The sequence below is a fragment of the Cnephaeus nilssonii genome (assembly GCF_951640355.1).
Source record: "Cnephaeus nilssonii genome assembly, chromosome: 10".
Lineage (NCBI taxonomy): Eukaryota > Metazoa > Chordata > Mammalia > Chiroptera > Vespertilionidae > Cnephaeus > Cnephaeus nilssonii.
The window spans coordinates 75,693,901-75,815,796 of record NC_137081.1 but is presented as its reverse complement, the minus strand read 5'-3'; the positions used below and the strand labels follow the sequence as shown (position 1 = coordinate 75,815,796).

Below are 121,896 nucleotides of genomic sequence, written 5' to 3'. Positions count from 1 at the left end.
GAGGGACCTGGAGAGTATCATGCTAAGTGAAATAAGCCAGTCAGAGAAACACAAGTATCATATGATCTCACTCATATGAGGAATCTAAGTAACAAAATAAACAGATGAATGGAGAGGATTCAGAGACATGGAAGCATGGAACAGAGTGCGGAATCTCAGAGGAAAAGTGGAGGAGGCTGGGTGGGTGGGAGGTAATCAACCAAAGATCTTGAATGTATATATGCATAACCCATGGACACATACAATAGAGTGATGAAGGCCTGGGGCAGGAGGTGGGGGCTGGTGGAGAGGGTCAATGGGGGAAGAAAGGGGACATATGTAACACTTTCAACAATAAAGATTTAAATAAATACAAACAAACCTGATAACTGATAATGTTCTCATGCCTTACTAACAAACAACTTAAAAATGTAATAGAAAAATTCCTATTTCCAATGAAAAAAATTATAAGGTATTCTAGTATAAACTAAAAGTTAAAAAGCAATTTTGAAAGATATTAAAGAATACCAGTATGTTTTATAATTAAAGAAAAAAATACCAAAAAATGAAGGGATATAACATGTTCGTTCATTCGAGTTTTGTGTGTGTGTGTGTTTTTAATACTCACTCGAGGATATTGTCCCATTGATTTTGAGAGATAGTGGAAGACAGAGGGAAAGACAGAGAGAAATATCAATGTGAGAGAAACACATCGGTTAGTTGCCTCCTGCACATCCCCTTCTGGGGATTGAGCCTGCAACCTGGGCATTTGCCCTTGACCGGAATCAAACCTGGGACCCTTCAATCTGCAGGCGGATGCTCTATCCACTGAGTGAAACCAGCTAGGGCTAGGGCAATTTTATTATACTACTAGAGGCCTGATGCATGAAATTCATGCAAGGGGCTTGGCCCTTGTAGTCCTGGCTTCATCCGGAAGGTTATTCGGTTGTCTGGTCTAATTAGCATATTATGCTTTTATTATTATAGAGTTTAGGGCCTGGGGATTACACAATATAGAAAAAGATGAATGGTAGTGCATTTTATTCTTGTGTGGCTTAAATTTATTAAACACTATTTAAAAAAAATTTTTTTTTATTGATTTCAGAGAGGAAGGGCGAGGGAGAGACAGACAGAAACATCAATGATGAGAAGGAACCATCCATTGGCTGCTTCCTGCATGCCCCCGACTGGGGACCGAGCCCGCAACCCAGGCACGTGCCCCTGACTGGAATCGAACCCGGGACCCTTCGGTCCACAGGCTGACGCTCTATCCACTGAGCCAAACCCACCAGGGCTATTAAACACTATTGGGGTGCCTACTATACTCCAATACTCTGGTAAAATATAAAAGACATACAAATTGTGTCTCTATTTTCAAAGAGCTCATAATCTAGATGATGAAAAAAATAAACTTTCAAAAATAATAAGCAGGTATTTATGGTCCAGGGATAGAGTCCTACCTTTCTGTATTATTTTCTTTTCCTGTAGAAAAATATTTGAGTTACATTGTTTTGTTCCTGCCCATTCCATGTGATTCACTATAAACATTAGTATCAACATATTTAATTATCCAGAGAGAAACTGTTTCTAATTGTAGTTCTTATACAGAAATTTCTTTTTGGTAGGGAAAAGGGGAGTGCATTTTAGTGACATTCACGAAATACCAGTACTGGTTAAAAACAAAAAATTCTGCAGTAATTTATGTGAAATAAACTATTAAGCAACCCAATCTTTTAGCTTTAAGAGATTTATCCTTACGCCTACCTAAACTTATATCATGTTATGAATACACTAGAGGCCTGGTGCATGAAATTCATACACTGTGTGTGTGTGTGTGTGTGTGTGTGTGTGTGTGTGCGTGCGTGCCTAGTCTGCACCTCTCACAGTCCAGGACCCCTCCTCACTCCTTACCACTACCGTGGAGGCAGGAGAGGCTCCCGCCACTGCTGCTGTGCTTGCCAGCCATGAGCCTAGCTTCTGGCTGAGCAGCGCTCCTGTGGCAACACACTGACCACTAGGGGCAGCTCCTGTGTTGAGCGTCTGCCCCCTGGTGGTCAGTGCGCATCATAGTGTTCAGTTGATTTGCATATTAATTAGGGTTTTATTAATGTATAAAGGGTGTTGCGAACATATCAGTTTTCATTTGTTTTAGGTCATTTACATAAACAAGTTAAACATTTTTCTCTATTCCCAAATTAAAATGCCAAGTGCTAGTTATAAAATTTGACTGCTGTGAAGTTAAACAAAGAAAACCATAAATTAGCTTTAAAATTTTATTGAAATTCAGGTTTAGAATTTAACAATTTAATACAATATTATATTGAATATTTTCTAACCAGTATTCTCACCTGCTTTTACATGATTTCTGGACGCAACTTTAAGAATTGATACTTTCTACCTAATTTTCCATAATATGCCAATTATACATTTATTAAAACCTCAGATACTTATCAGAATTTAAAAAAATAAACTTAAATATGGAAAATTTAAGACATTAATATTGCAGCAACTATAATATAGAAAATAAAAAAATTTATAATCTTAACTGTTAAAATTGTTAACATTTATTGTAGTGATGCAATATGAATTTTTAACGTATTCATATGAATTTTTCATTAAAATGTTCAACCATTTCCTACTGAAGCATGTTCAAAGTTATAAAAATCTCCTCTTTTAAAGTAACTTATACTCAATTAGTCCAAAAGTGGCACTTTAGAGAAGACATTTATTCTACTGCATATCTTAAGTATCCAAGGTGCTGCCTGATCAATAGCAGGTTACTGAAAAAGTGTAAAGCATGGCTTTCTTTATGGAGTGAGTCGTTTGGGATCACGGGGGAACATTGAGGTCTGACGAATATTGTGCAATCCCAAAAACAGCATAGTCACTCGTTCCAACCCTAGGGAAAACAAAATAAACATTAATTCCTTTTCTGAAAACCTCTCAGGTTCTTACATTTTGAAAATTGCCAACACAGTATCGCTAATCAACAAAATAAATTTCCATGTTAGGAAGGAAAATGACTTCTATTTCAAGTTTATTTAAAATGGAATGTTTATGGGAGTGGGGTGGGGCAATGGTAAGATATGTACACATATAATACCTTAATAAAAAAAACAAAAAAAGATAAATGGAATGTTTTAGGTCTGATTCAGAAATAGAGATGATGCTTGTGAGGAGGACAAAATGAGATATCCTTAAGCTATGTGATTCTGTGAAATGTGAAGCACAAAAATCTATGTAAATGTCCAAAATTTATGGCTCAAACAACCCCCCCCCCCCTATTATATAAGCCTGTATGGTTTCAAATAAGACCAGATTCTAATGTATAGTTCAGGTCATCAGTATAAGACAAAAGTCATAAACCTGTTCAAGGAAGTTTATTAATGGAAGTACCAGAAATTCGTTGTAGTTTGATAGACATGTAACATGGTAGTTCCTAGTATAAAAGACTCTATAGTACATCACTGTACTAAATTCTTTGAGTGCAGAAGAGACTGACTTTGACTTAAATACTATACTACTGATAACAATTAAGACCAAGTACCATCTAAAAAACAGAACAAAACTAGAAAATGAAACATTTTATGTGCAATTTGATTTATCTACTTATACCACATAAAGAAGGCAAGGTCAGAGAATACTTATATAACAACTTTTAATTTTAAAGGAATATACTTAATTCTAAAACATAAATATAAATAAGAAAATTAACATTTTTATTCTTATTCCTTACCAGAAAACATCTGCAGACATATATTTGAACCTTGTATTAAAGTAATCTAACACTAATCATTTTTATCATTCAAATGTCCTTTCACAAGTAAAATTAAAATATACATTGCCAAATTAGTCACAAAAGTTTGTAATGTTATACTAACTGAACATTACTGAATACTCTAAGAGAAAATAGTCATAAATGTCTCATTGAGATTTAAACTATATGTTCAATGTAGTAACAAATGGCTAGTAACAACCTACATGTCCTAGGAAGCTGGCTAACAAGGTTATAGTGCATCCTTTCAATGGAGTCTATGTAGTGATAAAGAATGAAAAAGCATTTGAGGCACTGATAAAAAATTAATAAAAATATAGTAAGTAAAAAATGCAAGGTACTGGATGATTTACATAGTATGCTACAATTTGTAAAAAATTATTTTTACAAGTGTGTGTATTTTTGCACATGCAAAGACTACCTTTGCATAGGGAGTTGAATGCATACTCCTCTACACCCTTTTAATTGGAAATTATGGTAAGTATATTATGTATTCACCAAAACCCCCAAACAACAAATAAAAATGCAACAAAACTATAAATTGAGAATTACTTTTTAAGTCTTTGATATGGACATCCAAAAGTTGAGTTAAACATTTACTCATTTTAAATTAGAGAGCAGCAGATTACACATACTCTAGAAATAGTCCTGAAAGTCAATGAAATGTTACATTTCAACAAATCATTTAGCAGCAATCTGAGCTAATTTGAGGGACAGCTTTAATTTGGGCTAATTTGAATGAACTCATGGATGAAAAATACAGGACATTTCATTTACAAGACATTTTGCTTTCTAACTATTAAGATAAAAGAATGGCTAGAACTTTATTATAATACTAGAGGCCCAGTGCACAAAATTTGTGCACGGAGGGGGGTCCCCTCAGTCCAGCCTGCACCCTCTCCAATCCGGAACCCCTCAGGGCATGTCTGACTGCCGGTTTAGGCCCGATGATTGGGCCTAAACCGGCAGATGGACATCCCTCTCACAATCCGGAACCACTGGCTCCTAACTGCTCACCTGCCTGCCTGCCTGATCACCCCTAATTGCCCCCCCCCCCCCGCTGGCCTGGTCACCGCCAACTGCCCCCCCCCTGCCAGCCTAGTTGCCCCCAACTGCCCCCCTGGTTGCCCCTAACTGCCCCCCCCACTGGTCTGGTCACCCCCTATTACTCCCCCTACCAGCCTGGTCGACCCTCACTGCCCTCCCCCCCCCCCCCCCCCCGCCAGCCTGGTTGGCCCACGCAGCCTGCTGCTTGGTTGGTTGGTCGCCCCACACAGCCTGCTGCTCAGTCGTTTGGTTGCCCCTTACTGACCCCCCTGCTGGTCTAGTCACCCCACGCAGCCTGTTCGGTTGCAATGGTCACTTAGGCTTTTAAATATATACTAGAGGCCAGTGCATGAAATTCATGCACTGGGGGTGTGTGTCCCTCAGCCCAGCCTGCACCCTCTCCAATCTGGGACCCCTCTCACAACCCAGGACTGCTGGCTCCCAACTGCTCGCCTGCCTGCCTTCCTGATTGCCCCTAACCGCTTCTGCCTGCCAGCCTGATCACCCCCTAACCACTCCCCTGCCAGCCTGATCGATGCCTAACTGCTCCCCTGCCAGCCTGTTTGCCCCTAACTGCCCTCCCCTGCAGGCTTTATTGCCCCCAACTGCCCTCCCCTGCAGGCCTGGGTCCTCCCCATCTGCCCTTCCCTGCAGGCCCAGTTGCCCCCAACTTCCCTCCTCTGCTGGCCTGGTCACCCCCAATTGCCCTCCTCTGCAGGCTTGATCGCCCCTAACTTCCCTTCCTTGCAGGCCTGGTCCCTCCCAACTGCCCTCTCCTGTTGGCCTGATTGCCCACAACTGCCCTCTCTTGCAGGACTGGTCCCTCCCAACTGCCCTCTCCTGTTGACCTGATCGCCCACAACTGCCCTCCCTTGCTGGCCATCTTGTAGCGGCCATCTTGTGTCCACATGGGGACAGCCATCTTGTGTGTTGGAGTGACGGTCAATTTGCATATTATTATTTTATTAGGATAGAGGCCTGGTGTATGGGGGCGGGGCGCGGCTGGTTTGCCCTGAAGGGTGTCCCGGATCAGGGTGGGGGTTCCCTTGGGGCCTGGGGCGGCCTGGGTGAGGGGCCTGTGGTGGTTTGCAGGCTGGCCATGCCCCCCAGCGACCCAAGCGAAGGCCCTAGTATCTAGGATTTATTTATCTTCTATAATTGAAACTTTGTAGCCTTGAGCGGAGGTCTGGGCCAGCCAGGAAGCTTGGCTTCCTCCATTGTCGGGGAAACCCAAGCCTCCTGCTCGCTCTGTGGCTGCAGCCATCTTGGTTGGGTTAATTTGCAAACTCGCTCCTGATTGGCTGGTGGGCATGGCTTGTGGGTGTAGTGGATGTACGGTCAATTTGCATATTACTCTTTTATTAGATAGGCTATTTTAATATATTTTTATTGATTTCAGAGAGGAAGGGAGAGGGAGAGAGAGAGAAATATCAATGATGAGAGAGAATCATAGATTGGCTGTCTCCTGCACTCCCCACACTGGGGATTGAGCCTGCAACTTGGACATGTGCCCTTGACCGGAATTGAACTGGGAACCTTCAGTTTGCAGGCTGATGCTCTATCCACTGAGCCAAACCAGCCAGGGCTATTATAATATTTTAGAACCCATAAGTTAGCTATTCATTTTGTTCTTTGGAAATCAAATTTTCATTTAGTCATAATTCACTTTAAAAGTTCTTATAATTTGCCCAGCTGGTGTGGCTCAGAGGTCATGGTTTGATTCCCAGTCAGGGCACATGCCTAGGTTGCAGGCTCAATCCCCATTAGGGGTAGTGTAGGAGGCAGCCGATCAACAATTCTCTCTCATCATTGATGTTTCTATCTCTATCTCCCTCTCCCTCCTTCTCTGAAATGAATAAAAACATATTTAAAAAATTCTTATAATTCAGATTTCTATTACACTTAGCACTTATGGACTTACTTATCCTACCTAATAAAATAGTAATATGCAAATTGACCGCACCTTCGCTATGACCAAGCCACGCCCACCAGCCAATCAGGGCGAGTATGCAAATTACCCAACAAAGATGGCAGTTAATTTGCATACACTGAGGGAGGGAGGAGTGAAGACTGAAGACAACTTAGAAGTAAGAGGGAGGAAAAGCAGAAAGCAAGGTGGCTGCCAGAGGGAAAGCCCAGGTGGGGCGGAGCACAGCGGGGCGGGGCGAAGCGGGCCGGGTGGCAGCGGCGCACGCGGGTGCAGGCGCGGTGGCCACAATGGCGGCGGCAGCAGCGGCAGCGCATGCGGCTGCTTGCAGGATTCTTCCTGCAAATGGGCTACTAGTATGCAATAACAGAATACAAAATTTACTTGTTGTAGTCTAATGCTGAAGAAATTTAGTTAGAAATGAATGAACACATTGCCAAATGAAATCTGGGTTGGGAATATTATTGTCATAATATTAAAGGAATGTATTACCAATGCCTCCACCAGCATGAGGAGGGGCTCCAAAGCGGAAGGAATCAATGTATCCCTTAATTTTCTCCAAATCTACAAAAAACAAAAATAATTTACCATTTTATTTAGCTTTAAAAAGATAAAAAAGCAATTACTGTTAAATGAAGACTTAACCAAATGACTGTTTCTGAGGAGTCTTTAAAGGGTTTAAAATTAGTTATTTTCAGAATATATATCACTTTCCTAAATACATTTAAGTGGTTTACCAATTCCATGATGTAAGGCTCTCTCTGTTAGCAACTGAGGATCATGTATTCTTTGAGCTCCTGACAGTATTTCTTCTCCTCTCATGAACATGTCATAAGAGTTGGACTGTTTCTGCAGGGAAAACAAACAAGCCAAAAACATCACTTATCAAAAGTGGCTACCATTCTATTTCCATTACACATGTGGAAAAAAACACTTTTGTTGCATGGAGAGCAAGTTCGTTTTTCTCTACAATTGATGATGTACCTGCTCCAATGAACATGTTTTGTTTCTCTAACACAGGTTAAATTAGTGAGATTTGAATAGTAACTTCTTTCTTGCCTCTATCAGTTTCATACTCCTCTTCTCCCATACCTTCCAACATCAAATCAGAGCACCATATCTAACTTATAAGAAGTAGTGCTGATTCTCATTTTACTTTATCAACAGAAATGTTTTTAAGGGGATCACTTTTGGAACTTCAAATTGTCAATTTACATTTCTTTTTTATTTTAAGGGAAGCAAACTGAACATCAGTTTACCACAGCTTATCCTATTCTCTATCAGGTTTTCACTTACTTTCCCTGTCTTTCAATAAACCAGTGGTTCTCAAAGTGTGATTCCGGGATTAGTAGCTTCAGCGTTACCAGGAACTTGTTAGAAAGGCAAATTTTCAAGCCCTACACCAAACCAACTAATCAGAAAGTCTGATGAGGAGGCTCAGAAATCTGTGTTTTAGAAAGCCCTCCAGGGACTCTGGTGCACACTAAAGTTTGGAAACCACTACAATGGAAAAATAGTAAAAGGCCACATTATTTAGATTCGTTTGAGGTCAAAAATAAATTTTGCTAATGTCTGCAAATCTAGCAATACTATTTATTACTTATATGGTGTTTCTTCCTCAAATCTTCAAAAAATGACACACAGAAATGATTTTTAAATAGGTCTTCGGAACAATTTGCTAGAATATTCAGATTTCACTTTGACCTCAATTGACAGAAACTAGTAGTAATCCACATAACATGACCATTGAAACTGCAAATTATGAATGAAAACCATTATTTCCATTTACAATTTGACAAAGTAACAATCAAGTTTTCCTTCTTCTCCCAAACAGGTTATTTAAAATCAAATTACTTACAGAATTTCTTGGGTCAGGCATGGTATAGAAAGGTCTTACAGCCAATGGATATTTATCAAGAATATAAAAATCGGTATCATACTATAAAAAGAATAAATACAATTAAAATAGTTTTTAACAGTTTAATGAAAGTGAAAAGAAGGCTAGCACTTTGGCAATTAATGTCCTTTTTTAATACATATGTTTTATACTTCAAAATTACTGTATTTACACTGTAAATATGAGTATTCTATTTCTTTCAAGTAATATCTGTAGCTTATAATATTTTGCCATAATGTTGTATATTCTTCCAATACTTAATTTTCTTTTTTGGGGTGACATGCAATCTCTCTCCAATTTCTCCCACACTGAAAATTATGCTGTGATAAACTTCTTTGATTTTCATTTTTTCCTTTGCTATTTTAGCTCATTTAGTTCTTCAGATGTATTTTATAGCTGTTTATGTTAAGTTATACCAAATATATTTGGGTTTTACAAGAATAACAAAAATTTTAAATCTACAAATTATTTTAGGAAAAATACCTTTATAATATTCACCTTAAAAAACTTTATCTTCCCAACAATTAAAAATTCAGTTTAGATATCTAAATGAAATTTGGTAGTTTTCTTCAATGAAAACTACAATCAAAATCAATAACATTAACATAAAATTATGACATTTTTGTTAGAATACTTACTATGTGACCTAGATATAATTAAAAAGAAACCAATCACATTTCGACTGTTTAGATGTTAAACATATTTGCTAAAACTGGACTGTAGAGGGAATGTCAACAAAGCTCTGCTGAAACAGCATTTTAAAGGTATAAACTCAATACTGTGTAGTTTCAGAAATAGACTTTAGTTTCCCAGTCAGTTTAACAGTTTAGAGTGCAACCAGCAGGAGGCGCTCAAGGACTATTTTCATTTCATCACTCAACTCTTAATTTCTTTAAGCACCCTTCTAAGTTTAGCTTTTATATTCTTTAAGAGCTTTAGAAAATGAGATAGGAAAGTAGCTTTCACATAAGAGGCAGAAAGGAAATTCATTCTCCCTCATCTTGAGGTCCTTTCTAACTAATCTGACATAGATATCACTTTTAGAGATACCTCAGTACAACTAAGTACAAACATTGAATACTGAGTTAATCAAACTGTTTGGGCAAAGCCTGTTTGAGTATTTTTTATTTTTCCAAGATTGAAAAAAAATTGCCCCTGGGTTTTTATTTATTCTGGAATCATACTATTCTAGGAAAATCCATGATACATTTCAGATTTAGAGAAATAAATCCAGCATGTACAAGAATCCTACCTTTTCCTTTACCAAACGACCCAACAGTTTTTCATTCGGTGTACTAGAAAACAATGAAAACATGAAACCAGATGTTTGATTAGTTCTTAGAGTTATTAAGGCACCTCTTCTATTTGAAGTTCTCAAAGAATAAAAAATTCAGCCAAAACACACAGTTGTTTATTCTGCTCCTTTTTAAAAAGCCAAGTACTACTGAAAACAACTTATAATTGCGCCTGGTATTTAGTAGGTGCTGCTCAATAATATTTAAATAAAACCATAAATAGAATTTAGCAATTCACTGATTCAGAAATAACATGGATGATATAATTTCCCACAATTACATATGCCAAAAGTTCACTATATGAACATAGGCTATTCTTGGCGTTAAATAGTTCCACTTCAAATGGTCTCCCCTTTTCATTACTCTTTTTTTTAAAAAAAATTTTTTTTTATTTATTTCAGAGAGGAAGGGAGAAGGAGAGAAAGATAGAAACATCAACGATGAGAGAGAATCATTGATTGGCTACCTCCCACATGCCCCACACTGGGGATTGAGCCTCCAACCCAGGCATGTGCCCTTGACCGGAATCAAACCTGGGACCCTTCAGTCTACAGGCTGAAGCTCTTTTCCACTGAGCCAAACCAGCTAGGGCTCCTTTTCATTACTCTTTATTAAAAGTTTATAAAACAAAAATCACTAATTCTGAATCTTTAAAATATCTATATAATAAAGAGTTAATATGCAAATTGGTCTTAACAATGTCACAGTAACGGCCAATTTGCATATTGACAGATCAGCAGGGGGACTTGCTTCCCTGCCCCTGGCGCCATAGGCCTCTTTTCTCCAGGTGCATGCGCCCGACAAACACCCCCATGACACTGCACCCCATCCGAGAGCACTCTGCCCAGGGACGCCACCAGCCCCGCCCCCCCCTCCCCGCCCCTGTGTGTGGAGGGCTGAGGGGCGACACCCACATGGCAGAAGGCTGGTTCTTGGGGCATGGTCGGCAGACCGGCGGGTATGCGCAATGGTGGTGACCCCCGGGAGGGGTCGCAAACGCAAATCGAGAGGGTGTGGACCCAACACGAAGGAAGGGCCCGGGCGAGAAGACAGAGAGTGGATGTCGAGGTAAGGCACCGGACCTGGATGGGCCACCGGGTCAACAACGTGGGGATTCCACCACCACAGACACAGCATGGCCCCGAGACGCCCGGGACACCAGTCGATCCTCCCAAGCGCAAAACCTCGAAGCAGACCTGGCCCTGCCACTGTGGAGAACACAGGTGACCCTCACCCCACAGGGAAGCCGCTGCGGCTTTCTCCAGCGACCCATCCATTCATCTGCCTGGTCCGACGCAGATGGGGGCTTGCATCCTGGGCGGAATGCCCCCCGAGGACAAGCCAGGCCCCGACTGTGCCTGCGCAAGCATGCCCATGGCCTGCGAATTCCGGAGGGGAGCAGATGGAGAGCCACTTGAGGCGTGGGAGTGGGCATGCCGGGGGGCGGGAAAAACCTCCATATCCCTTCCACTCGGCACTCAATGGGAGAAAAGCCTCGCGTGTGCCTGAATGCACACACGCACGCACGTAATGCAGCAGGGTCCCTGCGATGGACATGGCCCGGGCCAGCTGGACCCTCCCCCAACTCAGAGGGGGGAGGCGCAGGCCACCATAGGCAAGACACAGCTGCGTCGTCGTTCGGCCCCTCAAAGCTGGTGCAAGAGGGGCCCGAGTGCCCAAACAGGCGGCTACAGGTCCCAGAGAGGAAAGCAGTCAGTACTAACACAGTACGAAAAGCATAGAATTTTTAATTAGCCTGTAAAAAGAGTAAAAGAGGGAGGGAGGAGGGGGGAAGTAGGGAAGGAGGGAGGGAAGAACTTTATAAAGGAGCCAGTAGAGAACAGAGTTAAAGAAGGAAAGAGGATGTATGAATGAACTGTAGGAGCTATAATGAAAATCAAATATAGTTGTATACTGGGAACAGATTTTAAAAGTAGGAGTCAGAAAGGAAAAAAGATAAATGATAGTGAATAATTAGGCAGGTAGATAGATATTAAAACAGGGGAGGTAAGTGGAGAAGAATGTATGGGAAAGGTAGGATGAGAGAGAAAGAGGGAGGGAAAAAAGTTTTAAAGAGGAGCCAGTAGAGCTTAAAAGGAGAATGGGAAGAAGGAAGAAATGGGGGAGGGAGCAAAGCAGATACGAGGAAGTTAAGAAAAAAATTAAGGTGGGAAGGAAGGAAAAGGGGAGGGAGGAAAAGGGGTAAAGATAAAGGAAAGAAGGAATGTGGGGAGGGAGGGTAGGAGAAAGATGGGAAGAAGGATAATGGAACAGAAGTAGGAAATAAGGAGGAAAGAAAAGTTTATAAATGAGTCAGTAGGAAATAGTATTACATAAAAGAGAGAAAAATTGTGTGAGAGGGAGAAGCCAATAAGGAAGTCAAATATAATTGTGTGTGAAGGGGATAAGATTTTTAAAAAAGTTAACAGGGGTGACCAGGCCGGCAGGGGAGGGAAGTTAGGGGGATCAGGCCGGCAGGGGAGAGCAGTTAGGGGGATCACGCCAGCAGGCAAAGTGGTTAGGGCAGGCAGGGAGGTGAGCGGTTAGGAGCCAGAGGTCCCTGAGGGCTCCCGGATTGGAGAGGGTACAGGTTGGGCTAAGGGAACCCCCCTATGTACGAATTTCGTGCACCGGGCCTCTAGTATTTATATAAACCAATTACATTTCTATAGCCACTTTAGCATCTACCCTATTTAAGAACAATTTCTAAAATACTTAGGAAAATAACGATAGAATGTACGATTTGCCTTAAGATGTCATCTAGTTGCCCTAACCGGTTTGGCTCAGTGGATAGAGCGTCGGCCTGTGGACTGAAAGGTTCCAGGTTCGATTCCGGTCAAGGGCATGTGCCTTGGTTGCAGACACATCCCCAGTAGGAGGTGTGCAGGAGGCAGTTGATCGATGCTTCTCTCTCATCGATGTTTTTAACTCTCTATTCCTCTCCCTTCCTCTCTGTAAAAAATCAATAAAATATATTAAAAAAAGTAAAAGATGTCATCTAGCAATGTAGGGGATACTTAAAATAGTATCTATATATATAAAAGCCCAGCGACCAGAACAGTGGAACGACCAGAGCAACCAGAATGACTGGTGGCTATGAAGCGCACTGCAGCAGCCAACTAGCCTGATCCAGGCCCAATCGGCCCCACCTCTGCCCCCCCCCCCCGATTGGGGGCAGGGCCGGCTGGCCAACCACCAGCCGCAACCCACCCACCCCCCCCCCCCGGCAATGGACTGGCCCGATAGGTCCCCATTGGGGCAAGCCGGCTAGATTGCAACTGTGCACAGATTCGTGCACTGGGCCTCTAGTACAGATATATTTGTTAAACAAACTAAAATAAAGGGTTTTGAGTAAAATGTTTTTTAAAAAGCCCTGAAAAATGACAATAATCATGCCTTTCCCTCTTACATCCATATGAATTGTGATGCCTTAAATATTTTAACTTAAGAACCCCTGGATAAAATAGTAGATAATTTCATCTTTGTTAAACTACATAATTTGTTTAAAAATTATACATTGTATGATTTGAGTTTAGATAACATAATACTGTATATCAAATAAAGAATGGTGATTTTTATAAACTTTTGGAGATCTTAGTTTTATGCCTTAATCCTGTGTGGGGATGGATTTAGATTATTGTCTATCTTCTCTAATACCACTGATTGAAAAAGAGATAAAATATTAGATGCAAAAATCACAGGCAAAAGTCTCTATATTCTTTAAGGCATTACAAACTAGGGGGAGAGGGAGCACAAAAATGGTATTTATTGAAGCTTAGGCACACCACATTAAATCATTATTTCAGATCACATATTAAACAAGAACAGCATCATACAATATACCCAAAAGTTAATAAAAGCTGGGTGAAAAAAGTTATGATTTGTTAATATATTCATTCTTGCATATCTTAAACCTAGTTATTAAAGTTTTAAAAATCACAAAGACCAACCTCAGATCTTCTTCGTCTCCCATTTCAATTCCAGCTTCCCTAAGCATAGCCAATGCTTCACAATACTCTAGTCTTAAAGTAGGCTCCAAAAATTTGAATGGTTCACATGGGAATTGTTTATTCACCGTCTGAATTTCAGTTTGAAATCTATTTGAATAATGATTTAGAGTTAATAATAATATGTGAGATAAATGTTTCCCCCACAAGAGGTCACTGTGGCATTATGTTAAAAATTAAAAACTTCTTTTTTTTTTTTTTTTACTAAAACTGGTGAAATAAGGAACATATATAGCTTTTACTCTCCCACACACTTGCTACAAATTCTTTTAACAAAGAAACATTTTAAACATTTCACAAGAGTCACTATCAGTGCGATGATGTGCAAAGTTCAGGGGCAGAAGCTCCATGATCAGCTGAGGACCTGTCCAGCTGAACCACTCAGCCCCCTCCTAGCTGGCCCGTAGGCAGGGACCCAAGAGCCTACATGCTATCAGTCCTATGCATTCCACTGATAATTCTGGAATAAGGGACATATGTAGCTTTATTGTTCAAAAGGAACAATAAAGTTTATTTATCAAATGAAAATGCTTTTAGAGCAAAACTCTGTGTAAAATCTGCCTCAGTGCAGAAATTGCCTCAGGCACTTGGTAGTACTAGCAACAGCTAAGAAAAAATATCTGGTAGGTACTGAGTACCATCTTTGCCACATAAAATCATCATTGAATTAATGTATGTACCAAGAAAATGTTACTAAGAAATTATTTAAGTTAAAGACTAGAGTTTAAACACTTAAAAGATTTAATACCATTTCGGTCTTATGTTGTTTGTCACCATGGTGGCATTAAAGGATTAAAACTTTTTTTGTAACTCATATCAGATAACATTGTTAGAAACAAACTACTCATTTCATGAGGCAATAAAAACTCGGACTTTTTAACTGCTATGAAAGTAACATAGGCTCTATTTCTTGAAATATTCAGGATGTTAGTATAAGGGGAAATACAATCTGGTAAACGTACCCACCAAAATGAGGTTCAGTAGCTGAAGCCACAATGGACTTGGATCCAGAATAGTATTTTGAGTGTGGATTTTTTTCATTAATTAATTGATCATCTAACTAGCAAGTCTATATGCACACATATGTCCAGTAAAAATTTAGTTTATACATTTAAAGTCAAGAATTGCTTTATACTGAAGAGCCCAAACTGTTTTGAAGTTAACTCTAGTTAGGGATATAAAATACATATATTTTTTACCTTTCTTGAAGTCCTTTGAATATTTGTACTAAAGTGTCAGCAATTTCTTCCATAACTTCATGGTAATGGTAACTAAAAGCCATTTCAATGTCCAAACCGACAAATTCAGTTAGATGTCTGTGAGTATTAGAGTCTTCAGCTCTGAATACTGTTAACATTAATAAAAGAAATACATAGCAGTGTTTTAAATTTTGGAGAAATTGAGATTAAATACAAAATTCTATTTACTTGTACTCAAATGGTACTATTTTCATTATCACTATAGGTTGGAAAGACCTTTGACAAGCCATCTGTTACAGCATTCTCTTGGATAGTTAAGTTCATTACAAATTCCTACAGTCATGTAGTAAAAGCTGTAACAAATGTAAATTAATAAATGAGACTCACAAGAACCCCGAGGGAATGCAAGATCCTGAGGTGCCTTTTCAATAATTAAAAATATTCAATATAGCGAGTTCTCAATTTTATTAAAACTTGACTCAAGCTAAATGAAATCTGTACAAATGAAGCACCTACCTCAGTCCAGCTCTTATTATCCTCACTGTACTCTCTTCCTTTCCAGTCTTCCTGACTAGTCCTGTCCCATCTGTCTATGCTCTCATAATTTAATCCCACTCTATATTTCCCATTTCTTAATACTAACTAGTCTCAACTTTATTTTCTCCCATGCTTTTAACTTAGCTTGCTTCTTCTGACTAGAATGCCATCTCTGTTGTCTTTACCTCCTACTCTGTCCTTAACGCCCATTTCAGTTTGAATTTTCTTTCATGGCATCTCTAGCAAACTCCATCTTCTTCCTCTTTTTTACCCTACCTATACTACATAATTAACACCAACCTGCTGACTCTATACCACAATTAGATTATTTGCTGTGAAAATCAGTTGATTATTCCCTGTGGCTGCGATATGTATGCATGTCTTACTGTGTCTCAGGATCCTAAGCAGGGATGATATTGTTCCCTTAGCACTCAAAGCATGGTCTGCATAGCAGCAGCAGCAGCAGTACCCGGGAGCTTATGAGAACTGCAGAATCTCAAGTTTTACCCCAAACCTCCTGCATTTTAACAAGATCCCCAGGTGATTTGTGTGCACATTAACATTGGTGAAGTGCTGGCTGGATCTTCTTTTATTGCGCAAGGCTATATATGCAGCAAGTGTTCAGCAAATAATTGCTTAATAAATTCAGAAAATTAAGACATTTAATGATCTTGCCAGTTTCTCTATTAGCATGTATTTAATTTATCTTAAACTATCAAAAAACTCATATATCTAAAATAACTTGGGAAGTTTCTTTTTTTTTTTAACTTGGTTAAGTTTTAAAGAATATAGTAAAGCTATTTTTTTTTTGCTTAGTTAGCATCATAAAAGAATTTGCTTTATGATTACGTGTCCATGCTTGACTTTTAGCAAATGTATATATACTAGAGGCCTGGTGCATGAAATTTGAGCACTCGGGGGTGGGGGTCCCTCATCCCAGATTGCGAGGGCGCAGGCCAGGCCAAGGGACCCCACCGATGTATGACTGGGGTCGGGGAGGGACAGGGAAGGTTGGCCAACTGGGGAGGGACTGCAAGAGGGCTCCAGGGTGTATCCGGCCTGTCTCGCTCAGTCCCGATCAGCTGGATCCCAGCAGCAAGCTAACCTACTGGTCAGAGCATCTACCCCCTGGTGGTCAGTGTATGTCATAGTGAATGGTCGACCGTCTGCCCCCTGGTGGTCAGCACATGTCATAGCGAGCGGTTAAGCGGCCTTAGCATATCATTAGCATATTATGCTTTGATTGGTTGAATGGTCGACCGGACGACCAGACACTTAGCATATTAGGCTTTTATTATGTAGGATTTTAATATTCTTTTATTGATTTGAGAGAGAAAGGGAGAGGGAGAGAAAGATAGAAACATCAATGATGAGAGAGAACACCAAGCCCGCAACCCGGGCATGTGCCCTTGACTGGAATTGAACCTGGGACCCTTCAGTCCACAGGCCAACGCTCTATCCACTGAGCAAAACCAGCTAGGGCACAAATATATTCTTAAAAAACATGTTAATATAATTTATTAAATCCAGACATTTGTTAGTATTTTCTAATAGACTTTAGCATATTATCAATACTAAGGACAGTACAATTAGTAATAGTAAGAAAGAACAGCTTTGGAATAAAATTGGCAGAAAGTATACAGAGGTACATTTGTAAACTTACAACACTAGCAAGGAGCTTTCAAGGACAACAAAATATATTACTTGAAAGACTGAAATCACTTTTTCTTTATTATTGATGGAGAATTGAAAGGACAGTCCAAATGGGAGCTAATTCTATTCTAATTACACTTAAGTATAATAAACTAGAGGCCCAGTGCATGATTGAATCATGCACGTGTAGGGTCCCCTACACGCTTTTGCTTTCGATCGCGGTGGAGCTGGATGCCTGTTCGCTGGTGCCGGAGCGGACAGGCACCCAGCTCCCCTGCTTTTGATGGTCCGCGGTGGGACGTGAGCTCGCTGCCCCAGAGGCCCCTTCTGTTCGGCAGCACAGCCATGGCGCAGACGCTGAGCTCACGCCGCCACTGGCGACGCGAGCTCAGTGCCCTGCCGGCCCAATCGGCTACCCCGGCCACCGTGAGTCCCGCCCCCTGCGCCTCCCTCTGGCCCAATCGTGGGCATAGCGGAGTGATGGTAATTTACATATTACCATTTTATTAGGTAGGATAATATACTTGAATATATTCAGAGGGTGTATATTTTCAAAGCATGCATTTTTAAAATGAGATAGCCCCAAGATATATGTTTTCTTCAGCATTCTTCTGTAGGAATTCAATGCTTATGATTCTATTCATATGAATGATGCTCAACTGTTTAAAGAACTATTGAACATACAATTTTTTTGGGAAATGTCTACCAGGCAACATTGTTATTTTACCCCCCAAGTCTAGTATTTATGTAGTCAGTATAAAAAAGGATTTAAGCTTTAAAAAGGTCTGTGTAAAATGTGTTTCTAGCCCTGGTTGGAGCATCAGCTGGTACACCAAAAAGTCTTAGGTTTGATTCCCAGTCAGGGCACATACCTAGGTGGGCTCAATCCCTGGTTGGGGTACAGGAGGTAACCAACTGATTCAGAGGGCATATGTTTCTCTCCCACATTGATTTTCTCTCTCTCTCTCTCAAAAAAAAAAAAAAAAAAATCAATGAAAACATATTTTTGGATGAGGATAAAAATAATAACAATTAAAAAATAAAATAAAATGTGCCCTAACTGGTTTGGCTCAGTGAATAGAGCGTCGGCCTGCAGACTTAAGGGTTCCAGGTTTGATTCTAGTCAAGGGCATGTACCTTGGTTGCGGGCACATCCCCAGTGGGGAGTGTGCAGGAAGCAGCTGAATCGATGTTTCTCTCTCATTAATGTTTCTAACTCTCTATCCCTCTCCCTTCCTCTCTGTAAAAAAATCAATAAAATATATTTTAAAAAAATAAATAAAATAAAATAAAATAAAATGTGTTTCTTAAACCCTAGCTATGGTACAATTAATGAATTTTGAGATAACCTTAACTATAAAACCTTACCTGGTCCAATACAGAAAACCTTCTCAAAATCAGCACAAATACACATCTGTTTGTACAGCTGTGGGGACTGAGCCAGATATGCATTATTTTTAAAATATGACACAGTAAATACATTGGCTCCTCCTTCACTGGCAGCTGAAATAAAAACATATACGTTACTATAATCAATTGTAAGCTTATCAATGCAAACTTCTAGTAAATATAGTTTATACTTTTGATTCAAATACTTCACTTAAATAAAACCACACTAGAAAATAAAATTTGCAGAGAAACCATAGTCTATATATGTTTTATACCTGCTTCTAAACAGTTTATATTTAGGGAGATTTGCTTCTTTGGCTATACCTTCATTTTACTTATTTGGATATATACGCTCCTTTTCTGCATCAATTTAAAATCTATTAAAAGCTACTTTAGCTTTGTAAAAATTTTTTTTGCAAAGAAAAAAAGATATTATTAATTTTTCTAATTAAGAATTCAATGTTCATCTTGGCCAGTGTGAATCAGTGGTTAGAGCACTGGCCTGAGCACAGAAAGGTTGCGGGTTTGATCCCTGTCAAGGGCACTTAACTGGGTTGCAGATTCATCCCCAGCCCTGGTCAGGGCATGTGTACGAGGTAGCCAATCATTTCTCTCTCTCTTCTTCTCTCTCTGTCTCTCTCTCTCTCTCACCACCCCCCTTCCATTCCCTCTAAAAATTAATGGGAAAAATATTCTCAGGTGAGGATAAACAAAACAAACAAACAAAAATAATTCAATGTTTAAATTTTTTATTTTCAACTAAATGCCATTAGTAATACCTCTCCCCACTATTGAATTTTAGAGAGAGTGAAAGGGGGTGGGGAGAGATAGAGAAACATTGATGTGAGAGAGACACACCGATAGGTTGCCTCCTGCACACACCCCGACACAGGCCAAGATTGGGCCCGCAACCCAATTGGGAATCAAACCCAACCCTTGGGTCCACAGGCCAATGATCTAACCACTGATCCAAAACTGGGCAGGGCAGTAACACACTTTTTAGTTTAGTGTTCTTTAAGCAATTCTAAAAGGGTAAAATGATTAAGATAATGTTCTCATATAAGTATGAAAATTCATTTTCCCAACTGCAATATTTAGTATTAATTTTACAATGCAGTTTATACAAAACAAAATTACAATATGAATTTAAAAAGAAATCTACATAATGAAAGTAATTTCTGGTGCAACTTATATAATAACAATCTTGCTTTGTGTGTTATAGTCTTACTTTACAATCACTATCACATAATGACTCCTGAAATAAGGGGATATAGTATTACTGATGCTAGTCAGATGCGACTGCTGCTATGTATCATAGTCTTTGAAATAAATAGTCTCAGAGCAATAAACCTTGACGGATACTTGGGATTCTCAAATTAAAAAACAAACAAAACTAATAGTAAGCAACTTGGGGGAAACTATTTTTTTAAAAAATATATATTTTATTGATTTTTTACAGAGAGGAAGGGAGAGAGAAAGAGAGCTAGAAACATCGATCAGCTGCCTCCTGCACACCCCCCACCGGGGATGTGCCCGCAACCAAGGTACATGCCCTTGACTGGAATCGAACCTGGGACCCTTCAGTCTGCAGGCCGACGCTCTATCCACTGAGCCAAACCAGTCAGGGCGAAACAAATTATTTTTAAAAATTAAGAGAAATATCTTAAAGCATACCTGAGATAATTTTAGGAGTCTGAATCTCCACAAAACCTTTGTTAATTAAAGTTTCTCGGAAAAGATGGCAGATGCCAGACTGGAGACGAAAGACGGCCTGGCTAGTTGATGTCTATAAAATAATAATAAATTCTAATTAAATCAACTTGACTCATGAAATAAATAAATAAATACTTCCTGGGTAGTGCAGGGCTTACAGAGAACATAATGCCCCATCTAGGGTGCTAGCTGATATTGCCATGAGGGCCCAGGATTGCCAGATTCACCTCCAACTTTTTAAGGAAAGCCATTTAGATCTAATGTGAAAACCCCCATTTTCCAATGGTGGCAACAAATTAAAATAAAAATGATGTGAGCCAAAGAAAAATGTTCTTTGGGTCAAATTCTAGAGGCAAAATCAGTAACTTGTGTGAACAAATAGCATAGGCAAATACAGTAAGCTATTTAACTGCTGTGGCCAAAATGATGAAAACCATGAGGTTTCTAGGCAGTATCAAGAGGACTTTTGATTATTGCTAGCCTTTTCTATATACTACAAATTAATGTGGAAAAGTAACAGTTTACAAAAAGCAAATGGTCAGGGGAGACATGGGTGTACAATAAGGGCAGGCCTGTAGATTGCAGAAAAGCTGGAAAGAACTTATAAGGTGACAAAGAACGTAAGCTTTAAGTGGTATATGTTATGTAAAGGAGGAAGATGTGGTCAAAACCTTAAGAAAGAAAGATGACATTGGTTTTACTATAATGATGAAACCACTGAAATCTTTCACTTGCAACCAAGCTAGAAAGGGAAATAGAAGCCTGAGGTTACTATATAAACCGAAGGGTGAACTACTTCTTTATTATTAACTAGAGACCCAGTGCACGAAAATTCGTGCACTCTGGGGGGTAGGGGGGTGTCCCTCAGCCCAGCCTGCACCCTCTCACAATCCGGGACCTCTCAGGTAGGGTCCCTAGGCCTGGCCTGAGTTCAGGGCCTATCGGGGCTTTCCTTCCCTGGGCTGCAGGCAGCTGGCCCCACCCCCGCGGCTGCGATCTGTGCAGCGCTGCCCCGCTTCCCACCGCTTCCCCTGCCACCGGTGGCCTCCCTCTGCAGGCAACAGGCTGGGGTGCAATGGCTTGGCTGGTCTGGGCCTCCCTCTTTCTTTGCTGGGGGGCGGTGCCAGCCCTGGGAGGGGCCGTCTGCCTACCTAATCACCCCTAACTACTTGCCTGCTTACCTGATCACCCCTAACCACTGGTCTGCCTACCTGATCACCCTGAACCCCTCTGCCTGCCTGCCTGATTGCCCTTTACCGCTTGCTTAGGGGCAGGGCCAGAACTGACTTCTGGTTGGTCAGCCTCTGGTTATTACGACCCAGGGTTTTTATATATTAGGAATTCTGTGCTTAGATCAAATTCAGAGGATTGAGGCATTAATTACTAAACTTCACCAGATTGCTCTAAAATCTGCACATAATTTCTTTCACAATTTTCTAGTGATATTAGTAGTTATTATGTTTCCACTTGCTTACTAACTTGTCTAAAACAGGTTATCACCTTGAAGCAAGCATTTTTACTGGCTTCATGATTCTTTGTCTTTTTAAAACAGTGCAAGTCAATATCCTGTGAACTATTATTTGACTGTCCTTGTTGCCTGCAATTCTTTTTTGGGGGAGGGTCAGTCGGAAAGGTAAACTGTCTTGTATTATCATACTTACATATAAGCAAACAACAATCAGTTCAATGAGCCCAAGACAGGTATGTTATCCTTGCCCTCCTTGATTTTGGCATAATCATGTCCCTTAATAAATAAATGAGGCATACCCTAAGATCAATGACTCTGTTATCTAATCTTGTATCCTGGTTAACAGTAGCTCTTCCTTCCTACAAAAAAAGAGAGAAAGAAAAACAGATTTTACAAATTTTTTTCAGAACACAAAAAGCACTTTTAAAATATATTCTTTTATATATTGATTTAAGAGAGAAAGGGAGAGGGAGAGTGAGATAGAAACATTAATGATGAGAGAGAATCATTGACTGGCTGCCTCCTGCACGACACACACTGGAAATCGAGGCCACAACCCAGGCATGTGCCCTGACTGGGAATCAACCGTGACCTCCTGGTTCATAGGTTGATGCTCAACCACTGAGGCATGGTGGCTGGGCCAAAAAACACTTTTAGAAGCCATGTATACTTTTAAGTGACAGGTGTGTTTATGTGTATTAATATTAAACCCCAATCTGGATCCAAAAAAATAAGAAGCAGGTTTAGAGAAAAGTTATTGTTAAAAGAAAGAGATGGCAAGAAGAGAAATGAGAATGAACAGGGATTCTTTCTTTCCATCTCCCACCCCAAAAGCCTTGCCTCATTATTGAGACATCAGAAGAATGAACCACCTTCATTGATTCCCGGATTTTACCTGCTAGTTAAAGACTGAAGGAACAGATATAAACTGATGAGTAGTGATTCTCATTGTATGTTCTGGACACCAGTGAGACACCTTCAGGGAGTCCATAAATCAACCTATTTTTCATAATATCTTTTCATTTTCACTTTCTCCTAATCATGCTGAGGAGTTCGGCAAAGGTTTCAAAACGTATGCTATCACATCAAATTTAATGCAGAGGCAAATATGAGAATCTAACTGTTGCCTACTAAGCCAGGCATTACAAAGATCTGTAGATGTATTTATATTATTGTTACTTTCTATAAATTAATAAATATTAAAAAATTTGTTTTAACTTCTAATACTGTAAATATTGACAGATATACCCACAAAAACAAAAGCTTGGTGAGGTCAATTATTTTTAAACGTGTAAAGGGATTCATAGATCAAAACGTTTGAGAATTGCTGATGTAAGAATAAATTTAAGTAAAAATGAAGCTCATAACAACAGGTACCTTTTATATAGAAGCAGGGCATCAACTTTTCAATGTTTTGCAAACTAAACATACAGAGGAAGCATAGTGTTTCAAAAAGTATAATTTTACCTCTTCTCCTTCCACCTCAGGCCGAATGGCATCATCCAGCTGCAGGGGCAAACGGGGTTCAGCAACACTGATCACATAAATCTGAAAGTGAGAGATTACCAAAAAAGATCACGAAGCACACCAAACCTGTTATTCTTTGCTTTTAAAAAAAAATCTACAATTGACTTAAACATGAAGGAATATTTGCATACATCTTTAACTGAAACTATATACTAAAATAAAACAATATGGTGTATGTTTTTTCACCTACAAAATGGGGATAATAATATTTCTTGCCTACCTCCCTGGGTTGGTGAAACAGTCAAATGGGAAAAATATACTTTGTAAACTCTAAGGTGCTCACCAATGGGATGAATAAGTAATAACTGGTGTTGAGGGGTCTGGGTTTAAGGACTTGCTTTGTCACTATAGCTGTTGTTAGGCAAGTCACTTAACCTCAGAACTTCAATACCGTACTGTGTAAAATAAGGTCTGCAGTAAAAATCAAACGGAATAATGAATATAAAAACATTTTCATTTGAAGGGGCCATTATCAAATGGGTTGTTAACGGCATTTAGCTATTTCTATCAACAGAACTACAGTCAGCCCAACTCTGCTGTACCTCTCCTTCCTTTTCTCATGTTTTTCCCAAATATGCCTTCCTTGCTTTCTTTCATCGAACATATTATATCTCCTTTCCTTCTGCTCTCCTGGTTGAGAGCACCATACAAGGGCATTCCTTTATGGTGTTAATATCCCTCAACATCCACTCACACTAATTGCATATTTTAGTGCTAAAAAGCAGTTAGGTCATAATGAATTAGCTACTCTTAATGTTACCCCATTAATTGTTCCCAGCTATGTCTAGAAAACCTGCTAAAGCACAAAAGGAAAACAGACCTTATTTAGTTAATTCAGGAAATTATATTCTTCCAGTTGGTAAATCACATTTAGCATTCAGGTGAGACAAAGAAAAACATATCAGAAGGATACTCCAGTCCTCCTCATAGTAAAATAGCATTATTTGTCACCAACTCCTATACCCAAATTGTGGCACTTCCTTTTGATGAGTTAACAGAAACTTGATCTGCAATGCAAAGTTGGAAAACTGAACAGCAGCCGCTTTTATTCTGAAAACATGTCTTTTCATTGATTTTAGAGGGAGAAGAATGGAGAGTCATCAAAAGGCTGCCTCATGCACTTCCCCTACTGGGGATCAGGCCTGCAACCCCAGCATGTGCCCTGACCAGGAATCGAATCTGAGACCACTCAGTATGGGACAATACTAAACCAAATGAGACACATCAACTAGGGCTTTTAAAATATTCTTTTGCTCAGCCAGCGTGGCTTAGTGGTTGAGTGTCGACCTCTGAACCAGGAGGTTACGGTTTGATTCCCAGTTAGAGTACATGCCGAGGTTGGGGGTTCGAACCCCAGTGTGGGGGTGTGCAGGAGGCAGCCGATCAATGATTCTCTCATCATTGGTGTTTCTAGCTCTCTCTCCCTCTCCCTTCCTTCCTGAAATCAATACAAATATATTTTAAAAATTCTTTTTAGAACTAGTAAAAATTCATTGTCTCCTTCACTTGGTTGTGAGTATTCTGAACCTCACAGAGTGCTTGGTGCAAAGTATATTTTCAGTAACTGCTGGTTTGAATAAATAGGTAAGTCATTGATTATAAAATTCTATTTAGTATAAAATATTTATGCTTTGTGAGATACTTTATAATTATTTCTTTATTGAAGGAAAATTTGTAAGCTCATTGGGCTTTATATTTATTATCAACATTAAGTTTATAATAAACTAGTGGCCCGGTGCACGAAATTTGTGCACATCAAAAGGGAATTAATTAGAGGAAATATTTTAATATTGCTATTTGCCCTTTTCTATAATACAAGTGTCAGAGATGAAAGAAAATTAGTTAAAATGTATATGAAAATCTCCTTCCTGTCAGAGTCTGTGGTGCGCTGCGGGACCCAGAGTCAAGTCCCTGCCCACCCACACACCTCGAAATCGTGCGAGACCCAGACCCGGCCGGCCCCACCCCCGTCAAGTCCCGCAGGGTGACGCTCTATCCACTGAGCCAAACTGGCCAGGGCCACCATTTTATATGTATACTAGTGGCCCAGTGCACAGATTCGTGCACACTGAAAGGAAATTAATTAGAAGAAATATTTTAATATCACTATTTGCCCTTTCTCTATAATGGAAGCGTTAACCAAACTCACAATCGACAATGACAGATCGAAACACACATGTGCGATTGGCGCCAGTGAGAGCTTTACATGTATCGTGCATGCGCGAATCAACTTAGCCTTTTATAGATATAGAATACACTTGCTTAATTAGATCTGCTTTCTGATTTAGCTAAACTTTTTCCAGCCCAGTGAAGCACCCCAACTTCTCTTTCAGGTACTTGTCAGCAACACAGCAGTAAACATCAACATGAAGCAGATTATTATTATAGATAGTGCAGGGAGAACAAAGGGTAAAATATTTAACTGCAGCAGCGTTTGACTATATTCTGTGTAGTGAGAAAACCTGAAGTCATTTTCAAAGTCTACCATTTCTTACTTCTTTCCAGTTGGGTCAAGTTTCTAAGCTTTCTAAAACTCCACTTTCCAGCTAATGGAAAGAAAATAGGATTCCAGCGAGTCTCCTATCTACCTACTCCAGGACTTCTGTGAGGGTCAAATGAGATGAGGCATGAGAAAACGCTTCACAGATATTTGGTTAAAGTGTGAAATGTTTGCATCTGGTTATAAAGCAAGTCGTGTTCCTGGGCTAAGGAAACCGCAGGAAGGCTAGTTGTTGCTAGGGAGAGGAAACCAGGCGCTGCTACGTGACGTCATTACCCGGTGCCCATAGCGACCATTTCCGGGCTGGGCTGGGCTGTGGGCTGCATTTTATGCCATAGGGTCTTGGCAGTGTTAGCTGTGATTTGGTGGGCTGTCGTTCCGGGGTGTTGGCAGGGCCTGTGTCCCACTTGGGGGAAGCCGAGTGTTGCTTTGTGGGCGCCAGGTCCACGGTGCCGTTTCTCTATAAATGGCCAGTGCGCGTCACAGCAGCTCCTGCGTTGAGCGTCTGCTCCGATGGTCAATGCATGTTGTAGCGACCGGTCAGATGGACACTTAGCATGTTAGCCTTTTATATATATGCTAGAGGCCTGGTGCACAAAATTCGTGCATTCGGTGGGGGCGGTCCCCTCAGCCCAGCCTGCACCCTCTCACAGTCCGGGAGCCCCGCGATCCATCGCCTCAAAGAGGTAGGCCCCGCCCACCTGGCCAGGGTTCTGTGATGATCACCCCCTGCAGAGGGAAGCCCAGGCTACCTGCCACAGCGCCACCGGCCGGGTAGCCTGGGCCTCCCTCTTTGGGGTGATCCATCACAGGGCTCCATGATGGATCACCCCAAAGAGGTAGGCCCTGCTCACTAGGCCAGGGCTCCACAATGGATCACCCCCCCCAGAGGGAGGCCCCGCCCACCCACTGCAGCCCGCTGGTCAGTGGTCTGGGCTGCCCTCTGCAGGGTGATCATGTGACTGCACCCCACTGAGGGAGGCCCCGCCCACCCGCCAGTTGGTGGCCTGGGCCTCCCTCTTTGGGGCAGTCATGGAGCCCTCTGATTAATCGATTGCCCTGCTGGCTGGTGGCCTGGGCCTCCCTCTGCAGGGCGATTATGGGGCAAGGTCCAGATCCCCGCCTTGGCTGGCCTGGTGCCAGTACGTGTCATAGCGTGGTCATCCAGATGGTTGTTCTGCTATTGGGTCATTCAGTCGATTTGCATATTACGCTTTTATTATTATAGATAGATATATTTAAAAATATTTTTATTTCAGAGAGGAAGGGAGAGGGAGAGAGAGTTAGAAACATCAATGATAAGAGTGAATCATTGATTGGCTGCCTCCTGCATGCCCCCACTCCCACTGAGAATCAAGCCCACAAGCCAGGTATGTGCCCTTGACCGGAATCTAACTCAGGATTCCTACAGTCCACAGGCCGATGCTCTGTCCACAGAGCCAAACTGGCTAGGGCCACAATATACATATAATAGAGAGGAAGGGAGAGGGATAGAGAGTTAAAAACATCGATGAGAGAGAAACATCGATCAGCTGCCTCCTATAAGGGTGTGCCTGCAACCAAGGTACCGAATCGAACCTGGGACCCCTTCCACTGAGCCAAACCGGTTAGGGCAACAATTTTATATTTTGAAAAAAGTTACCTTTTGAACATGTAGCTCTACATCTTGCTGCGTACAGCTTCCAATTTTCTGATTCACTTTTCTCACAACACCTTCTACATCTACGATGCTCTCTTTGTTGATGCTGTCAAAAGAAAAAAATTCTCGACTTTAATCATCTCATCAGAGTGTCAGAACTCATTTGGTGTTTCAACAGTAAAGCTGAATATATTAGACACTTCTTTAATAGAGTAAACCACTTGAGATAAACCCAGACTATTTAACAATACACTATTATGCAGCACACCTTGTGAGATTCCTTGAAGAGAAGCTTTTCTAGATGCCATCATTTAATTACCATTTATAAAATACTCTGGTTATAAAAGAACCAGCACTGAATCACAATAGGAAAAAGTCTTTCAATTATTTATTAAAGAACATTTCTCTCCCTATAGTTGAAATTTACTAAGATCAGCATTTCCTATAACAAAAAACACTGGCTTCAATAAATGCAATTACTGGGATGAAATGGAACTAAATAACAGAAGAAGGCCAACTCGAAACATTTCAAGGTAATAAAAAGACTTTGGGGTGCTGCAATTAAATCCTCATTGCCTATAGAATATACACTGTCATTTACTGAATTTATGGCAGACAATTATTGGATTGGTAATCCCATTTAAGAATGTCACTCAGCCAGCATGACTCAATGGTTGAGCGTTGACCTCTAAACCAGGAGGTCACAGTTTGACTTGCTGTCAGGGCACATGCCCAAGTTGCAGGCTTCATCCCCAGAGTTAAAGGCAGTCCATTAATGATTCTCTCTCATCATTGATGTTTTTCTATCTCTCTCCCTCTCTCTCCTTTTCTCTCTATAATCAATAATATATATATATTTTTAAAAAGAATGTTTATATGAAGCGAAATATACATTAAGAGTAAAATAAATGCATCTTCTGGGAAGTTTAATTCCACAGCAAACTTGAATTTTTCAGGAAAATCTGTTCCAAACTCCCTGTTTATCTGCTATGTCATAAACCCTCGTTAACTTGTGTATTAACCTCTCATTGTTCAATTCCCTATCCTGAATCATACAGAATATGAACAAAAGATGTAACTCTCAGAGTGAAAATTCTATGTATTCTGAAGAGGTATTGAGTCCTTCCTTAGTAGTTATGGTGCTATTTGACAAGATTCCAGAAATCCAACAATGCTTATTTTACAAAAGAGAACACCACAATCCATTTCAATGAACACGTGCTCAGGGTTGGGAAAAGGATCAAAATAAGAATAGATGGAAAATGGTGAAGAAAAAAAATTTTTTTTCACTTCACTTTGCTACACTGCCTAAAATTTCATAGTGTCTGTTACCAACTACCTTAAAAAAGAAAAATCAATAGTACACACATAAGTCTTCTGAACTAGGGCTACCACCTTACACTAACTAAACCTGTGTATTGAAGAAACTCACAATTTATCATGGCAAATGAGACAGTTGGTAAACTAAGATAAGGCTCCTCTGTGACCCAAAGGCACAAGAGGCTTCAGTTTATTGTTAAAAAGGCTAATACTGGCAGTCTAACGTCACTGAGCCTTTGGTCAATGTGACTGCTGCCTACCAGGTGCCCTGTTTGTTTGCATGAGCAAACCGGATACAGGAGTATATAATTCAGGCCTTGTGAAAATTCTGCTGCTCACTTTAGACCTTTCTATAAGGAAGGTGTTTCTCTTCCTTACTGATGTGTGTGTTGCTTCACAGAGTAACCTGACTTGTCCCAACCAGAGCTCGTCGACCTGCTCAATTCCACTATTTCCCTGGCCATCTTGGGTCTCCTACCTCACCCTCTCTGACTCCCTTCCAGACAGTCTTCTTCAAGCCAACTCAATAAACACATCTACTCTCAACTAGTATCTTCCCAGAAAGAAACTGGAATATGGTAAAGATACTTTGCCTAAGGCTAACTGAAGTTTCAATTACAGAAAACAAAATTTTATCTTCTCTCTCCCTCAGAAGTACCAGATGATTCCTTTTATCCAGGATCTGAAACTTTGAACTGAGCCTACCTTCAGTACTTCATTTAATTCAGTAGTATTACATGCTAAAATACTTGATCAGAAAACAACCAGCATTTAAATATTGTTTCCAATACTAAATAACTCCAAAAGAACTTCTGAAAACCTGACCTATTTCTTAAACTACGGCCAGTTAAACTTCTGTAATCACAAATTGGTCTACTGAATCAATGAAAAGTAGGATTAACCAGATATCGAGGATGCTTATAATTTTTTTTGCCCTTCCAATCTCAATATTTCCCCTTATTGTATCTAGAAGCTACATGTTGTTAATAAATACTAGTAGCCTATTTAGATATTAGTAAAATCATTCCATTATGTTTAAACCTTGGATAATTTAGCTGTAATATCTTTATATCTACATCCACATCCATACCTATATCTATATATCTACATTTATATCCTATTTATCCCAATTTATTTAAAGACATAAATGAATTTAGAAGAAAAAACCTTAAAATAAAAAAGTCAAATTTGTGGAAAAGGGTCAGACTAGAACTTGCTAGTTAGAACTAATAAAAAAGTTATAGTATGTATAGAGTCAATACAAGAGGGATAGGAATACTTGAATAAGCTACTGCCAGTATTAGATAAAATTCCATTTTGTGCAAAACGTCTAATAATTTTAACTAATATTGTATGTTAAGATGGCTTAATACTTTATGTGCATTACATTTAGAAACGAATGCCACTATATCTATATTTTGAAAGAGGTTATGTCTAACAGTCAACTAAAAGCCTTGGAAGGAAGAAGATCCATAGTGAAAAGCAGAGGAACTCCTGGGAACTATTTTATTGTAGGAGAAATGGATGAAGCAAATAAAACACACCTTTTTCCAAGAGCTAAGTCAGCTATTTTTTTAAAAATATATATTTTATTGATTTTTTACAGAGAGGAATGGAGAGGGATAGAAAGCTAGAAACATCGATGAGAAAGAAACATCGACCAGCCGCCTCCTGCACGCCTCCTACTGGGGATGTGCCCGCAACCAATGTACATGCCCTTGACCGGAATCGAACCTGGGACCCTTCAGTCCACAGACCGATGCTCTATCCACAGAGCCAAACCGGTTTTGGCTAAGTCAGCTATTTTTATTATTGCCACTGCCTCCCAAAACACACTACCATTGCATTGTGTTTTATACTGCTTTCATTTCCCAGCTACCCTTTTGAGCCTACATATAATTAATCACTCTACAAACAAGATGAATTAGTATAGCCTTGATATTAAAAATGCCTCGATAGGCACAACAGACTTCATGTCATCCATTAGAAACTGTCAACCGTCAATTTAATAGTTAATTTCTAACTTCTACTGTCTTTAGAAAATAAAATCATAAAAAGCACCATTCTTTACATAAAGTATTTCATAAAAATATTTAGAGTTGGCTATCAAGTTTTTAAAAAAGTATATTTTTATTGACTTCAGAGAGGAAGGGAGAAGGAGGGAGAGATAGAAACATCAATGATGAGAGAGAATCATTGATCGGTTGCCTCTGCACACCCCCTCCTGGGGATCGAGCCCACAACCAGAACATGTGCCATGACAGCAAATCCAACTGTGACCTCCTGGTTTAGAGGTTGATGACATTCAACCACTAAGCCAAGCTGGCCAGGCTCAAGTTTTTTTTGTTTTCTTTTTAAACAAATGATATAACATATGAGTAACTCAAACAATCATAAAACATGCAACTTGGGAGAAAAACAAACTGTACTTCGTTATCTGAAGGAATAAAATCCCATCTTTCCAACACAAGTGCCATACGTTTATTACTTGGGGCCTCACTAATAACTCCAGGGACACTTTCCGTATCTATAGTTCTCTCAATCTTCATTAAAAGCTTTTGCATGTCTACAATATATAAGAAGTAGGGAACTAAAAAAGTCTGGTGGAACTATTAGAAATAGGTACAACTGTTGTATTAAATAACAGTTGACTGCTGAATATATAAAAAACAGAACAAAACAAAAAAAAACAGGAAAGTGGCAAAGAACCACATCTTTACCTAGCACAGTAATAGATGTTCACAGTGATGGCTCTCTGTCATTAAGAAAAAGGAAGAATGTGTAAAATAGACTCCAAAGATTCTGTTAAATTTATCAAACTAGTTTCAATAATTGAAGGAGGTAAGCTTCATAGTCTAAAATAATGAGTAATGTCTTATATATTTAATGTTTCTGAAAAAAAAATTAGAGTTCTTAGCATCTCTCTGTGGTACTCTAAATTATTTGTCCCAACTCTTCATTCCCATGTGGTAGCAGTAATCATCCACACCTTTGCCATGGCTTCAAGGTAAACAGGTTACTTCTCTTCCCTTAGAATTCGGGGTTGGCCATATTACTTGCTTTATCAATGAGATGTCAGTGGATGTGATGCCAGCAAAGGCTTGAAACGTACTTATGCAGTTGAACTTGCCTTTAGCATCCCTGCATTTCTCTTGAGAAGATGATGCTCAAGTAAATTGATGGTCCAAAGAATCTGAGAAACACCAGGACCCAAACCACAGCTTCAGAAGAAGCCTAGATGAGCCAAACTCTAACTGGCCACAGATGTAGAAGCAAGAAATCAAAGTTTGCCCAGTCAGCATGGCTCAGTGGTTGAGCGTTGACCTGTGAACCAGGTGGTTCAATCCCCAGTCAGGGCATATGCCTGGCTTGTGGGCTTGATCCCCAATGTGAGGCATGCAGGAGGCAGCCGGTCAATAATTCTCTCTCATCATTGATGTTTCTATCTTTCTCTCCCTCACACTTCCTCAATGAAATCAATTAAAAAAAAAATATATATACATATATTAAAAAAAAGTTTATTGTTATATGCTACTGGGATTTTTAAAAAATTCTATTTATTAAGCATTCATGAAATATATACATTAACATAATTGAGGACATAAATTAATTTTAAAAATCCATATCCCAATAATACTTAAGAAATAATTCAACACACCACTTCCTCTATTTCCTTCTTTTTTCTTAGATAATCCATATTATTTTACTTTTATACTAGAGGCCCAGTGCACAAAATTCATGCACGGGTAGGGTCCCTAGGCGTGGCCAGCGATCAGGGCCTGCTGGCTGCTGGCCAGGGCCTTCTTCATTCCATGCCGCCCACGTCATAGTGAGCGAGTGAACTCCCGGCCTCCCAGTCGAACTCCGGAGGGGGCAATTTGCATATTAGGCTTTTATATGTATAGATAATAGATTCACATTTCTCTAATACTCCACAGGTTTTATTCATTCTGACATTACAAAAATTTTAACTGGTACTACTTTTTAAAAAAATATATATTTTATTGATTTTTTACAGAGAGGAAGGGAGAGGGATAGAGAGTTAGAAACATCGATGAGAGAGAAACATCGATCAGCTGCCTCTTGCACACCTCCTACTGGGGATGTGCCCGCAACCAAGGTACATGCCCTTGACTGGAATTGAACCCGGGACCCTTCAGTCCGCAGGCCGACGCTCTATCCACCGAGACAAACTGGTTAGGGCTTAACTGGTACTACTTAAAAAATATATATATTTTTATTGATTTCATAGAGGAAGGGAGAGGGAGAGAGAGCTAGAAACATCAATGATGAGAATCACTGACTGCTGCCTCTTGCACACCCCCTACTGGGGATTGAGCCCACAATCCGGACATGTGTCCTTGACCCTTCAGTTGGCAGGCCGACACTCTATCCATGAGCCAAACTAGCTAGGGATTAACTGATACTAATTACAGATACAAGGTATGTAGTACTTAACTATACAATCATGGTACCTGTCTTGCCTTCATGGAGTTTTCATTCTAATTGGGAAAATAGTTTGAAAATTATTTTTTAAAATTTAAATTCTTTATTGTTGAAAAAACCAAGATGACGGCATAGGTTAAACACCTAACCTACAGCCTGGCACAACAATTTCAAAAATACAACTAAAAGTCAAAACGGACATCATCCAGAATCACAGGAAAGCTGGCTGACTGAAATGCCCACAACTAGAAGGAAAGAGAAAACAACAAGGAAAATCAGAGGAGCTGTAAAAGCCTGAGGTATGGAGACACGGGCGTGCGCGCATGCGGGGAGGACGGAGCCGGAGAGGACGGGGCTGCTGAGTGCCTGGCCGGCGTTCTCTAGCGGGAAGGAGATAAAAGCTCCAGATTGCGCTGAACCCCAGCTCCGACTGCACTGAACCCCAGTTCTGGGCGAGACCCTGGGAAGCCAGGCTCATACTGGGGGAATCTGGGCTGTAAGGCGGAAACGCACAGAGGATGGTCTTTTGACTGTGCCGCTGAATTGCCCTAGTGGGAAGGAGACAAAAGCCCCAGACTGCGCTGAGCCCAGTTCCGACTACACTGAAACCCAGTTCTGGGCGAGAATCTGGGAATCCAGATTCATTGGGGGAGAGACTAGACTGTTTGGCAGCGGGCGAAACTCCAGGGCGCCTTTCTCTCAGAGGTGTTTGCAGAGAGTACAGAGGGACACGGAGACACAGGAACCTCATAGGGCAGGGCTGACGGGAAGCCAAGGCTGTAGGCTCCACCCTGAAACTCCGCCCCATCCAAGCTGAACACAGAGGCTTTTACAATTTTGCAAGTCTAGTTGAATAAGGCTGTCTCCTGGCATAGACACAGCTGATCCTCATAGCCAATTGGACTGGAGGTCAAAAATCCTCCCAGTGTACCAACAGCAATCAAGGCTTAACAACACCAAGACTTTGCACTCAGCCCACAAAGGGAGGTACCAAGAGCGACCACCTAGGGAGATTGGGGGGAAGCTGAGCTACTGGCCCCTATAGGTCACTGACCACACAAAGCCACTCCATCAACATAGGGAGGCAGCCAAAATGTGGACACTGAAGCAGGTCACAAATAGAAGGGATGAAGGAAAGTAAACTAATGGACGACACAGTGTTCAGAACCACATTTATAAGGTTACTTAAGAATCTTCTGGAGGACCAAGATGGCGGCATAGGGCAGACGCCTGATTGTTGCCTACCACAACAATTTTGAAACTACAACTGGAAAACAGAGCAGACACCATCCAGAACCACTGGAGGGCTGGCTGAGCGGATGCTCTACAACTAGAATAAAAGAGCGGTGGATGTGGGATGATGCTGATGCCGATGAGCCAAAGATCACACTTTAAGAACTACGGCTCAGGCGACACAATGGCGGCCTGGAATGTGCTCGGCGCGGTTCCCCCGGCGGTCTCCGGTTGAGGGGACAGCTCCGCTCGCTGCCGAGCACAGACAGACGAGCCCCTGGGGGTCATGGGGTGGGAGACTCCGTGCTTGCTGACCTCCGAGTCATTCGAGAATCTCTGCGCCCCAGAAGCGGCCAGGTGCGCACGCCCGGTGACTGGCCGCCGCTGCAGACCTGAGCGCCGTCGCAGCGACCTCGGACTAGTCTGCCGCCGCGCACCGGAGCCTCGCCGAGCCCGCCGCCCAGCGAGTTCCGCAGCAGCCGCCCCGGAACTTTGAGAAAATGGCTGGAGGAATTGCTGAGAAGAAATTGACCGATGGGAGTTGGGATCGGGAAGACGAGGCCTCGCTGGGAACCGGATCCAGGTGCGCTTGCTCGGCGACTGGTCGCTGCTGCAGACCCGAGTGCCGCCGCAGCGACCTTGGACCAGCCCGCCGCCGCGCACCGGAGCTTCGCTGAGCCCGCCGCCCAGCGAGTTCCGTGGCAGCCACCCTGGAGCTTTGAGAAAATGGCCGAAGGAATTGCTGAGAGGGAACTGACCGACAGGAATTGGGATCAAGAAGACGAAGCCCCGCTGGGTCCCGGGTCCGGGTGAGGCCGCGCGCCCCTGGGTCCGGGCGAGGCTGGGAGCCGGGTCCGGGTGAGGCTGAGTCCCGGGTCCGGGTGAGGCTGGGTCCCGGGTCCGGGCGAGGCTGCGTGCCCCTGGGTCCGGGTGAGGCCACGCGCCCCGGGGCCCAGGTGATGCTGGGTCCCAGGTCCAGGTGAGGCTGCGCGCCCCTGAGTCCGGGTGAGGCCGCACCCCTGGGTCCGGGCGAGACCAAACCAGAGGGAGTCGGACCTGCATTACCACCATTTGTCCACCATCCAGAGCTGAAAAGTCAGTGCCGACATGTACACATAAGGAACTGGTGGACATTGAAATTGGGTCTCAAAAGAACTGTTGGTCCAGAAAGAAACTCACTACAGACTGATTCATTTGCCTGTCAGCATAACTATTATTGCTCGTCTCACATTTGGTTCTTATAAGTATATTTCTAGTAACACATGATCTCACTCATCTAGGGCAAATGATGAACAACATAGACTGATGAACAAGAACAGACCCAGAAACAAGGAGGCATCGATAGGACTGTCGGGTCGGGCCTCAGAGGGAGGGTAGGGGCGGGTGGGGGTAGAGGGGAGAGATCAACCAAAGGACTTGTGTGCATGCATATGAGCCTAACCAATGGTTAAGGACAACAGGGGGGTGGGAGCATCCGTGGGGAGGGGTGTGGGATGGGAATGGGGGGATGAGGACAAATATGTGACACCTTAATCAATAAAGAAATTAAAAAAAAATAAATTCTTTATTGTTTAAGTATTATATATGTCTTTTTTCCCCATTAACTTCTCTCCAGCCGCTCCCACCCCCCAGCACGTGTCCTCACCCCCCTACTGTCTGTGTCCATTGGTTATACTTATATGCATGCATATAAGTCCTTTGGTTGATCTTCCCCGCCCCTCCCCTCCCCTCTTCTGTCTTCCCTCTGCAATTGGATGGTCTGTTCAATGCTTCTGTGTCTCTGGATCTATTTTTGTTCATCAGTTTATTTTGTTCATTATATTCCACAAAGTGAGATCACGTGATATTTATCTTTCTCTGACTAGCTTATTTCACTTAGCATAATGCTCTCTAGGTCCACCATGCTATTGCAAATGGTAAGGGTTTCTTTTTTACAGCGGCATAGTATTCCATTGTGTAGATGTACCAGTTTTTTTAATCGACTTATCTGTTGATGGGCACTTAGGCTGTTTCCAAGTATTAGCTATTGTAAATTGTGCTGCTTTGAACGTTAAGTGTACATATTCAGTGGCAGTCACAATGTTTTGCAACCATCGCCATTATTTATTTCCAGAACTTCTTCAGTATCCCAAATAGATGCCCTGTACTCATTAAACAATTAACTCCTCTTTCCCTCCAACTACTTTCTACCCTAGCTCTTGGTAATCTCTATTCTATTATCTGTGTCTATGAATTTTACTATTCTAGGCCCCTCAAAGAAGTGGAATCATATTTGTCCTTTTGTGTCTGACTTATTTCACTTAACATAATGTTTTTAAGGTTCACCCATGTTATAGCATATATCAGAATTTCATTCCTTTTTAAGGTTGAGTAATATTCCATTATATGTACACTAGAGGCCCGGTGCACGAAATTCGTGCACGGGGGGGTGGGGGGGGGCAGAGTGTCGCTCAGCCCAGCCTGCACCCTCTCCAATCTGGGACCCCTTGAGGGCAGTCAGACATCCCTCTCACAATCCAGGACTTCTGGCTCCCAACTGCTCGCCTGCCTGCCTTCCTGATTGCCCCTAACCACTTATGCCTGCCAGCCTGATCACCCCCTAACCACTCCCCTGTCAGCCTGATTGATGCCTAACTGCTCCCCTGCCAGCCTGTTTGCCCCTAACTGCCCTCCCGTGCAGGCCTGGTCACCCCTAACTGCCCTCCCCTGCATGCCTGGTCCCCCCCAACTGCTCTCCCCTGCAGGCCTGGGTCTCCCCTAACTGCCCTCCCCTGCAGGCTTGATCGCCCCCAACTGCCCTCCCTTGCAGGCCTGGTCCCTCCCAACTGCCCTCCCCTGCTGGCCGTCTTGTGGTGGCCATCTTGTGTGCACATGGGGGCAGGATCTTAGACCACATGGGGGCAGCCATCTTGTGTGTTGGAGTGATGGTCAATCTGCATATTACTCTTTTATTAGATAGGATAGAGGCCTGGGTGGGGGCCAGCTGGTTTGCCCTGAAGGGTGTCCCAGATCAGGTGGGGGTTCCCTTGGGGCGTGGGTGACCTGGGTGAGGGGCCTGTGGTGGTTTGCAGGCTGGCCACACACCCCGGGCGACCCAAGTGGAGGCCCTGGAATCTGGGATTTATTTATCTTCTACAATTGAAACTTTTTAGCCTGGAGCGGAGCCACGCCTTCTTCTTGCTGTGTGGCGGCAGCCATTTCTGTTGGAATTTATTTATCTTCTATAACTGAAACTTTGTAGCCTTAAGCAGAGGCCAAGGCAGGCCAGGGCTGCAGAAGCTTGGCTTCCTCCATCACCGGGGGCAACCCTAGCCTCCTGCTCTCTCCAGCTCCGTGGCTGCTGCCATTTTTGTTGGGATTTATTTATCTTCTATAATTGAAACTTTGTAGCCTGGAGTGGATGCCTGAGCCGGCCAGGGTGTGCGGAAAGCTTGGCTTCCTCCATCGCCAGGGAAACCCAAGCCTCCCTCCTGCTCTCTCCATGGCCGCAGCCATCTTGTTTGGTTTAATTTGAATACTTGCTCCTGATTGGCTGGTGGGCGTGGCTTGTGGGTGTAACGGAGTGTGTTAATTTGCACATTACTCTTTTATTAGATCGGATGCCACAGTTTGTTTATTCATTTATCTAATGATGGGTTGTTTCAACCTTTTGCTTATTGTGAATAATGCTATGATATGTTTGAGTACCCGCTTTCAATTCTTTTGGGTATCTACCTAAAAGTGGAATTGCTGAATTATATAAAAATTCTGTTTAATTTTGGGGAACCGTCATATTGTTTTCCAAAGCAGCTGTACCATTTTACAATCCCACTGGCAATGCACAAAGGTTCCAATTTCTCCACATCCTCACCATTATTATTTTCCATTCATTCATTGGTTCATTACTGATTTTAGAGAGAGGAGGTGAGAGGGAGAGAAACATCGAAGTGAGGGACATCTACTGGTTGCCTCCCGTATGTGCCTCAACTGGGGATCGAACCTGAAACCTGGGTATGTGCCCTGACTGGAATTGAATATGGGATGATGCTCCAACCAAATGAGCCACATGGGTCATGCTGTTTTCTGGGTGGGAGAGTAGAGGAGACATTAAAAAAAAATATCAAAAGAGAACAGCATTAGAAATACAAGGAAGTAACATGTTTCAAAAAGGAGAGAACCGTTAATATATCAACTATAGGACTAATACAGATAGAAGATATTAAGCTTTACATACAGGGTTAATGTAGCTATAGATAATATATCAACTATTGGGCTGAGTAGTTATCTCTGAACATTTCTAATAATATATTACAGGAGATTATACTTACTTATTACTAAAAATTCCAATCTATATATATAAAAGGCTAATATGCAACATGTCCCCTTGGGAGTTCAACCAGGAGTTCGCTCGCTTGCTATGACGTGTGCTGACCACCATGGGGCAGTGCGAAACTAAGGAAGGCCCTGGACAACAGCTGACAGGCCCTGATCGGCCCTGATTGCCGGGTTGGACTAGGGACCCTAACCATGCACGAATTTCATCCACCAGGCCACTAGTGTTAAACAAACATGTAAATTTAAAAATGTAAGTCCCCCATTATATAGCCAACCCCTCTTCCTATAATCACTGTTTTACTATTTGGTCTATACACCTCCACATTTTTTCTCATTTGCAAAAAATATGGAATGCTTGATAAATTTTCTGTAATCCTTCTACAGAAGTTTTGTTCATTTTTCTCTGTATTTTTTAATGCTGAAGCATAGTTTTATTTTTTTATTTATAGTGCAATGAAACTTATCTTCACATATATAAATACCTTCACTATCACTATTCCCACATAAATTTCCTTTTATGTTCCAGTTCCTATGTGAAGTAGTTTACATATATGCCATCTCGCTTAAACTTCACAAAAGTCTACAAGGTAGATACTATCACAATTTTACAGTTGAAGAAACTGAGACTAAAAGGTCAACTAATTAGCCTAAGATCACACAGCTAGTAAAACCACGTACAGATGACTAGAGAATTGTTAGACTTAACCCTTTGCACTCGCTTTTTTCTCGATTCCTGCTACCAATGCTAACCGTGTCGAGTCACACTTGACATCCGAGTGCAAAAGGTTAAAAATTAGCACCCAATTTTAAATACTACAGAATGTATCATCAGCTCACTTTGAAATAATACATTCTCAATCTTAGGAGCTCATGAGCTGCCAGACTCCATTATAGTTTACTAGAGGGAGGCCTGGTGCATGAAATTGCATGTATTGGAGGGGTGGTCCCTCAGCCCGGCCTGCTCCCCTCACAGTCTGGGAGCCCTCAGGGGCAGGAGGCGACCCGGTGATCAGGGGAAGGCGACGCCCCCATCACACCTCTGCTGCTGCCATTGCTGGCAGCGCAAGCCTCAGCCGGCCCTGGTTACCTGAGCCTCAGGCGGCCCTGGGAGGCTGGGCAGCCGCCATCCAAGGCTTGCCTGCGCCTCAGGCTGGCCTTGGGTTGCTGGGGGGCTGAGGGGACTGGGGGCCTCTGGAGGCAGGCGTGTGGAGTAGCTGGACCCACCTGGGGGGTGGGCCCGGCTATACCATGCGCCTGCTGCCCCGGCAGGGTTGAGGGGACTGGGCGCTGCCATCTTGTAGCTGTGGGTGCCGCCATCTTTGTGAGGGTTTGACGGTCAATCAGCATAGTCCCCTTTATTAGATAGGATGTGAAAGAAACTGGAAAAAACAGGCCCTTCATGAATAATTTTCAAAATGCTCAAGAATCATGCTACCTTCTCCAATAATGCTGATGCATCTTGATGTCCTGCTATTGTTGCCAGCCTCAACAGAAATTCATCAGAATCTTTGTATAAAACAACATAAAGTTATATTTAAAGTTACAGTTAGAAGAATTAACCCCATAAACTCTCTGGAATTTTGACACCAGATTTTAGACCTACTTTTAAAGTAATCTTTATTGAAGTTTTCAATACAAATATTGAACTGGACAGGGCCAAATACAGATAGATAACTGCCTCTTTATAAATCACATAGGTTCAGAGTTGCAAACCACAACAGTATAATGACCTCGCCTATGTTTACCAACTTATCCACATGATGCTCAAGGGGTACCCACATACCCAACTCCCTGTTGGCCTCAACTATAGGTGATCTATACATATACTTCTACCACAGAAGCCGTATCATGTCTGTATGCAGCTGTTTATCTATTTTTACTCTCTCCCCAAATTAAGTTTCTTAAGTATTCTATGTATCATTGTGTACAAGCCTAATATAGTGCCTTTACCAGAGCAGGTGCTAAATAAGTTTTCTATATCAATGAGACTTCTGAGGATTTTGATATTTTATAATTTTAAAACTTAATGCAGCAAACTGAATTTTAGCTTACCAACTATGTAAAATATTTATTATTTTGTAAAAGATCTAAAAGTAAAATAAACAAACTTGCATGTAGCTAGGTGACTCATTGGAGAATGGGAAATATATACTTGTGACTCATTAGCTACCAATAAATCACTTAACCACAATGACTAATATGAAGAAAAATTTAAAAAATATATGTATGGAAGAAATAACATCCTGAAAAAGTCTTTTTTTTTTTTCTTTCTTATTCCAGAATCCCAAAATTTCTATGTTGGGAGGGAGGCATGTTAAATAATCACAAATAGCAAAATAGAACTTTTAACTTTAACAACTGCTTTTTCAAATGAACTGTGGTCCTTTTTTCCCCCCAGTGTTTTTTATTTCAAGAAAAACTATCTTAAATATAATAACGTTACATGCAATAAACATTAATATCTCAAGAAAAACGATTTTAAATGTTACATGCAATAAACACCAATTATTCAAGAAAAATTATCTTACATATATTACATGCAATAAACATTAATATTTCAAGAATAAAAGGATTTTAAGTATAATAATATAACCCAAACTGTACTAACATAGTATAAGATCACAAAAGTTGTAAGAAATATTAAAAATCTGCAAATAACAGGATTACTTCTATTATATTCTAGTATATATATATTTTCCCTCTGGCTCTATTTTTGTTCAACAGTTTATATTGTTCATTATATTCCACAAATGAGTGAGATCCTATGATATTTATCTTTCTCCGACTGGGTCATTTTGCTTAGCATGATGCTTTTAAAGTCTATTTTGTAGGATATGAGTATTGCTCATATCATTTTAAATACACAATTAAGGATTTGTTCTTAAAGATCTCCAGGGAATGAAATTTGTCAACCTTCCAATGTAACTCATTTGGTTGCTTCATTTTTATATTCATTCAATCATAAGAAAATTGATCTTTCCAACAAATTGATTACAATAATGTGAAGAGTCATGTGGCACTTACATTCAATTGGTAACTCAACTTTTCAGATTAGTACATTGATGAATTGGATATTCCTAGGAAAAGTTAATTTTGGGAAAAACAACTGACCCCACATTAGACTCTAAATGTTCTTAAGGCAAATAATCAAAAGCCAGAAACTGCTAGCAGTATAATCTAGTCAGTAAGGCAAAGATAAAAATCTCAAGTTTAATACCTAAAGTAAATGCTAAGGTAGTTATCTACTTAAGATATTAAAAGTGACCTCATATTTTGCCTTTTAAATGATTAGAAAACCCCAGCTGGAACTATCTGATTTGATATTTTTAATAGCAGAATCCTTGCTTTATTCCACCTGGTATATGGCCAGAGGGAATAGAGTTAAATGTAAGGCCTCATAGAATTAACATATAAATACCATTATTTTCCCCACTTTGTTGTGTAGGAAGTTCACAATGTTTTAAATATAGTCTCTCTGGGTAGCACTATTCAAAATGGAAACACCCTGAGAATATATAAACAGTCCTTAGGCACTGTTCTAGTATACATATTTCATTATATAAAAACCGATCTAAGACAGAATAAAAATTAAATGATAGAAATGGACTTTTTTTCATGAACATATTTCTACCTATGATATTTTCCAAACCAAAGATTCTAGCAGACTGGTTAGTTGGCTCCCTAAGCTGCTAGCTTCTCAAAGTAAATGTTACTAAATATTCATTTGAATTACCTCATTCTTCATTGGTCCCTCAAATTTCTGAAGCTAATAATATCTACAAGTAAGAATTTCTTGCTTTATTTAAATAAGTAACAGAATCCACCAAAATTTATATGATGTTGTTCATGTGCTATTTTTAATCATAATAGAAGTGGTAATATATTAAGTGATAGAATTCACAGTGTTTTCCACATTTTTCTATTCCAATTCTAATTATACTTGGGAAACTAAGGGGTAAAGAGAAATAGACGAGGATGAGTTCAGAGAAACAATGAAAATTGGCAGCTTATAAACTATTTTCATGCTAAAGTACAATATATTCTATTGAGCCAGCTGAGGAATAAAAATCAATCGCTGTGCCACAAATACACAATTACTATTTAACCTTGATGTTAGGGTTATTGGGTCAGGAGTCTATGGGGCAGGGTAGTGTGGAGGGCAGTGGTCGGCAAACTCATTAGTCAACAGAGCCAAATATCAACAGTACAACGATTGAAATTTCTTTTGAGAGCCAAATTTTTTAAACTTAAACTTCTTCTAATGCCACTTCTTCAAAAGAGACTCGCCCAGGCCGTGGTATTTTGTGGAAGAGCTACACTCAGACCACGGGCTAGGGTATTCACAGGGCAAGAGAAACAAAGAGGGAATAGTGATTAAGGATTCAGTGAGAGTGCTAGGAATGAACTGAGGTTGTGTGAAGTCAAAAGGGGACAGAAAAAACTAGCAGAAAATGGGGGGATTGCTTTCAAAATAAAGTTCTGGGGAGCGAAAACCAAGGTGTGGCCACAGGAGTGAGTTGTTAAAAGTAATGGTGAAGATAGTGGAGGGAAAGGAAGGAATTTTAAGGCCATAGTGTTCCATATACATTTGAAAACACTTAAATTGAGAGCAGAATACTATCAGCCAGAAAAACAAAATGATTTTCAGTTAAACGACCTATTTTAGTGTTTGGGCTTTTCATGAACTCAAAGGCTGGATCTTCTCTTCATTTATTCAACATACATAAGCACTCTCCCTTTCTTCATTTCTATCAGAACCTCCCCCTGCTTAGTATCCACTCTTTACCTGGCCAAGTGTTCTAAGGAAAGTAAGTTCATCCCAGCTCCACAGTGTCTAGGGTTTAGTCCCAGCTCCTCTGGGAATTTACTCCAGATTAATGGTGTCATTTTGGCATAGTTTCTCAAACTAAAGTCTTTGAAGTCAATTTTCATGTTCTTTTCCTTACCCCACACATAAGCAGTCAGCAAACAGATAAGACTTATGTTTTTGCCTACTCACTGACAAATATATTGTCTCTTTTAAGAGCATAGTTTTGCTATAACATTATTTTGATGTAAATTATTTCCAACACAGCTGACATATTAGGGATCAACCTGAGCATAATGAGAATTTTGTGTTTGCCTATGCCAGATTTCATCAGTGAGAACCACTAGGTCAATATAGAAAACGTTTCTTTGGTGAACTAAGCCATGTAGGAACACATGAAACACACACACTCCAAATTTCTATCTGTGCTATAAGCTACATCTATCCACTTGGTGGTACAACTTTCCTTTGGACAGCTTTCCTTCTACCACAATTTACAAGCTGCAACTCTTCTGACACCCACTTCCACAAGAACACAACATGTATTTTTAAAGATAAAGTGAGATATTTATTGTATTTCTCACTCTTAATATGTGGAAAACTATTCTACCTGTTTTTTTATATTAGGTTTATTATAAAATGATTTCCCTAATAAAGTTTTTGGTTGTGCTATTAACCCATCCTATATAATAAAAAGCTAATATGCAAATAGACCGAATGGCGGAACGACCGGTCGCTATGACACACACTGACCACTAGGGGGGCAGACACTCAACGTAGGAGCTGCCCCCTGGTGGTCAGTGTGCTCCCACAAGGGGAGCACCACTCAGCCAGAAGCCCTGAGCAGGGCTCATGGCTGGCGAGCGCAGTGGCTCCGCAGCAGCACTAAGGATGTCCAACTGCCGGCTTAAGGGAAGCGGGCCTAAGCTGGCAGATGGACATACCGCGAGGGCTCCCGGACTGTAAGAGGGCACAGGCTGGGCTGAGGGACCCCCCGAGTACACGAATTTCGTGTACCGGGCCTCTAGTTTTCCATATAAATCTTGAATTTCTTACTGCATAATTTTGCATAGCAGTGATTTTAGGAATGCATCTGTTATATTACAGCAGAACTGACTGAATATTTGACCACTTTACAAAAAGTTAACCCAAAAGGACACCCAGACCTGAATGTCTCAAGAGCTCCTCCCTTGCTGACAAGAGAGCAATTTAGGAGAGGGTTTTAGTTGGTACAAGTGTTTAACAAAGAGCCTGATGTGTTAAGGAACACCATCAGTTATCTAGGCAAATCCTTCCTTCCTGTGTCCAGAATCTTAGTAAAGGATAAATTCTGATTTTAATATCTGAGTTGGTGGTCTTATTTTCCACATTAATTGCATATACCACATAGCTGCTTCGTTGAGTGACTTTGTGTTTTCTCACATATAGAGTGATAAGAATGTGTAAAATGAACTATGGCAGTGCTGATGATAAGAAAAGGCAAGAGAATAAGCAAACATAGATGCAATTATTAAAGTTGTCTAGTGAATTTTAGGTTTCATGTTTATAATTATAGCTATATTTTTATACTGAAATTATTAAAGAAAAAAATAACTTTATAAACATAACTCTCTAGTTTCTAACTACTTTTCCCACCACTGTTTTTATAGCAGGTTTTTTAAAAGTTAAATTTATTGGGGTGACATTGGTTAATATTATGTAAATTTAGGTGTATATCTTTATAACATGACATCTGTATATTCCATTGTGTGCCTACCACCTGAAGTCTAGTCTCCCTCCATCACCATGTATTTGACTCCCTTTATCCGCTTTGTCCTCCCCCCAAGCCAGTTCCTCCCAGTAACATTATTCTGTTGTTTGAATCTACTTCCTTATCTCCCCCCACCCTGGTATCAATAAAGGTGAAAAAGATACTATACTAAGCATTTCTTTCTACATATTCTAATATCAACAAAACTGTTAAAATTTTAACACTTATAGACACTTGAATATTAAAGGTTTTCAGCAAAACTGGCAACAAATTTGCTGGCCTTCTAGTTGTCAGAAATAATTAGTTGAATTTTATTATACTCAATGAGAAATATGTCCACAGATCTACATAACTACCCACATTCAAATTAGTAATTTTTAAGTCTTGGAAAAGCTATAATATAAAATTAGATAGAAAAGAGGACAGGCTATAAAGTTGCCACACACTAGTTTTTCGAGTAATGCACCAACAAAATAATGTAAATTTTTAAAATAGAACACTATTAAATATAGCACAATGATGTAAATTAAATTGTATAATTCATTGAGGAAAGAATTCAAAATGCCCAAACATGAGAAACCATGTATTTTTGCTAGTTAAAAACAGAACCCAAAAAGCATAAATTATTTTTTAAAATATTAAACTGCTCTTATATAATAAAAAAATCTATATTCGAATTCTAAGACAGGCATAGGCTTGTTTTACATGTCAAGTAACTTCTTGCAATTATAGTGAATTAATACCATACCGAATCTCATACTTTTATATTTCTCAGGCAAGTAGAAATAAAGATTTTTAAAGAAGGGTCGTAGCTCTAAAAATGAAGTAAGACTAGATACAGTAAACAATTTATGAAATCACATGGCTAGTTAGTGGGGACCAAGCCTCTGGACTCTCTGGCCCTCTATTATACCCAGCTGGCCTTTGGTGCTTTGTAAAAATTAAAGATTTAAATCATCCTAGTAGTTCCATAATGACTTATTTTGTGAACTAATTTTTCTTCACCAAAAATGTGAAGAATCTTAAGTTCAAAATAAGCTTGGTAAGAATTAAACACTACTCAATGTAGCACAGACCAGTGGTTCCCAAACTACTGCATGGGCTCTTTTTAGTGGAACAAAAATGTCAGGAACCCTCAGTGAACACTTAAACAAGTTTTATTGTGTTATTTAAATATCTACAAATATAAAACTAGTATAAATGCCTACACTTACAGCGCTTAACTTTAAATCAAAATAAATTTTTAAACAAAATAAAAACAAATATAAAGACACAAAATTCAAATAAACAGTATTAATTTAAAGTTTGCAAAAACTAAATTGCTGACTTTTGGGTTTACTGTATAAAGCTGTAATCGCAGATCCAGTTCTATATTTAATATTTTTGCATTTTTAATTCTAGTAATGTGAAGAATGCCTGTTCACAATTACATAAGGCATTAACTCTGAGGTTGGTTCAGGATAATTAGGCCTCATAATTAACCAAAATTCTGTAAAGAGCAATCCAAGAATGACAATTTAAATAAAGTATTAGTCAATAATTTTATAAAACTATCTTGTTCATGTGAAAGTTAATAATGTTGCATTGTCAACTGAAGTTTTAATAAAATGGGTATCCAATCTGATAACTATTAGAACTGGAAATAGAAACATTTTTCCTTGCATGGAAACTACTATACTATTAGTGATTCTGCGGCCCTTATACAGATAAAAGTAGGATTCTGTTCGGTTGTTCTCCCGTTCGGTCTATTTACATATTACCCTTTTCTTATATAGGACTAGAGGCCCGGTGCACGAAATTTGTGAACTCGGACTGGGGGGGGGGGGGGGTCCTCAGCCCGGCCTGTGCCCTCTTGTAGTCTGGGAACCCCGCGATTGATTGTCCCACAGAGGGAGGCTCCCACCGGGCCTCTAGTCCTATATAATAAAGAGCTAATATGCTAATGGACGTCACGCCATCACGCTGTAACGACCAATCAGCAGGAGGCTGTGTGCGTGGCAGGCGCATGTGGGTGGGTGGGGATGCGTGCTCAGCGAGGTGTGTGTGGGTGGGTGGGGACTTGACCCTGCATCCTTCTGGACAAAGCTGCAGCGGCTGCCTGAGGCTTAGGCAAGTCTTGGATGGCGGCTATTGCTGCCCAGGGCCGGCCCGAGGCACATGCAAGCCACAGATAGTGGCTACTGCTGCCTAGGGCCCAAGGCTCAGGCAATGAGGTACCCTGATCGCCAGGTTGCCTCCCGCAGAGGGAGGCCAGAGGCAGCAGCAGCAAGGGGGTGATGGGTGTGGTGCCTTCCCCTGATCGGCTGCGGGGAGCGGGCCTACACCGTCAGCAGGACATCCCCTGAGGGCTGCTGGACTGTGAGAGGGGGCAGGCCGGGCTGAGGGACCCCCTCTCCAGTGCATGAATTTTCATGCAGCAGGCCTCTAGTTAAAATATAAAAGACAAAAGCCATTACAGTTACTTGTTGATTTGAAGTTGACTTTCTCCCAGTATTTGTCAATTTTACCTAATAAAGAGGGAATATGCTAATTGACCCTCATGCCACTGCAAAGATGGCGGCGACCACAGCCAATAAGGAGGGAATATGCTAATTGACTGCCATGCCCTCAAAAATGGCGGCACACACAGCTATAAGATGGTGGCGCCCAGTCCCCTCAGCTCTGCAGGGGCGGCAGGCACGCAGCAAGGCTGGGCCTGCCCCGGAGTCCCCCAGTCCCCTCAGCCCTCCAGCCGCCCAGGGCCGCCTGAGGCTCAGGGAACCAGGGCTGGCTGAGGCTTGTGCTGCTGGCAGTGGCAGCAACAGAGGTGTGATGGGGCATTGCCTTCCCCTGATAGCTGGGTCACCTCCCACCCCTGAGGGCTCCCGTATTGTGAGAGGGGGCAGGCCAGGCTGAGGGACCCGCCCCTCCAGTGCATGCATTTTCATGCTCCGGGCCTCTAGTATATCTATAATAATCTATAATAATAAAAGCATAATAGGGAAAGTGACCGAACAGCAGAACAACTGTCCAGATGACCTTCCGGATGACCATGCTATGGCACACACTGGCGCTAGGCAAGCCAAGGTGAATACGATGCGATTGGTTGGGGGGCCCTGCCATTGCCCCACGATCACCCCGCAGAGGGAGGCCCAGGTCACCAGCTGGCAGGGCGATGGATTGGGGCGGGGGGGCCTCCGTGATCACCCCAAAGAGGGAGGCCCAGACCTCCCTCTGTGCGGTGATCGATCGCAGAGCCCTGGCCGGGTGAGCAGGGCCTCCCTCTGCGGAGCCATTGATTGTGGAGCCTTGTGATTGATTGCCCCCACAGAGGGAAGGCCAGGCCACCCGGCTGGCAGCACTGTGGCAGGTAGGCGGGGCCTTTCTCTGCAGGACAATCGATCTGGGGACCCTGCGATCTATCACCCCACAGAGGGAGGCCCAGGCCACTGGCCAGCGACACTATGGCGGGTGTGGGGCCAGCCAGCGATCTTGCAGAGGGAGGCCCAGGCCAGCCAAGCGATCATACCCCCTGCCTGTTGCTAGCAGAGGGAGGCGACCGGTGGCAGGGAGAGGGGAACAGCGCCACACAGATGGCAAGCAGTGGCAGCAGCAGGGGCGGGGCCAGCTGCTGGCAGCTGGGGGAAGGAAAGCCCAATAGGCTCTGATTGCTGGCCAGGCCTAGAGACCCTACCTGAGAGGTCCTAGATTGCGAGAGGGCACAGGCCAAGCTGAGGGGCACCCCTCACCCCCCGTGTACGAATTTTGTGCACCGAGCCTCTAGTTTCTATATAATAAAAGCCTAACATGCTAAGTGTCTGGTCATCTGTTCAACCAGTCAAAGCGTAATATGCTAATGATATGCTAAGGCCACTCAACTACTTGCTATGATGTGTACTGACCACCAGGGGGAAGACGCTCTGACCAGCAGGTGAGCTTGCTGCTGGGGTCCAGCCCATCGGGACTGAGCAAGATGGGCCGGTCACACTCTGGAGCCCTCCCGCGGTCCCTTCCCAGCTGGCCAACCTCCCGTGTCCCTCCTCAGCCCCAATCTTGCACTGGTGGGGTCCCTCATCAGTCTGGTCTGCGCCCTCTCACAATCTGGGACCCTTCGGGGGATGTCGGAAAGCCAGTTTTGGCCCAATCCTGCAGGCCAGGCTGAGGGACCCCAGGCCTCTAGTTAAATATAATTTAGCATATATGTCTGTGGTTTCCAGGGGCTCAAAGGCTCTCTACGTAACATTTATTTCTAGGGTCCAAGCTTATTTATACCCCACTTCATAGGACATATATTGACCTTTAAAGGCTAGATGATATATGCAACCCACAAGCACAAACCTTTGCCGACTATGAGATGAAATCAGCAAACCTAAATACCAAAAGATACAGGTAGAAGAGATGAAAGTGACAGTCTCTGGGCAACATGAGTGGGAGGTAGGGAGAGATGGGATTACTGTACTAGTAGTACTAATACTACTGAGTTCACCAGTGAGAAGCCATGTAATTAATGGCATTGGAGTTTTTAAACCAGAGTGCAGGTATCGCTATAATACAATAAAACTAAATTTGAGCCCAGCTGGCATGGCTCAGTGGTTGAGTGTCGACCTATGAACCAGGAGGTCACGGTTTGATTCCGGATCAGGGTACATGCCCCGGCTGGGGGTTGGTGACGTGATCCTCAGTGTGGGGTGTGCAGGAGGCAGCCGATCAATAATTCTTATCATTTAAGTTTCTATCTCTCTCTCCATCTCCCTTCCTCTCTGAAATCAGTAAAAATATATTTAAAACAAAACAAAAAAACCCTTAACTTTGATAAGTACATCTCTAAATTAAAACCAGTTGCTGAGCATCTACTATATTAAAACACTGTGATATGAGATGATAAAACTGAATTTGATAAATAAATCTCTAAACCAAAACCAGTGGCTAAGCATCCACTATATGTAAAACACTGTGCTGGAGGAGTCATGGAGGGCCCAAACATAATTTAGAGTCTTAAATTATATAATTTTTTAGTTATAAGTTGATAATTCTATGTGTATTAACTCATCTTTGAAAGCATACATCTAAAGAACAGACATAAAAATCAATAGAAAAAATATACTTATTCTAGATTGAATTTCTTTGAAAAACATTTATGCCTATGAAGTACTCTACTACTTAAAATGTAAAGATCGTCCATTTTCCAAGTCTTCTTTGATCATTATCATGGAAATAAAATTTCAATTAAATTGAGAAAAACATACAAATGAACAAAACTAGCCATATCACCAAGTATTAACTTAGAACTACAGCATGTATAACCACTACGCTATCTCAATATCCCATTTCTTGCAAACTGAACAAAACAATGTGCTTCTACAGAAACTCTGAGCCAGACAGCTAGACTTTTGGGGAAACAAAGCAATTTTTACCTTTTAAAAAATCCTTCAGGAGGGAATCATTTTCAAAACTACATTCTTTTATTTTATACACTTTTATTCAATTAGAAAACTTGTTGCTCAATATGCAAATCAGAAACTGAGGGAGGGAGAGAGGAAATGAAGCTCCAAACACCACAAAATAAAGTTGCTTTGCTATGTGGGGGCTGCCAGGCTTTTTGTTACTCTACTTGAAAGTAAATGTGACTTGTCTGTAGAGAGTGCTGCTTCAGCAGTTCCCAATGAATTTTAAGCCTGTGCTCCATATTTTCTCTTTTGTAAGTTTAATGTATTCAGCACACTGAACCGACAATTTAAATAACTACATTTTTAAACAAACGAAGCATTGATGTTAATGTATGAAAATGGTCCAAACCCCTGGGAGTCTTGGTTCCCACCATTGTTTATTCTGACAACAGGATATAATTGCTTACTTACTTGGCAGCAAATTTAACCATCTGCTTGCTTGCATGGTCTCCCACTGCCACAAGAGCCTGGACGTTAAACTGCTGCTGACGTAGGACTAAGAAACACTGCTTCCCTGAATAAGACAGAAAGAACACAAATGTATTAAGGACATGCTACTTCAGGTTTTACAGAAGGAAAATGCTTATCTACTTTAAATTTGGGTCAAAATTTACTATATTCATCAGGCTCATAACATGCATATATCTGGCTTTCACAGACAAAATACTCATCCTCAATTGACAAACTTTAAAGAAATCCAATTTCCTACTATGAGTAAAAAAAATGCTTTTAACATATTGTTATGAGAACACAGGCAAATCACTAATTAAAAAAATTATTTTGTTATTGCATTGATTTATTAAACAAATTTCAAGTAACTTCAGATCACTTTCAACATTCATTCAATAGCTATTATATTCTACAGCCAAAGGCACTGTGCTAACCACCATGGGAGCTTCAATAATGCAACCACAGAGGTACTAATAAAAAACTTAGTAACAAGAAAACAAGCATTTTATAAGGGTGATCCATTGTACTTTCTACCAAAGTTGATTTTAAAGAGCATTTAGAATGACAGGCTAGTTTCTTTCATGGTCTATTTCCTTTATCACCTTCCCAATCTTTCATCCTTTATAATCGTTCCCAAATTTTTCTTTTACTACAAATAAGTTACTTTGTCTATGAAAGATCATTCTCTTTATGCCCTATAGCCAGTTTTATTTATGTATTCTGGGCCACTTCATTTCCCCCTCCTTTCATTAAAGAACCACCATTCCTTATTCTTAATCTTTTGAAAACAACTATTCATAACAGATTCCAGTAACTATATATCCTTGTGACATCCCTTTCTTCCAAAGCAGATTCTTTTTAAGTCTCTGGTCAAGTTTTGGGGAACTATCTATATAATAAAAACCCAGTGGTCATAATGCCGTAACGACCAAAGACCGGTCACCAGGAGGCTGCGTGTGCAGTGAGGTGCACACGGTTGTGCGGGGCTGCGAGCATGGTGAGGCACACGGGGGTGGGTGGGGCCATGCGATTCCACACTGGGCTTCCAGTTTCCTCATGATCCTACCTAATAATAGAATAGAGTAACATGTAAATTACCATCACTCCGCTACGCCCACAATTGGGCAGCGGGAGGCTGGGGGGCGGGACTCGGGGTGGCCTATCCGGCCATTGAGAGGCACGGATCCGCTGCCACTGAGGGGGGCTACCCTGCTGTTGAGAGGTGCAGGGGGCGGGACTCCCAACCCCTGTACCTCTCAACGGCCAGATCCGCGGCCACTGAGGGGGCCTGCCGCGGACACCCAGCTGCGCCTCTCAACGGCAGGGTAGCCAGGTGTCCGCGGCAGCCCCCCTCAGCGGCCGCCCCAGCGCCTCTCAACAGCAGGGTAGCCCCCCTCAGTGGCCGCGGACCATCAAAAGTGTGGGAGCTGGGTACCTGTCTGCTCCGGCACCAGGCCTTTCAGAAGCCTCCGCTGAGCCGGAGGCTTCTGAAAGGCCTGGTGCACCAGCGGACAGGCACCCAGATCCACCGCGAAAAGCGAAAGCGTGTAGGGGACCCTACACGTGCATGATTCAATCATGCACTGGGCCTCTAGTACAAGATAAATCTTTTCAAGACCACATTTCTCATCAGCTTGTCTTATAAAACAGCAAAAGATGATTTCATTTTTAAACTGAGAATTAACCTTTATACTGAGAAGTAGTAGCCTTAAAAAAAAAAAGCAAAATGCAAGTGGACTTATAGTTATTAGTTTCAACATAGACTATTTTGAAAAGAAAATCAGATAATCATGAATTTAAAAAAGAAAGATAGGTTGCAAGCAAAGTGCCAACACAAACATAATCTATGGACTTCTGAGTCATATATGGTAGTTTTATTCCTAAATAGACACTCATTTTCTCTTTTCTTTGGAATATGATCCAGTCATAAAGTCAAGTTTTTAAGAAAGTTCCATGTATAATAAATTCAAGGGGATTTTAAGACACTGAATGGATAAAGATTGATGAAGTTAGAAATCTGCAGGTGGATCAAAATGACATTATCCCAGGACTACTGAAACCATAGCCAGGTATTAGGCAACTTAGAACACAGTGTTAGCATGAATTGGAAGGCAACATGATTTAGTAAGTATTTTAGCTTCTCTAACAGGACAGACAGGCAGCACAGACTTAGCTGCACTACAAAGCCATCATGCAATGAACTCTGATGCCACACAAAAGACCTTGAGAGAAAATGGAGAGCTTTATAGGGCATATAAATGGTGAGCACAGGAAAATGTCTCTGGGTCAGCACTAAGTGGTAACGTTTAGTATAAGGGTTTGGTAAAAAAATAAAAGCACTGAAATCAAAAGACCTAGGATCACATTCAGCCTACCACTTATGAAGGAGCCTGTGGGAAAATTATTATTCTTTGATTGGTTGACTCCTGCACACGCCTGACTGGGCCAGGATGGAACCTGCAACCCAGGAATGTATCCTTGACTGGGAATCAAACCTGTGACCCTTTGTTGCCAGTGCTCTAACCACTGAACACACCGGCAAGGGTGGGAGCCTGTGGGAAAATTATTAAATCACTTCATGCCTCAGTTTTTCATCTGCAAAAGGGAAAAAATAACAGATATAACTCATGGAGTTTTCTTGATGTTTCTTAAATAATCTTGAAAATTATATAAGTAATATATTTAGAGTTGTAACATTCAATTAATATTAACTATGAATATAAAATATTAATATTAACTAACTATAAATATTAATGTTAACTACTACTATTATTAATAGCAGCACTACAATTGGTTATTTATTTGAGGATTATCATTCCTATTTCACAGCTGGATTACTATGTGCAAAAAGTATGTCAGGTGTTTGGAACACAAATAAATATTTGTTAGACACTCATGATAGACCATTATGTGAAAATATAATAAAACCATATATAATCTCGATTTTGTTTGTGTAAAAAGTATAGACATATGAAAAGATGCTCAGAGTCACTAATCATCAGAAAAATGCACATTAGAACCACAATGAGATATCACCTCAAACCTGTCAGAATGGCTATCATCAATAAACAAACAAGGGTTGTCAAGGGTGTGGAGAAAAGGGAACCCTTGTGTTCTATTGGTGGGAATGCAGATTGATGCAGCCACTGTGGAAAGCAGTATGGAGTTACCTCAAAAAATGAAAAATGGAACTGCCTTATGACCCAGAAAATCCACTTATGGGAATTTATCTGGAGAAACCTGAAACACTAATTGGAAAAATATGTACCCCTATGTTCACTGCAGCTGTATTTACAATAGCCAAAATTTGGAAACAGCTCAAGTGTCCATCAATTGATGAGTGGATAAAACAGCTATGGTACCTTTACACAATGGACTACTGGGCGTCAAAAAGAAGAAGATTTTACTCTTTGCGACAGCAGGGATGGACCTGGAGAACATTATGCTAAGTGAAATATGCCAGTCAAAGAAGGACAAGTACCATATGATTGCACTCACATGTGGAATTTAATGAACAAAGTGAACTAACAAGCAATGTAGAGAAAGACTCACAGAGCAGGCAAACAGCTGTGGTGGGGGGTATTGGACAGGGTGGAAGGATTGAACGGGAAAAAAAAACAAAGAAAGAACTCATGGGCCTGGGTAACATTGTGGTAATTGTGGGAATGAGGGGGTGGGTAGAGGTAGAAGAGGGTATAGGGAGATGAATGATGCTAAAAAAAGAAAAGAAAAAAAAAAGTATATTAACATAGATTGTGTACGGGACAAACACACCAAAATGTGGCTACTAACAGGTGGCAAAATTTCAGGGAATTATTTTGTTCTTCATATTTCTCTGTATTTTCTGAACTTTTTACAATAAGCATATACTACTTTTCTAATCAGAAAAGACAAGGACACAATCAGAGAGGTAGGTATAGAAGGTAAGGCTTACATGAGCTGCCTACAAATGACTCACTTCATATTGAAAGACACACATAGACTGAAAGTAAAGGGATGGAAAAAGATATTTCATGAAAATGCAAACAAACGCTGGGGTAGCAATACCTATACCAGACAAAATAGACTTTAAAACAAAAGCTATATAACAAGAGAGAAAGAAGGACCCAGCCATGCCACTAAATCAAAAAGACACATACATCCATGTTTATTGCAACATTATTTACAATTAGAGGCCCAATGCACGAAGATTTGTGCAAGAATAGGCCTTCCTTCCCCTGGCTGCTGGCACCAGCTTCCCTCCGGCACCCAGGACCCGGGCTGCTTTGCTCTGGCTGCTGCCGCCACCCACTGGGGGCATGCTCTGAGCCACGCCGCGCGGCCGCTCAGAGCACGCCCCCACCCCTGGTGTGTGTGTGTCCGCTGGGGTGGGGGCCACACACAGCCCCTCCTGCCCATCTGCGTGCGCAGCTCCTCCTGAGAGGTCGTGATGCAGCCTCTGCCTGAGCCGGTCGTGACGCCCGGCTAATTTGCATATTACCCGTTTATATATATATAGCTAAGATATGGAAGCAACCCAGGTGTCTATCAATACATGAATGGATAAAAGAAGTGGTGCATATATACAATGGGCTATGGATCAGCCATAAAAAAGAATGAAATCTTGCCATCTGCAACATGGATGGACCCAGAGTAGTGATCGTCAACCGGTGGTCCACAAGGTCCGAAAGGTTGGTGACTGCTGGTTTAAGGAAACCTTTGGAAGGTAAGGGAGGGTGGGGGTAAGGGGGAGAGATCAACCAAAGGACTTGTATGCATTCATATAAGCCTAACCAATGGACACAGACACCAGGGGGGTGAGGGCATGAGTGGGGAGTGGGGAGGACAATGGGGGGTTAAGGACACATATGTAATACCTTAATCAAAAAGAGAGAGAAAAAAAGGAAACCTTTGGAACAGCGGTTGTCAACCGGTGGTCTGTGGACCACATGGTCCGTGAGGTCCAAAAGGTTGGCGACCGCTGAAGAGGGCATTGTGCTGATTGAAATGTCAGACAGATGAAGACAAATGCCATGATTTCACTTATATGTGGAATCTAAAAACAGAATAAACGAATAAGCAGAGCAGAAAGACTCATGTTTGTTAAGGAAATTAAGTATGAAAAACCTCTCATAACAGTGTTATTTATATAAAGGAACCAAAGTTCATATTTATGTAGTCTTTACTAGTGGAACAGATTTCCATGTGCTCTAATGCTATGATCCCCAAAGCAGCTGTGTTCAAAGCACTGTCAATACTAGAATCTTGATGGACCACTCAAAAAATTTTCCAAAAGATTAAAAAAATAAAAAATCAGTACTGGTTCCTGGTAAATAGAACTGTCTGCTCAGACTACTTCTATCAGGTACTTTTGAGACCAAGTTCTTGCCAGGTGTTAGTAAACACAATTTTTTTTCTTTGGCTCTGGCTGGTAATACAGTGTACTGCATGATCTGTTTAGTTCAATGTTTTGTAAGCTACTATTTAAAAACATACAAACATTTTTACTGATTTCAGCGAGGGAGAGATAGATAGAAACATCAATGATGAGAGAGAATCATTGAATGGGTGCCTCCCGCACACCTCCTACCAGGGATCCAGCCAGAAACCCGGGCATGTGCCCTGACAGGGAATCGAACCCTGACCTCCTGGTTCATAGATCGATGCTCAACCACTGAGCAACACCAGCTGGGCAGCTACTATTTTTATAGACACTGGTGAGTGATAATAAGAAGCATGTGTACAATACTTTTTATGAAAATTTAACCCTTTGCACTCGCTTGCTTTTTTCTCGATTCCTTTATTCTAATGCTAACCGTGTCGAGTCACACTCGACATCCGAGTGCAAAATTAAAACAAAGGCTATACCCATGCTTGTAAATGTATTTTTTCCCCCTGGAAGTGTTCACAAGAAACAACAGTGGTTATTTTGGGGGAAGAGATTGTGATGGGATGGAGAAGCTAGAACTATGAGACTTTTTTCATTTTGTATCTTTTGGCACTATTGAAATTTTAATTTATTTTTTATTCCAAGAAGCAAGTACATAATTTCTCCATTTAGAAAAGTCTTTACTGTATTTAAATTAGTATAAAAATGTTGCCGGACAGATAAATCAACTGTTAAATATTACTTACCTTTCCTCTTGGAATTTTCCAACCAGGAGACAGTTTATAGAAAGATATAGAGTCAATGTTCAAAATAGCTGAATAAAGTCACTATTTTTAGATAATTTAAATTAACAATTAAAAATCCGTGTTGAGCCCTGGCTGGAGTGCTCAGTGGTTAGAGCACCGGCCCAAGCACAGAAGGTCTTGGGTTCCATTTCCTGTCAAGGGCATGTACCTGGATTGAAGGTTTGATCCCCAGCTTGGGCATGTCTCTGTCACATTGGTGTCTCTCTCTCTCTCTCCCCCTCTCCCCCCGCCAACTCCCTCCCTCTCTAAAATAAAAATCGATGAAAAAAATATCCTTGGGTGAGAATTAATAGCAAAAAATTGTGTTGAATTTTGATTCTTAAGGTTTTAGAAGCAGCACTTTATTTCTTAAATTTTCACTTAAGTACTGTTTTAGAAAAATGTAAAGTCTGAAACCTTCTTTTACACACCAGGAGTACAATCTTTATTTCTGAGCTAAAGAACCAACATGGTAGGTGGTCAGAACAAAAAGGTTTATTCTCATCTCCATTATGGTGTAGGCTCCTAATGAAGAGGCCTTTTCGGAAGAACTAGGTTATTAAAGATGTGAGGCAATCTTATGTCTTGATCTCTTCCTACTGTCTTTCAGGTTGCCAAGCTCCTGAATTCATTATTTAGATAATGTACCTTAACTTCCTGATTCCCAACATTAATATTTTCCTTCATCATTTATGTTAATCAGTTAGGAAGTTAAGTAGCAAAGACCTTACTATTTTAAATACTTTCCATTTGTTATTTTCCCTAAAGTACTCTCTCATGGATGTTAGTTGATCTGACCTTTGGTGTTAAAATCCTAAATGATCTGTTTACCAAAAATAATTAGCTATTTTGGAAGTAAAGTAAGTTTTTAGAAAAAAGAATATTGAAAGAGAATTATTTAATGCCAATGATTTCCATCTAGAGTGTATACAATTTGAAAGGACCACTGATATTTCAATGACTCTTTCAATATGCAGACTTAAACTTTCACAATGGAAAGAAACAAATTTTAAAGGTATCATTAAGAGTGATAGACAGACATAAAACACTTGATTTTAGGAATGCCATACATAAACTTAGTATAAGAAATCTGATTTTAAATACTGTCCTTTAAAGCAAACTATACAGATATGTAAACAGACTAGATTTTTTTGTTTGCATAACAGGATTCTATATTGTCATGCTTTTGACTCTATGATTTTGACATTTCCATTTCCTTACTTATGGTCTTTTCACAGCTTTGCTCTACTTGAAACTGCTAGCATGGTTTGTTTTTTTCTCTTTAACTCCAAAAGTAGTAACGCAGTTTTAATGTGTTACTGCTTTTGGAGTTAAAGAACATGAATTATTCCAAGTAAGTCATGTTTATTGACATTTTCCCAATGTAAGACAATGTAAGAAAGGAATAGCAGCAAATTCAAAGCATAAGATTTTATTTATTTTTAGATAATCCACTTTGGCAGAAACAGAAAACATTGACAATCACTATTAGCAAGATGTGGAAAAAGTCACATACTTGTGGGATAAATACATATAGTGTTACTGAAAGGTTCTTTTGGTATTAGAAACATTAACCTTTTGCACTCGGATGTCGAGTGTGACTCGACACAGTTAGCATTAGAATAAAGGAATCGAGAAAAAAGCAAGCGAGTGCAAAGGGTTAAGTATGTATATGCATACCCTTCAATCCAGCAATCTCACTTCTAGATACCTATCTTGGAGAAATACTGCCTTATGTAGATCTATAACTAGTACCGTGGAAGAAATCTCCATGAGAAATGCTCATTGAAAATTTTAAAAGTTGCAGAATAACATGTAAAATATGATGTCATTTACATAAAATAAGACAAATTAAAACTCATACAAAAAACAAATATAAAACTGTATGTACCTGTGTGTGTGTGTGTGCATGCACATACGTACATTACAAAGGAAGATTTTTGGAAAGATGCTGAACAAATTATTAAGAATTAATAGAAAATGTTGAAGTAGAGGATAGACAGTAAAAAAGAAAAAAGTAAATATCATTTCTGTATTCTTTGAAAAATTCATGTAAAAACGTTATTTGGATAACTTACTTAAAACACATACATAACCTTAAAAGCAAAATAAGATTTTCCAATTAGAAGTTATGAAGATCAGATTAAATGCAAAATTCCAAAAATATATCTAAAACTTAATCTAGTACTACTAGTATACTAAAAGAATACCATTCATACCTTTGCCAAATTCAGTTTATTTCATGTATCTACAAATTGTTCAACATTAAGAAACCGTTATTATAAGTCATTACAATAATATATAATTGATTCTTGTTATTTGTGATAGTTATATTCCATAAAGTCTCTAGGAACAATGAATTAGCAATTGAACCATTGCTCCTAGGGAAAATACAGGGTTAGGTTCCCGTGAGTCTCTGTCACAGTATTTTCATCAGTCCATCAATACACAACCTTGTTTTGTATGTTTCTGTTTAAATATACCTTATCCTAGATAATAAAAGCATAATATGCTAATTAGACCAGATGTCCTTCCGGACAACCTTCCGGATGAAGCCGGGGCTGTGAGGGCCAAGCCCCTTGCATGAATTTTGTGCATTGGGCCTCTAGTTTAATATATAGAGAGTTAATTCATTAACATGAACTCATAGCCAACAGCACTGTACCTCATGCTCACATGAAGCTTATCTAATACACATATTTTCTCTTTAAGGCATATTACAACCTTCTTGCACTTAGGAACACTAGAAAACACTTCAGTACTATACTCGGGGGCCATATTAAACAGCCAAATCACCAACAAAAAGCACAGAACTGAAGAATGTGATATTAAACAGACTGTGAAAAGGACACCTGTTTATGAGAGCTTACTCAAGAAGGCAGAGCTTCACCGTGTTTGACCTGACTGGAAATCTATGCACTGGGCAACTCAAATTTTTTGCCACTGCACCCATACAGGTCCCTATGTCTGTGAATGACAGTAAAAGTGCCACATATATTGATTTTGGGATTACAAATACATTTTAGCAAGTAGGTGAATTTGTAAATATACAATCTATGAACAATGAGGACCAACTATATTTTTATTATCTAGAAAATTTCAAACCAACACAAAAGCACAGCAAATAGTATAATGAACCTCTACATAAATATACTCAACACAATTACATTTTGAGAAAAAAAAAATTGCTGGAGAAAGGTCTTGTAAAATTTAACATCTACTTCAGATAACAGAAAACTTGCACTAGAAGAAAGCTTTTAATATTTTCTAAAATCTGGCATTGTTTTCTAATGACATTTTATGCAGAACACCTACAGTCATGAAATAACTCAATAGGATTTTAACCCTTTGCACTCGCTTGCTTTTTTCTCGATTCCTTTATTCTACTCGGGATTTAATTTTTTAAATACCCCAGATTTTACAAAGTGCGGCAGTAGAATAAAAAACTGGAGTTTCTTTTCATACAAACTTATTTATTTGGATTTTTTAATATTTCAAATTATTGATACATTCAATACAATTCGACATACGAGCTGCTACCGATGCTGTGTCGAGTCACACTCGACATCCGAATGCAAAAGGTTAAATCTCTGCTATATAAAAAATCCTTAATTGTGGAAATCCCTACAGGACTAGAAAGAACCTAACTAATTATTGTAATGAGAAACCACATGAAATGAATATTTGAAAGAAAAGTACAAAATGATCATTATGTCTACCTATAATAATCCTCATGGCCATTCTTGTCTCAGCTTTAACCCAATCCACTTATCCCTCAATGCCTGTACTATTTTGAAGCAAACCTCAGCCATGGTATTTCACCTATCCTATCTTACCTAATAATAGACAAACATGTAAATTGACCGTACATTCGCTACGCCCATAGCCAATCAGAGTGACTATGCAAATTAACCCAAAAAAGATGGCGGTTAATTTGCATACATAGGTGCCCAGCGCCTGTGTCCCAGGAACATCCTGGCACCCAGGTCACTGTGAGGTAAGGCCTGGTGCAGGAGCGGACCCCCTGCGATCGATTGCAGGGAGCTGGGGCTCCGCTCCTGCCCTAGAGGCTTTTGGCCTGGGCAGGCCTGGGCAGGGGCGGAGCCGGTGATCAGAGGGAGCTGGAGGGCTCCTGCTCAGGCTTAAAGCTTCGGCCAGAGGCTATAGGCCTGGGCAGGGCCCAGCCCGCGATTGGTGTGAACTATAGAGGAAACACCTTTTCTGACTGCACATTGGCTAAGCTTCCTGTATGCCACTGGTAATATTCTTAGTAACTTGGGTAATAAGAATCCAAAAAGGTGATCTAGGGTTTTTCCACCACACTTCTGGAGAAAAAAACCAAGGTCCGCTGCTGGAGGGCTAAGAAATGTCATATCCTGCCCTAGCCGGTTTGACTCAGTGGATAGAGCCTCGGCCTGCCAACAGCAGGGTCTGGGTTGATTCTGATCAAGGGCATGTACCTAGGTTGCAGGTTCCTCCTGGCCGGGGCTCAGATCAGGGATCATGCAGGAGGCAACCAATCAAAGTGTTCCTCTCACTTTGATGTTGCTCTCTGTCTTTCCCTTTCTCTTCCACATTCTCTAAAAGTCAATGGAAACACATCCTCAGGTGAGGATAAAATAAATAAATAAATAAATAAATAAATAAATAAATAGAAAGAAAGAAAGAAAGAAAGAAAGAAAGAAAGAAAGAAAGAAATGCATATCCTATGAAAGACACATCTTGAAAATGCCTAAAGGAAGTTGTCATTTTTTCTTGGTGAAGGGACTGAAGTCCATGTTGATGAAAACACCTTGGTGGCTGTGGTGACTGGCAGTGGCTGCAGCAGTGGGGTGATGGGGCTGGCGCCTTCCCCTGATCAGCCCGGTTGCCTCCCACAAAGGGAGGCCAGACTGCGGCTTAGGGAGCGGGCCTAAGCCATCAGTAGGACATCCGCTGAAGGCTCCCAGTATGTGAGAGGGGGCAGGTTGGGTTGAGGGACCCCCCACCCCCAGTGCACAAATTTCGTGCACCGGGCCCCTAGTCCTATCTAATAAAAGAGTAATATGCAAATTGGTCATCACTCCAACACACAAGATGGCTGCCCCCATGTGGACACAAGATGGCTGCCACAAGATGGCCGGCAGGGGAGGGCAGTTGTGGGCGATCAGGCCTGCAGGGGAGAGCAGTTGCGGGGGACCAGGCCTGCAGGAGAGGGCAGTTAGGGGCAATCAGGCTGGCTGGGGAGCAGTTAGGCATCAATCAGGCTGGCAGGGGAGGCAGGGGTCCTCAAACTACGGCCCACGGGCCACATGCGGCCCGCCGAGGACATTTATCCGGCCTGCGGGTGTTTTTGCCGCTGCTGCCTGTCCTGCTTAGCAGCCGACTTGTCCCGGGCCCGCAGTGCGCATGTGTGGAATGTGCGCCGCACTCTCCGACTCTCCTCCTTCTCTCTGAGGGACAGTGAACTGGCCCCCTGTTTAAAAAGTTTGAGGACCCCTGGGTTAGGGGGTGATCAGGCTGGCAGGCAGAAGTGGTTAGGGGCAATCAGGAAGGCAGGCAGGCGAGCGGTTGGGAGCCAGCAGTCCTGGATTGTGAGAGGGCAGTCGGACATCCCTTGAGGGGTCCCAGATTGGAGAGGGTGCAGGCTGGGCTGAGGGACAACCCCCCGCCATGCACGAATTTCGTGCACCGGGCCTCTAGTATACTTATAGATTTAAACATATTTGATATGTTTCAATTCATTGCAGTTATCCTTATTGATACTCAAATCGTTCCATTTTGGGGATGGATGTGAAGAGAAGTATGCTTGGTTCAGCCTTACATGTAGCATGTATTCTATCTTTTAATTTGTTAAATAACCATGTTCAGGAAACAAAGTGCCCATTTTGGACAGAACAAAGATCCCACACTAGTGGGAGAAAGACAAGTAAATTAGGGATTACAATACAATGTGATATATCTGTTGGTAGAATAAATGGCCCAACCTTTCAAGAAGGCAAATCAACATTTTTAAAAAAGTTAATATTCCACCAGTATTCTTCTCAAAGTCTATTAGCATTCATATACTTGGGGGGAGAATACTGGAAGAATAGACAAACTCTTACAGTAGTGACCACGAGAGTGTGAGACATATGTATAAAATGTTGGGATTTTAAAAATGAGCCCATATTAATTATATAATAAGTATTTTAAAACACAAAGTAAAAAATGCTATAATATAGAATTATTAAATGCTATAGAAGCAATGAACTCTTAGGAAGACAGGAGGTATTTTAGAAAGCTTCTGGATTTTGTTTGTATTTCACCAATTGAGAACTTGGGCAGGTAGTTTTAGTCTCCTCATTTATAAAGGACAATAGCAATGCCTGTTCTGCCTACATCACAAATTTGTAGGGATGATCAAATGTGAGAAAGTTATAAACTAGTATGTCACTATTTTTAGATAATTCTGAACACTAGGTTAGGACAATTTTCCATAAGGAACTACGGTTTGTCTAAACTACGCTTATCCTTCTTTTCTGTTGTTAATGCTAATTCAATGAAACTTTCTACAATGAGAAAAAACTTTCTATATTTGTACTGTCTGTGCAATATAGGAGCCACTAGCCATTGTGGCAGTTAAGCACTCAAAATACATGTAGTGACTGAGCTATTGAATTTTAATAACTACATGTAGTCAGTGGCTACTTTATTGGGCAACCAGTTTTAGCCTTTTATCTCTTCCACCTCTCTCCCTATCTAAATATTACAAACCCTATCTAATAAAGAGGGAATATGCTAATTGACCATCATGCCATCACAAAGATGGCAGTGCCCACAGCCAATAAGGAGGGAATATGCTAATTACTGCCCCACCCTCAAAGATGGCGGCACCCACAGCCACAAGATGGCGGTACCCAGTCCCCTCAGCCCTGCCGGGGCTGCAGGCGTGGCAAGGCCGGGCGCGCCCTTAGGCAGGCCCAGCCGATCTGCGCGCCTGCCTCCAGAGTCCCCCAGTCCCCTTAGCCCCCCAGCTGCCCAGGGCTAGCCCCAGGAGCAGGCAAGCCTTGGATGGCAGCTGCCTAGCCGCCCAGAGCTGGCCCAAGGCATAGGCAAGCCTTGGATGTCGGCTGCCCAGCTGCCCAGGGCTGCCCGAGGCTCAGGTAACCAGGGCCAGTCAAGGCTTGTGCTGCTGGCAGTGGCAGCAGCAGAGGTGTGATGGGGCGTTGCCTTCCCCCCATTGCCAGGCTGCGGGACCCCCCTCACCCCCCATTGCCAGGCTGCCTCCCGCCTCTGAGGGCTCCCAGACTGTGAGAGGGGGTAGGCCGGGCTGAGGGACCCCCTTCACCCCCCTCTCTAGTGCATGAATTTTCATGCACCGGGTCTCTAGTATAAGAATATTAACAAATGAAAAGCTTCTAAAAACCACTCTTCACTTCAAAAAATTAAACTTCTGAGAAATACTAAATCAAAACCTTATTAGGTTTCATCTGAGTTTTTAAGGTCAACTTATATTTAAGGCTATCTTATAATAATCTAAAATTAATTAACCACAGACTAATATTTTACAGTGACTTAAAAAAGAAAACAGGTGATTTTGTTTTATTTTTAAAGATTTACTTTAGTCTGTGAAATATACACAAAACAAAAAATTTAGATTCCTTAACAAAAGGCCTTTCTTTACTCATTAAATCAATCTTACCTTTAGCTCGGCTTGTATGAACCCTTGCACGCACCCAAACAACTTCATCAGCTTTTTGTTCTGTCAAATTGCTAACCCGAACCAAAACTCGATCTGCAGCAAATAAATGAAACAATTTTAGTAATTCAGAATTTACAAAGAGATCATAATTATTTTGATTTGACAGCGAGCATAAGTACTCAGTATGATCTTAGTTTTCAATCTCTGACACCTTCTTAATTTGTGAATTGTACTTTCTAAATATATCTCTAAAACCTATACAATTCTCGAGGCCCTGACTAGGAGACTCAATTGCTTGGAGCGTCACCTATACACCAAAAGGTTGCAGGTTCAATCACCAGTCAGGGCGTGTATGAGAGGAAATCAATTTATGTTTCTCACTCACACTCATTTTCTGTCTCTCCCTTCCTCTTTCTCTAAAATACGTATCATCAGGTGAGGATTAAAAAAAAAATCTATCCAAGTCTCTTATCTTCACTGCCACCATCCCAAAGTACTTGTCTAAATTACAGCAATAACCTTCTGATAATCCCGATTCCCCAATTCAGTCTACACTGGAGTCAAAGTGTTTCAAAATGCGTATGTGCTGAACTTTTCATTGATTTATAAGGCAAACTACAATCTATCTTCATCCACCTTTGCCTAAGTGGACATGGTATTTTACCTTGCCTGCCACAGTACGTAAGTCAGCTAGCCAAAGGGGAGGTTTCTCTGCCAGGCCTGGATAGTCATGGTGTTATCGGAGAATTGCACGGGTGGAATTTCCCTGCTGCTAGTGGGAATGGGGTTCTTATGATAGCCTGAGAAAACGTTTTTTAAGACTCTCGGGTAAAATGAGTGATTTTTATCTGCATAGAGTTTTATCTCTCAGTTTAAAAGTCCTATTTCCCTTAAACTAGTTCTGGAAATGTGCAGCTGGGGATGTAGCAGTGCTAAAAGCAAAGCCAGTATCCACAGTCTCTGTTCAATGGTGGAGCTGAGTCCGGCAGAGCATCAAGCTGGTTACAGTCCATCGGTCCATTGTGTGGGGTCCACATGACTGTGGGCCATGTAGGCAAGTGCAGGGGAGAGTGCATCCTGCAACAAGAGAGCCAGGAGCCCAGTGCACAAGACAGCCAAGAGAGAGAACTCTCTTTGTTCAGTTTATGTATCTCAGATTTCTCACCCTAGCAGTGGCCATGCCTATTCTGGTCAATAACCTGCTCTCAGGCGTGATTGACAGACAAGCACCTTCCCACATCACCCATACCTTACCAGGCATGCATCTATTGTCCAGACCCTTCTCCCGAGGATCTGTGGGGAGCAGACTCGGAGAATGTTAAACTGCAGCTTTCTGGCAAAGCTGTACAAATGGCATGCCTTCCCTTTGCTCCTTTCCAATTAATAACTTGGTTAATTACAACAGTATCATTGGTACCCCATTCTCTAGGACACAGTGACTCAGCCAGGGAAAGGCATGTTGCTCCAACTGAGCTAATCAAAGTCCTTCTCTGGGACTTAATATACAGATACTGGGAATGAAGCTCTCCCCTGGGCTTGCTGAGCTGAGATGGTATAGGCCCAGGGCTGCAACCACCATCTGTCCCACTCACTACCTGAGTTTGTAGGATGACAGAATAAAGCCAAATAACCTAAGGGAAGCAGAGCCAAGAAATACAGACATAAAGCCTTAAAGATACCGATTGAGCCTCTAGATCCAATCATGCCTTATGCCATCTCACCTTTTTCCCCTAGAGTTATGTAAGCCAATAAATTCTGTTTGTGAGGCCCAACAATTATGTCCTCCAATACATCCATCTAGAGTCCTCCAAACAAAACAACTACACGTGAAGATAGTGAGATGAGGCAATCATGATCCAGAAAGCATTTTATTTTTAAAATATGTAATAATTTAAAACTTAAGTATTAATTAAAAACATAGTAATAGACATAACATCACATCAAGAGTAGTAAAAGGTCTCTTTCTCAAGGGTTATGTTGCCTAATTAACAAAGTTTGTCATTATCTTGTGCAGTAAAACCTAATTATAATACTAAGCAAAGCCCTAGATGGTTTGGCTCAGTGGATAGAGTGTTGGCCTGCAGACCAAAGGGTCCCAGGTTCAATTCCGGTTAAGGGCACGTACCTCGGTTGTAGGCTCTTCCCCGGCCCTGGCCCTAGTCAGGGCTAATGCAGGAGGTAACCAATTGATGTGTTTCTCTCATATTGATATTTCTCCTGTATTGCCCTCTCTCTTCCACTCTCTCTAAAAATCAATGGAAAAATATCCTCGGGTGAGGATGAAAAACAAACAAAACCCCCCCCAAAACACAAAACCAACACTAAACAAATATATTTATTCTACCTACTTTGTCTAAACATACTTATAATTTGTCTCTTGAAGCAAAGATGCAGCTTAGAGAGAATGTGAATTACAGGAGAATACAATGGTTCTCATTGCCAAAAGCAGACAATGAATGAGGAATTTTTAAGCCATTGGGTATCACAAGAGAATTTCTACAAAGCATTGCCAACAGACCTTATGAGTTAAACCAACTCCCAAGTCTGCTGTGTAAACCTAGGCAAAACAAAGTGTGAAAGAGAAAAGACAGACAAAATAGCATAAAAATTTAAGACAGATTTGGAAATACCAAAATTGAAAAAGCCAATGACTTACTAATAACTAGGCAATAAAAACTCAAAATCAAATGAAACGTAACAACATAAATCAGAGGAGACATAAATAAATGTCATGATTAGGGTAACTTTACTAGTACTTTGAAAAAGACAGAATAATAGCCCTTCTTTCATGTGGTATTCCAACTAATTAGCATAGGGGTTCTCAACCTTTAACATATCTACACATACTTGAGGCACATGTCACACTCGCACCAATGATTAGTGGCAGTAGGGTTTCAGCTTAAAAAACTATTGCCTCCTCCACTCTTAAGACTCTGGTATTAAAATGAAGAAATTTGGAGAAATGGAAGCATATAGGGAAGGAAACTCTGCCTGAACAAAGTGCAAGGGTTTTAGGAGAGATAAAACCAAAGGCAGAATTTTACTGTTATGCTACTGTAAACATACATAGTTTTCTTTCCCTCTGGTGGGGAGAGCTTGTAAGTGGAAAACAGTTGTCTGGATTTGCCAGCCAAATGGGAACAGTAATTATGGCAAGGGGTGATTGGGACTTACGTAATAGATTGAAACTCCAGTGGGCATATTTGTGTTACAGCTGAAGGAAGTCCACTTCAGGAAGATAATTAAGCTAAAAACAAAGTCTCAAATGACCCCTCTTGCTTACTCTGGCAGGGGAATGTCATCTCCAAACTATATTGCTTCTACTCCATTTTATATTCAATTATTTTACTTCACCATCTATATCTTTTGGAAATGGTATAATTTTTGCCCATTATTTTGCACTTTGGAAAAAAGTTGGGAAGGAAAGTGATTTTATGATCATGCAATAAATTGAATCCAAAATCACAATAAAATTAACCCAGAGATATGTTATTTCCAAAGCATAACATTCATAGTCAAGTCTGTAAGTTAGAAGTATTTCCAATAGGCCAGAACTTAAAGATCTGCAGTTGTACCAAAGACTGAAAGACATAATTTGGACTTTGGAGTGTCTACCATAAGAAAAATGATTAAGTAAGATAATCTATTGAAAACACAAATAAATAAGTAAATAAAAACAAAAGGCAAATGTTTACAAATAGAAGACCTACAGGTCTGAGAGAAATAATATGTGACAAATCAATTTCAAAGAAATCTAATAAAATCAAGGGGAGAGTAAAGAAGGTAGCTTCATAAAGCATGCAAAAAGCTTGTATATGATGAAAGTAGTTACTATTAATATTCTTTTATCTCCTGGGCCAGAGTTAAATCTTACATATTTTACCTAATCACTTAGGAATATCTTTTTAATATAACATAACTCTTAAAATACACTCATTTAACGTATTTTCTTCCCTTTCTAGATTAGGAACCCTAACCAAACTGACCAATGTTTATACAGGATTATAACACGTGCTTGAGTTATTACTGCCATTTACATTTTTCAAAATTATGCCAACCTTAATTAAAACTTCATGAAGAGTTTCCCTGGAATTAGAAGAAAAAAAGCTTTAATTATCACATAGCTACTAACCTGATTTTTCTTGAGACTGTATCATTGAAGATACTCCATATCTTTCTTTAGCATAATCCTACAAAAAATGTTTTGCATTATAACTTTTTATTTAAAAACGAATAGCATAGTAAACACATAAATACAAACAACAATGTAAAAATAAATTCCTTTTCACTATCAGGACCACTTTATTAATTCAAAGAGTCATAGTTTTAAAGTGTGGAAATTTGTCATGTTACTTACATATGTACTCTATGGAAAAAGGATAAGCACCCGGTTTCTGGCTAGTTTGTTTTAAAGATCACTACTCCTGGAGGGATATACCATAAATCAGGCGTCCTCAAACTACGGCCCGCGGGCCACATGCGGGTGTTTTTGCCCTTTTGTTTTTTTACTTCAAAATAAGATATGTGCAGTGTGCATAGGAATTTGTTCATGGTTTTTTTTAAACTATAGTCCGGCCCTCCAACGGTCTGAGGGACAGTGAACTGGCCCCCTGTTTAAAAAAAGTTTGAGGACCCCTGCCATAAATAATAGCACTCTCAGATAAAATTTACACATGTACAACACATCGTAACTATCTTCTTCAAAATGAGATTAACCTGCTTCAAAGCAGGGATATAAATTCCCTCTGTGGAGGGAGTAGGATGAAGCACCACTGTTTTATTAACTTCCTATTACAGGAAGAGATGTTCAAAGAGAACCAGCATTTTTTGGTAAGCTTTCTGAGCACCAGATGTCACATTTTTAGAAACTGAAGATGTTGGATATAAGCTAACTACAACTTTCCATGTGGAAAACATAAAAAAACAACCCACCAGCTTCCTGTTTCTAAAAATCAGCTACAGCATACTAGGTTGCAAGTGACAATGACAATATATCAAATTTCTTTTTACAGATCTAGGGTTCAGGCTTTTCTAAAAATACTATATTTATTAAATAGACTAGAGGCCTGGTACACGAAATTCGTGCAGGGGGGGTGGAGGGGGCCCTCAGCCCAGCTTGCTGCCCTCTCGCAGTCTGGGACCCCTCGGGGGATGTCCACCTGCCAGCCTAGGGATTGGCCTAAGCCAGCGACTGGGTATCCCTCTCGCAGCCCGGGACCCCTCAGGGGATGTCTGACTGCCTAAACCAGCAGTCGGACATCCCGAGGGATGTAGCAGTACGCCAGGCGGCAGGCGACCAGAGAGGAGCCTGAATCAGGGCCACTCACGCCACTCCACGCCTGCTGCTGCGGAGTGGGGAGAGATTCCCGCTGTGGCAGCACTCGCCAGCCATGAGCCCGGCTTCTGGTTGAGGGGTGCTCCTCCTGAGGGAGCACACTGACCACCTGGGGGCAGCTCCTGTGTTGAGCGTCTGCCCCCTGATGGTCAGTGCGCATCATAGCGACCGGTCATTCAGGTTGTTCCTCCGTAAAGGTTGCTTTAGGCTTTTATTAATATAGATAAGTGACCTTTTATTTTAATCTCACTTAACCTCTAAAATGATCTCTTAAGAGCTTTCTAGCTATAAAATGACATAACTCTGCCACAATGTCTACCTTATATCTAGACCTGAGCTATCTGCAAGGTTGCATTAGTTTATATAGTCAGATAAAGAATACCCAAAATAATTTCCTTAGATTTTACAAGGTAACTTAAGATATATATGAAATAATTCGTTTCTACCACCCTATAGCTATCTGTTGGAACCCTCTCCTTTAACCTGGAGGATTCAGGTTTTTGTGTGTTTATACAAAAACAAACCAACCAATCTTAAAGACAAAGATAACCCCAGCCCTAGTAAAAAGATATAGTTATACAATATGGCATTAGGGCAGCATAAATGGATTAGTTCATATTTCAGCAACCCCTATTCCAGCTCATACTCTTAAAATGTCCCATTCCTTATGTAGTGTGTCACAAATAGAAAAATTAGGAGCCGGGCAGTGAGTCAAGGCTCAGTTTTAACACCACACACATAACTTGTAGGATGGTATCAAGCTTTCACTTCTGAAAAGCACTGAAGGACCCCTGGGTGTTATGAATTACCGCACAAGATTTTGGGTCACTTCATCTCAAACGCACTCTCTGTAAGCTTCCTACCTCACCGAATCACTTACAGGGAGAAGGAAAATAAAAATGTCAAATGTTCTTTACAGCTGTCACACGGAAAACGGTCATTAAACACATTGTCAGACCGTTTTGCCAAGTACTGTCCCAGTCCGAGGTGGTGGTGGTGGTGGTGGATTACGTGAGGGACGTGCCTAACCGGGGAGACTCCAGTGTGACCCCGCGCTGGCACTTCCGGGGCAGGGGCAGCCTCACGCCCACCCCTCCTCGCGGCCCGCTCCCCGCGAGCCAGGCCGGTGAGAAAGCGGTCCGGTCCGGAGAGGGTCTGGCCACGCTTCCCGGCCAAGGCCCCGGAGTCCCGGCGAGGGCCCTGGGCGCCCGGACCCCAGCCCGCGGCCCGCAGGCGAGGTGCCGACACGGACCCCCAGGGCAGGGTCCCGCTCCCCCTCCGCCCGCCCTCCGCGCGCGCTCCGGCCCAGGGGTCAGTCCTCCCGGGCCCGAGGAAGGGGGAGACCCACTTCCGCCGCGTCCATGACCTCCCGCGGCTTCTCCTGAGTCTTGCGGCTGGCGCTGGCGCTGGGCATCGGGGCAACTGGACGGGGCAGCGGTCACCACCCTCCCTCGCAGGCTTCCGTAGGGCAGGCCAAAGGGGCTTCTCCCTCCCGCACAGTCTCCGCCCTCCCTGCACTTCGGTCACAGCACACGCATTCCGACTCCGCGTGGAAGGTCGACTCCGGAAATGTCGCGAGAAACGCAACTCTCTCGAGATCCCGAAGAGCTATTAGCGGACGGCCCGACGCCGCGAGGTCCTCTGGCTCCGCCCCTACAGGTGTTTAGCTGGAGTTGGAGGGAAATCCCGGGAATTTGTCGTGTTTTGCGGGATCGGCTGTGAAGGGTGGGGTCCCAGGGCGGGCGGTCTAGCTCCCAACGGAAACTGCTGCCCTGCTCTCGTTTCAGCCTCTCGGTCCCTCCCGGCTTCATCCGGGGACTGTTCACGAAACTCAGGCTCTGCCTTTCCTCCCCTGGACTTCCCTGCCTTCACCCTTCCCAGCGGCAGCATAGCTGCCTGGAGCCATTGGCGACCTTCCGCTGCTGCTTTTGTGTACTGGGACTCAGGAGTGCTGGGTTACCGGTAGTTGGCTGTGTGGAGGTGATGCTTTCCCTCTTTCATTGGCCAAACAAGTCACATGGTCATTCCCGAGTTCTGCAGAGTAGGGTAATTTACTCATTCTTTAGGGAGCCATACTGAATGTTTCTGGTCAATAAAACATTCTATCACACCTATGAGATTCCAACTTAGAGTCTGTGTCGCTGCTCCATCCTGGGATTTTTTTAAAAGCTTGTATTCCCTCATTTCAATATTATCCTAATGAATGAATGAATTGATACTCAGAAATCTGAATACAAATCTCATATATTGGCCTTTTGCTAGGGATAAGGTTTATTTTTTCCATCTTTCCATTGCCCATGAGGCCTTTACACGCATCCCTTAATTCCCTTGACTTGATATGTTATTCTTATTTAGGACATAGCCGTGGGGGAAGATTAAATAGGTACTTATGCTCTGGCCTTCCTGATAGTGAAGGAATAGAATTTGCCAGATCAACAGGCACAAGCCATATGCTGAGGTCTGTGGATCTGCTCTAGTAACCCTACCATAGCTGCAACTGAGGCTACAACTTTGTTGAATTTGCAGTAGTCTACTGTCGCCTCCTGACTCTCTGTTTTTGTGGGAGCCAGACTGGTGAAAATAGAAATATGATGGGGGCTATCAACTGTCAGGTCTTTAAGGATTGCACTAAACTCTGCTATTTCCCCTGGGGACATGACGTTTATGATTTACTATCTTAAATGGGGACTAGGGAAGAATTTAGAGGTTTCCTGTTAAGCTTTCTGCAATATGATAGCCTTATCCCATAGGCCAATACGGGAACAGCTCTGGCCATGTCACCCAACCACCTTGCAGATATCCAAATAAGCCATGTAGGCAAGAGCTGGTTTGCTAATCTGTCTTGGAAAAATGCCTTGTGATCCTTCCAAAACAGAATGGGAGGAGAAGCCATCTTCCACTCACTTCCCTGTTTCCCCTGGGAGACTGTCTGAAGAGGTACAGGACTTTGTGCCACTCACTCCCTTCCTACCGATGGAGCTACACAATATGAAACTGCATAGCTGGAGACCAGAAGTGGCTCCTGAGCAACAGGGTCCTCACACTGCAGTCCTATGACCCCTTTGTTTCAGTGTTGTCCTTTTTGGTGTGTAGGACAAGGATCACAGGGACCTGGCACCTTTGGCTTCTTCTTTTCACTCTCTAAATAAGTAACAAAGTGTCTGAATCTAAAAGTGGCCTATTGTATTCTGGCACTGGCATAAGAATAGGCATATAGATAAACGGAACCGAACAGAGAGCCCAGAAATAGACCCATGCCTTTATGGTCAATTAATATTTGACAAAGGAGGCAAAAGCACACAATGGAGTAAAGATAGTCTCTTCAATAAATGGTATTGGGAAAATTGGACAGTACATGAAAAAAATGAAAGTAGACCACTATTTTACACCATATATAAGAATAAACTCAAAATGGATAAAAGACTTAAATGTAAATCACGAGTCCATAAAAAGCCTAGAAGAAAACATAGGCTGTAAAAATTCAGACATTTCTCATAGCAGAATTTTCACAGATACATCACCTAGGGCAAGGAAAACAAACATGAGACTACATCAAACTAAAAAGCTTTTGCACAACAAAAGAAACCACTGAAAAGGGAATCCACTGAATGAGAGAACGTATTTGCCAATGGTATTTCTGTAAGGGATTAATTTCCAAAATACATAAAGAACTTACACAACTCAACACCAGGAAGACAATGCATTAAAAAATGAGCTAAGGACCTGAAAAGACACTTCTCCAAAGAGGACATACAAATGGCCAATAGACATATGAAAAAATTCTCAATGTTACTAGTCATCCAAGAGATGCAAATTAAAACTACAATGAGATACCACCTCACACCTGTCAGAAGGGCTATCATCAACAAATCAAGTGCTGGTGAGGATGTGGGGAAAAGGGAACCCTCGTGCACTATTGTGGGAATGCAGATTGGTGCAGTCATTATGGAAAATAGTATGGAATTTCCTAAAAAAATTAAATATGGATCTGCCATTTGACCCAGTTATCCCACTACTAGGAACATATCCTAAGAAACCAGAAATACTAATCAGAAAGAATGTATGTATCCCTATGTTCATAGCACAATTTACAATAGCTAACGTCTGGAAACAGCCCAAGTACCCATCAGTAGATGAGTGGATAAACAAGCTGTGGTATATTTACACCATGAAATACTATGCAGCTGTAAAAAAGAAGACTCTCTTATCCTTTGAGACAGCATGGAGGGACCTGGAGAGTATTATGCCAAGTGAAATAAGCCAGTCTGAGAAAGACAAGTATCACATGATCTCACTCATATGTGGAATCTAATGAACAAAATAAACTGTTGATCAAAGTAGATCCAGAGACATAGGAGCATGAAATAGACTGGAATTTCAGAGGGAAGGTGGGGGGGTGAAGAGATCAACCAAAGAACTTGTATGCATCCATCCATAAACCATGGACACAGACAATAGGGTGTGGAGGCTTGGGGCGGAGGGGGTGAGTCAGGGCAGTTATAAGGGGTCAATGGGAGAAAAAAGGGGACATATGTAATACTTTCAAGAATAAAGATTTAAAAAAATAGAACTGCCTTTTGACCCAGGAATTTCACTTCTGGGAATATATACTAAGAAACCTGAAACACTAATTTGAAAGAATATATGCACTCCTATATTCATAGTGGTGTTATTTACAATAGCCAAGGTCTAGAAACAGCCCAGGTGCCCCATCAGTGGATGAGTGGATAAAAAAGCTGTGGTGCATTTACACAATGGAATACTACTCGGCCATAAAAAAGGGACAGCATGGATGGACCTGGAGATTATGATGCTAAGTGAAATAAGCCAGTCAGAGAAAGACAAATATCATATGATCTCACTTATATGTGGAATCTAATGAACAAAATAAACTGACGAACAAAATAGAAACAGAGACATGGATACAGCTGTCAGAGGAGTGGGGGAAGAGGGGACAAGATGAAAGAAGGTGAAGGGATTAACTAAAAACATACATTCATATCACACAGACACAGACAACAGTGTGGTGATAGCCACAGGGGAAGGAATGGTGGGGGAAGGTGGAGGTGGGCAAGGCAGAGGAAAATGGGGACGGAAAGAGACTTTGCTTGGGGGTGATGGGCAGACCATGGATGTGCAGAAGATGTTTTGTTGAGTTGTACACTTGAAACCTGTATGGTTTTGCGAACCAGTGTCACCCCAATAAATTTAATTTAAACAATTTTAAAAAGTGAAAGTAGCTTGGTGTACCTTGGCTGATTGAGTCGACCAGAGCTTGACCGTAGCCTCACTTGTCTGGTGTGTTCCTGTCTCGACAGGAACTAATGTGGGCTTCTGCCAACTACTAAATGTGTCAATTCCAGGAAAATGACTTGTTCTAAGGGTAGTCCCCCAAGGACCAGTTCTAGGTGTTGCTTATAAGAGGTTTGAAACATCATTGTGATTCCTAATCCTTGCTACAGTAGTCCCTCCTAATCCACCATTTCACTTTTTGTTTTGTTTTGTTAATCCTCATCTGAGGATATCTTTCCATTGAATTTTAGAGAGTGGAAGGGAGGGGGAAAGACAGAGAGAGAGACATGTGAGAGAGACACATCGATTGTTTGCCTCCTGCACTTGCCCTGACCAGGATCGGGGATGGAGCCTGCAACTGAGGTGCATGCCCTTGACTGGAATCAAACCCAGGACCCTTTTATTCTGCGGGCCAACGCTCTATCCACTGAGCCAAACCGGCTAGGCCGCCATTTCACTTTTTACATTTCATCTGCAATCTGAAAATATTTAATGGAAAATTCCAGAAATAAACAATTTGTAAGTGTCAAATTGTCCGCCGTTCTAAGTAGAGTGATGAAATCTTGAGGCATACCACCTAGGACTTGACTCATCCCTTTGTTCAGGTCTCCACGCTGTATATGCTCGCTGCTCCCCGCCTTAGTCATTTTATGGCCATCTTGGGTGAGGCATCACAGTGCTTGTGGTCAAGTCACTCTCATTGTTCTTAACAACAGTCCTAAGGCAAAAAGTGGTGATGCTGGAAATTAGGATATGCCAAAGAGAAGCTGTAAAGTGCTTCCTCTGAGCGAAAGAGGAAAAGTTCTTGGCTTAAAAAGGAAAGAAAAACATGTTTTGCTGAGATGGCTAAGATCTATGGTAATAAGGAATCTTCATAAAATTGTGAAGAAGGAAAAGGAAATTTATGCTAATTTTGCCGTCGCATCTCAAACTGAAAAAGATTACCACCACAGTGCATGATAAGTGCTTAGTTAAAATGAAAAGGGCGTTAAAATTGTGGGTGGAAGACATGAATGGAAAACATGTTGCAATTGATGGCAATGTTGTGCTCCAGAAAACATTAAGCCTATACAGAGACTTCAGCAAGGGATCCCCTGAAACAAGTGATGGCCAAGCCATTCACTGCAAGTAAATGATTCTCCTCAGTAGCCTAGCGCTATGTCACAATGCCTATGTCATTCACCTCACTTCATCTAATCACATAGGCATTGTATCATCTCACATTGTCATAAGAAGGGTGTGTACAGTACAATAAAATATTTTGAGAGAGACCATATACACTTAACTTTTTATTACAGTATATTGTTACTAGAGGCCTGGTGCACGTGCACCGGTGGGGTCCTCAGCCTGGCCTGTGCCCTCACCCAATCTGGGACTCCTCAGGGGATATCAGACTGCCGGTTTTGGCCTAATCCCCGCAGCCTGCATGGGGGGGGGGGGGAGGGGTGGGAGGGGGAGATCAGGCTGAAACCGGCAGTCCAACATCCTCCGAGGGATGTAGTAGTGTGTGAAGCAGCAGGCGGCCGGGGAGAAGCCTGAGCCCAAGCCAGGTACCTCGCCGCTCCCACTCATCCCGGCTCCACTGCGCTGCTGCTCAGTAGCCGCCGCTTGGTAGCCATGAGCCCTGCGTCTAGCACCCGTTGGTCAGCTGAGCAGCGCTCCTACTGTGGGAACACACTGACCGCCAGGGGTCAGCTCCTGCATTGAGTGTCTGCCTCCTGGTGGTCAGTGCGCATCATAGCGACCGGTTGACCAGTTGTTCGGTCGCTTAGGCTTTTATATATATAGATAGTTGTCCTATTTTATTTATTTATTTTATTTTTTAATTTCTTTATTGATTAAGGTGTTACATATGTGTCCTTATTCCCCCATTAACCCCCTACCCTCCCCACTCATGCCCTTACCCCCCTGTTGTCTGTATCCATTGGTTAGGCTTATATGCATGCAAACAAGTCCTTTGGTTGATCTCTCCCCCTTACCTCCACCTTCCCCTACCTTCCCTCTGAGGTTTGATGGTCTGATCGATGTTTCTCTGTCTCTGGAATTGTTTTTGTTCATCATTTTATGTTGTTCATTATATTCCATAAATGCGTGAGATCATGTGATATTTATCTTTCTCTGCCTGGCTTATTTCACTTAGCGTAATGCTCTCCAGGTCCATCCATGCTGTTGCAAATGGTAAGCATTCCTTCTTTTTTTACAGCAACGTAGTATTCCATTGTGTAGATGTACCACAGCTTTTTAATCCACTCATCTGCTGATGGGCACTTAGGCTGTTTCCAAATCTTAGCTATGGTAAATTGTGCTGCTATGAACATAGGGGTGCATATATCCTTTCTGATTGGTGTTTCTAGTTTCTTGGGATATAGTCCTAGCAGTGGGATTACTGGGTCAAATGGGAATTCCATTTTTAACTTTTTGAGGAAACTACACACTGTCTTCCACAGTGGCTGCACCAGTCTGCATTCCCACCAGCAGTGCACGAGGGTTCCTTTTTCTCCACATCCTCGCCAGCACTTGTCGTTTGTTGATTTGTTGATGATAGCCATTCTGACAGGTGTGAGGTGATATCTCATTGTTGTTTTAATTTGCATCTCTCAGATGATTAGTGATTTTGAGCATCTATTCATATGTCTATTAGCCATCTATATGTCCTCTTTGGAGACTGTCTATTCAGGTCCTTTGCCCATTTTTAAATTGGATTGCTTGTTTGCTTTTTGGTGTTGAGTTGTATGAATTCTGTATAAATTTTGGATACTAACTCTTTATTGTATGTTTCATGACAAATATTTCTCCCATTCAGTAAGTTGTCTTTTCATTTTATTGATGATTTCCTTTGCGGTGCAAAACCTTTTTAGTTTGATATAGTCCCACTTATTTATTGTTTCCCTCGCCCAAGGAAGCATTCTGTGTTTTTTGTTTTTTTTTAAATATATTTTATTGATTTTTTTTACAGAGAGGAAGGGAGAGGGATAGAAAGTTAGAAACATCGATCAGCTGCCTCCTGCACACCCCCTCCTGGGGATGTGCCTGCAACCAAGGTACATGCCCTTGACCGGAATCGAACCTGGGACCCTTGAGTCCGCAGGCCGACACTCTATCCACTGAGCCAAACCAGTTAGGGCGCATTCTGTGTTTTAAAGGTTCTTTACATGACTCTGGTGCACACTCAGGTTTGAGAAGGGCTGCCTAGTTGTTAAGGATATAAGAACCTGACTAGCTTGGATTCATATTCCAACTCTACCACTTACTAGCTGTGTGATTTTGGGTACGTTCTGTTTCAATTTCCTCATCTATGAAATGGGGATAAAGCCTAGTCCTTATATTTTAGGTTGCTATGGTGGTAAATGAATCTATCCAGATAGAATTTAGAACAGTGCTTGGTACCTAATTAATACTCAACAAATGAACTATTATAATAGTAGATAATATGTAAGTATTGAACCTGAATCTCATTTTAAATGGTTGGGTTTAGATAAAAAGATAGGAGCCAAGCTTACTTTATTTGTAAAGTAAGGACATGGAAAATCCCTTGAGTAAAGTTGAATATTCCGACCTCTATTTTCTCTGCTTGAAACTCTTTTTTTTCTTAACTTCCTGGTTTATGATTGTGATATGGAAAATGTAGACGGTGCCAAGTTCTTTGGAGTTTATGCAAATAATACATAGCACACATTGTTATGTTGCTCTTCATCTTCTATGAAGGCCCATTGTCATCAATTTTATATCCTGTTCCCATGAGAACTTTACCTTTTCTCCTCTTTGTACTCTATTCTTGATGGATTGTCTAGTTCCTCGCTAAGGCAACTTACTCTCTTTCTCTGCTGGCCCATTGAAAACCACCTTCTATTAAAAATAAGTTTTCCATTGAGGAATCTAGATAATCATTCCCCTTGTTTCTCATTTGCCTTCCACCTGAGGCAATTCCAAATGCTTTACAGTGGGCAGCTGCCAGTAGACACTAATGACATTTTCACTGGCCTAGCTGCATTTCCAAGCTTTGTTTCTTTATATTTGATTCTCTTCAGTATTTTATGTGAGTTGTAAACACACTGGGTAGAAAAAACTCAATAAATGACAAGCAGTAAGATGAATAATAAAAAGTTATAGTTTCATAAAAGGAGAGTGAGTGGAGCCCCTCTCCCAAATGAAGTAAGCCAGGGACATCCGTATGTTATGACAATGCTGGCTAGCTGCTACTTTGCTTAAAAATATTCTTTCAGTCACAAACTTGTTTTTGTAATCTTCCCCTGCAATACCCAATTTACTTTCCCTTCTACTTACCTTCTTACTCACTCTAGAAGACAACCAATCATTTATGATGTAGGCCCCAAATCTTGGTGTGATTTCTTATTGTTTTCTCTTCTCCCCAACATTGAAACATCTACCAAAATCTTTCTGCTGTTCCCTTTTTAACATTATCCATCTGTAACTTATCTCAAAGACCAGACTTTCTACAATTGTGGGGAACTGGAGAGTTCAAGGTAAATAATAATTCATTTGGCTAGATTATCTCCAATCTTATTTTGTGATTCCTTATGTAACTGTAGCTATATCCGCAAATTCCACCCAGACCTTTAAAGCCCCTTCCACCAATAAATTTAAATGTAAAATGCAAAACAAATGTAAAGTATATCACACTTTTAGAAGAATTGTACAGGAGCTAGTAGGTGGGGGAAAAATCAGAATCTCCATAATGATTACAGGACCCTCTTGTCTGACTTTCTGTTCATTATTAAGCTGCTGCTTTGCTACTTTCTGCTTTGTTCACTTTAACTTTGTTCACATTAGTTTTTCACTATAAGCTCCTCATGTTACTAATTAGGGATTATGTGCTTTTATCATGTACTTTCCTTTAAGGAAAAGTTTTTACTCTTAGAAATGCTTTGCACTGATAATAATTTTTTTCTAACCTAATGACCTTTACTTATTCTGAATGACTTTAGACCCAAAGGAACTATTTTCCATATTCTGAATCCATATTTAAATCATGGGTAAACAAGTTATGCTATATTGAAACACTTAATTCCATTTGCTTCTTTATTTTATCAGGTAACTTTGTGATCCAAACTGGTATTGGTCTTCCTAATTGAGTCACTCAATCCAAATGTTAAGAAAATCTAGTTCCTCACTATTCCCTGATCTGTGGTGGACCATGTTTCTAACGATGGCAGGAGCAACATTTCTATCCTGTATGTTCTCTTGCAATGCAACCGTGCTACTCCCTCATCCAGAAGTAGAGTTTATTTTCACTCCCTTTGAATCTAGACTGGCCACTGACCTACAGTTGGCCCTCCGTATCTTCAGGTTCCACATCTGTGGATTCAACCAACTATGGATTAAAAATATTCAGGAAAAAAAAAGTTACTGTGTTACTGACATACTATGTAGTTAGGCCGACTATGGTTGCATCTGTACTGGACATGTACAGGCTTTGTTTTCTTGTTATTATTCCCTAAACAATACAGTTTAACCACTATTTGCATAGCATATACATCATATTTGGTATTATAAGTAATCTAGAGATGACTTAAAGTTTACAGGAGCATGTGCATAGGTTATATATAAAAATTATGCCATTTTTTATGAGGGACTTGAGCATCCACAGAGGTCCTGGAGCCAATGTATTTTGACAAATAGGGTGTAGCAGAAGTGATGTTGTGCAACTTTCAAGGCTGGGCCTTAAGAAATCTGAATCTTCTGCCTTTGTGTCTTGGCAAGTTCTTTCTTGGAGCCAGCTGCCATGCTGTGAGGAGGCCCAAGGAGCATTCTGAAGAAGCCTCATGGAGGGAAACCAAAGCCATTGGCCAAAAATCCCAGCTAAGCTCCCAGCCAACATGTGAATGAGGCTTCTGGATGTTGCAGCCAACTCAGGACCCAGGTCAACACTCCATGAACTAGACCTGCCTGGTCAACCCATAGACACAAGAGAAATAATAAATTGCTTCTATTCTTTAAAATATTTATTGTTGAAAGTATTACACGTTCCCCTTTTCCCCTCCCATTGACTGCCCTTCATCCTACTCCCTTCCTTTCCCAATAGTGGTTCTTCACCCCACTATTATCTGTGTCCATGGGTTATTCATATATGCCTGTAAGTTCTTTGGTTGATCTTTCCCCTCCTTCCTCCCCCATTTCCTCTGAGGATCCTCAGTCGCTTTTATGCTTCCAAGTCTCTGGATGTATTTTGTTTGACAGTTTATTTTGTTCATTAGATTCCACATATAAGTGAGATCATGTGATACTTGTCTTTCTCTGACTGACTTATTTCACTTAGCATATTACTGCTATTTTGAGCCACTACATTTTGAGGAAGTCAGTAATGCAGCAGTACCTGCCTGTCCACTGGACTCCACTCGTCTTGTTTTGAGGCTTTGCACCAAGTGACCTGCTTACCACGCCACCCTCAGACCTCTGCAAGGAAATGTAACTTACTTTTTGGATCTCCTTCTGGAAGTCGTTCACCCTTCAGTGATTATGAAAATGGCCAACTGATAATCACAATACTGATGAACACTTTTTGAAAGCTTTGATGTACCAGGCACTGTTTTAAGTGCAATATATTTATCAATATATTTAATCTTTAGAACAATTTTTTGAGCTAGTAATTATTATTATTAGTCCCATTTTACAGATGGGAAAACCAAGGCACAGAGAGGTACAGTAACTTGTACAAAGTACAGCAGCAAGTGGCGGAATCACCATCAGAACTCAAGCATCAGATTCCAGAGCCATATGCTTAGCCATTGCAATGTACCGCCTCCCATAGGCAATGCCTCATGTTCATCAGGTTTATCTGAAAGTGACTTAGGTAGTTTCTTTCACTTATGATACTTGGTCCTCTTACTTTAGTTGGGAAAGTCCTTTAAGACTTTATTTAATTATACTACATTCTGGGCTGGGTCAAGCTACCACTTACGCTTAGAAAAGTCTAGTGTTAGAAGTCCACATGCTTGACAATTTCTATACTCACAGTTCAGGGTAGAGTAGAGCATTTGCCTGGTTTCCCCAGGTTCCTCATCCCCCTGCAGCCACCGCAGAGGGCAGCAGAGGGACAGGCAGGCAGCAGAGAAGCAGAGCTGGCAGGGAGGACCAAGGAGGCGCCAGTCTGAGAGCCAGGTGGGCACACAGCACAGAGTCCCTTAGCACCCATCAGACTGAGGGAAGGGTAGACTGCTGCTTCTAATAACAGGGTCAGGGGCAGCCAAAGCCATGCCAGTAGGACATGAAGCAGAGGGAGATGGAAGTCTCTGTGCTTGTTATGCACTGGAAGCCTTAGAACAAGCTCCCAGAGCCTCTTGCCAAGTGGCCTGGGCCCTCGGGTCCCCCTTAGGCAGCCGCTTTAGAGACGTCACTGTAAGGGGAATGATTTTGCTTCACATAGCCTTACTGTCTTTCTGCTTGCTATCTGCCTGATAGCTACCTCAAGAACTCTGTGGGAAATAAAATAGCTAATTGTGAAATTCCATACGTCTGTGTTCTCATGCTGTATTCCGAGCAAGGCCTTTGGAAACAGACCGTCCTGGGATCTGTGCCCCATCTCTGCTGCTTAATTGCTGTGTGGCTTTGGGAAAGTTGCTTTCTACTCTGAACCTCCCTGTCCTGAGCGGTCGAATGGATTCGTGATATTTGCCTTGTGTGGTTGTCACAAGGAATAAGTCTTATTGGCAAAGCTCTTGGCCTCAGGTACACCAAGCAACCATTAGGGTGCTATTATTTACATACACAGGAAATATTGGACATGTGTATAACCATGAATTCCCATGTGACCTCAGAGCGTAAGCTGCTAAGGGTGAAGCTGGTGTTTCATGCTCCACTACACAATGTTTGTTCAGGAAAAAGACAGTCATCACAATCTATTTTAGAAAAGTACTATCTTTTAGACCCTTCCCTTTTTACTTTCATCGCTTAAATGCTTTGGAACAGTGTGGTATGAAATTGACTTCTATAAGTTTAAAAAATATCTAAGTCTCCATGGAATATTCTTAATCAGAGGAATCCATGCCTCCCTTGAAAGGGTATGCAACGTTCTGTGTGTCTACACGTCTGTACAATTTGGGAGGGGGATGATTCATAATTATTAACAGACTCTCTAAAAGGTCCATGCTTGGACCAAAGACTAAGAAACTCACATACAGAAACAGCCTTTTCAATCTTCTTCTACTGAAAGCAACTTGGAGGCCTTCCCTGACTTAAGACAAAGCAGGCAAAGCGTTGGAAAACACTAGAAATGGATCCCGTCCTTCAGCCAAGGCCCAGCCTCTTTTCCCCAATGAGTCAGTCCTGAGTGGGAGGCTGGCTGTTCCCAGGGGCACAGGTAATGCTGTACAGAGGGAACCACGTGGACCAGGAGGTGTTGCCGTCTCGGATTACAGCGGACAAAGACCAAAGCCTAGCCTCAGCTGCACCTTCTGCCTCTGGGAAGTCACGTATGGAACAGACCGATAATTAGGGTTTGCTACCTGAAATATAATTCTCGGGATGACGAATATCTAAATTATGTCCCCAGACTCATACCTGAGGCAAAGCCCTGAGGGCTGATGGCCGTAAGGGGGTGCGGGTGGTATTCTCCATTCAGTGGGGATTAATAAATGAGGGTGATGTCACCCAGACTCAGAAGTGGCAGGTGTCCAAGAGGTCCTTTTCCCTTCTGCAGTGGGGCCTGGCAGCCTGTGCCCTGGGCTCCGTGATTTATGCCTCCGGCACAGAATCCGCGCAAAGCAAGAATGGCCACATCAGCATTTGGGGATCTAAGGCCAGCTTCTCTTACCCACTGACCCTTTTCTCCAAATTGTAAGGATGATTCAGCGAATTGATTCAACTTTATTTTTACAGAAAATGATGTTGGTATAGAAAGTCAATGAAAATACAGGCCTGGGGGGGGGGGGGATTTAAAGCAATTTAAGAGTTCACTGGGTGATGACTGATTTTGCAATTATTATCACATCTCTTTAATTAACAGGTACTTCATGAATTATGGAGTATCTGATGTAAGCCTGGTGGACTATGTTAGGGAAGCATTTTTGATCTGTGTAAATAAACTGAGATAAACAGTGGTGCACCTGTTCCCAGCCTGTCTGAGAACATATGAAACTCTGGCACAGGATGAACGTCTGTTGGTGTCAGTGTGACAATAACAAAACAAAGTTGGCAGCGGGGTCAGGAAGTCTTTGGTGGGTGGGGAGCCACCGTGTGCAGCCAGAGCCCAGCACGGCTGTGTTCTGATGCCCATCAACCAGGAAAGGGAGTCTCAGGTTTCCAAATGATTTTCCCCCTTCACAAAGCTGTTGTAAAATAAAATACAAATCCTTCCTGAATGCTCCTAGCTTTCCTTCCTTTAGGAAGTTTTCAGTCAATGGGAAACAAAGCCTTATTCAAAGGATTAAAACCATAGTCGTTCTATTGTTTACAGCTTCAATAATGTGGCTTTCCTTCCACGGACAAAATTTTCAATTCACAAATCATCTAAAAAACAGGAAATTTTTGGGGAACACGTGCTTATGGTAACAAACAAGGGATCTACCTGTGGTATAGAAGCTTACGAAAAGATGCATCCGATTTTATGGAAGATTTTTTTTTGGATGTGCCGTACTTCTAGACGCATTCTAGGAAGATTGCTCCGTTCCCACGCAGCGGGAGGACCGGAGAGGAGGGGAGGCAGATGCTGGCTGTATTCTCAAGGCTGTGCTCCAGGCAGTGCGGTAGAGGCAACTGGCCTCTGCAATAGCCCCTGCTCTCTGCTGTCCTCGGACCTCTGCTCTCCTCTCACCCGCAAAGTCCTGCGCTCTCGCCAGGGCGGTGGAGAGAGAAGGGCTGGCAACACTGGTTAGCAGGGCGAGAGGGAGTGGTAGGCAGCTCTGAGCTCAGGCTGTGGGCAGTAGCCATTGGGAGCTACAGAATTATAGAGGTTGTGGAAATAGTCATGCAGGAGAAAAATAGGGTTGGTGGGAGCCAGGGATGAAGCAGCAGCACTAAACTGTGAGCAGACAAACTCACTCTACAAATCTATTCCAGTTGCTTTTAAATAAACTATTGAGAAAATTCTTATTAAGATTCTTCATTTTGGTGATAACCTTTTAATCTTTTTATCTGTATGCTTGAAGAAACGTCATAGATCCTCCTGAGTGATAATTTTTAGTGTCTGGAATTCCCCAACATCACGATTTTTCCTTGGTTTCCCATCTTCCACTATTCCCTTTAACTTTTATCCATACTTCCAGGAAAAATACCATTGTTTCTTAATTAAAGGACGATAGAACTTATTTAGGTCCTAACATTCCCTTCTATGCTCTTGCTAGAGCCCGGTTCCCAGCAGCAACAGCAACATCTGGCGTGGTTAGAAATGAGACTCTCAGGGCCTTCCCTATGACTTCAGAGTCAGGTCTTCATTTAGGGGATCCTCAGTGATTTGCATGCACTTTAAGTTTGAGAAAGGCTAGTATAGCCTATACTACAGACCTGACGTATAGTCCACACCACCAAGGCCTGCAGGATCCTACATTCTTTGCCCTGCCCCCTTCTCCAGTCGTGTCCCACAACACTAATTCCGGCCCCCCAGCTTTTACACTCACTCTTCCCTCTACCCGCAGTGCTCTTGCCCCTCTTTGTATGGCTAACTCCTTTATTTCATTGTCGTGTCGCCTTAAATGTTACCTCCTTGGAGGTTTCCCTTATCACTCTACATGAGGAACCACTTCCAACCCAATCACACTCTATCCCATTACCCTGGTTTATATTTTTCATGGCACTTATTGTTATCTGGAATAATTTTATTTATTTATTTGGGTTGTTATGTTGAGAATTGTATTTCCGGTGCCCAAAGTAATGCAATGGAGCATTAAAGATGCTCAGTAAATATTTATTGGATGAATGAATAAAGTTTTGGGGACCATGAACAGTGAGAACTATGCCCAGACAATTCTAAGGTATGTAGTACAGAAACCCTTTGAGCCAACTCAGTGGCTTTCAGTTAACTGGCCTAAGGCCAATGCTTCTGAGTGGTCCCCAGACCAGCATCATCATCATCCCCTGGGACCTTGATAGAAAGGCAAATTCTCCGGCTTCACTTCCCCCTCGGACATACTGAATCAGAAACCAGCAATGCCTTTTTTTGGTGAATCCTCATCTGAGGATATTTTTCCCATTGATTTTTAGAGAGTGGAAGGGACTGGGAGAGACAGAGAGAAACATTGACCTGACCACACATGCCCTGACCAGGGCCAGGATTTGAGCCTGCAAAGGAGGTACATGCCCTTGACGGGAATTGAACCCGGGACCCTTCAGTCTGCGGAGCTGGCGCTCTACCCACTGAGCCAAACCAGCTAGGGCCCAGCAAGCTGTCTTAACAAGGCCTCCAGTTGATTCTAATACACTACCCTAGACAATACCAACATCTTATCTGGGTAGAGAACCCACAGTGTTCTGAGTCATTTTGCATATATCACTGTAGTTCTGGACTTCAAAAAAAGCCCGAGAAATAGGCAAGGGAGAGATCATTCCCATTCCATAGATGAAGAAACTGAGCCCTAAGAAATGACTTGGTTTGTCTATACAGTTTTAACAGGATCACCTGCAAAACTTGTTAAAATTGTATATACCTGGGCTCTACCCTAGACCTACTAAATGAGAATAACTGGGGCTGAGGCTCTGAAATCTGGATTTTAAAAAGCTTTGTAGGAAATTCTGAAGTTCCCAAAAGTTTGAGAACCAGTTATGTTAGACTAGTAGCCCGTTTGCACGAAGATTCGTGCAATAGACCTTCATTCACCTGGCTGCCTGCACCAGTTTTCTGCCGGCACCAGGGACCCAGGCCTTGGCTGTGGCCACCGCCTTCTGCCTTCTTTCAGGGTCGGGGCTTGGCCCCAGGTGGTGGCCTTGGGCTCAGCGGCACCCAACATCCTTGCTAAGGATCGCAGGAGCCGACCCCCAGTGGTTTCCTGCGATCCGTGCAGGCTGCCCACTGGTGCCCAAGGCCGGGAAAGCCTCCGCCCCAGGCTTTCCTGGCCTTGGGCTCACCGCACCCAGCGTCCCTGCTACCGATCACAGGAGCCGACCCCCAGTGGTTTCCTGCGATCGGTGCAGGCTCCCCGCTGGTGCCCAAGGCCCGGAAAGCCTCGGCCCCTGGGACCCCCGGGAGCGGCGGGAGGGGCCGGGCCACGCCCCCCCAGGTGGCCGATCAACCCCCGGAACTCCCGGGAGGGGCAGGAGGGGCAGGACCATGCCCTCCCAGGTGGACAATCAACCCCGGGACCCCCGGGAGGGGCGGGAGGGGCGGGAGGGGCCCGGACACGCCCCCCTAGGTGGCCGATCGCCCCAGGCACCCCCGGGAGCGGCGGCATGGGTCTGGCCACGCCCCCCCGGGGTGCCGATGGGCCTGGCCACGCCCCCCCGGAGTGCTGATCGCCCCAGGCACCCTGGGGAGCGGTGGCATGGGCCCGGCCAAGCCCCCCCGGGGTGCCGATGGCCCCAGGCACCCCCGGGAGCGGCGGCATGGGTCCGGCCACTTGGCACCGCCATCTTGAACTTCTCAACGGCGGATATGCCACCCGGAGTCCCGCCCCCAGCCTCCTGCCGGCCCAATCGTGGGCATAGCGGAGGTGCGGTCAATTTGCATGTTTCTCTATTATAAGGTAAGATAGTAGGAGCATGGGAATTAGAACTCATAGTTCCTCATTCCTCATGGCTGCTCTTACAGGGTCTTGAGAAGAGTAAGTACAAATGATACTGATCTTTGGTGAAAATAGTTAAACCAAAGTTTCAATAAGTCTGTCACTTTTATAAGACCCTAACTCTATATGCTACCCTTGTAAGCTAGGAAGAATCAAAGTCTATTCCATTTGTTTGGGGGCAAAGGCATACCTGTTTTAATGTGGATCACACATGTGATTTTTATAAATGGAAGAAAAGGCCCTCCTTCAGCAAAAAGATTATGACTCCCTTTCTTGTGGGGCTCTGGAACCGAACCCACAATATCTTCTAAGTATGTCTGTATATGATGTAGTTGTGATTATTATGGAATTAACTAATGGACCGTCAGTTAAGGTATGGTAGGTATTGTTAGTTTGTGATATAGAAATTGAAAAAGTTTTTTTCTGCTGTGGGAATTATTGTCAGACTAGAGGCCCGGTGCATGAATTCCTGCACCAGTGGGATCCCTCAGCCTGGCCTGCGGGGACCGAAATGAAACCGGCTCTCTGACATCTCCCGAGGGGTCCCAGATTACAAGAGGGTGGTTCTTGGGTGATGCACCCTGGAATTGGGCTCCCTCCTCTCTGGTTCCAGGTGCATCACACAAGATCTGAAGCTGCCAAGTCACTGCAGCTCAGCAGCTCCTGTGTTGAGCATCTGCCCCCTGGTGGTCAGTGCACATCATAGCTACTGGCCAGTCAGCCAGTCGGCTGGTTGCTTAGGCTTTTATATATATATAGATGTTTGATTTGTGTGGTATACTCCTGCAATCCTTTACCAACTTTCCTTTGTTTACATCTTTTAATTAAGAAGGAAATTTTAGCCTGGCCAGTGAGGCTCAGTGGTTGAGCATAGACCTATGGACCAGGAGGTCAGGGCACATGCCCAGGTTGCAGGCTTGATCCCCGGTAGGGGTGTGTGCAGGAGGCAGCCAATTAATGTTTCTCTCTCATCATTGATGTTTTTATTTCTCTTTCCCTCTCCTTACCTCTCTAAATTAATAAAAAATATATATGTATTTTTAAAAAGAAGGCAATTTTAGAAAAAGAAAAAGTCTTTCAAGCCAAAAGCGATGGCTGTTTAAACAATTATTACAAGTCAGACATCATTTATTTATCTGGCTAGACTGGAAAAGATTAACTTCTGAAAAGACTTCTTCAAATTGTCAAGTAACTCCCAAATCTCTCTGTCCTGCCCAACCAACTCCCACAAACTCCAGACTCATAAATTCAACTGCATGTGGAACAATTAATTCTCTTTGAATGTCCTGCAGACATCTCAAGCTTGGTGTGTTCAAAACCAAATTCATTACCACCTACCCATTCTTCCTCCTGGATACACACTATAAGCTAATGACTGTACCATCCACTGCATCATCCTAGCCAGAGATCTCTAGGCATTGTCTCTGGATTCCTTCTTTCCTCCTTCTGGATAGCCAGCCAATTCTTTCATTTTACTCCTTAGATCTCCCTTTAATCCATCTCCTTTTCATCTTCACTACAGCTCTGCTTCAGGCCTTTATATCTCTTGCCTAGGCTACCATGATGACTTCCAAAGTAGCTCCCTTATCTATGCTTCTACCTGACTTCATTTCCCACTGTTCTTGCTTCAGCGTTACCAAACTGCTTTCACTTCTTGGTGCTTCTGTGTCTGCACATGCTACTTCTGCTCTACTGGTTTTCCCTTCCCCACCTCCTGCGTGTGGTAAGCTCCTGTTTTTCATGATGCTGCTCAGTATTCTCTTCTCTACGAAGCCTTCCCTGAGGCCTCCTCTCTAGTGGAAGTGGACTATTCCCTCCTCTGTGTTCCACACTAGCATGTAGTCTGCCTTCATGTAGTACCTCATTCAATGCGTGTTTACACTTTCTTCCCCCACCCTTCTCCTCTCTTTTTTCTTCCTCCCAGGGTATGAGTTCCTTGAAGGAAGGGAACATGTCTTATGAACCTTTGAATCACCATTTTCTGGCACAGAACCTTTCCCACCAGACACTCAAACCTGCATGTGTTCAATGAATACCTACCTAGATTTCTGGATTCCAGAGATGGCTGAGGGTAAGAAGAACTAAAACATATTGAGCAACTATTATGTATGAAGAGGTTACAACTCATTTTTTAATTTTAATAAATAATACTTTGACCTAAATGTCATTCTAATTATGTACATATTGAAACTCAGACTCAACGTAATTATATTATCTGCTTCAGGTCTCACAGTTAGTAAATTATAGTGCTTGGAATTGAATTCAGGCTTTTCTAACTACAAACTCTGTTTTTTTTCATCCATCCCATGTGGCCCCTAGTGTTACCCTAGCATAAGTTATAGGTTTTAGGATGACTTCTCACTTTGTTTATTAAAATATTAAAACATGTCATTTCTAAAGAGTGGTGGTGATATTATGTGTCATTGGTAGTCTTCAAAGATGGTCCTCAGTGAGCCCTGTCTCCTAGTATTCATGCCCCTTTATAGTCCCTTCCCAGGTATCTAGGCTGGTCCTGTGTAGCCAATAAAATCAAGCAGAAGTTGGGTCATAAGATGCCTCACAATGTCCTCCTCAAACACTTGTTCTGAGGGAAGCCAGCTGCCATGTTGCCTGGAACCACCAAGTGTGAGAAGTCCAACCTATCCACGTGGAGAGAGAGATGTCTGACCAGCTCCTAGCTTTTCCAGCCCTCCCAGCTCATGTACCAGGCTTGTGAGTAAAGAGGTTTTCTTAGATGTCCTGCCCCAGAGACCCTCTATTCCAACGGCATGAAACACCCCAAGTGAGAACTACCCAGACGAGCCAAGTAGTATTCTCTCTCAGAGAAATGTGATGGATAATAAACTGCTCTGAAGCCACTTAGTTCTGTGGTGGGTTGCTAGGCAGCAATTGGAAGCTAGAGCACTAGGATTTATCTTTTTAAAAGAAAATAACCTAATGTTTATAAGCAAAAGTCTTAAGCTTCTTTTTGTTATTTTCCCTTTATACAAGTACACTCTGCAATATAGGTAGATTTCTAACTCCCATCCTTAATAAAATTTATGATCTTGAGCAAGTCTCTTTATAACCATGTCACTGAAGGGTTGGACTAGTTAATCATGAAGTCCATTTTAGTTCCAAACTCGTAGAATTCCCTTCAAACTACCTGAGAAAAATGGAGTCTTGTCTGCAAATGTTAGCCTGCAGTAAAATTTTACAGGCACAAGAATTTTCAGCAAAGCAATGAATGCCAGGGAATTGCTGACTCAGCACAATGCCGTCTGTTAGCAGGAAAAAAATAAGAGTCAGGGGCAACTATAAATCTGATGCTGTGCTACTTCTTCCCGAAGCAAAATTCAAAGAGATCATTATCTGCAACAAAAGACTTGAAAGAGGATTCTTACTTTTGCCCCTTAAAAATCTGTTGTTGAAGTCTGTGGGTGACTTGAGGACTCTTGGCAGACGATTCAGCGTCGCATAGTTGAATCAGTCTCCGGAAGATCCACACATACAAGTGCTAAGTTTAGGGCAAGTGAACTGTGTAGATTCCTAGAGGAAATAAACTCTCGCCTGAGAACAACAGCTGAAGTAAAATCCCATAAGCCAGGAAAACAGCCACACAATCACAGTAACAGGTGGTCGGTTTCAAAACAAATTTCAAGGTCTGACTCGCACAGCACCTGCTCTAGAACCACAGACGGCAGGGTGACTGTGTCTGGGCCAGCGTTAGGTCATCCCTGCTGTGCTCTGAGGAGGATTAACTATCTCTGTTAGCTAAGTCATGGCAGGCTAGGTGACTGCCTCTCCGGGGAGTAACCCTGGTGTTCCTTGTCAGAAGGGAAGAAGGAATGAGAGTCTTTGGGAATCAGAAGGGAACCTGGAGATGAGCTAGTTTAACCCCCTTGATAGCAGAGCAAAGTGAATCCAGACAAGTGGAAAGTTGTTCAAAGTCACATGGACCCATGCAAGCAAAACATTACCTCCCGCCTGCGTCTTATTATGAAACATTTCATGCCCGACTGGTGTGGCTTGGTGGTTGAGGGTTGACCTGTGAACCAGGAGGTCATGGTTTGATTCCCGGTCAGGGCACATGCCCAGTAGGGGGTATGCAGGAGGCAGCCAATCAATGATTCTTATCATTGATGTTTCTATCTGTCCCTCTGCCTTCCTTTCTGAGATTAATAAAAATATATTTAAAAAATTTCAGAAACACAGCAATATTGAAAGAATTTTTACAGGGAACACCTGTCTACCCATTACCTAGATTCTGCCATTACCATTTTATAAAGCTTGTTTATCATGTATCTAGTTATATGTCCATTCTTCTATCATTCTACCTTATTTTTTTTTAAACACATTTCAAAGTGAACTGCAGAAATCTTTACTCTTTTCCTTAAAGCAACATTATGTCTTATCATTATTTGTCTGTATTATTTGATACCCCAATTTTATACACCCTATGGAACCAGAAGAAAGTTACCAAAAAAAAAAAAAAAGTAATAAACGTAAATTAGCACCAGCTAGCTGAAAGGGAACTGCTTTCTAAGTCAAAGGTCCTTGAGGATTCTCACTAAGCAAATTCCAGAGAAGGCAGAAATACCAGTCAATACACGGCACTGCTATTGTTTCCTGCACCTGGAACCTGCTCTTTCCAGTTCCTGTTGAAATCCTCCCCATTCCTCTAAAAATGACCTCAGATGTCTGCAAGTAACACAGACTACTGTTATATATGCATTCCTGTTTTAGGAAGAAAAATTGTTAAAAAATGCTGAGCCCTGGCCAGTTGCTCAGTGGTTAGAGCCCAGACCTGGATTGAAGGATCGTGGGTTCGATTCCATGTCAAGGGCATGTACCTCGGTCGCAGGTTCAATCCTGGCCCCTGAAGGGGTGTGTGCAGGAGGCAACCAGTCGATGTATCTCCCTCACATCAATTCTTCTCTCTCTCTCTCTCTCTCTCTCTCTCTTTCACTCTTTCTAAAAATCAATGGAAAAAGTATCCTCAGGTGAGGAATTAAAAAAACAAAATTCTGAAATGCCGTCTCCTTCCCAATGCCTTTCCGGAACCCTGAGTTTCATCTTTCTCATCTGAAATCCACTTTTCCTACCTCATCCTACCTTGACACAGTTGAGTGTGTTTATCTGTCAGTGCTATTGCCACTGCTACTGCTACCAATCCTCCTGAGGTTGATTTCTCTTTGTAAGGGCTATAGCTTAAGATTGATTTCGGTATCTCCTGCAGTTCTTTGCATAGAGTCCACATTGAACGTTAAGTTGCTTCAAATTTCAAATCTACAAGATTATGTCCAGCAGCTTTGTGAAAGTCAGATCTCACGGGATGCCAGAACAGCCACACAAGGGACTTGATTCCTGTGCAGGTTTCTGGACTTCCCACCCTCAGAAATCTGGCTTCAATAGGTTTGGGGTGGGGTCTGGAACGCTGCAGCGTTAGCAAGTGCCCCCTGGTGTTGTGGATGCAGGCAGCACAGGGTTGCACTTGGAGAAATCTGCTGAGAGGCCCACATTACCAGCCAACCTTACTGTGTGTTAGGCCTTCATCACTTTTAAACCAGCAATACGACTCTTGCCTGTCCCTTCCATGGATCCGGATAAAGGAGTGGCACACAGGCGCCTGTCACGCTGGGTGTGACAGTCATGGCATCACCCCTCACCACAGCATGTGCTGCCAGTTACCACTTCTGCTGTTGCCACCAACCCCGAGTTTCCCTTTGTCACTTCCCTCTTGCCACCACCAACTGCCACTACACCTCTTGCCTCTGACCCTCCAAGGCTGAGTCAGACCCACTGAGGAAGCACATTTTGGAAGACAGGTTGAGGGTGTCCTCATTCTGAATTCAGGATCCCACGTTTGGGAACAACGGCTTCTGAACCTGGATTCTTCGGACGCGCCGCAGACCTGTTTAGGAAGTTGGGTCCGTGGCTTGAAGTTCCTGCCACCTTTTATTTTACAATGAGTGGAAACCAAAGTTGAGTAACAGGTCTCTTGCCTAAGCATTCAGGGCCACCACAAAGCACAGGGCAATGGGAAGGAGTGGATAAAATGTGGTTGCTGCCCCCTGCCCTCTTTCTGTGTAGGATATGCTGGCTGTAGTCATCACCGCTGTACGGTCTCAACAGAATATTTTTATACTGTGTGTGCTGAAGTGCTAAGGACAAGGGCTAATTTTACTCAGATTTATATCCACCATAGTTATAAAGCATGTCGTATGGATAAGGTTGTTGAATGAACATATGAGCGAGGGAATGAATGCAGAAGTGCACTTGGAGCCAAATTCTGGCAAAAGGATAATACTTAGAAAAACGATGGGCCAGCCTGGCTGGAGTGGCTCAGTGGTTGAGCTTTGACCCATGCACCAAGGAGTGACTGGTTTGATTCCTGATCAGGGCACATGCTGGGGGTTTTGAGCTTGAGCCCCAGTAGGGGGCATGCAGGAGGCAGCTGATTGATGTTTCTATTTCTCTATCCTTCTCTCTCTCTTCCCCTCTCTCTCTCTGAAATCAATAAAATAAAAAATAGAGAAAAACTACGGGCCAGAAGAGTTGTTTCAAGAAGCATAATCGGACGTATGTTTTGAGTTGAATATACTTGAAATCAATTTCTCTAAGACATTCTCAGCATTGTCATTTTTAATTCACCCTATTTCTCTACTGTGGTGGTTCCCAAACCACAGCAGGCATCTGAGTCACCTGAGGGCTGGTTGCCGGATTACGCTGCTGGTGCTGCTGCTGCTGCTGCTGCTGCTGCGGAGACCACGCTTTGAGAAGGGCTGCCCTAAGAGAAAGCAAAATGATAGTACTTTTCCCAACCAATTGCTGACCTGCCTGCCTGTCTTCTTTATCACAGTGGCTTAGAGCGGCGATTCTCACCACTAGCTCTTCATTAGAATCACCTGCAAAGTCTTTAAAACACAGGGTCTGGGTAGCATGCTTAGCCCCAAATAAATCACAACTCTGGGAGGGGGCCTGGGTAATTTTGAAAAAGATCCCCATGTGATTCTAAAGGGCATCCAGGGCTGAGAACCACAGGCACATAGAAAACTCTGGCCCTGTGCTCTGTTAACATGCGATTCTCATTTGACAAATACTTATTGACCACCTAGTACAGTGTTCGGCAAACTGCGGCTCGCGAGCCACATGCGGCTCTTTGGCCCCTTGAGTGTGGCTCTTCCACAAAATACCACGGCCTGGGCGAGTCTATTTTGAAGTGGCGTTAGAAGAAGTTTAAGTTAAAAAAATTTGGCTCTCAAAAGAAATTTCAATCGTTGTACTGTTGATATTTGGCTCTGTTGACTAATGAGTTTGCCGACCACTGACCTAGTATATGCCATAGAAAATGATAAACTGTCTGAAAAATGGTCCCTGACCTCAAGCAGAGATACAGCATATGCCCAAACACACACACACACACACACACACACACACACACACACACAGCTGGTGTGTGGCAAGTGCCGATTGGAAGGACAAACCATTACTGAGAACAGAAGGCTAGATGATTCCAGGTACTTCAGTGCTGCACTGAAGCCTCACGTTGTTTGTGATAAGCTATGTATGCCTTTGCCACACAGGAAACATCTCCCTTTGGTGGGGAAATTGCTCATTTATTGGTTCATTGAGGATGCTCCAACTGATTCACCATGGTAGGCGTGATTGAACCATGGAGATGATGGAACATTAAATCAATAGCTAGTCAGCTGGCAACTATTCCCTTCTAAGTATGCTATTAACGCTCAGTTTCAGAAACCCTGGTGTCTTTTCAGTGAAGAAATAAAACATGAATTATGTGTAGAAACCACTTCAATCTGGACTTTTAAATAAACGTTCCTTATATATATATAAAAACATCTGAGTTCATTTGTGAATTAAAAGATAAATAACTCAAAATATGTATTTACTTGCATCTAGTGGAATACAAAATAATTTAATGATTCACAGATAGTTTGCCCACAAAGGGGAAAGTTTCTAGAAAGGAGAAAAATACCTGGGGGTGGGGTGCAGGTGTGGGGTGGAGGGGGTCAATGGGGAAAGAAAGGGAGGACATCGGTAATACTTTCAACAATAAAGATAAATTTAAAAAAAGAAAGGAGAAAAATATACTTTTTGGGTGTTACTAATATATGAAGGCATTATTTAATTCATTGTGCTATTTAATTTGGTTATATCTTTTTCAAAATTTTGTTTTCGTGTGGGGAAGTTTTTCCAAGACTAAGAAATCTGCCCATGACAACAAAAGAGAATTGTTTTCAAGAAAAGGAAATAAATACTTTTTAAACTGTTACATTTATTTCCATTTGAAAATACTGGAGGTGGCATTGTGGGGAATAACGTGAATATGACAAAATAACTTGCACTCAAGAAAACTTATAACCTAGTAGAAGGAAAACATAAGTACAGATTTGAAGCAAGACATGCCTTTAGAGAAGAATACATTTTAATGAGGTTTCAAAGAGCTGGAAGAAAAGGTCAAAGTTCAAAGGGCCTCCGACAAGGCTTGGAAGTGGGGTTCTGGTGCAGCGTATTAGTGCAGGGCCAATTTTCAAAGGCCAGCTGTTCCCAGTCACACAAAGAGTGAATATGAGGGTAGATGCAATCAATGGGAAAATTAGGCCATCCTGCCTTATTTTCCTGGCGATGTAGTTTCAAGATCAATAGTTTAACAATCTCATTCCAGGAAGCAAAATGAAAATGAATCAGATGCATTCTTCTTAGTTCACTTTTTACTAATAAAATCCAATTTAAAGGATTTTATGCGTTGTTTATATGGCCATTAATATTTGACAAAAAATGCTTCGCCTCATTAATAATCAAAGAAATGAAAATTAGAACTGCTGTACAACAACTCTTTTTGGCCTATCAAATTGATAAAGATTTTAAATGACTGCCAAGTGTTGGGGATTATAGGAGGAGCAAGCCTCCTCCTTCTGCCTGTGGGGTGCTCCTTGGTTAGCCACAGCTGCAGGACAAGCTGTAGCCTACAGCTCTCCCAGGAATATATTTTAAGGAAATAGTGTGGCTATGTTCAAATGCTCACAGAAATATCCCTCTGTGCTTTGTTTGTTATTGGGAAGAATCAGGAAAGAAACAAGTGCCCAATAATAGGGTAACATTTAGAAAAGATTATGCTAGAAAGGGAACAGGGGTGACCCACATACCTAGAAACCATAGTCTGGAAAAAATGTTCCTGCTTGTTTTAGGTAAGTCAGCCCCTTCTACCCAAGATCAAACCCCTTCCCTTCATTTGTTCTGCAGCAGATGCTGCCTGCCTGCCACCGCTCATGCCTTCCCTGCTGTGTGGATGCCTTTCCTCAATCTCTGAGGTCTCACGCCTTCAGGACCCAGTTTTGTAAGCCACCTTGCACAATGTTACAAAGCTGTTCTCTTACATCACCCAGACAGAGAGGGCTTATTCCCTCTCTGTACCCTCAAAGCAATTTTGTTCTCTTCTGCAGCCCTTCTCACCTCTGTCCAGAATGACCTGCATATATACACTGAGTGGCCAGATTATTATGATCTCTGAATGCATAATAATCTGGCACTCAGTGTATATCCTATATAATAAAAGGCTAATATGCAAATTGTCCCCTTGATCAGGAGTTTGACCAGCAGGCAGGCCGGCAACCACCCATGTCCCTCCCCCCTGGCCAGGCTGGCCAGACCCCACCCATGCACGAATTCATTCACTGGGCCTCTAATATATATATATGTAACTTGTAAGTTACATATATATATATTAGAGGAAGCTCCCAGAGCAGCGAGGAAGGGGAGGCTGTATGTGTGTACACACACACACACACACACACACACTGAATGGCTAGATTATTATGCGTTCAGAGATCATAATAATCTGGCCACTCAGTGTATTTTATTTTCCCTAGTAGATTCTGAACAACTTGAGGACAAGGGCTAATATTGCTCAGATTTATATCCACCATAGTTATAAAGCATGTCGTATGGATATGGCTGTTGAATGAACAAATGAGCGAGGGAATGAATGTGGAAGTGCACTTGGAGCCGAATTCGGATGTTCTCCACAGACCTGGGATGAACTTGACAAGTGCTCAGGATGCTCTCTGGTACCTCCCCTTTTCTGGCAGGGATGTGAAAACCTTCCATCTGAGCCATGGTGAAGGGAACAGTGAAGACCAGGACTGAGGAGTAGGTCTGAGAGGGGAGGCCAGGGTGATGAACCCAACAGCAGTCGCCCCCCTCCTCCCCAACCCTTATTCTCCCCACACCCCATTTAGTGGAAGAGGAGTAGATTGGAATTTTAACCCAGACCCGGGGGGTCTGATGAAAACCTTGGCAAAGGAAAGGAAGCACTCTCATCAGGTATCAGTTCTTTCGCCATCTGTTTTAATCAGTAGGTCTTACAGACAGCACATTTGTCAAAGAAATGATAAGGATGACCCAGATAATTGAGGGGCAAAGTAAAAAGAAAATGTTTTCGTTGGGAGAAAAGAGGTATTTGAGAGTTTTATTGATGCACCTTGATTTATACATTCCCAGATTCAATAGACAGCATGAATGCCACTCAGGTTGATGGAGGCTATGCCTTGATGCTATCAGCCAGGAAGTCAGCAAGCTGAGCAGCTGAACTTCTGTTCAAAATAGTCAAGCGTCAGGCATGCTAAGGCATTTTCTGTCCCCACCTGGTACCTACACGTCCTATCATACTTAGTGATACACCTGCTGGCCTTTGTGGGCTCTCAGGAAACAATGCAACAAACGACAACACAAACACCACCTAAGCCAGCTGACACCAAACTGCAGTCCCCTTTCTGACAGGGTGATTCGTATTTGTAGGTTGTGCTTTGGCCAAATTCACAAAAGAAATTCTTATATTTTTTTAAAAAAGAAATGTATATACATGGGAATTCCACATAGCATCCATTCTACTATATATGCATGTATGAATCTATGTTTGTATATATTTATAATTTTGCCTCACTGGAGTGGATTATTTTTATCAGTCAACAGCTACAAAAACTGCTTTTCACCAAACCAAGGTCCGCTCCCTCTGCCAAGGAGCTGTGATTTACAGACCCAACCTGTGAGCGAGTGGGAAACACTGTTTGCAGACCTGGGCAATGAATCGCTTCTGAGGGCCTGAGCTTACTGCGTTCCCACAGACCACATCCACAGAGCAGTGCTCTCGCCCTGGAAGGAAGGATTGGCCCCGGTTTGGAAGGAAGTAGAATAAATAGAACTGGAAGTGGCAAGGTCACCTTTAATATCTTATGAACTGCCCTTAACAAGCTTCACAATTGCTTTGTTTCCTTCCCCCAACCCCAGTGCTATAAACAGGCAGCGGCGAAGCCGGCTCGCAGAGCCGAGCACGCAGAGCCTGGAGGAAGCTCCCAGAGCTGCGAGGAAGGGGAGGCTGCAGGCTCCGGCCCATCCCACACGCCGGGCTTACAATTGTGTTATGATGTGGTGGCCAGAAGGGAAAACTGCTTGTTTTCAAAGGAAGGAGTTATATTGTCCTAAATTCCTGTGTATAAAATATAGGACAAACAAGTTACAGTGGGAATACTGAATTGGAGTGTGTGCAATATATAGCCTTTCACGTGGCATTTCCCTACTAACTTGGAAGTATCACATGGTGGTTGCATAAATGCAAAAACGTTATTTAAAAAACCCTTCTCCCCAAGACCCCGTTCGGTTGGGGTTGGTGTTCCAAAGGCAGTGCGAGCTCCGCGCTGGATTCGGCCTCACCGGAGAGCGGTCCTCTTTCCCAAGCTCCTCCAGGCGCAGGCAGGCGGGCTGCCCTCTCCCTCTCTCTGGTGGTCCCGGCACTCCTTGCCTGTCTCCCTACTGAAGGGAGGAGAGGATGTAGGAGGTGTGCAAAAGGCACGCACAAGGTTGGGATGCCAGAGGGCTGGGCACCAGACAGGACTGGAACTTCAGTGGCCCGGCTTTCAGTCATTTTCGGGTAGTCCAATATATTCCCACCTGGGAAGACTGTTTGGGTGAGCAGTACCGTCATTAGCAAAGCAGAAACAGCACAATTCAGTGTGGGCTTCAGGGGATGACCTCCTGGGGCTTAATTACAGAAAGTGGAAGGGAGCATGAACCACGCAGAGCTGAGTTGGTACTTTGTAAAGTGTCATTCCGCCTCTGCGTGGACTCTCCACGTTCGGCAAAGCTGCCTAGGAAAACCTCCTCCCTCACACTTGGAAAGTGCTACAGAGCTACGAACGGTTGCAATTTCAAAGGAGTGGTTAAAAGGATGTAAGAAAGAGACAATGAACATCTCTATGGGGTAGAAAGAGAAAAACTAAAGGGCAATCTCTGTTTCGTTTGGATTTGGGGTATTTGTTTACAATTCCAAGATAATACGAGTTCTTGGCATTGCAGGTAATGGGTCAGGGCTGAGCATTCGTGGAACTCGAGCTGTTTTGCGGGGAAATATTTGATCTGTGGATAACATAACATCAAGAGCTTCTGGTCTCTGGTAGGTGTCTTAAATTAAGTGTCTGGGGAGCAGCCACGGAGGCATCAGTCTAGCCATTCTAGCAGATGCACTCAGCTGACATGTTATGCTAGAGTGGACCTGACCAGGCCGATCATCCTCTGAAGTGCCTCCTGCACTATGATGGCCGGAGACAGGCCCCCTGTCTGTGGGAGGGGTGGAGGTGGGGGGAGGGGTGGGGGCGGTGGGAGAGGATGAGCTCTTCCCTTTGTCTTCTGCCCACCTGGAGCAGCATGGCTAATTTGCTTGTCTAGCAATGGGAATCCTTACAATACATTTAGCATGTACATGCTCGCATGCTCGTAGTCACTTCATACGTTCACCTTTTCTGAAAGATGAAAGCAGTGGATCCAGATTGAAAACTGCCCGCTTTTCAGACACTCCCTCTCTCAGAGGACAGCGGGACCTGATCCAACGGTGTCAGCCGTGCAGTGTGTGGTGATTCCTTTCCAGATGACAAAATAGCAACACGTTTACGATGAAACCCGGTGCTATTTTTTTTTCTTTTCCCTTGTAGTTCGTAACAGGAATCCAACACTATTTACTCTTTGGACAGAAGGTCCCCAGTGTCTGGACTATGTGATTGCATGAGCCCTGCTCCCTGCTCATTAAGACTGCCCCCTTCGAAAGGGAATTAATGAGTTTCCAGTGGCCATTTGTGGCATTTGAGATCCATAGGCATCAGGGCTTGATGCATGGTCCTCATCTCGGTGGGCTCTGCGCAACGATTCTCATCTGTCTTAGTTAGCAAGTGAATTAATCTTGACTTTGGCCTGTGGGGTATGGTTCTTTGTCCTCTCTCATAGCTTCAACTCTTTCCTTTCTATCAGAAGCACTTCTTGTATCAGGCCCAGGCTCCCCCCATTTCAATCATGTCTTTAAATTATATTACTTTGATTTTAAACAAAATCTATATTTCTAGTATTATAGTCCTAGAAAGTTCTCATTCTGAGTTATAATTTAATTATATGGGTCATTAAAGCTTTGAAAGATGCTAAAGGGCAGAAAAGGATTAACAAAGTGAAAGTTATTATTACAAATTACAAATCACTTAGCATTTCAACATCACTCATCGGATGTGGGCATTTTGTTGAAAGAGACCTTGTTTTGAACAGTGACTGTGCAGAAGACGTATGCAAGAAACCCGATTTCTATTGTTAAAGCACACATGGGTAATTATCAATTGCATTTTATATTAATAATGTGATAGATTTAGAAATGCTATTCGCAGAACACTTGATTCGTTAGTCAATGCCTCACCACTCCATCTAATCACTCAACTATATGTATTTCATCCATACTTTCTTTGGATGTAAATGAAATGTGTTACACAATGAAAGTAAAATTGGTGGATATTCTTACTTATGCCTTCTGTGAGCTGTAGCGTTAAACCATAGTGACAACACTGTTGGTTAGGAAGGTAATGAAAACTTCAGGGAGCTTAGGATTATTCTTATTAGCAAGTATTAGTTAAAAAAGTTAAATTTAGGAAGATGTTACCCAAGTATTAAAAGTATTTGAATCATGCCGTGCTGCATAAGGTTAATCATGAAACACTGTAAGGCACAAAAATTGAAACATTTCATTGAGTTTCCATTTTTGTGCCTTAGGCAGTGACACCCTGAAAGTAATGCTTGTCTGAAATCAGGAAGAGAAAAATATTTCAGGTACACAGAAAATAGAGATGGCTGGAAAGTCACAGATAAGTGGTTAGTTGCTTATGTCAAGTTTAAAGCTGCCAGGTTCTGACGACAGGCCATGCAGCATAAACGAGAGAAACAGAACGGTTTCTAATAAGAACATTTACTACCTTGGCCCCCCATACACTCCCACTCAGCATGTCCTGACTTACTTTGCCCCCTTCATCCAGGCCACTGCAGGGAAGGGTACTGGCCAGTAAGGAGAGTACACTCACCACTGCCTGGCCTTCAGTCCCATTTGATATGGCTAGAAATTGAATGGCTATATTTTGAAAACAACTTGTGATTATGGAGATTGTTAATACTGAGCTGCAAGCCATTGGTTGTGTTTGCCAAGGAATGACCAAGTTCTGTGATAACATAATATAGATAGATGTAATGGCACATAGAAAAATATTATCACCTTGTCCTATTGATTTTGTACCACCCAGGCATGTAAGAGGGAGAGAAACAAGGTAACTCAACCCCAAGGAAACAAACAATCAGTGCTTAGAGTGCTGGCCCACGTGCCAGAAGGTTGTGAGTTCGATTCCCGGTCAAGGGCATGTACATGGGTTGCAGGTTTGATCTCCAGCCCTGGTCAGGCCGAGTGTGGAAGACAACCAGTCAAGGTCTCTCTCTCTCTCTCTATCTCTCTCTCTCTCTCTCTCTCTCTCTCCACACCCCAACTTCCCTCTCTTCTAAATAAAAAAATTTAAAAAATGGGCAAAGGACTTGAATAGACACTTTTCCAAAGAGGACAGACAGACGGCCAATAGACATATGAAATGATGCTTAATGTCACTAATCATCAGAAAAATGCAAATTAAAAACACAATGAGATATCACCTCACACCTGTCAGAATGGCTATGATCAATAAATCAATACATAACTAGTGCTGGTGAGGATGTGGAGAAAAGGGAACCCTCATGCAGTTGGTAGGAATGCAGACTGGTACAGCCACGGTGGGAAACAGTATGCAGTTTCCTCAAAAAATTAAAAATTATGACCCAGCGATTTCACTTCTGGGAATATATATGAAGAAACCTGAAACACTAATTTGGAATAACATATGCACCTCTATGTTCATTGCAGCACTATTTATAATAGCCAAGATTTGGAACAAGTAGTATTCCACTGTGTAAATGTACCATAGCTTTTTTATCCACCCATCAGTAGATGAGTGGGTAAAAAAGCTATGGTACATTTACACAGTGGAATACTACTTGACCATAAAAAAGGAAATCTTACCTTTTGAGACAGCGTGGGTGGACCTAGAGTGTATTAAGCCACATGCAATAAGCCAGTTATGGAAAGACTAAAATACTATATAATTTCACTTACATGTGGAATCTAATGAACAACAAAATTAACAAACAAAATAGAAACAGACTCATAGATACATAAAGCAGACTGACAGCTGTCAGAGGGGAGGGGGTTGGGGGACTGGGTGAAAAAGGTGATGGGATTAAGCAAAGAAAAACACACGCACACAAACAAATGCAGACAACAATATGGTGACTGCCAGAGGGAAGGGGGTGGGGGAGATGGAAGAGGGCAGAAAGAGCCTTGACTTTGGGTGGTGAGTGCATGATGTAGTGTGCAGATGATGTCATAGAGTTGTATGGTTTTATTAACCCATGTTATCCCAATAAATTCAATTCTTTAAAAAAGAAACAAGATAATTCGTGGTGGTGGGGAAAGCATGCAAATGGGGAGAAGTAGAGAAAGAAAAGAATTTGGGAGGGGCCCGATAAAAAAGAGGGAAGAGGGAATACAACCAAACCCCAAAGAATAAGTGGAATCACTATAAGAAGAGATTTTTAAAAATAATAATAAAACACTGAGGTACTGTATAAGTGTAAAAAAAATAAGAAAAGAGAAACTGAAGAAAACATACTGTGAGGGCCAGTTATCTGAAAAGGGAAGCAGATGGTAGAAAGAGGCAAAGTGTCCAGACTATACCAAGTAAATTTTAATGGAGAAGCAGGTTTATTTTATTTTACTTCTTTTGACTTACCCATTAGAAAAAGTCTCTGTTTTATTGATTCCGTGACCATGCAACTAACTATAGATAGCTTGCCTCAGAGGAGACTTGAATTAATAACATATTCCCTTTTGGAACTTAACTGGTCTACTTCAGTTATTTAAAAATTGCGCCAGAACATACAATTTCCCCTAAGCCCCAAATTCTGTTACCCTACTTCGAGGAACCGAGAGCGGTATTTTTAGTAATCCTGCACAGCAGAGTAATCTGTGGAGCCCCAGAAGGGAAATGTGAGTTCTGACGGTATCTCAACCAGAAACCCATGAAGCGGAACCTGAGGTCACACTCAGAGCCTATCGGGAATTAAAGGAAGTGATTCCACTTGAAAGACCCTAATGTATGTGAAGACCAAAGAGAAGTCCTTCCCCAGAGGGGGAGGAAGGGAGAGTACAGGTGGGGGGTGGGCCAGGAGGAAAACAGTCATATGCATTGTGTCTACGTAAGTGATTATCCTGTTGTGTCCTACATTCTGAATCTGAATGTCATTGGTATCCTGTTCAAACTTCCTACGAATCCATTCAACCTTCGAAGCCACTGCTCGGTTCCTGCACCAAGCTCTCAGGGTAGGCTCAATGTATTTTGAATGGACTGGGAGCGCTGCTGCTACCAAGGCTAAAACGAGCAAGCTGAGGAAAGGTGAGCCTGACGCCAGCCCGACTCCAACCCCAGGGAGCCCTGGGCTGCAGGCCGCAAGGCACAGGGACCTCCCCAGGGAATTCTTCACCGGAAGGGTTTGCTTTCAGTTATTTGTCTAAAGAGCACAAGTGGAGCTTGGAAGTAGTTATCCTCCATCTGCTTCCTTAGATCCTGTGCCTCCCTCTCTGATAATTTCTCATGGCTTATTAGAGGGCAGGCAGTGCCTTATGAAGATTATGGCTTCTGTTCACATACAGGTCCACCCTGTACTAAATGGGTGGCCTTGGGCAAGTTACTTAACCTCTCTGAGCCTCAGTTTCTACACCTGGGGAATGGAGATAATCATAATATCTACCTTCTAGTATAAGTTGGAATCAATAAGTTAACAGTGTCACATGCTTGGAACACTGACTACAATGTCAGCTATTAATGTTATTATAAATCTCGTTTTTACTAAAATATAAGATTCTAAAAGGCAGGTCAAATTCCATCTCCATTCTCTAGCATAATAGAATATTCACTGTTTATTGAATGTTACCAGGTAGTTTAGGTAGGTTTGGTTTTAGAGATATGATCCACATTTGCTACAAGTGTGTCTTGGGATCTTGCTAAGTGTTGGATGAACCAGAGGGAGAAGATCTCTGCCCTTGGAGATTTTAGTAGTGGAAACTATTATAAAAGAATAAACACAAAAATAAACTTAAAGTTTTAATTTGTTTTAAGTGCTTTGGAGGGAAAGATTAGAGTGCTATGAAAGAGAATCTTCTGTCTTCAAGTCCCTGATCTGCAGTACAATGGGGCAAAGATAATAAAAGATGAAAGAGAATTTGTATATGTGCTTCTCATACTATGTTAATAAACATGGGTGATCAAGGTAGAAACATCTGTATAGCTGATCTTTTGCTGGTTCTTCTTATGCTTTGGTTTAATCAGCACATAATGCTCTCTGATGTCCATGGCTGATTAGCTCATTTGGTTAGCGAATGAGGTCAAGGTCACAGGCCAGCAAGGGTCAGTGAACTTTTCTCCTTTCTGTGGCCAGATTGCACCCTTAACCTCAGCCATCTTCCAAAAATGTGTGTTTGGTCACAGGAAGGCTGTGTCAAGAGAAGGTAGAGGAGCCCACAAATCACCCAGAATGAAAACTTCACTGATAGTAGGTCTCTGCTAGCATTTTCTTAAACTAATGATAGCATGCTGTATTTTATTATTCTCTGTCACTAGGGAGGATGTAGTCCCATTTTTGACAGAGGTAGCCAATAATTTCTGCAACTTTATTTTCTCATAAAACTGTCATTTTGCAGTAAGTAAAACACTTTTTTAAAAATATATTTTTTATTGATTTCAGAGAGGAAGGGAGAGGGAGAGAGAGATAGAAACATCAATGATGAGAGAGAATCATTGATTGGCTGCTTCCTGCATGCTCCCTACTGGGGACCGAGCCTGCAACCTGGGCATGTGTCTGTGACTGGAATCGAACCTAGGACCCTTCAGTCCTCAGGCTGATGCTCTACTCACTGAGCCAAACCAGCTAGAGCAGTAAAATACTTTTCAAATATATATATATTTTGTTATTGATTTCAGAGAGGAAGGGAGAGGGAGAGAGAAACATCAACGATGAGAGAGAATCAAGAGAATCACCGATCGGCTGCCTCCTGCACGCCCTCCCCCCACCCCACTGGGGGTCAAGCCTGCAACCTGGTCATGTGCCCTTGACCAGAATCCAACCCAAGACCCCTCAGTCCCGTAGGCCGACGCTCTATCCACTGAGCCAAACCAGCTAGAGCAGTAAAATACTTTTAAATTTAATCTCCACTGAAGGGTGCTTGCGATTGGTAATGTGTGTAAAAAGCACCTGGGTTCCTGTTAAAATGCAGATTTTGGTGCAGTAGGTCTGGGTGGGGGCTTGAGATTTTGCATTTCTACCAAACACCCAGGTGATACTGTTGCTGCTGATCCTTGGACTCCACTGTGAAGAGCATGGGACTAAATGGGAGGGAATCAAAGCCAAGTCTACTAAGCAAAGCACAATGAGCTTGACCACCAGCACCACTTTCTGGGACTATTTACTATTTAAGTTCTGCATTGTTTATAGGCAAGCTCTCCCCCAAAAATGTTTCCTTTTAGCTTTAAAAAAAATAGTGTTATATTTTCCTGGGAGGGTAAGTATAAGAAAGAATTCAATCTAATTTTGTTTTAGACAATTTATCCACATATAGTACATGCAAAGCTCAAAGGGCTAGAGCTGGAGCTAATTTCATGTTATGCAGCATAAAATGCCTTTGAAACACACACAAAGCCGTTTATTTTATGGAGGAGATTTTAGTTTCATCTTCAACCTACGCCACCATATGTGACAAGTGTAATAAAATCTGTTGTGTCTTCTGTATTTATTTTTGGTAATAAAAGGAGGCAGCTCCTTTCCCCACTGCCCAGAAGGGGCCTGTTCCCCTACTGATAGGTTGACGTCACTCCTATTGATACTAAGATGGCTGTGAGCATGAAGTTGCCAAAGAAACTGCTCCTCTGAGGAAATTCCCATGAGTGTGAAATCATGGGAATCAAAATGATGGGAAGGTCCCTCCACACTAGGGAAAACTGCCAGGATTCTTAGCGGGAAAGCAGAGATAAACCACCAGCGTCTCCTTTACTGTGAAATGTGAGATGCATTTCTATTACCTTTGGAGACAATGGCTAAGCTCTGCTCAGTGCGAACAAACTGCTTCACTTATTTTTCTTCAAATGCTTTGGGGGGATATACATTTGTAAAATTGGGATTTTTTTTTCTTTCTCAGAATTGTTCCTCTCCACGGAAATCTTTAGTAAAAGGCGAAAGATTTATGCGATCTGAAGAGAAACCAGAGTATTAAAATTTGGATTTTTATATTTTAGATTACTTAGCCCAATCTCAGCATTTAACGGGCAAGGACACTAAGTCCAGAGGGATGAAATGACCTTTTTAAGGTGTGACATGCAAGCTAGAGGCGGGGCCCAGGTCTCCTGGTCCTTGCCATTGCACCTTCTTGCCTTGAGCGCCTTCAGACAGTCACAAGGGCAGAAACTCTAAATCACACTGATTTGAAGAAAAGGATTTGCCCATATCTTGGTTCTTCAATTTATTGAAGCAGTCAGTCAATCAATACATATTCAATTAGCTTCTACTATATGCCTAGCACTGCTTTACATAATGTGAAATAATTTCATATTTATCTATTGGTTCAGATTTGTTGTCAGTAACCTACCGTGGGTGAGTTAGGCACTTAAGGTTGCCAAGCTAACTCTTGGAGCCCCTTTGGGAGGTATTTATTATAATAAACTTCTTACTCCTTTTCACTTCATCTCATTTCCCCAAGTAAATCAGTGGCTAAGACTCTTTCCTAAGTGCCTCTTACATCACTTCTTTCCTTTCTTCATCTGCTTGTTGAAGGCCCTGTTACACAACTGTCACCTCTGGTCTGTGGTTGAGGCGTGGGGCCCCTCCTTCCAGAGACTCCCCACGCCCCCGACAGCCTTATCCCATATTTGCTAGATAACTGAAGTGAGTTTACTACCATCACCCTAGTTTCCTTCCTATAATCTCTGACTAAGAGTCTTCAAACTTCTCAGTGCTCTTCATTATAGCATTCTCTCCTTTCTATTTGCCTGCACATATTCACTAACTCCAGGTTTCCAAAGTGTGGTCATCTGAATATATGACTTATTTTTCCTGGAACCATACCTGAAATACCGCAGGCAATTAATAAGCACCTCCCTCTTCTTTTTCTGTCATCTATAATAATAAAAGGGTAATATGCTAATTAGACTGGATGTCTTTTGGACATCATTCCATATGTCCTTCCTGACCAAGCCAGGGCCAGAGGGAACCCAGCCTGGGTCCTGGGTGCCTGCCAGTGGCCAGAGGAGGGAAGCCTGAGTCCTCGGTGCTGGAGGGAAGCCAGTGCCGGCAGCCGGGAGAAGGAAGGCCTACTTTTGCATGAATTTTCGTGCATCAGGCCTCTAGTCCTATCTAATAATAGACAAATATGCAAATTGACCATACCTCCGACACGCCCACAAGCCACACCCACCATCCAATCAGAGCGAGCATGCAAATTAACCCAAACCAAGATGGCTACAGCCACAGAGAGCAAGGTTTCCCAGGTAACAGAGGAAGCCAAGCTTTCTGCCTGCCCTTGCCAGGCCTAAGCCTCCACTCAAGCTACAAAGTTTCAATTATAGAAGGTAAACAAATTCAAACAAATGGCGGCAGAATGGAGCTTGAGAGAGCAGGCCAGGGTTGCCACCGGCAACAGGGGAAGCAAAGCTTTCTGCACACCCTGGCCGGGCCCACCCGCTTAAGGCAACAAAGTTTCAATTATAACCCCAACACAAATGGCTGCTGGCCTCGGAGGGAGCCCCAGGCTTGGCTCCGCTCCAGGCTACAAAGTTTCAATTGTAGAAGGAAAGTAAATTCCAGATACCAGGGCCTCCCCTTGGGTTGCCAGGGGGCGTGGCTGGCCTGCAAACCACCACAGGCCCCTCGCTCAGGCCGCCCCACACCCCAAGGGAATCCCCACCTGATCCGGGACACCCTTCAGGGCAAACCAGCTGGCCCCCACCCCTGTACCAGGCCTCTATCCTATCTAATAAAAGAGTAATATGCAGATTGATCATCACTGCAACATACAATATAGCTGCCCCCATGTGGTCAAAGATCCTGCCCCCATGTGGACACAAGATGGCCACCACAAGATGGAGAGGGCAGTTGGGAGGCACCCGGCCTGCAAGGGAGGGCAGTTGAGAAGGACCAGGCCTGCAAGGGAGGGCAGTTGGAGGTGATCAACCCTGCAGGAGAGGGCAGTTAGGGGTGACTAGGCCGGCAGAGGAGGGAAGTTGGGGGCAAACAGGCTGGCAGCAGAGTGGTTAGGGGGTGATCAGGCTGGCAGGCAGAAGTGGTTGGGGGCAATCAGGAAGGCAGGCAGGCAAGCAGTTGGGAGCCAGCAGTCCTGGATTGTGAGAGGGATGTCCGACTGCCCGTTTAGGGATCCGACTGCCCACCGGGATCAGGCCTAAACGGGCAGTCAGACATCCCTCGAGGGGTCCCATATTGGAGAGGGTACAGGCTAGGCTGAGGGACAACCCCCCTCCGTGCACGAATTTCGTGCACCGGGCATCTAGTATGTATATATATATCCTATCTAATAAAAGAGTGATATGCAAATTGACCATCACTCCAACACACAAGATGGCTGCCCCTATGTGGTCAAAGATGGCTGCCCCCATGTGGACACAAGATGGCCGCCACAAGATGGCCAGCAGGGGAGGGCAGTTGGGAGAGACCAGGCCTGCAAGGGAGGGCAGTTGTGGGCAATCAGGCCAGCAGGGGAGGGCAGTTGGGAGAGACCAGGCCTGCAAGGGAGGGCAGTTGTGGGCGATCAGGCCAGCAGGAGAGGGCCGTTGGGAGGGATCAGGCCAGCAGGGGAGGGCAGTTGGGAGGCACCAGGCCTGCAAGGGAGGGCAGTTACGGGTGACCAGGTCGGCAGAGGAGGGAAGTTGGGGGTGACCGGGCCGGTAGGGAAGGGCAGTTGGGGGGGACCAGGCCTGCATGGGAGGGCAGTTAGGGGCAATCAGGCTGGCAGGGGAGTGGTTAGGGGGTGATCAGGCTGGCAGGCAGAAGTGGTTAGGGGCAATCAGGAAGGCAGGCAGGCGAGCATTTGGGAGCCAGCAGTCCTGGATTGTGAGAGGGATGTCCGACTGCCAGTTTAGACCCGATCCTACTGGGATAGGGTCTAAACTGGCAGTCGGACATCCTTCGATCAAGGGGTCCCAGATTGGAGAGGGTGCAGGCTGGGCTGAGGGACACATCCCCCCTCTCCCCCCGCCTCCCCCGTGCATGAATTTCATGCACCAGGCCTCTGAGCTAGAGGAAGAAGTCCCAAATTATTTTTTAAGTTTCCATATATGTAAAATAGGGACAAAAATAGTACCAATAATTTCCTAGGGTTACTGTGAAAGTTTAGCTATTATTACTGAGAAAAGTTTCAAGCTATGAATGGTTAATTTTATCACCTTTGTCACTTGGTATTATTTCATGTATGCTAGTTTCATTTTTTATTTATTAATATTTTTATTGATTTCAGAGAGAGGGAGAGAGAGATCAAAACATCAATGATGAGAGAAAACAATTGATTGGCTGCCTCTTGCACGCCCCCTACTAGGGATTGAGCCGCAACCCAGGCATATGCCCCTGACCAGAATTGAACCTGGGACCCTTCGGTCGACAGGCCGATGCTCTATCCACTGAGCCAAACCAGCTAGGGCAGTTTCATTTTTTAAAACTAAGTAATACCTTGGGGAAAGACAATGTTATACCTTTCGGAACTCCCCTTGTCCCCCACTCAATTGCTTGGCATGGAGCTGTGATCTTAGTGGGCATCAGCAGTAGTGTTCGGCTGGCTCACACTCATTTAGGCTACAGGCAAGGTTCATGCTCATTGCTAGGGTATCTGCTTGTGCCACATAAGTTGACAAATATTTTATTGATTTATGATAACTGGAGTTTGACATCAATTTAATTCAACATCTGGGCTTGGAACGCTGCGAACTTGAAGATGAAGAAAGCTATATTTGTCCATGTTGGGCCAGACAGGGTACCAAATCAGGCTCTTCAGAAAAAGGCATTAAAATAGATTCAAGGCATACAGGCTTTTTTTCTCATTTCCTTCCACCCACATAATATGAGTTCTGTATTAAAAAATAAGTTATAACAGTATAGTTTGAATTCCTCTCATGGCCTACCTATTTATTTCATTATGCCTGGGTTTTAACAATGTTATGGGGGAGGGAGCCGGAATAATGAAGCACAAAGAGATGGCAGAAGGCTGCACCTGGTACACCTGGATTTCCACACGTGCCTGCGCCTTCACCCCTGCTCACGGTTGGCGATGTGTGTGAAGCCTACACTTGGGAACCTTAGCTGAACAGCAGGCATTGCACATTGATGATAGTTAAAAAAAAAAAAAAAAAAAGGTAGTGTAGTGTTAGCTTCATGCACATCTCGCTCAGCGGGTAAGAATTGGTATTAAATGCTGATGTAACGCTCTTTGTTGAGGTTACTTACACTGTTGAAGAAAAATAGACCCATATCTTGGGATGTTTTTCCTTTGGAGGGAGATCACTTCCTGCCTTTATATGCAATTGCTCCTAAGCGTGGTTTAAAATTTCTCTTCCCAGTTCACCACTGAATTTCCCCGGATCGAAACTCGGTGTTGAACACTGGGTGAGGGAATTGAGAGGGTGGTGAATTAACTCACCCTCAGACTGGAAGATAGGGAGCGTTGGGAAATCCCAAGGACTCTGCGCTGACTTCAGCCTCTGAAGTTTGGGACTTGAGCAGACACCATAGAAAAGCTCCCTTCATCTCCTGAATTGTTTTGAGTTCCATGGCAACGGCAGCCTTAGACACTTGAGAGAGAGGGGTGGGGGAGCTGGGAATGGTTGAGGATGAGATAAGTAAAGATGACCGAATAGGCCTGGGATTTTATGTGCGACGCTTAACTTGAGAGAAAAGGAAGCGAGTGGGGCGGAATGTCCAAGACCGCATCTGGAGTGATCTCATAGCAGCCAAAAGGCAAACGAAGGCCTGGCCGCCAGCTGAAAGCTACAAAGGCGGTAGGTGGGTGGATACCGTGCAGGGAGGGAGGGAGACTCGCCCGCTTAAGAAGCGCTTCAGCTTTGCGTGTGACAGGCCCGGAGTTCTGGCTCCGGAAAGGAACGCATCCCAACCCACAAAGGCTCCGGCCCAAAGAATGGCCTGGCGCGTAATTCAATGCAGGCCCCACGGCCACACTGGAGTTGTAGCCTTTTGTGTTAGCTGCAACAATGGAGGGGGAGAAATCAGGCCACAGGCTCGCAGCGCAGACGGGCTGGTGCGGATGTGTCTCGGCCCTGGCGGCAGCGTGTGCTGCTTTGCAGGCCGTTGCCCGGCAACCGGACGCCGCCCGCCTGGGCCTGCGGAGCCCCTTGAAAGGCGCGGCCGCCGGTGAAAGGGAGAGCCGCGCCGTTCACAGGCCAGGCCGGGGAAGGAGGAAACAAAGGACAGGGAGCTGGGGCAGGGGCTGCCCGGGACCGGGGGCCACCGAACGCGGGAGGGCTTTGGGAAGCAGCCCTTTTTCTGAAGAGCCTGATTTGGTACTCTGGCCCAACATGGGACTACTTGAACAAATATAGCTCTTCCTCCATCTTCAAGTTCGCAGCGTTCCAAGCCCAGATGTTGAATGAAATTGTCTGGCTATTGTGTAAAAAGTGTAAACAACCCCAAACAAACAGCAAAAACAAACCCGGTTCAAGTGGCCAGCTGAAATTCATTTGTTAGGCAGGAATATTTTCCAAAGTAGGACCGTGCACCTGGTGAGTAAACAGAGGCGGATGTACATACGTGTTTGCTGAAGGCAGTGTGGTGTCCTGGATTGCATGGTGAACCATTAATGGAAACACCGGTGTTATTAAGTGTGTAATTTAGTTAATAGCGATGCAACAATGTTTACCTCTTAGTTTAGACCAGGAGTCTGCACACTTTTTCTGTAAAAGACCAGAAAGTAAAGACAGGTCTTTACATAGAGCCACATCTGGGGGGATGTGGCTCTAGGGTCTATTGTTACAACCACTCAGCTCTGCCACTATAAGAGTAAAGGTCAACATAATATGTAAAGGAATGGGCCTGGCTGTGTTCCAATAAAACTTTATTTATGAAAGCTGAATTTGGAATTTCATACACTTTTCCTGTGTCATGGAATATTATTCTTCTTTTGACTTTTTCAACCATTTAATAATATAAAAACCCTTCTTTGCTTGCAGGTCCTACTAAAATAGGCGGCAGGCCAGATTTGGCCTGCAAGCTGCTGCGGTTTGTCATCCCCTGGTGCAGGCAAGTGGACCAGAGTTAAATAATGAGAAATTGCTGACGGGTATACAAGCACTCTCTTACTTTCTTTGCAACTTTTCTGTAAACCTAAGATTATTCCACAATAAAAATTCATTTAAAATATTTAAATAGGAAGCTTTTAAGATGAAATGTTTGGAAAGGGATTTGTTGTGAGGAGAGGGGTACTTCCGAGTTGTGTGTGTATGTGTGTGACATAAAGTAATGTTTTTCTTAGTATTTATTGACATATGGTACTAAGGCCTCCCAAAATGAAACTCTTTGCTATACCACTATATTGGTAATCAAGCCACTAACATCAAACAGCCTGAAAACAAAATAGCATTCCAATAACCCAGAACTCTTTGACCCTGAGGGTTGGGCGAAGAATATTGTCAGCTCCCACTGAGCCAGGATGGGAGACACAAGGACAAAGAATCAAACCCATTTTGCACTATTAGGAAACTAGAAAATTCTTGGCCAGCTCAGCTTTAACCGCATACTCACATATGTGCACACACTCCCTTTTTCTTTCCTAATCTGGCTAACCTCTGCACCACATAGAGCACACTTAAGACTTTGCTTTACAAACCAGGATCTGTATTCCTTTCCTGGTTTTACTGGTTGTATGAACAGATTATTCTCTGTATTTGTCTAAGCGTGGGGCGGCACGATATTACAAGACTCTCTCCTGGCCTTCCTTCAAATTGAGCTCTAACACATTCTGTCTCAGGCTGAGCACTGCTGATTGAGAATGGATGATCACACAGCACAGGAGGGCCTTTAACATAAAGCACACCTTCTTCCTGACTGCCATACTAGAAGGGTGTGGGATGCAGTATAAAGGTGATATAAAAGTCTACAGGAAAAAAAAAAGTTAGCAGGTAGCTGATTGGCGTAATACCAGGCATGATGGGCAGAGAGAAGCTCAGTAATGGGAGCTGATGCTGAAAGTGAAGAGACTTGCAGTAGTGTTTCTTAGCAAGATGTGAAGCAACTGAAGGTTGGACCCCAGGGATTTTCCATCAACCTATATTCTGATTTTTTTTCCTGGCCTCACCCTCTCAACTACTTCATGTTCAGACTTTATTTGGCATTTATATTTTCCAACCAGAGATGTTTCAGGATGCATTTATTCAACAACTTTTTTCGAACATGGGCTTGCCCTGTGCCACGAATTGGTCCCGGATTGGGGCTGGGGATAGGAAGATAAGTAAAGACAGCTTCTAGCCTTCAGTGTCAAGGGGCTCGGGGTGCAGACAAGGCCAAGTTCTTCAGTGTTGTTGGTGGACAGCAGCATCAGGATCATTAGGAAGGTTTTATTTACAAATGCAATCTCCTGGGTCTACCCCACATTATGTAACTCAAAATCTTTGTACAAGGCAAGAGTATTTTTAGCAAAGTCCTCAAGTGAATATTATGCTCACTAAACATTTGAGATCCACTGGAAATGTGACTAGATGTGAAAATGTTTTAAGTATAATGATGGTGATATAATTGGTTATTATAGAAGCGCAGAAAAGGGATGAGGGTAGGGTCAAAAGGGAAGTTCCCTAAAAATGACACCTGAGCCTAAATCTTAAGAAAGGGAAAACAAGAGTGGGAGTGAGGATGTGGAATAGTGTGCTAAAGGGAATGGGAGCAGGAAGCAGAATCCTGAAGTGTGAAAAACCACACTTCCGTATGCAGCTGGAGTGTAAGTAGCAAGGAGGAATAAATGTCTAATGGTGGACCCACCGGCTCATGCCTGAAAGAGTATATATATATATATATATATATATATATATATATATATAGAGAGAGAGAGAGAGAGAGAGAGATTGTGGAAAACCCATTTCTAACAAGGGAATCATTTTTTTTATAGCACTCTGCTTAATTATAAATTCAAGTCCATTCCCCACAAAAAAGTATTGGCTTTTGGTAAAGATTTGGCCTTTTCCTTCACATTATATTCTCTGTAACACAGGCACACAGAATGAAAGTATGTTCTGTGTCAAAGGGTGATAGCAGATAAGGGCTTATCAGGTCGTTTGGGCTTCTCTGCTTCCAGACTCAAACATTCCTGGATGTAGAGGTATCTCCCTTTCCATTAGAATAGGGCTGTGAGCTCTGTGATGTGTAACCAAAGGAGAGCGTGGGTTATCCTTTGGGGCTTTTAGGAAGGCAGGCAGTGCCTCTGTTTGTGGGGGAATCGTCATGAGGTAGTTATGGGAAAAAAGTATCTTCTTCCCGGGACTTCCAACCTTAATTTCTAGCTTGGCCTGTCACTGCACCTTCGTCACTATTTCTGTCTTCCAATGTTTCTTTTTCTGGACTTTAGCAAGTGGCCTTGGCATTGTAAGATGTTGATTCTTCTGAAAATGAGGTGATTGAATACTCGGGCTTATCTTGTTTCCCACGGTTTCATGTTTCCTTCCAGGTTGATCTGGTTTCTTTGACTACCCTATTTTAGGAATGGGGCATTTTGCTTGGTCAAGTGCAAGAATTAATGTAGCCAGGGAGCTAATCTAGACACACACACACACACACACACACACACACACACACACACACTACAAACCTCCTAACAGCTGCAGAGACCATTATCTGTGTTGTTTTTCTTCACCCGCTAGAGAAGAATATCAATTCATCAAAGCAGTTGAGGACACTTGAAAAGTTAGCACTGACCATTTGGCTCCTGGAAGGGAGAAACATTTGTTTTGTGCTAAAAGTGACCCTGGGTGTCTTTCAGCAAGAAGCCATAGACTTAGGTGAAAGCAGTTATACAAAGGTAGAGAAGAAAGTTTTGAGGGGTAGAGAAAAGGGAGCAAATAAACACAGTCCTATCCTATCTACTTCCACAGAGCAGTTATGAAAAAAAAATAAATAGTTCAGAGTATTTTAACCTAGGCACAACTTGGGCAAGATAATTCTTTTTTTGTGCAAGGGCTGTTCTGTGCCTTCCTTTGTGATTTTTTTGGTTTAAGTCTCATCATTACTTTTTCATTGTTTGGATCTTATTGCATTAAGTAAGATAGGATGTTTAGCAGTATCTCTGGCCTCTACCCACCTGATGCCAGTAGCAACACACACTGCCACCCCCGCCCCAGTTGTGATCATCAAAAATGTTTTGAGACATTGCCAGATGTGCCCTGGGAGATAAAATCAGCCCTTGTTGAGAAGCACTGCTCTGGTACAATCGCTTATCACTTTAATAAGTCAAGCAGTATCCACAGTGTTCACGGGAGTGAGGAGAGGGCAGGATGTTCCAGTGGCTGCATATTTGTGGTTGGCAGCTTTCATGGGCAGATCCAGCTTAAGTGGACATAGAGCACAGCTTCACCTCAAGAATGTGACAGTCACAGCTGCGAGTTGCAGGGCAATTGAAAGAAGCAAATCCTTTTGGATAGGATATCTGTGAGCATAATATGTGGCATTCATGGGTTTTCAGAAGTAGCTTTAGTATTTTTCCTTCTGAGGCTTGGTGCTGCTGTTATCCTCAAGCATATAATTGCAATTCTTCACAGTTCATAGGAGTTGCAGGAGAAACATTTTTTCTCCCTTCCTGTAGTCTGTGGGTCTCCTTAACCATATACTGGCATCCACAAAAAAGGGAAACTCACCTGCACTTCCAACTTGTGGTATTGGATTTTACCCAGAGTCAGGTCCCATTAATCTTACGGTGAAAATGAAGCTATAGACTGGTACATCCTTCAGTAGGAAATTCCCATGGTTCCAGGCCCTTGGGCGGGTCCCTGTGCTGATTCTGGAGGAAATCCATGCAGCCTTCTCCAAACTGTGCTAAGCTTTTCCTTTGCTCTTATCAGGATCGCCCTGCCTTTTTATACAATAAGGTTCAAACAATGAAAAAGTAATGGCGAGATTTAGACCAAAAAGTCACAAAGGAAGGAAATTTTGAATTACTGCTTTCACTCAGGCTCTCATTCAACAGGTCCCAGTGTTATCAAAGGATCGGGGAATCGTATTACATCCCACAGCATGTAATTATCTACATGTGCTATTATAGGCTTAGAATCTTAAACTATCTCAATCCCTGAACTGTTAGGTAGAAAATTCCAGAGGACTAGCCAGGATGTCTTGGAGATTCCGGAAATAAATTATGGGTTCAACTGTAAGCTTAACTGAATGCAGTTAAGATTGGTAGTTACAATATCTTTGGTCTTTGATCAAATTTAATTTGGTCTAGACTTTAATGCCACGCTTAGATATCCCGACCTTCTTCCATTTTCTTGTTGTCATCATAATCGGACATGCATTGACATATTGACATTAATATGCAGGGATCCAGTTGCTTTCATCTTCCCAGTACTGACATTAGTTATGTCTCCTTAAAGCAGCAGTTTAAGTCTGTGAGGATTTTTGGTTTTAAGTCAGTTGTAAGTTGGTGATTGTAGTTTCACTATTCTCATGGGTGTAACTTAACACTATTGGGTTTACCTTGGTATGTGAGATAGTCATAATAACATTAAACTTCAAAATCTCTAGGACAAAAACGAGGGTGTGAGTTTCCCTAACCCTTTGCAGAGCTGTAACTTAGCTGGGAAATGGCATTTCAATTGAACACTTTATAATGCTCTGAGGCATTGCAATAAATGAGTGTGAAATGCCGAGCACAACGCATCTTGGCACTTCTTATTAAGCATATAAAATTCTAGAATAAAAGTAATATCGCAGAGTAATTTGGTTATTAAGGCAATAATAGCATATCTTGTCCTGGTGATAAAGTTCCCTTTCGTTAGTAGTGTTCCTCCCCCATTTTAATAGCTGCATTAAGAAAGATGTATAGCCCTGGCTGGTGTGGCTTAGTTGGTTGAATGTCGTCCCATGCACTGAGAGGTCATCGGTTTGATTCCTGGTCGGGCACATGCCCAGGTTGCTAGTGGGGGCCGGCTGATTGATGTTTCTCTCTCATCAATGTTTTTCTCTTGTTTCCTCTCTCTCGAAAATCAGTAAAAACATTTTTAAAAAGATGCATAATGAATTTACTCTGAAAAGACCGCCAGTTCCACATTATTTTCTTTTGTAAGATTCTACCACTATGTCTAAAGCTGGATGACAAGGGCCCAACCTCAGGGCTTGTAAATACAAAGATTTCACATAAATAATTGATAAACTAAAGACTTCTTAAGTCAAACCTAGAAGGATATATTCCAAGTGCTTATTCATAGGTGATAGGGTTACAGGTGATTTGTTAATTTTTTTTATTTGTGCTTATCTGTGTTTTCAAAATGTTCAGCAATTAATATATATTGTTGTATATTTTAAAGGCTTTATTATTAGAAGGTTAATGGATTCAGCTTCCTAGCTGTTTCAAGCTATTCAACCACAAAAATCCAGTAAATTTTTTTTCATCCCATGAAGATATTTTGATTGCTTAAATATGCATAAAGGCAGTATTTTCACTTCTACAGCTTCTTTAGCAAAGAAAGGAGCAAGTCATTCTTAGCTTTTGGTTTAGGATATTCCTAGTAAGATATGCGTATATCATGAATTCATTTAAGCATCTCCGGTGGATCAAATCGAAACAAATGAAAGAGTTCATTATGCATTCAATTGACTTGCTTTTTTAGACTAAATGATGCTTGGGATGTATTCATATAGATTTCTGATAAATGTTTTTAATTTGCTTAAATATGATTTAAGAAGGTCATATCTACACAAGAGCAGCCTTGTATTGTAAAGGTATGAGTAAATGAACACAGCTATCCTCAATAAATCAACAAACAACAAGTGCTGGCAAGGATGCAGAGAAAAAGGAACTCTCTTGCACTGCTGGTGGGAATGCAGACCGGTGCAGCCACTGTGGAAAACATTATGGAGTTTTCTAAAAAAATTAAAAATGAAACTTTCATTTGACCCAATAATCCCACTTCTAGGGATATATCCCAAGAAAACAGAAACACCAATCAGAAAGGATATATGCACCCCTATGTTCATAGCAGCACAATTTACAATAGCTAAGATTTGGAAACAGCCTAAGTGCCCATCAGCAGATGAGTGGATTAAAAAGCTGTGGTACATCTACACAATGGAATACTACACTGTGGTAAAAAAGAAGGAATTCTTACCATTTGTAACAGCATGGATGGACCTGGAGAACATTATGCTAAGCAAAATAAGCCTGTCAGAGAAAGATAAATATCACATGATCTCACTCATTTGTGGAATATAATGAACAACATAAACTGATGAACAAAAATAGAACCAGAGACATAGAAGCCTTGAACAGACTGTCCAACCTATGAGGGAAGGCAGGGATCAACCAAAGGATGTGTATGCATGCACATGAGCATAACCAATGGACACAGACAGTAGGGTGGTGAGGGCATATGCTGGAAGGTGGGAGCGGCCGGGGAGAGGTCAATGGGGGAAAAAGGAGACTCATGTAATACTTTAAACAATAAAGAATTTAAATTAAAAAAATACTATTGGGCTTATCCCAAGAAATTAGTTTGCTTTTTTAATCTTAGTTGCACAATGATTCATGTAGTAGGTTGCTTTTTCCTCACAGCATGCATTTTGTATAACAACCTTACTCTTGGCTTTATCTTATTTTCTAACCAATTTATTCTTTTGTTCCAATTTCATTACCAACTTATTTTAAATTTATGTTATCTAGTATGAAGTTTTGTGAACTCCCAGAAATTCTATTTTGGAAGAAGGAATATATATATATACATATTAATATATATATATATACATATATATATATATATATATATATATATATATATATATATATATATTAATATATATAATTTGTTAAAATACTTGGGACTTACCTAGTCCATGCTGCGGTTCCATTATTAACCCTTCAGCCATTGTCGTCTTCCTTTCTCCCTGAACTGCTCCCACTCCTTTCTATCTTAATCCCACAGCAGAGCAACTTCACGTAACTACTCCACTTAGTCTTTTTGCCTCTAGTAAAAATTACATCCCATGTAATTCCATCAGGCCAGTCTTTCAAGGAACGGTCTTTCACCTTGTCCTCCTCCTGCTTAAAGCCCTTTGATGGTGCCCTATCCAGTCCAAACTCCTCAGTGTTGCACAGGAGGCCTCTTCAACCTCATTTCATTGGACTTCTGTGACAACTTGCCATGTATTTTTGTATTTCCTACAGGTCTAGCACAGGCATCAAGGGTAGTGCTCCACACATTTTGATTTAAGCTGATATAGTGCTCCAATTCTACTGCCCTTTTTATATTTAGCCTCCAAAGGTTTTAAAAAATGAACAATATTAAGAGTTAGATGTGTTCAATATCAAGACTCAAAGAGGCAGGTACAGTCTGTCTCTTTAGTTAGCTTACATTTTGTTGGGGAAAAGGATCCATACATAGAAAATAAAAAATAGCAATGCTGAGTACACTCTACTAAGATCCATATGAAAGGTTCTGATAACATGTTTGTGTTTTTTTAAAAATATATATTTTATTTCAGAGAAGAAGAGAGAGAAACATCAATGATGAGAGAGAATCATTGATCTGCTGCCTCCTGCATGACCCCTACTAGGGATCGAGCCCACAACCCAGGCATGTGCCTTTGACCGGAATTGAACCTGTGACACTTCGGTCCACAGGCCAATGCTCTATCCACTGAGCCAAACTGGCTAGGGCCTGACAACATGTTAAATTCACATTGAGTGAAGAGCATTTACTGTCCTAGACAGAGTCTACCATGTTCTACTGTCCCTCTCAAAGGACACATTTCAATGGTGCCAAGGAAGAAAAGACAACTCATGGAAGAAAGAAAGGAAGAA

General features: G+C 42.2%; 1 protein-coding gene across 1 annotated transcript; it reads right to left on the bottom strand.

Moving 5' to 3' along the window:
- Positions 1 to 2,275: 2,275 nt before the first annotated feature.
- DARS1 (aspartyl-tRNA synthetase 1) lies at positions 2,276 to 72,026 on the bottom strand. The gene is made up of 16 exons (XM_079781912.1): positions 71,798 to 72,026; positions 69,247 to 69,304; positions 65,115 to 65,207; positions 51,260 to 51,362; positions 27,556 to 27,658; positions 23,354 to 23,434; positions 22,186 to 22,245; positions 20,380 to 20,491; positions 18,685 to 18,819; positions 15,127 to 15,274; positions 13,871 to 14,017; positions 9,878 to 9,920; positions 8,587 to 8,667; positions 7,466 to 7,577; positions 7,221 to 7,292; positions 2,276 to 2,878 (listed from the first exon to the last, which is right to left on the bottom strand). Exons 1-16 carry the CDS (start codon positions 71,861 to 71,863, stop codon positions 2,787 to 2,789), a joined length of 1,506 nt encoding a protein of 501 aa, XP_079638038.1. The 5' UTR covers positions 71,864 to 72,026; the 3' UTR covers positions 2,276 to 2,786.
- Between the last annotated feature and the right edge of the window lie 49,870 nt (positions 72,027 to 121,896).

Excerpts from the sequence above, each read along its gene's own strand:
- DARS1 (XM_079781912.1), bottom strand. The coding sequence starts at position 71,863 with ATGCCCAGCGCCAGCGCCAGCCGCAAGACTCAGGAGAAGCCGCGGGAG. Across the intron at positions 69,305-71,797 it reads AGGTCATGGACGCGGCGGAA|GATTATGCTAAAGAAAGATA; the intron begins GTGGGTCTCCCC and ends CATTTTTTGTAG. Across the intron at positions 18,820-20,379 it reads GACTCCTAAAATTATCTCAG|CTGCCAGTGAAGGAGGAGCC; the intron begins GTATGCTTTAAG and ends TTTTTATTTCAG.